Source organism: Pecten maximus, chromosome 4 (assembly GCF_902652985.1).
Source record: "Pecten maximus chromosome 4, xPecMax1.1, whole genome shotgun sequence".
NCBI classification, from domain to species: Eukaryota; Metazoa; Mollusca; class Bivalvia; order Pectinida; family Pectinidae; genus Pecten; species Pecten maximus.
This window is the reverse complement of record NC_047018.1, coordinates 11,163,899-11,290,677: the sequence shown is the minus strand read 5'-3', so window position 1 is coordinate 11,290,677 and position 126,779 is coordinate 11,163,899. Positions and strand designations below refer to the sequence as shown.

The window sequence follows — 126,779 nt, the reverse complement described above, 5'->3', positions numbered from 1 at the left end:
TGTAGCCAGGGTACAGGTCACACAGGTCGTCAGGGTACAGGTCGTCAGGGTACAGGTCGTTAGGATACAGGTCGTCAGGGTACAGGTCGTCAGGGTACAGGTCACACAGGTCGTTAGGGTCGTCAGGATACAGGTCGTCAGGGTCGACAGGATATAGGTCGTCAGGATGTAGGTCGTCAGGATTTAGGTCGTCAGGATACAGGTCGTCAGGGTACAGGTCGTCAGGATATAGGTCGTCAGGAGACAGGTCGTCAGGGTACAGGTCGTCAGGATACAGGTCGTCAGGGTCGACAGGATATAGGTCGTCAGGATACAGGTCGCCAGGATACAGGTCGGCATGGTACAGGTCGTCAGGGTACAGGTCGTCAGGGTACAGGTCGTCAGGATACAGGTCGTCAGAGTGCAGGTCGTCAGGGTCGTCAGGGTCGCCAGGGTCGTCAGGGTCGTCAGGGTCGTCAGGGTCGTCAGGGTCGTCAGGGTCGTCAGGGTCGTCAGGGTCGTCAGGGTCGTCAGGGTACAGGTCGTCAGTGTCGTCAGGATATAGGTCGTCAGGAAACAGGTCGTCGGGGTACAGGTAGTCAGGGTCGTCAGGATATAGGTCGTCAGGATACAGATAGTTAGGATACAGATAGTTAGGATACAGATCGTCAGGGTACAGGTCATCAGGAAACAGGTCGTCACGATACAAGTCTTTAGGATACAGGTCATCAGGGTCGTCAGGGTCGTCAGGGTACAGGTCGTCAGGGTACATGTCGTCAGCACACGGGTCGTCAGGGTCGTCAGGGCACATGTCGTCAGGATTCAGGTCGTCAGGATACAGGTCGTAAGTGTCGTCAGGATACAGGTCATCATGGTCGTCAGGGTACAGGTCGTCAGTGTCGTCAGGATACAGGTCGTCAGGGTACAGGTCACACAGGTCGTCAGGGGCGTCAGGATACAGGTCGTAAGTGTCGTCAGGATACAGGTCGTCAGTGTCGTCAGGATATAGGTCGTCAGGAAACAGGTCGTCAGGGTACAGGTCGTCAGGGTACAGGTCGTCAGGGTCGTCAGGGTCGTCAGGATATAGGTCTTTAGGATACAGGTCTTTAGGATACAGGTCGTCAGGGTGCAGGTCGTCAGGGTCGTCAGGGTCGTCAGGGTACAGGTCGTCAGTGTCGTCAGGATATAGGTCGTCAGGAAACAGGTCGTCAGGGTCGTCAGGGTCGTCAGGGTCGTCAGGGTCGTCAGGATATAGGTCTTTAGGATACAGGTCTTTAGGATACAGGCCGTCAGGATACAGGTCGTCAGGATATAGGTCATCAGGATATAGGTCGTCAGGATACAGATCGTTAGGATACAGATAGTTAGGATACAGATCGTCAGGGTACAGGTCATCAGGAAACAGGTCGTCACGATACAGGTCTTTAGGATACAGGTCATCAGGATACAGGCCGTCAGGATATAGGTCGTCAGGATACAGGTCGTCAGGGTCGTCAGGGTCGTCAGGGTCGTCAGGGTCGTCAGGGTACAGGTCGGCAGGGTACAGGTCGTCAGGGTACATGTCGTCAGCACACGGGTCGTCAGGGTCGTCAGGGCACATGTCGTCAGGATTCAGGTCGTCAGAATACAGGTCGTCAGGATACAGGTCGTCAGGGTCGTCAGGATATAGGTCGTCAGGATACAGATCGTTAGGATACAGATAGTTAGGATACAGATCGTCAGGGTACAGGTCATCAGGAAACAGGTCGTCACGATACAGGTATTTAGGATACAGGTCATCAGGATACAGGCCGTCAGGATATAGGTCGTCAGGATACAGGTCGTCAGGGTCGTCAGGGTACAGGTCGGCAGGGTACAGGTCGTCAGGGTACATGTCGTCAGCACACGGGTCGTCAGGGTCGTCAGGGCACATGTCGTCAGGATTCAGGTCGTCAGAATACAGGTCGTCAGGATACAGGTCGTCAGGGCCGACAGTACACAGATCGTCAGGGCCGTCAGGATTCAGGTCGTAAGTGTCGTCAGGATAAAGGTCATCATGGTCGTCAGGGTACAGGTCGTCAGTGTCGTCAGGATACAGGTCGTCAGGGTACAGGTCACACAGGTCGTCAGGGTCGTCAGGATACAGGTCGTAAGTGTCGTCAGGATACAGGTCGTCATGGTCGTCAGGGTACAGGTCGTCAGGGTCGTCAGGATACAGGTCGTCAGGGTACAGGTCGTCAGGGTACAGGTAGTCAGGGTAAAGGTCACACAGGTCGCCATCATACAGGTCGTCAGGGTACAGGTTGTCAGGGTCTTCAGGGTACAGGTCGTCAGAGTACAGGTCGTTAGGATACAGGTCGTCAGGGTACAGGTCACACAGGTCGTTAGGGTCGTCAAGGTACAGGTCGTCAGGATAGCATGCTACAAACTGTCAGCATACAGGTCTTTAGGATCGCATTAACATGGTTAGCGGGTCTTAATAGTTCAATTAAATAATGCTAAAAGGCTTGAACTCGCGTGTAAAAATAGACACCCTCCTGATGACGTGAGTACGAAATACTATATTTGTTGAATCGGTGGTCAAACATCGATGACCATGGTTGAAGGCAATTGGTCAGTTCCAAATACCTGACGAATGCAGTAAAGGATTTTAAGAAGGATTCAAAAGTATAATTCATACTGTCATATAATCAATGATTGTAGTTGTTTTAAATCATTGTAAGAGATTTATAAAGTACTCTTGTTTAAAGTTTTGATACAATTTGCATAGCAGTTATTTTTACCTTCCTCGTATAACGTAGATCAAATTGCCTTTTTATGAAAGAAGATATTACGTTAAATGGTGTGTTAATAACAGTTAGAAACTGGCTAGAAGTTTGTACTTTTTAAAGGTCTAACATCCGAGGGAAACCAAGACGATATTATAAAATACACAGGATTGTAAAAGTAGGTATGACACTAGCTCCATAATAAGTGACGAGAATCGTTAATCTGGTTGATCCAGCTATAGTAACAAACTACCTCCACGTAACAAAACTCGAATCCCGAGTTCAACCCTATAGCAGGTCTAACAATCCCGAGTTCAACCCTACAGCAAATCTAACAATCCCGAGTTCAACCCTATAGCAGGTCTAACAATCCCGAGTTCAACCCTATAGCAGGTCTAACAATCCCGAGTTCAACCCTACAGCAAATCTAACAATCCCGAGTTCAACCCTATAGCAGGTCTAACAATCCCGAGTTCAACCCTATAGCAGGTCTAACAATCCCGAGTTCAACCCTATAGCAGGTCTAACAATCCCGAGTTCAACCCTACAGCAGGTCTAACAATCCCGAGTTCAACCCTACAGCAAATCTAACAATCCCGAGTTCAACCCTATAGCAGGTCTAACAATCCCGAGTTCAACCCTATAGCAGGTCTAACAATCCCGAGTTCAACCCTATAGCAGGTCTAACAATCCCGAGTTCAACCCTATAGCAGGTCTAACAATCCCGAGTTCAACCCTACAGCAGGTCTAACAATCCCTAGTTCAACCCTACAGCAGGTCTAACAATCCCGAGTTCAACCCTACAGCAAATCTAACAATCCCGAGTTCAACCCTATAGCAGGTCTAACAATCCCGAGTTCAACCCTATAGCAGGTCCAACAATCCCGAGTTCAACCCTATAGCAGATCTAACAATCCCGAGTTCAACCCTACAGCAAATCTAACAATCCCGAGTTCAACCCTATAGCAGGTCTAACAATCCCGAGTTCAACCCTATAGCAGGTCTAACAATCCCGAGTTCAACCCTATAGCAGATCTAACAATCCCGAGTTCAACCCTATAGCAGATCTAACAATCCCGAGTTCAACCCTATAGCAGGTCTAACAATCCCGAGTTCAACCCTATAGCAGATCTAACAATCCCGAGTTCAATCCTATAGCAGGTCTAACAATCCCGAGTTCAACCCTACAGCAGGTCTAACAATCCCGAGTTCAACCCTACAGCAGGTCTAACAATCCCGAGTTCAACCCTACAGCAAATCTAACAATGCCGAGCTCGAGTTCAACCCAAAAGCAGATTTCCCTACGGACAATCCCGAGCTCGAGTTCAATCATATAGCAGATTTCCCTACGGACTATACCGAGCTAGAATTCGACCCTATAGCAGATTTCCCGACGGACAATTCCGAGCTAGAATTCAACCCTATAGCAGTTTTCCTACGGACCATTGTACCAGATTCCCTATAATTCCTGTTATATCTTTCCTGTACTACATGACTCAGTAAAATGTCTATTTGTTCTCGATTGCATTTAATAATGTTTGAGACAGGATTGTCTCCGATAAACTGTAAGATGCATCCTTTTGACATTTGTTCGCTTCGTTTAACCAAGGGTCCCTAGTGTGGTTATCCACGTGTATAAAGACAATACATTCTATATAAGCTATACGTGTATATTGTGTTACTTCGTGTTACATAACTTTAATTTTCTCCTACCTTACCATGGTATCTCCCATACATGTTATATTAAAGTGACGCAAGTACGTCAGTTATGTGTTTGTGTCTCTTGAATCGCTCTGTTATTATAAAACGTCTGACAAATTATAATACAATTTCTTTCGGGTGAGTGAAACATTTCCTTCACCATGCTGTAAACAAACAACATAGTAAACTCAAATGGGGGAAACCCTAACAGTAATAATCTATATATTTCTGTTGTATTGTGCTTGTCAGTGGAAATCTACAACGACTGTGTATATTGTAATCTAACCTAGCGTCGACAGACTATTTATGTCAGCCCTACAATAGGGAAAATTTAACTAAAAAATCCCCCAAAGTTTTGTTGTTAGTCTCGCATGACTAGTGGGGCAAAAAGACATGAATAAAGGCCGTCACTATAAAGTAAACAGCTATTACGAGGAAATCCTGGTTGTAGAGAGACTTGTCGTCCTTATATTTATATATATATATATGGACGAGTGTGTCGATGATATTGTTATTAATAGTCATAAAGTGACCGTGACAGACACCACACCGTCAAAGCCGATAAATAAATAGTACCGATCTCTCCATTACGACCGTAATCTGGCTAGCTATCACTATAGTCACCACTGCCAGCCGGAAGTAAGTTAAAGTGTTATACTACATGTCGTGTGGGCTTGGCCACAGTTATTTCACTGGATGACGAACGAACGAAACACTTCAAATTTAGTGTCTCGTTCCTACAGTTTTACTCGGCTGGTTGGATTAGACGTGTGACGATTTAATATATTTACAAATTTCCTAGATTATCTTCCTGTGTAGGGAACGTGGGAGTGAGGGCCGTCTGTACAGTGAAATACTTCCTAAACAAAACTGTCGACAGGAACAGTGTTTTACAGGTGAAAATGGACAGCATCCCTGACTTTTAAACTACCAAGATGCATTCGTGTGAGGACAAATCGGACCCTCCAGACAATCATGCTGAATCCGGACCGGTTATTCCGAAGCCAAATCTCGATTTCGAGGATGGGACTCATTCGATTTTCATGATAATTCAGAAGTTCCCTTTCCCCGTGGTAGTTCTTTGCGATACAACGAGATGTCCCATTCCAGTGGACCGGTCAAAATTTAACTTTGACCTCTCCCAGCCGTTGTTGTTCTACAGGAAAAGAAGTATTCAAAAGATCCCCGCCAGGTCTCTGTTTGTAGACGAGACAGACCAGTACCAGGAGGCTGGCGACCCGCTACTCATCCCCGAGGACTACAAAGGTATATACGATAGTCATAACAATTGACCATACTGGTTTATTAAAAATCATGTACTTTTATTTTAACTATTGAGGAACTGTCTGCAAAGTACCTGTAATGAACCGTCCTAACACATAACAGATGGATTTTGGATAAAATATTGACCTAAAATATAATCAGTTTTTCATATATAGATATAATGTTGCTTATATCAATTAGATATTGTATTAAATTTTGAATTAAATGAACACTGCATATAGGTGGGGATATAGAGGCAGCATGGTTCTTACCATTGATTTCACTTCTTTAAATAATTCTTTATAAAAAGACCAAACTGACAATCTGAATAGGTATCTAATTACAAATAACAAAACTTTGTGATGGGCCTAGGATAGCTGTTGTGATAGGTTTAAAATCTATACAAAGCCACACCGTCTGTCAGACCGCTGGCGCAGCTGAGGAATTTAAAAAAAATACATTTTAAATTCTTAAGGTGATCAGATTACTATTTTGAATACCGTTACTACATTTTTAATTGAGTTCACAAGACTTTATATAACTGTAATTAATACACATACATAATTTTACCAGTATAACTTCTATCTTAACTGTTCACCAGGATACGGACATTCTATATACCACCTAGATAGGATAAAAAGTTGTTTAGAGGTAATTAGGATTGACGTTGTTAACAAAGCATGTATATTGTCCGTGTATAAAGCATCCATGCTCAATACACATTCCTTTTGTACTACGTCCTACGCGGACACTTTTCACTGTCCGTATGAATGACAGAACTTACCGTGTATTTATCACAAACTTCCCGGTGGTTTTCAGCACTATTTTCACTTTTTCTTGTTCCGGAAAAACCTAACCAATCTGTAAAAACATGTACAGTAATCGTGATATACCTTTTTGTCACCTCAATGTATTACCTGATTCAGAGCTCATTATAATACAACCAGTCAACAGCCTGTGTGACCAGTGTGACCAGTGTGACCTGTGTGACCAGTGCTTTGTTTATAATCGCACGGGTCGTTATAGATAAAAATAACAGAATATTATGTAAAGGAAGTCAAATACTCTGTAATAGAGCTCACACATTTTATAGTGTAGGTGGAACAGTGTGTAAAAGAGATCACACATCTTAAAATGAAGGTTAGACATTGTGTAATACACTGTAGTTTGGTTTGTTTTTTGTTTAACGTTCTATTAACAACACTGTGCAATACAGCTCACACATATTACAATGAAGGTTAAACATTGTGTCAAAGAGAGCACATATCTTACATATCTTACATGAGGAAGGTGGAACATCATGTAATTTTGTATTTTCGAAAAATAATGTTTAGATTATATTTTTCATCTATGTCTTACGCATGGATACGACAAAGGGTCAATGTAAGGTGATAATAAGTATATATATATATAACGTGATCCGGTCTCCTATTTATGTCACAGTTACGACACTATTAATTAGGTTATTAAACTCGATACTTGATGTCTACAATCTCACGGCAATTACTACTGCACCATATACGCTGTATCAAGTGAGTCTAGATTCACAGGAACATTTACGTGTACGGAGTAACAGGAACATGTGTTACATTGTACGTGTACGGAGTAACAGGAACATGTGTTACAGTGTACGGGTACGGAGTAACGGGAACATGTGTTACATTGTACGTGTACGGAGTAACAGGAACATGTGTTACAGTGTACGTGTACGGAGTAACGGGAACATGTGTTACAGTGTACGTGTACGGAGTAACAGGAACATGTGTTACAGTGTACGTGTACGGAGTAACAGGAACATGTGTTACAGTGTACGTGTACGGGGTAACAGGAACAATGTGTACAGTGTACATGTACGGAGGTAACAGGAACATGTGTTACAGTGTACGTGTACGGAGTAACAGGAAACATGTGTTACAGTGTACGTGTACGGAGTAACAGGAACATGTGTTACATTCTACTTGTACGGAGTAACAGGAACATGTGTTACATTGTACGTGTACGGGGTAACAGGAACATGTGTTACAGTGTACGTGTACGGAGTAACAGGAACATGTGTTACATTGTACGTGTACGGAGTAACAGGAACATGTGTTACAGTGTACGTGTACGGAGTAACAGGAACATGTGTTACAGTGTACGTGTACGGAGTAACGGGAACATAGTGTTCATTGTACGTGGTACGGAGTAACAGGAACATGTGTTACATTGTAACGTGGACGGAGTAAACGGGGACAATGTGTTAACAGTGTACGTGTACGGAGTAACAGGAACATGTGTTACAAAAAAGTTGTACGTGTACGGAGTAAAAGGAACATGTGTTACATTGTACGTGTACGGAGTAACAGGGAACATGTGTTACAGTTCGTGTACGTGTACGGTAGTAAACAGGAACATGTGTTACAGTGTACGTGTACGGAGTAACGAGGAACATGTGTTACAGTGTACGTGACGGAGTAACAGGAACATGTGTACATTGTACGTGTACGGAGTAAAGGAATGTGTACAGTACGGTAGTAACGGGAACAGGTTACATGTACGTGTACGGTAGAGTAACAGGTAAACATGTGTTACGGTGTACGTGTACGGAGTAACAGGAACATGTGTTACAGTGTACGTGTACGGAGTAACGGGAACATGTGTTACAGTGTACGTGTACGGAGTAACGGAACATGTGTTACAGTGTACGTGTACGGAGTAACGGGAACATGTGTTACAGTGTACGTGTACGGAGTAACAGGAACATGTGTTACAGTGTACGTGTACGGGGTAACAGGAACATGTGTTACATTGTACGTTTTCGGAGTAAAAGGAACATCAAAGTGCGTTATGATTTTCGTAAATAAGAGATTTAAAGAATAAATAGGATAATTTACGCGTTTATTCTTTCACAAATCAATTTTTTGTCAAAATCACCCGTGAACAATTTTCATCATGAGTAACAAAAAGGGATCCAATCGGTCTGTTTTGACCCAAACTGAACCGTACACACTGCAGAAGTAAAACCCGTCTGTGGCTTATTACACAGCGGAAACAATGCATACACAATCACTTTGTAAATAGTTTATAATTTATATAATCACTTTGTAAATAGTTTATAGTATATACAATCACTTTGTAAATAGTTTATAATTTATATAATCACTTTGTAAATAGTTTCTAGTATATACAATCACTTTGTAAATGTTTATAATTTATACAATCACTTTGTTAATAGTTTATAGTATATACAATCACTTTGTAGACAGTTTATACTTAATTCAATCACTTTGTAAATAGTTTACACTTAATTCAGTCACTTTGTAAATAGTTTATACTAAATGTAATCACTTTGTAAATACGTGTAGTTATAGTTAATATAATCACTTTGTTAATAGTTGATAGTTAATACAATCACTTTGTAAATAGTTCATAGTAAAAAGAACCACTTTGTTAATTCGCCACAATGTAGTTCATAGTAAATACAATTATTTTGTAAATAGTTTAACATCTTTAAAGTAATACATAAACTTTGTAAGGTGTTCAAAGACTGTAAGGTGTAAATACACTTTGTAAACAATACACTGTCTTTACTCTGTATAAAGCGGAGCGATTTTAACATACATAAACTTGTAAATAGTTAAAAGACTGTTAAGTAATGTATACCATCTTCAAATTATTCAACGTATTTTAGATAATACATACCTACTGTTTACATAGCTGACCGAATTCATGACATGTAGCGTACGTTACAACACGTGAGGTCTAAACATCTTGTTTATTTCTGTGCAATACTTCGTAATGCTGTATTAAGACAATGGTATATAATATAACTTACATTATCATAACTTTGACACACCGGAATGGAAAGTTTGTGTTGATATTGTGTTAACAGCAGCAGGACTGTGAACCTAACAACACTTAGACTGAGTCCAGAACTTGAGCCGTGAATACACAACAAAGCAGTGCATCCAAAGCGCCTAACACATTGACCAGGCATGATTAATACACAATAAAGAGCACGTGATAAGCCTTTGACACGAATTGACTGATAAACACGTGCTCTCTCCTTATAGCTCACTCTCTCTTAGTTATACATGTGGTTTCCGGAGACTAAACCAGACTACAATTACTTGACTGTCATAGTACAATCCGCGAGTTAGCCAGCAGATCCCTGTGGATCCAGTATTTAACAGGTCTGAGCAAGATCCAGAAACTTTTTGTTTCCTGAAATTAAAATTTGAAATGATCTAATAGTAATACGTAAAGAGGAGAAATTTTCAAAAAGATCAATATTACATCCACAACATTCGAAAAATGGTAAATAAAGTAACCTGCATCGGATTGGTTCGCGTCATTTTTGTAAGAACGTTACGGAAACTTGCATGTCAAATGTGTTAGTTTTAATTGCCAACCAAATGCACGTTTAGTCGAAGGCCAACTACCTAGACAGCGAAGTCACGATCGCATTGAGAATACATAATGTGTGAAGTAGGGGTAGATCAGGCCGCATTGGTATACTCTCTATGCCAATTTAATCTGATTATAACACTGAAAAATGGTTTGAAAATCTTAAACAGAAAAATAAAATGGTTATTGTCGGCAGCTATTCAGACATGCGCCCATCAAATTGCTTACACAACAAAGTTTTTTTTTCAGATATATTATTAGTGGGCCTCCGATATCCATCCAAATGTCACCCCATTACAGACACCTACTGTCAGGAGTTTGGTGCGAATTAAATCATAATTATAATCCATCAAAAACAGACAATTTGTCATACGAATGTTTTAGCAGCATGCCCTGGCATTTAGATTCCGTATGGTATAGACGTTGGTGACACAGATAGAGCTTGTCTACGATGAATAGAACCAATCATCAATAAAACACAGCTATCTATATACAGACATCCCTTGTTTACTTCGCTGGTGGTGACTTCGGGCAAGTGTAAGTGTCTGATAACACTATATCCTGTAAAGAAAGTAGTGACGAATGTCCTAGAGAGTGGGAGTAATTGGTAGTCCGGCCATACTTGCTGTTTAGAAACTAGATTTATATTGAATGTTGATGTTGGGTAATGTTATAGGTATCAACATGCTCATGATTTGTTATGTGAGGACTAATGCTCACGAACATATGTCACTGTGAAATATTTACATTTATCATGGCTTGTCCATTTCAGGTTACTTTGCTATCCTGAAGAGACGAAATCTCCCCGGACCGACGGAGAACAATGCGCCACATTTCACTAAGATTGAGGATATTGCACAATCTGACACAGAAACATTTCTGATTGGTGGACAAAATCGTGTAAAAGCATTCCAAGTGACAACTCATAAGGATGACGATCAAAGTCACCATGAGCAGCAGCGCATGCTCTTCCCTGGCGATGTTTTGCGGAAAATCCGAATGTTCACTTCGGAAACGAAGAAGAAGACGAAATACTTCCGACGAAGTTCTCTTATAACTGAACGATTCCTCCTTTGTATGGACGAGGCAGATAGGGAAGTCGTCATTCCGTTTACACAGGCTGGTCTATTCTATGCCCTTACAACAACTTCAGGAAAAGGTACATGTCCTGTTATGCAAATGAGCGAAATTGTTGCTAGCAAGTATTTGCCTTGTGTCGTCAAATTGGTGTATGGTCGAGTTCCCACAACACCATGCTTCTTCACTGGCCTTCTACAACTCGACCACGGATACTTAGAACAGTCTATCGTGGCTGCTACTATTATGAACAAGAAAAACATACTGGTAGAAATACCGTCCAGCTGTAAGATGGAGTTCCGTGTGGCACATACTAATGATGAGTTGATATCAAATCAAGGCTACCAGAATGCAGTGCAGGTCTGCAGGGGGAAAATGCATTCTTATATGAGAAATATCAAAGTCTGCCTCAGTTGGAAATCTGACGACACCTTACACGGCGCCGGGACGTCCAGCTCAATAACGGTTGGAGAAAGAGTATCCAGAGTGTCGTTTGATTCAGAAATATCTGAACCTCCAAAGCCCTGTTCCAAGGATGTCAATAGAGACTCGGGTTATATGAAAATGACACCATCAACCGATGACCTGAGTACACAGTCAGACGGAAATCTTGATAGCGGCCAAGATCAGTACGTTAAGATGGTTTCACCTACGTCCCCACCCCCGGATTACGTACTAAAACTCTTCTTAGAGAACAAGCTTTTAGAGGTACCCGTTTACTCTCACGATGCTAATCAAGTCGATGAGGTTGATGATTCAGCCAGCATATACTCTTTGAAGACGTCAGACAACAAGGGTCAGCACATAACCACGCCCCCGGATATACCCCCTCCTCCTGTCCCATGTCCCGGGACGCCACCATCTCTCTGCGGGGGATCGCCATCTCAAGACAGTGGCATTTCGGATATAGGGTTAACAGACACCCGACGCCCATCTACTTTCATATTCGCTGAAAATGAACAGAACGCGGATGACGATATCACATACGCTATCCCGCAGATTCCAACACGACGTGTTAGTGCTCCGCCGAATTTCGACACCATTCCGGTCATCCCAGATTCTAAACGAGGCGGCATACCCAAGTCATCTCCGTTCAACAAACGTAAATCTAAATCCCTTAAGAATCGAGTATCGAGCGCACCAACTGAAATGTTGAACAAGGATGGGAGACTGATCAGTCCAACGGAAACGATACATGAACACGACTTCGTCTCCGAAAACCCTCGTTACGAGAACATAGAGGGCATGAAAGAAATCCAGGAAAAACTGATACATCATAAAAAATTAACAGAATCTATCAATAAGGCAGACAATTCCCCAGCGTCTCATTCTCCTTGGTATCTTGGGCCACTCGGTTCTTCTGACCAAACATCGTCCGCTGCATCCTCTTCCCCTCCTCACCTTTCTCCAGACGATGGTGCATTAAAGTCAATGCCAAATGAAAATCCCAGATTATCATGTGGTTCAGTCACATCGTCAGATCCGTTCGACAGTGTCTTTGAAATAGTGCCAAGTGATCCAACGCCACACGAATATCTAAAACTGATAGACGCCAAAGTCAAATATGAAGTGGAAGATGATCACGAAGACGTTTATGACGTCATACCGGATATACCAGGTAGTAATCCACTCTCGACACCGCTCGAAATTATGCATATGTCGGACAAGGAATACGTTGATCAAATGAACTCAGACCTCGTGGAACATGAACAGCCTCCCAATCCCCACCTCATGCAACACGCCACACACACATATGTTAACTCTTGTGGTGATGAAAGCAAGGAATGTGAAGAAATTTGTGATCATGACAATATTTCTCTTGTGAAAACTGAGTGTAACCAGCCAATCGACAGTGGGAGTAATAGTACAGAGATTTCAGAAGAACCACTTCACGTTCCATGTTCTGATACAGGTGTTGTCCAACACAACGAATCTGTAACTGGACGTATAGTTAAGGGAAACAGAGAACGTTCAAGCAAAGAATCCGACAGTGATATTGATCGGACCGATGTAGACCAATCGGAAGGTGTCAGTAATTTGGAAGAAGTTAATCCCATCATCGTTGAATTGGGCGAAATTGAATCAGCGACAGGACAAGAGAATCCCTTAGAGAAAGACAATGTGTACCCTGTTCCCACAGGAGAAACTTGTAGTGGAAACAAATGTGGTGAAAATGAGGCTAGACCTCAAGAGGAAGAAGGTTATGCGAAGGATGATATTTGTGATGATAAATGTCAACATAGGGTTCAAGGTCGGAGTGGCGTAAACGTTCAATGTGGTGCTACTGAAAGCCAACAAAACGACTCGAATCAACGTAGGCGAGAACCGATCTCTGATAACCTAGTACCGCCGAATGAAGCACATGACGATATATCTCTACAAATCAAACCTAGCCCTCCTCCAGTTTCACCGAAACCAAGCCGCACACATACTGAGAAAAGAGAAGCAGTTTCTGAAGAAATGTCAGATATTGTTATCTCTAACAGCAACGAATCGAGTCAGTTTGAATACATTGATGATCAGCCAGTTCACCACCAACTCAAACACCGCGAAAGGACGGAATCTAACTCGATATCAATGTCCCCTGAACACTTGGAAAAAGAATTGAAAGACGTTGGCGTGACTAGGAAGGCCAGAGAGAACATTAAAGATAAACACATTGGGATTGAAGAATTACTAAGCATGGACGTTGATGACCTCCAGAAAGACTTACCTGACGTCAGCTTCTTGGATCTAAAACGGATCGCCATGTTTATCAGGAACACGTTGGCTAGGCCCACGGGTTATTGAGTTCGATTTAATATCTGATAGGTTGATATGCGACGAGAAGGTGATTTGGGCAGGTGTGCAATATTGCCATGTGTTGAGCTTTGTACAGCTATTGTTAAATATACTGCCATGTACTGAAAGTGCTGAGTTATTGCACATTTCCAGTGATGATCTTCCATTTACTGCCATGCACTTGGAACATTGCGTTTCGTATACAGATGTAATGTTCGATACACTGTCATGTGTTCGATGTACTGTAACTGTTGGGTTACGTATGCCAGTTAGGATGTTTGATATACTGCCATTTACTGAGAATGCTAGACAACAGTTGTAACGTACACCAGTATTAACATTTAGTGCTAGTTAAATGATTTATCATTTTTAGATAATATGCTTTTAGAGCACTCATTTTCTTTGCTTTTCTATGCAATGTTTTGACCAATTATCGAAGATATATGTTATATTAAAAATGAGACACCGGTGCTAGTCAGAAATGTCATTTAATTATGAAATAATAATAACAAGGTTGATATATTTCAGCATGTCACCCTTATATTGATCAGATAACGTGGCGTCAGTTGGACTCTAGTCGATGCAGTTTTTTTTATTGTACAAATTCAATGGTAGTGCCATATTATATCAGTATTTGTGTAAGAAATGCATACTAATTACTTATATACAAACTTGTATATTGTGTGCTGTCCTAGAGATATGTATTGGCATATTTTGTCGGCTTCAGTTAATAAATCTATTGTAGTAAAATAAGTCTACCATTCATGGGAAAATACACGGATCGTTTTATATATAGGTCCTCATATTGGCACAATATAATTGATATAAAATGTCACCGCTGTAATTAGTTTACACCCATAGCCTTCTAATTTTAGCTGAGCAGACAGATCCGCTCGTTAATTGGCACACCAGCAGGATATGTGACGTTACAATTAATGCAATATTCCATGTTTGGTGAGGCGACTAAAAAACGAAAGCTTTCCAATTATCTTCATACAAATCAATGGCTTTCTACGTTCTATTTGATTTGTTTAAACACAATTTCGGTGAGTCAGTACGCAAGTAGGTAGCCATAATGGCAAGTTGATGTGCCAGTTTACACGTCCTTCGCATAATACTCCCTGCATCATGGCGTAATTGAGTGTTGGTGTTCTATACGGCATTTCCTGCGTTTTAGGATAATTTGCAGTTTTAGCTTACGTTGAATTGTCGGCTAGGGTCAAGAGTTGCGATTGTGAATTGCGACAGGAATTTCCATCCACTTAATGAAATGTTTCAACACTATTTAACACATCAAGGGACTATTGGCGTGTTGTGATACGTATTTGGGTATACGTACCTGTCAAACACCAGTAGTTATGACATAGTGACCCCATTCCGTCACGGAAATAAATAGTTACTGTGTTTTGATATGTCTCTGGAGCATACTTTTTATCGGAAATAGCCAATTCCTACTGTTAAATATCAACAGAAGATTTAAACTGATTCTGTAAATATCACATGATTTAATTTGTTACCGAACTTTATCATATTATTATGATTATGTATCGAAATCCATTGTTATACTATCGACACCGGTTTATGATTATCATAGTTTTATATGATGGTTGTTAATAAATGATTTAACTATTTTCATTGGTATGTTGTTTTCTTCATAGATATGATTTATCGTTAAATGTCATTTATCCACAGATTAATCCTGATACTCTTTATCTTGTCACACCCTACATGTACCACCAAATTACAGGTCCTTGTGTCTATATCAATGACTTTATCTTTACACTGTCAAGTCGAAATAACCCTATCCTCCTTATGGGGTATTGATAGAAGGAGTACTCAAGTACCAGTCATCGGGCTTCAAGTTCATAAAATCCCAGGTAATTTAGATAAAATTGGTCTGTGTAAGAGATGCCCTTATGGCCTTGATAACGATGTCGTCACTTGTTGTTTCACATAAAATTTCAAAATAAATGATAATTAATCACATACGATCAGCTAGGGTTTATATAAATTTGCAAATAAATGAATAAATGTAGTATATGCTATGTCCTTTTTAGTAATGAAATTGGTATTCTCCAAATATTATTAGCAGAGATCGATAATTCTTTTGAGAACATTGATTTGGTTTTAGTTTTCTGTGATGACAATAAAGGTTTATCTCTTAACACTGTCCATTCCTCCTTTCCGATGATGGGATTAATGGCAGTAAAGGCAAATACAGTCCATTCCTCCTTTCCGATGATAGGATTAATGACAGTAAAGACAAACACAGTCCATTCCTCCTTTCTGATGATAGGATTAATGACAGTAAAGACAAACACTGTCCATTCATCCTATCTGATATGGGATTAATGATGAAAAAGGCGAACACGGCCCATTTCTCCTTTCCGATGATGGGAGTAATGACGATAAAGAAAAACACAGCCCACTCCTCCTTTCTGATATGAGATTAATGACGATAAAGACAAACACAATCCATGTTCTGATATAAATGCATCTGTTCACTATCGCCTGAGAAATACTGCTGTTCACTATGTATCAGAGAAACAACGAAAACTGCGGAATAGTCGAGAAAATAGATAGTTCGAGGCCCGTAAGGGCTGAGATTTAGGCATTATCTTGACTGCCACAGTTTTCGGTGTTTTTCATACTTTAAACATGGCGTCATTAGATTTGACTATTACACAGGTTTATTGTTCAGCTATTCCATTGTTTAATGTAAAACTTTACCTGTTACACTCTGAGACCTATTCACTATGATAGCCTAATCAAAAACATGTTTTGCATGGAATCTGTAAAGGTTTAACAGGTACTATAGCTGCTATTGAAACATTTACTCAAATCATTTTTCACTGTTCAACATGGAGGACTGTGCACAGTACTGTGGTGAAGTTCTCCTTACACAAACAAAAACTAACATTAATTTTGACCTCAAAAGTGATCTTCTTTCGAATATATATCGTATACAAGCGATTCAGAACAGGAATATATCATACAGTAAAGAACCAACATAACCGCCAGTTTGAAAAATAATGTGGCAAACTGGACAGTGAGTCATTTGAGGACAGGAAAACAGACAGAAACAAACAAAAAGGTTATACAGCGTTAAAATGTGTTGATATGAAGTAAAAGGGAAAATGTTGTTTTTCTGACAAAGATCTTGATTCCAATTTAGGAAAATTCATTACAGAAATACACAAAAATATTACAGATCGAGTATCAAGGGAATATATACTTTATGAAATAATTACTTGAATTTAGTGGCATTTTCGTGAAATGTGTTGATGCTAAGATTGAAATTTTAGCCAGACAAAATGTCAAGCTTTTGGGGGAGAACATGTTTTGCGTTTGGAATCCTGGTTTTATTACATGTGAACATCCTCATAGATTACGGATATCTTCATACTATTAAGTGTTATTTTTCTATTTCATATTCTTTTTCAAAATGAAAACAATCTATTGTTATAGCATGAAATAGAGTTGAGACAGATCTACTTTTATCACCTTCAACTTCAGCATGGTTGTTGGATTACTATTGAAAAGTTTAATTTAGAGTAGTTACTCCACATCAAATTCCAAATATTCCACAGCTGCAGGTGATAATAGTAGACATGTCTCAACTATACTTCATACTGCGACAGATGACATCACAAGCATGTTTTAACACCTGATAAATACTGTAGTTACATAGTCTGTTATCTATCACCTGAGAAATACCCGGGATATCTAACCTGTTAACAATCACCTGAGAAATACCCGGGTTATGTAACCTGTTAACTATCACCTGAGAAATACCCTAGTTATCTAACCTGTAAACTATCACCTAAGAAATACCCTAGTTATCCAACCTGTTAGCTATCACCTGAGAAATACCCTAGTTATCCAACCTGTTAACTATCGCCTGAGAAATACTGCAAAGTGGTAAAGTCTACAGAAGATATGTAGTAGTGACTCCTACAGTAATTATGAGAGTATGAAAACTCCAAATCTTTAGAAGGTGTTTGAAAAAAACTATATTTTTCATTGTGATGGCTTGAAACCGAAATAAGGAAATTAAAGCGGTTGTCTGGTCCCGTCTAATACCCGATGATCAATGAGGCCATGACCTATATATATATATATATATAATATATACATGTAGTATACTTCCTTGTAAGTTCGGATCTGTTGTATACAACAAGGAAGTTTTGTATGTATTGATTATTAACTGGTGATGTATGCTGAATATTTTTTTCAAGATTTAAATATTTCCTTCATTGTTGTCTTTAGAAATATTAACATGTTCTCGTTACTCACTGATAAATGAGTGCCATATATAGGTACCCAGACATTATATTTGTTATTTGTAGGTGATCCTTATCTGCTTTATTTTAACTTATCATAAATATGGAATGTTCTTTTTTCAAAAATAATTAATTATGAATAAGTGTTTAACGTACCCGTCTAATATTTCATAGCATACCTACCTTTTACATGAGAAGCAAATTACAAGGAAGTCGGCTACGAATCACTCCAGGTCACTACTACAGAAATGGAGAATTTTGATAAAATATTAATAATATCTTTGATATAACTTTCAGGTATGTATGTGACATTAAGTCGGTCGTCTAGTCGCATATATGTTTTAATGGCAATCCGAGATGCTCATTTCCGCTCTCCTAACATTAAAATGACCATTGGAATGGACGCTTGACCGGGGGAATCCTTGCGACATTAGTGTATAAAGATAACTCGCCACTTTTATTATTATCGCGAAATTTGTCATCGAACCGAGAACGAGGCTACAACAACGTACACTACACATAAACTATAAACATGGCTGTTCATTTTAACATACTACCAAAATATTCTCGTAATAACTGATCAATATAAACTTACAACTAAATACTTAATTCTAAGATATAGCAATATGGATACAACAAAACACCGATAAAATTCAAATCTGTGAAGCCGACAATGTTCGAGGAGTACGGAACAAGCTAACCAGCAATCCAATACACATCAGGCAAAATCAGAGTTCGAGTCTATTCCCTTTTCTTCTCTTGATAAGTTCTAACGAACCAATTATTTCCCTAAGGAAAGCCTAGAGTTTTGGTGATTCCAGTCACTTTTACGTTGCTTTTAGGTAGAATATGTCTCTGTTTTTGCAGCCTCACGCTTTCGGCGGTCTGCATTTTGCTTTGACTGATAACCCGCCCGTTGCGTTGTGGGACTAATTTGCACTTGGACCGTCGGACCAAGTTATTGTTTTTGGGAATTTCCCTTATTCTTTCATAAATACACATTTCATTCTCAATTTTGGATTCGGGATAATTTGTTTGTTACCCATTTAGTCTGAAAATTGTAAAGAGGTCAAAATTTTAAAATTTATATATATTTCTTTGGGAGTATGTGGCTTTAAAGAATACTTTGGTTTCGTCTTTGAATAAATCCACCTTGCTACAGGGGAATTTGTATTGAAACAATCCCCGTCCTTTTCTCTAAAACCGCCTAGAAGGGTAATACATATTTTCAAATGCTATGCTGCAAATGTGATGTGCAGAAATCAATTTAATGTCCGAATCAAGCACTCTTGTTCCTACTATTTAGTGTTTGGTTAAAGTGGAATAGTCTTCGCAAATATTGCCATTACAATAAATAGAAATCATTGCTCTACACAACACGCCTGTCTTCCCGTATAGCTCAACCTACACTCCAATCTGAAGGGATTACATGATGGGACTCCTCAGCTCATATCGAGTCTTAACAAATACACATAGTAAATGAGGGCACCAAAGATCGATTTAGCAAAAGTTTTGTAACATGGCATGTTTGACTTCGGGGATCTATAATACCAACCCCAGTATCTATACTTTATACCAGGTCGATTCATTTCTCAATACCATCGCTAGAACTTACCGTGCTTTTGATACGAAAACAAAGTTTCTGACATGAAAAGCCTGGTACCGCTGGGAGAGTTAATGTCCAATTCCATACGTTCCCCATCAGCCTGCTAATAATTGCTATAGAAGTTGAAATTGAAGGTCGATGTCAATAAAAGGATACATCGGGCTCAGTTTCTGGGCCATAACCTTAACTTCATTGAAACTAATATGCCAGACAGGAATTACACATCGGTATACTTCGAGTTTAATAGATTGTTTTTGCCCTTTTATGTATAAAGCTCGCAATTACTAAGGAGGGAAATAGTCAAAGGTGTATCCGTCTTCAAATAGTGCCATTCATAAATCTAAAACAATCGGCTGGGGTATTACATTTGTAAGCAATACAACGTGTTCGTGCTCAGATAACAAGATTATAAGGAGAGCTACTTGAACACATACAAGTAGTTAATTCCCTTACTTTTATAGTATGAAAATACCGAATCGACAGAGAAAGTCAAAGGTCACACTCCTAATTTTGTATATCAACATGGTATGCGATATAGATCGTTTCTGTAGATATTGATAGCTGGTGACGTTCCCACGACTAACCAATAAGGAACGCCCACTTGAGATGGCGGAAGAGATAGTCGTCGAGTGGCCCAGCTGGCGAGGGAAGCTGACTCACAAAGCGAACCACTAAACTGTACATGTATACTTGTATCCAGGAAAAGGTTCTAAAGGTCCCCTGTTATACGTACTTACTTCCCGCGAGATCAAAGCATCAATTATTACAGTGGGTTTAGTGGTTAAGTAATCGATGTTGTGTAAACAAGTACAATTCGCCAGTATAATTTAAAAAATTTCTGAGATGGTGCCGTGTATAACATGACAGGTATATATATATAATTTAATATTTACAAAAAAAAAAAAAAAAAAAAAAAAAAACAAGATGTCAGCATTACAGCACCAACCAATGTCTTATAATTGTGTATTGTGTACTAAAAGAAACAAAATGTTACATTTCAAATCCCGCTTCTGAACGAAATAACAGATGAGACACAAACAGGTCATTATAAAATTAAACTACAATTAACGACAGTAACGACTGGTAAGAACACACAATCACATTTATTCAAATATACTTTTAGAACATGGATATGTGAAATATTGCTAACGGTACAAATATAAAATTCCTCTACAAATACAAACTACAAATGTAAATCTAACACACTTCCAACGATATAGCATGCAAACTTCATCAAAAACGACGTTCTTTAATCATTGTCGTTTTGCATACATAACTACAGTTAACAGAAATAATGATATCGTTTAATAAGCACAACACTGTAAGTGTCGAGACTCTAGACCATTACATCACATACTTCTGTATCTATTTACATCTAAAGTTGTACGTATTACATAGCTATCATTACCCTCATGAACAGAACAGCTGAAGTATGTAAACGTTTTTTTTTTCTACAGCTGTTATCCAAATAGTGTCACAGACTTCCAATGAGAACCAACACACATACATTATTTTGTGTAGTAATTTTGCAGCAGTTACACGAGAAATATACTGTGACAATCGTTTAATGTAAAAAACAATTCTTCCATAAATTACAATATCTTTTGTATAAAATAATTCTTACATAAATTGCACCATATTTGTATTAAATATTTTCATATAACATCTAACAGTAGTTTTGCAGTAGTTACATAAATTATATACGCTGTGCCAAGATTCTTTATTGAAAATAATCATAAATATATGTTCTTCATTCTGAAATAAACACAAGTCTATTTAGAATGAATGATTTGATGGTCTTTATATCTATGTATATCGAGCCGAACATCCTGCAAAATCTACACAACCCATCCCAATATGTACTTGACTTTAGTGTACTTTGTTTCTACACACTCATAAATAAATGTTCTGAATTCGAATTCAGAAAATACAACCGATAACCAATGGCCGAAAAAAGTCTCATTAACAATACAATATATATGTTTATAATATCTAGTCAATTTATGTGATTATCTGATAATATAATTGTATATCTAGTCAATTTATGTGATTATCTGATAATATAAACAAATCAAAGAGACATATTGAATATCTACAGTTAGCATACATAGCATGCACTTTGTACATTAAAGTTTACTCATTTGAACACAATATTACTATATACATGAGATTCGAGATATTTTATCATTATCGGAAGGTAACCTTGATTGTGAACATTTTTCACAACTTAAAACATTAGTAACATAGGAACGTATCGACCGCCAGGTAATCCTGTCTGTGTTCAACCTAACATCATTCGACCTTCAAACGAAAACTGGGGACATTATTTTCTGATATACATTTTACAACGTCTTAAACAAAACCCAAAAATCTATCATCCTACATTTTACCTGCCCATAACGATGACGTGTAACAAGGTAAATTAGCAGACGAAACGTGGGCTTCAATAAGTTATATGAGTTCACTTTTTACGTTGATGTAAATGAATGCTATAATGGTCAAAATGTATACTTTAACAGGAGTGTACGTTACATCACAAAAACGCAAATGAATGAGTACTTAGTAATTTATCAGTAAACATGCATTGAGACACATTTTGAATCATGCAGACATGCAAAACGAATGGTGTTAAACTGACATCACCATAAATCTACTTAATAATGGCCTAACAAATGTCTTCAACTTATATTATATACAAAAAAAACTAGTTTCTATGTATATGGTACAGAATTGGTATCAATTTTTAATACAAATATAACATTTAAATTGAATATACTTTTTACAAGTTCTGACTTGATTTGTCCAACTATAATTTTTAGAGGAAAAAAAGTTCAGTTCCATATGAAAGTTGTGTGGAGTTTCTTATTTTCTAAGATCCATGTAATTTGTCATTCAACTATAGATTTTTACAGATAATTAGTCGTGATCTCTGAGGATTCCTGTCATTAACTCAGCATATTTCACTGAAGAAACCCGATGGTTAATATCCCCTGTATATGCAGTTTATTACAAACGTGTTTCTATATCATTTATTCAGTAAAAAACTAATACAAGTCTATAATTGTAAATTAAGAACATGTCTTAAATAGAAAACTTATAGAATGTAGTAAGTAATAACCTATGTCATGTAAATCGTTTCAAACAGTTTTAATATAGAAAATAAGGTTCTGGTCCCTTTGGTTTATTACATATTAGTTTTACCTTAAGGAATTTCATAAGATTCTTTGGCTCCTTGTTCATTTGTTTAACTGTCTTAAAATGTTTATATTCAGTATCTTTAAAGTACTTTGATGTTGTTTAACAATATGTATGTAAATGTATTGTTTATTAGTTATCATAATAAGGTAAGGTGTACAATGGAACTAAAATCTGAAAAATAAATGCGCATGGAAAATGGCTAGATTTCAAGAGTAATCTGAATGAATATGACAAGAAACACTCGGGAACAAAAAATACAAATCATGTAACAAAATTGGCCAGTGAAATATTGCACAAAATTTTACGTTTCTGCAAGAAATGAAATTTAATTTAGAAAAACAATTACATGTAGTGAGTGGTAAATTAGGAAGTTTATATCATATAATGTAAAGGACCATGTTGTGATGAGGAAGAACATTGCATAACAGCGATATTGAAATATAACTATTTCATCCTGACTAATATTTAACAGGAACGGATATACTGAAATAGACCTGTTATAGCCCTGATTAATATCTACTACAACAGGAACGGAAATTTTGAATAAGACCTGTCTATACATAGCCCTGACTGATGTCTATTATAACAGGAACAGAGATATTGAAATAGGCATTTCTAGTCCTGACTAATATCTATTATAACAGGAACAGAGATATTGAAATAGGCCTGTCTAGTTCTGACTGACATCTATTTAATATTATAACAGGAATGGAGATATTGAAATAGACCTGTCTAATCCTGACTGATATCTATTATAACAGGAACGGAAATATTGAAATAGGCCTGTCTAGTCCTGACTGATATCTATTATAACAGGAACGGAGATATTGAAATAGGCATGTCTAGTCCTGACTGATATCTATTACAACAGAAACGGAGATAAATATGCTTGTCTCGTCCTGACTGACATCTATTATAACAGGAACAGATATATTGAAATAGGCCTGTCTAGTCCTGACTTATATCTATTACAACAGGAACGGAGATATTGAAATAGGCCTGTCTAGTCCTGACTGATATCTATTATAACAGGAACGGAGATAAATATGCTTGTCTCGTCCTGACTGACATCTATTATAACAGGAACAGATATATTGAAATAGGCCTGTCTAGTCCTGACTTATATCTATTACAACAGGAACGGAGATATTGAAATAGGCCTGTCTAGTCCTGATGTCCTCTATTACAACAGGAACGGAGATATTGAAATAGACTTGTCTAGTCCTGACTGATATCTATTATAACAGGAACGGAGATATTGAAATAGACCTGTCTAGTCCTGATGTCCTCTATTACAACAGGAACGGAGATATTGAAATAGACCTGTCAAGTCCTGACTGATATCTTTTATAACAGGAACGGAGATAAATATGCTTGTCTCGTCCTGACTGATATCTATTACAACAGAAACGGAGATAAATATGCTTGTCTCGTCCTGACTGACATCTATCATAACAGGAACGGAGATATTGAAATAGACCTGTCTAGTCCTGATGTCCTCTATTACAACAGGAACGGAGATATTGAAATAGACTTGTCTAGTCCTGACTGATATCTATCATAACAGGAACGCAGGGTTGCCAACTCACTCACGTGAGACAAAAAACTCACGTAAAAACGTCCCTAAAATGTCCCTTCTCACGTTGAAGCAATCCTCACGTAACGTGAGGTACAAATCTCACACATGAAATCGACAACTTTAGCTTGGGACTGTTCAAAGGGGAATAACTCTTACAGTTTTTGTAAAGATTACACTAGGCGTCGCGCTTCACATCCGGTTGGTAGCGACGGAAGCACGTTTGGAGAGCTGACTTCTGAACACGATAACTAAGCTTAGGCCTACAAAAATAGTGAGTAGATCTAATATTCACATTCTCAGTTTATAACTGAACAACCCCTTTGATATTTCGTGGAATATGCCGTCGCTTAAAAGGAAAAAGATCGCTATCTAGTCCACTAAGCTCGCCAAGTTCAAAGAATCGACATGGGGAAAAAATTCACGATTGGATTTCTAAAAGTGTTTTCGGAAATGAGCATGCCTATTGCCTATTGCAAGTTGTTTAAAGCTAACTTTTCGATCAGATCAAGGGCAGTATGTGACACATTTTGTCAGTTGGCATTGAGTTGGTTTTACAGGTAAAAGTTTATATATTACCACAGCTAGAAATTAAAATCTTGACGGATAATTCATAAGTAATCGCATTTTAATTTTATTTTTGCAAGACAATCGGGAAATTCTATATGGCAGTGACGGACAAAATGATTGCAAAGTTCCCCCTGCATGATCCTTCTTTGCCATGGATTTTTTGGTACCTAGCCATAGAAATATATACTTTATCTACTAGAAATTAAATGCAAAAATCTCAAACGTAGTACATGATATAAATAGAACAGTTATCCATTACTTCAAAATATTTTATAATCTTAACCTTAAACTATTGATTAAAACTATTAATAATCAACTTACAAAAACTATTGGAAACTTATTTAGTTCTTCAAGTTCTACAACTGGCAGCTAGATTACATGTAATGTCACCAAGGATGAGGAGAAGGATTCACTTGAGGAGGAAATTATTGACTTTCAGCTTGCTCCAAAGGAGGAGATTTCAAAGCAAGGAGATATATTAAATAAATGGCTTAAATATCTGTTAATGTCTGATATTTTTTCTACAACATTTAATCAAATAATAAAATGCTGTGATGCCGCGTCGTCGTCAAAAAGTCTCACACATTGGAAGAGCCCAATGTGGGAGATCTCCCACATTGGGCTACTTACAGGTTGGCAACCCTGGGAACGGAGATATTGAAATAGACCTGTCTAGTCCTGATGTCCTCTATTACAACAGGAACGGAGATATTGAAATAGACATGTCTAGCCCTGACTGCTATCTATTATAACAGGAACAGAGATATTGAAATAGGCATGTCTAGTCCTGACTGACATCTATTTAATATTATAACAGGAATGGAGATGTTGAAATAGGCATGTCTAGCCCTGACTGATATCTTTTTAATATTATAGCTGGAATGGAGATATTGAAATAGGCCTGACCTGTATAGTCCTGACTAATATCTATCAACAGGAAGTATTTGTCAAGTGTCTTCATTCTTTATGTATAGAAATGTTCTTTTAAATAGCTTTGTATGTACTTAATGCTTGGATAAAAAATAAAACATTTAAAGGATCATTCACAAAGTGTATAAACCATGAAGTAGATTACGAAAACATCTCACATAAATACAAAGTCTCCCACATAATAAGTGAAATCTCTGTAATAGCTAGACATGTATAATCTTGTTAATTAATAGCTAGACATGTATAATCTTGTTAAAGGGGTCAAGAATTCTGCAATGTATTTAACAGATCTTAAATCAAAATAACTTCCTGGTAGAGGAATAGTTCATACCTGTCAATACACACAATCATCAGTTGTTACGGAGTGATGTTCTACTTAACTATGGCTATCCGAGACATATACTGGGAGGGGCACATGTTTTTATGCCTTCCTCAATACAATTTTCCCATATTATAAGAAATTGAGAACACGACCCAACTCCATTAATTCTTGCCTGCAATAGTCCTTATAATATCACACATCGTCCTACCCAACATAATGCCATACTTTACCTTTGTGTGGTCGGTACATTATGGAGTTTTTGCCAGACAACAAAATCAATAAAGTTTAAGACAGAAACAGATAATACATGCTTAAATTATTTTAAACAATATTTATATAAATAGTTTATATCAAATTATTACACCACTTGGTAAAAACATACAATCAGTATATAACAATAAATATACCATACAGTTTTACTGTACTGATTCATCATGATCAATGTTCTGCAACACTGAAGATCCAAACCTAATTCTCAGAAAAATGTTTTTCCTGTAAAATGTATGATAAAGATCATTCTTATGTAATAATGTGCCATGCTACACATTTCTCATTGCTTCCGGGAAGACAAGAGAGAGAGAGAGAGAGAGAGAGAGAGAGAGGGTGGGGCTGGAGAGACAGAGAGAGAAAGTGAAAATATCAAAGGTACAACAGAGCATATTAGGACTTTTCATGAGATTTTCAGACTTTTTATAGAAGAGAATATACAATATTTTAAAGCTGAAAAAAGTCTGAAAATACCTGAAAAGCTCTAAAGGAATACCGTAAAGCAATGTATGTTAAATTAAGTGAATTTTTATTTTTTGGTAGTTGAATAATAAAGGAGTTTCACAGATGATAGATTTTAAAATCCAAATTAAGTAAAATTGTTAGCAAGTATCTATGTGTATCCCATAAAAGTTCTATCACAAAAATTAATTTTCAGAAATTGTGATGTTAAAGCTCTGGAAAAACTCTCTAGGAAGGTAAGTGTGTACTGATATAAAAGACACTCTTCTGTACAAAAGATACAGTAGACAAATCCATCGTACAGCACTGGTATAGGTCAAAGTCTGCCGTTATCAAAGAACATGAAATGCTTACTTGGTAATTTCATTCATAGTTTTGTATATATTGTTGATTGTTTGACTGTACAAAACTTTCGTTGGTACCTTATAACAATAAATAGCAGGCTAACATTTCAACTATTATCCTGTCTTGTTAATTTGTGTGGTTCCTCTCAAAAATGGTAACATTTCAAGTTACACAGTGTCTGTTTTGAGGAATCTTGGGCAGATCAATCAAATTTGTTATATTATTCAAAAGATAATGAATCTTTAAACTATAAAATTAAAACACATAGGATAAATATGGATATTAATGCATTTCACATATTTATACAAACACTGATTATATTTCATACAATAACCATAGAGCAAGTACTGGTCAAGTACATGTACATATAATATACACATGGTTTTAAAATGATTTCAAATCATCAAATATGTACTGGACAAAACTTACAGTTTCCTTTCACATTGGCTTTTTGAGACAATTTTTGAGTCCTAAGATTCCTGACATAGCAATAGTTACCAGCTGATTAATCCTGGGCAGTTTTGCTGACAAAAGCCTGGAGGGCGGACGTCTCCGATGGGAGACTTGATGACGGTAACTGTGTTAGCTGTACAGATTCCTCCTGACTATTCTCATCAGCATCTGCAATGATTGATAACAATCTTTGTGTTTACTCATTTTACCTTTAATAATGTACCATGGCACAATATTATAATATTGTACTCATAAACCGTTAAAACATGGTTCATACATATTTTCATACCAAAATTCAAGCACTATTCCAGCACTTTTTCTCAATTTTCCAGGTGCATTTTCTGTACAATCTTGTGGGGAATGGAGGTTATTTTTGTCCTTAATATGATAAAAATAGATAAGAAACCCAAAGGGCCTGAATCCCTGACATTGCCAGTTATCACATCCAATTTTCATGTTGACAGTAATATGTTAGTGATGTTTAGGAAATGGTATATAATATTTCTAACACTAACAGAGACAATATTATTTTTTGATGCATTGGTTTATCATGATGTAGGGTTTTGTAGAGGTGCATTGTCCAAGTCAGGTAATGGTATTGAAATACCAAATATTACTGCTGTTGGTGTTTTGTTAAATCAAATATAACCAATGTGGAATTGTTACATGTAGCCATGTGATGCATGGTGTGAAGCATGTTGTTGATCCTGTGTAGAGTAAATGAATATATATTGTGTACATAAAAGGTCACATATTTCTCAATGGTGACTTGAAAATTGGTCATTTGTATGCTGAATCTTTATAGCATTCTATCCTTGTTATCTACTGCCAAAATATGATCCGTATGGGGCTTCTGGAACTTGAAAAGAAGATCATTGAAGATTTTAACCTATCTAACACCTATGACTTTGAAACAGGTCAAGGTCGTTGATATGAGAAAATTGCATATCCGTCCATAGTAGAAATCAACTGGTACGAGATGAGTACCCTAGATCTTTCAGAATTTGAGAATGAGATTTGCAAATTTCAATTCTAACTATTTGGCCAGCGAGTCCTTGAAAATAGATCAAAACAATTTATATGAGAAACTTTGTACCACTCTGCCAAAGGTACCTCCTGGCAAAATATCAGTCCTCTAGGACTTCTGAACTTGAGAAGATTCTTGAACTTGAGAATTGCCCATGAATGTGATTTACATGTAATTTTAATTGGCCTCTCCAGGTGTTTGATGACTTTTCACCACTCTGAAAGGAAACTTGAATACTTTCCAAATGTATTCTTTGAAAATAGGCCTACCTAAAGCACACACACGTCTTTTGAGCGTCCAGTTGATCATACCTGTCAAGTTTGTTTCCCGCATTGGACTGGAGACTCCCGAATTAATCAATACAAAAATCAAATTCTCCAGTTTGAAATCAATTACCCGCGCCGGTCCAGAATTTTATTAAATTCTCCAGTTTTCTCCAGCTTGGCCCAAGTATAATGTACCTCTGATCATTGACACAGCAACACGAGGTGCGTCAATTTGACGCTTCAAATAAGTCTTAAAACGTTGTCCAATATACAGACTCAACAAAGGGCATATTAGCTATGGTCAGTGACACTAATTGACCCCTAGGGGTTAATCAAAAGAGTCGGTCGACTGTGACAAACCCCGACTGTCACCAAATTGGGTCTCGGGTGAAGTTTCCAATAATCAACATACCTGTAGTAAAATAAGCTATTTGCAATGTAGATTTTTCCAAAGAAGTTATACAAACCCCAAACTAGCCATATTTGCCAACAAATCAGTATATTTTTTATTGATTTAAGAATGTTGGCAAAGGACTGCAGTCAGACTCTCAAAAAAATCTTTCTAAAAATGGATCTGGAATCCGGACAATTTTTTCCGGATATTTTTTTTTTCTATTTCCTGATTTTAGACAATTATTTTCTGGGAAATAATATAACTAAAAAAAAGAAAGATACTTATTTTTCTGGGTTTTTTTCCAATAAACTGATACATTGATTTGATTTTAAAAAAAGAGCCTTCAATATCTATATTTAGATTATTAAAAAATTTATTATTGATTCAATATTTGGAATTATTGGAAGGTTTTTTTATGTCACTCTCACTGATTTCCTGTATGACACGTGTTATAGAAAGTTTCCAGTTAACACTGGCTAGTTCTCGGAATCATTCTTGAGTCATTAAGCATTTAATTTTAGAGAAAAAATTTCCAGCTGGATTTAGATCCAGTGAATACACAGGCAAAAATGTATAGCCAACACCCTGCATCTGGAAAAACTGTGATAGGATCCTCTCTGCATTGTTGTGTATTGAATAGTTATTGACAACTTCCACATTGCCCGGTAAAAAGCACAGTTCAACGGGGGTCATTTTTACCAAATTTTAAATTAGCCCCCCAAAACGTCTGAAAATGTGCTATACACACTAGGGGAGGTCCAAATACATGTAGACTGTACCTAAATCTCAAGTCCCTGTGGTAAAAAATGACCAAGTCGATCCTGTGATAAACTTGCTTCATTCCAGAAGTTCAAGTACGTGTTCGTGTTAGAAGGTCCATCTACGAAATTGTAATATATAACACCATTCAAACCAAAAAGTAGATTTAAAGTTAAATTACTACTTTGGTGAAATTTGCCTATTTTAACACATACAACACCCTTCTTAGAGTGACCATAATTTGAGTTAGTGGTGGTTATTTTGAACCCACTCTCGTCCATAAACTCTTGACAAGGCTGTACCGTTTTGCAGATATCCATAGGCTTGTGTGTAAACCATATGTTGCGAAAACCTGTCACTGGATGGACGTGTAATCCGTTTGTATGCGAGATCCAAATTTCTTGACATAGTGCTGTATGTAGTAGAAGTATCCACTTTTCCTGAGACGGGGATATTCACTCAATTTTTGTTTCAGTTTTATCCTGGTCATAGATGGTCTATCTTTAAAAAAATATGTATTATTCCATGGCTTTTCCGACAGAGCGCCATCAGACACATATTGCCTCTAGTTTGTAACAGTCTGGCGATTAACTTAAAACTTTTCAGCAACTTTGATTATACATTATAAAAGTTAAAAAAGACTAACCGTGAGGGATATACGTGTAACATATAATACATGTACATTTTACATTTAACTAACAACTTATTTTTGTAATTATGAATGTGCTAAATATAAGAAAGTTGAAAATAGTATATCCCGAAATGGAACTACCGTTTGTAGTCTGTTAGTACATTTCAATTACTGTGTTCCTGTGGTTCTGTCAAGGACGTATATATTAGAATAATTCATCGTGTCAATAGTAACTATCCACTCTGATTGGTCAGTTGCTACGATAAGATCAATGGGACACTAATGAATCACACGACCTGCGATTCCGCTCCGACATTGAAGGAACCTGACAACAAACGATTTGATTGGTTGTTCAATCAAAAGTAGTAAACGGATGGGCGGAGCGATGTAACGCTACAATCCAGTGCAGTTCCCTGTACGTGTGCTTAGCATTGTAAGCAAGGCAGTGATAGAACTTTAGCTGACTTACTCGGGTGATTAGGAAAACAATGGTCAGTGACTAATTAGAAGGTAAATATTCATGTGGAAAAATACCTACAAGGATGGTATTACCTAATCATACACTAGAAGTTCCAGTACTGACATAGCCGAAATATATTCTCGCAGCTTCATTTAAAATCTGTTATTCTCCTTTAATTTGCTATGAATATAGAGATTAAGTATTATGATCTGTATCAGATTTAAAAAGGCTACAGAAAATATATTACGACATGAAAAATCTGCTTCTAACACACAGATAACAAACAACGGACATTTTGAAAAATGATGAGTATTGATGAATTATGGACTTGTAAATAATACATCCACATCGTGAAACTGACAACTTTTCCTATGTTGTAGTAAGCAATTGGTTAAATTCAAGTCAAAACCCAAAACCCACACAAAATCTCAGATGTTGATTGTATTTATTTTTGACCAATCTCTATAAACCGGATATCTGTGTAAACCGACCAATCATTCTGGTCCCTGTGACATCTGGTTTAGACAGGTTATACTGTAATTCATTCAGTATTCCTTCACCCTAGCATGCTATACAACCAACACAACCATAATCAGATCTCCGGGCGTCTTGTTTATCAACAACAAGTTACCAAGTCTCTGGGCCTCTTGGCTATTGAGAAGAAGTTGTTTAAAGAGGAAAGTTGAAGCCGGATGGATGATAGGGCAGACTGATGACCGACGCCGCACAATGGCATAAGCTCACTTGCCCTTCAGGGATGTGAGAAGAAAGACCAAAAAACGTTTTTGATAACACTTACCAACTTCCACAACTGTTTTATGAGATGGAGCATACATGGACAGCAATCCAAAGATGTAGACGTTCCACATGCCATACACACCTGAAACAAATTTTGAAGCAAGTTAACTCTATCTAGGTCAACAATGAGGTTATTTATAAACTTAACATGTATGTTTGGCAACAATACATGCTGTAGATGTATGTAGGTTACACTGACCAGTAAAGAATCCACTAGTGTACTGGATGTTCAGGTCCTCATCTCCCCACTTCCACTGACCCTCGCTTAGCTGACTAATGATGAAGAAGATGACAGTCATGGCAGAACAAAACAGTGTCACCAGCATCAGGAACTTAAACCGGTAGATGAGACCCTGCCAACAAGGATACAAAAAAACAAATGACGAAAAGTGTAGAACAGCCATTGTTCTATTTTCTTGCTAGAAAAATGGGACCTATGTGATGAAAGAAAAGAAACATGATTATCATACGTACTGGGAATTTCCCTGCATGTGAAGGTTCAAAACTAACTACCGGTAGCTTTTTTCATTGTATACAGACTTCAACAAGAGTTGTCAGAAGACATTATATCTTGTCAAGTGAGTTGGAATATTCAGATTAAGTTTATCAAAAGCGGGTCAAAGTCTCAATCAAGGTCAGCAGGTCTGCAAGTATAGTACGAATGAAAATTCTTCTTTCAAGGAACATAATTTATAATATTAAAGCCTTATCTGCTACATGCTGTGGCCAAAGTTAAAGTTGTTTTTTTGAAGTAGTCACCTTTTATCTTGATTTTTAAAGTAGGTCAAAGTCACTGTCAAGGTCATTAATACTGGTACCAATGCAAAGGTCTTGTCAAAAGGAACACATATGTCAAATACCTACTGTAAAATGTATCCTCATTATTATTGACACAACATTGTTTTATGTTCCTGCAAGCTAAAAATGAATTCACACTACCCCTTATTTAACACCATTTGGGATTTATTCTGTGAATCTGATAATTGACTATATAATTGATTAAAGTAAGGCCATTTCACTATATACATGCCTGTTTAATTATCCAAATACAGAATGTTTTCTCCCTGTATTAACAGCCAAGACTAGAGATAATGGTCTTTTGTCAATGTTAGTCCCTGCTTATTTAATTGTAATAGCCTATCTTACTTACCATATAGAAGCGTCTCCTTAGACTACTCATGCTGGGCAGAGTCATCCGTTTAGCGCTTATGGTTTTGAACACACATACGACCATATAGCACAGAAAGAGGAAATAGCAGCTTGCAGCAACTCCAGCCAGAATGATGAACGCAAGCTAAATAATAAGTTAAGTTAATAAAGGGACTGTTTGTACAGGATTTACTATTGTACAGGTTTTAGCTGGAATGAAGATCAAATTTCCATCATCAAAATGATTAAATAAAACCAAATGATCAGTTATCAAGGTTATGATGAGTATTTTGCAGGTAAAATCTATACCAGAGTAAAATCATGGTTGCTTAAACAGCTTCCTGTAAATGCTAGTTCCCCCGAATCAGATGCTGTCTAGTTACTGCTTCAAAATTATAATCTATACCTTACGGGTATCTTTCTTATACAAGGGAGATAATTCTGTATAGCCCATTGGAATGCAAGGATACAGCTAAGTTTGTACCGGTAGGCGTTGTCCAAACACTGAAGAAGGGATTCTTTAACTGGATGCCCCTAGACAAATCAAAAGACACAAGTTATAAAATATGACACTTTCGAATCTTTATATTACTTTTTTATTTGCATATCATATGTACATGGGCAAAACACACACTTATTAAGTGTGTGTAAGGTCTCAGGGCATTTTGATGTACTTTTCATTTTATGGTCTTTTTGTAAGAAAACATCACTTTAAATGTAAATGCACCTTCTGACTTGGATTAAAAGTTACTTGTCTCCATGTTGGCTACGTGTACCTTTATGCTAAAAAGCATGGTCCAAGGTTAAAACATTATACTGACTTGTCGATTCAAGACATACATATCTGCCATATCTACATGGCAAAAGAAAATTGTGAAAGTTGTCAAGACGTTTTACATATTGTTAGTAAAAATTCTGCAATATTACATAAAATGATTTACTCTGAAGTTTCCAGTATAAATCCTTATTTACACCATCTTAGCATTTTATGTAGGAAGTATTGAGATTATAATTACAGCACCTTTCACACATTTCGAAGACAAACATGCAGAGGCAGCCAAATACGACAGCTGCCAAGTGTTTCCAGTATAGAGACAGGCGGTTCCTCTCTGTCTGGTCCTGTGGAAAGAAAGTCACCAAGATATCAAATTATGCCTGCTGCAACTCTCCATGAACAGATCTATTAGAAAATTTGCAAAGCATGATTAAAACATTATGTAATATGTATTAGCATATATTTTGTATTATAAGCTACATTTTTAAAAAGTTACCCAATTTGGTCAATCCTCAAGTTTAATATTTGTACTAATCACACAATTTATATTTATTATCTAATATATGATTGAAATGTATGTTTCAAGAAATAATTATAGTAGTTGTTATTACATTGTGGAAGTATCTATAGCTACACCTAACACAAGATCATACCAGGAACATTAATCACATTTTAACATATATAATAATACACATGTGTCAGTGAGAATAACTACAAAGCTAATTGGTTTCTTTTAAAAACGTTTAGAATGAAAGCCCACCATGATGTGTTCCCCTGTGAAGATGATCCAGAAGGAGAGAAGCATGGCATAGAACACTCCCTGTCGTATGTCATTGAGTAGGAGCATGAACGGGATGTCAAATGCCAGGGTAAACCACTCAATAGGACCTGTACAGGAGGCAAACATATCACCGATATTTATTGTATCAGATATACGCTACATTATGGCAATCAAGTAGATAAGACTTTGACAAACCAATTATTAAATAAAGCTGAAATTGAAAAGGGCAAGTAAAAATGAAGTAAATTAAATAGCTGTCAGACTAAAACATGTAAATGGAGTAAGAGACAAAATATACTCACAATTCAGGATGGTCATTACTATACCCAGGGCAAACAGTGTTCTGAAATGGGAAAAAATACATAACTGTAATCATTGAAGGTGTATCCCTATACTCAGAATAAATATCTGGTATTCAGAGCTTGTGCTGGAATTCAGGAATAATTGCTCCCAAATTTAAGTACAATGTAATTCATTGTGACTGTTGGTTTCAGTATTTTAGTGTCTGTTGACTTCTGTTTGATGTAAAGGTGGTTGTGTCACTGTGAACAAAATATTAACTGCATTGTGTGGGTGCCACAATAGCTCAATCAGTTAGAGCACCGGCCATGAAGCCTCAGGTGAAGATCTGAGAGTGTGGCTTGACGCTACCTATGTCTGTTTGTTTTTCAGGAAGCTGAGAAACAGGCCTGTTCTCACAGTTGTGTCCATGGACAAGACAAATTACTCAGAATGGCATGCAACAGGCCTCTCATATGTTGTATAATGAGGTATTCACCAGCTACTTAAAGGATACTGAGCCCCCCCCCCCTCAAAATGATCCTTGCTATACACAGTGCAGTAACCCAACAAATAAACAAAACATTGGTAAAATCGATTGTTACAGTATTGTTTTGGTTTCTATCCAAGCAAATTAAAACTTTTAATCACTTGTAGCATTTGCCTACAAGAAATAACTTCTAACACACATTTTGATATCATGATCCTATTCTATATATAGTAAGTTTTGTTAATTTCAAAGACTTACACTTCTTTGACTGTGTTTTTGAATGAAGGCCAGGGTTACCTTTCCTAGAATTTGTGAACAAGATGTATACAAATGTCTATATACAAAATTAAATATATGTGATTACCAGGGTATATTTATGATGGAAACATACCTCTCCAGCAGGTTTGCTGGTCGACACATCTGGGTGATTCTCCTCCAGAACCAGATCAAAATACCAAGAACCATGGGAAACATAGCTGTCTTCAAACTAAACCACACAAAACTAAAACCTCCATTTTGGTGAATTCCCTGCAGAAAATATCAACCATCAGAAACTTCATAACATTATAAGGGAGATAACCTACTAGATATTAAGATATGATGTCAGAGGTCTCACATGAAATTTTCAACATACAAAATAACACTTTTTGCATATGAATATTTAATGTAAAATAAATGTTCATCCTTTTTTTCCTTACACACTTATATACCTGGTACATGTAATTATATACTACAGCAAAGGATGTTTTGTGGAGAAAAAAACTGTAGATCATACATCTATAAATGTTTGACAACTAAAATATTTTCCGGTACTTCATAGAAATCAGATTAAAAATCATATTGTAAACCTTCTAAAGAAACATGCACAACACTGGGTATTTTTGTCTACTGTCCAGCTAATGTACACCAATGACACTACAGTGTACACTCTCACAGTACAGTGAATGAACATGGAAGACTTCATACTCACATGGATGTGCATATCAACGATCTTTCCAATGTCAATGTTAATGCCCTTCAGTGGGAATGTTGGCAGGCGGATATTGACAAGATAGTAATGGTGGTGGACACTGCCAAGTTCAAACAGCTGAAGTAGGTCACAGTCGTAGATATCACCCTTATCCATCTGAAACCACAAGTTAGCAACTGGATTTCTACATAATATAGGTATCTTCTAACAAAAGCAATAACAGACAACCATAACAATCGTGTGTGCCTGCCCATACATAGAGGATATTAAATGGTTCCCGTTTAATATAACATATATATAAGTTTGACAGAATATCGATATTTTTAAGAGTGCGAAGCACTTTTTTTTACTAAGTTTCCATGGTGACAGAAAAAATACTGAAAATGGAAGGTCCGCAATAGCAAAAGGCACAACTAGGGCACTAGTCTGATATATACAGAAAGTTTCAAGGAGATGCATTGAACGGTTATGGAGTTATAGCCCGGAAACAGTAATTTGGTATTTTTGATTAAGTCTCCACAGTGACAGAAAAAATACCGAAAATGGAAGGTTCGCAATAGCAAAAGGCACAACTAGGGCACTAGTCTGATATATACAGAAATTTTCAAGGAGCTGCGTTGAACGATTATGGAGTTATAGCCTGGAAACAAAAGGAAACAGTAATTCGGTATTTTTGACTAAGTTTCCATGGTTACGTGTTTTGCGGGGGATAAAAAAAAAATGACTAGATAGATCTGTAACTGACTTTTCAGTCCTACAGGAGTTCACATACATAACCTGTATCAACATGACACAGACCTTTTTAGTAAGGTCACAATCAATATTTCTGTCCTCAATTGAAGATGCCAATAGTGTCCAGTTTCCATTATCCTGCTTGTTGCTAGCTGCCAGACGAATGTCCATCTGCAATTTGGCTTTATCCACTGTGAAAAAAAAAAAAAATCTCTGCATGAATGTATTACAAACCATCTAAATGCTTTTACACCAATTCAAAATGAACATAAATACTTGTAGCGATATGCAACATTGCATTATACAGTATGACATTGTCACTCAAGCAGGTACCATTAAAACATATGCGTCTTTAGTATACATTTAGAACTTCAGCATAGATAAAATAAAAAGCACTAACAAAGAGGAACAGTTACTATTTTTTCGAAAAAATTCTGATGGCAAATTTAAATATCGGTATTCACCATCTTATTTAGTCCCTTTCCAATCTATATAGTCTGCATTTGGAAATGGCAAAACTTCAAATATCCAGTTATTTTAAGAGATTTACAAAGCTTCCACCCCCAGAATATGCTACACTGTACCGTGCACAACCTGAAGATTTCAGTTGTTTTAATTATCAGCCTTTTAAATATCTGATCTTGGCCTATTAACATTAGAACTTGATCCTGTCATAGGGATATGCTATAGGGATCTGTGGGTAATGTTATATTATACCTAAAGGGATATGTGGGTCATGTTATATTATACCTATAGGGATCTGTGGGTCATGTTATATTATACCTATAGGGACCTGTGGGTCATGTTATATTATACCGATAGGGATCTGTGGGTCATGTTCTATACCTATAGGGACCTGTGGGTCATGTTATATTATACCTATAGAGATCTGTCAGTCATGTTCTATACCTTTAGAGATCTGTGGGTCATGTTATATTACACCAATAGGGACCGGTGGGTCATATTCTATTATACCTATAGAGATCTGTGGGTCATGTTCTATACCTATAGGGACCTGTGGGTCATGTTCTTTACCTATAGGGATCTGTGGGTCATGTTCTATACTATAGGGATCTGTGGGTCATGTTCTATACTAAAGGGATCTGTGGGTCATGTTCTTTACCTATAGGGATATGTGGGTCATGTTCTATACTATAGGGATCTGTGGGTCATGTTCTTTACCTATAGGGATCTGTGGGTCATGTTCTATACCTATAGAGATCTGTGGGTCATGTTCTATACCTATAGAGATCTGTGGGTCATGTTATATTATACCTATAGAGATCTGTGGGTCATGTTATATTATACCTATAGAGATCTGTGGGTCATGTTCTATACCTATAGAGATCTGTGGGTCATGTTATATTATACCGATAGAGATCTGTGGGTCATGTTATATTATACCGATAGAGATCTGTGGGTCATGTTATATTATACCGATAGAGATCTGTGGGTCATGTTCTATACCTATAGGGACCGGTGGGTCATGTTATATTATACCTATAGGGATCTGTGGGTCATGTTATATTATACCTATAGGGACCTGTGGGTCATGTTCTATACCTATAGGGATCTGTGGGTCATGTTATATACCTATAGGGATCTGTGGGTCATGTTTTTATACCTATAGAGATCTGTGGGTCATGTTCTATACCTATAGGGATCTGTGGGTCATGTTATATTATACCTATAGGGATCTGTGGGTCATGTTCTATTATACCTATAGGGATCTGTGGGTCATGTTATATTATACCTATAGAGATCTGTGGGTCATGTTCTATACCTATAGGGATCTGTGGGTCATGTTATATTACACCTATAGGGATCTGTGGGTCATGTTCTATACCTATAGGGATCTGTGGGTCATGTTATATTATACCTATAGAGATCTGTGGGTCATGTTCTATACCTATAGGGATCTGTGGGTCATGTTATATTACACCTATAGGGATCTGTGGGTCATGTTCTATACCTATAGAGATCTGTGGGTCATGTTATATTACACCTATAGGGATCTGTGGGTCATATTCTATACCTATTGGGACCTGTGGGTCATGTTCTTTACCTATAGGGACCTGTGGGTCATGTTCTATACCTATAGAGATCTGTGGGTCATGTTCTATACCTATAGGGATCTGTGGGTCATGTTCTATACCTATAGGAACCTGTGGGTCATGTTCTTTACCTATAGGGATCTGTGGGTCATGTTATATTATACCTATAGGGACCGGTTGGTCATATTCTATTATACCTATAGAGATCTGTGGGTCATGTTCTATACCTATAGAGATCTGTGGGTCATGTTCTATACCTATAGAGATCTGTGGGTCATGTTCTATAACTATATATATAGGGACCTGTGGGTCATGTTCTATAACTATAGGGACCTGTGGGTCATGTTCTATAACTATAGAGACCTGTGGGTCATGTTCTATACCTATAGAGATCTGTGGGTCATGTTCTATACCTATAGAGATCTGTGGGTCATGTTCTATACCTATAGAGATCTGTGGGTCATGTTATATTACACCTATAGGGATCTGTGGGTCATGTTCTATACCTATAGGGACCGGTGGGTCATGTTATATTATACCTATAGGGACCGGTGGGTCATGTTATATTATACCTATAGGGATCTGTGGGTCATGTTTTTATACCTATAGGGATCTGTGGGTCATGTTATATTATACCTATAGGGATCTGTGGGTAATGTTCTATAACTATAGGGACCTGTGGGTCATGTTCTATAACTATAGAGATCTGTGGGTCATGTTCTATAACTATAGGGACCTGTGGGTCATGTTCTATACCTATAGAGATCTGTGGGTAATGTTCTATAACTATAGGGACCTGTGGGTCATGTTCTATACCTATAGAGATCTGTGGGTCATGTTCTATAACTATAGGGACCTGTGGGTCATGTTCTATAACTATAGAGACCTGTGGGTCATGTTCTATACCTATAGAGACCTGTGGGTCATGTTCTATACCTATAGGGACCTGTGGGTCATGTTCTATAACTATAGGGACCTGTAGGGATCTGTGGGTCATGTTATATTATACCTATAGGACCGGTGGGTCCTATTCTATTATACCTATAGAGATCTGTGGGTCATGTTCTATAACTATAGGGACCTGTGGGTCATGTTCTATAACTATAGAGACCTGTGGGTCATGTTCTATACCTATAGAGATCTGTGGGTCATGTTCTATACCTATAGAGATCTGTGGGTCATGTTCTATAACTATAGGGACCTGTGGGTCATGTTCTATAACTATAGAGACCTGTGGGTCATGTTCTATACCTATAGAGATCTGTGGGTCATGTTCTATACCTATAGAGATCTGTGGGTCGTGTTCTATAACTATAGGGACCTGTGGGTCATGTTCTATAACTATAGGGACCTGTGGGTCATGTTCTATAACTATAGGGACCTGTGGGTCATGTTCTATACCTATAGAGATCTGTGGGTCATGTTATATTATACCTATAGAGATCTGTGGGTCATGTTCTATACCAGATTACCTATAGGGATCTGTGGGTCATGTTCTATAACTATAGGGACCTGTGGGTCATGATCTTTACCTATAGGGATCTATGGGTCATGTTCTATTACACATAAAGGGATCTGTGGGTCATGTTCTATACCTATAGGAACCTGTGGGTCATGTTCTTTACCTATAGGGACCTGTGGGTCATGTTCTATGTCTAACTGCAGAACAGCTAAAAGAAACTGGAAATAACGATGCATTTTCAATTGTTGTCCATTTCTTGGCCATGGGATCCAAAAAGAGAAGACAATTTGTTCTGCTGTAATTCCTTCTTCTTGAATCTTTTTATCACTTGGATCCAAACTTTGGAGACTTTCACAGGCATCTTTACCACGGGGTGGAAACCATTTGTTTTTGTCTCTATAAGCATTTCTATCAAGACATTTTGTGGCAGTCATTGATATCACATGAGTTGGTGCAGGTGCTGTAACAGTAAAAACTACAATTATAATACACTTCTTATCAATAGTAAAATATATAGGCAAAGAAACTTTTATTTGAGATAAAAAATTGTTATTTTATTCAGTCCAAAAAATGCTAAAATGATAATATGATTGTAACAGTAACATAGTAGACATACTGTACATGAGTGAAAATGAAATTTTTACATTGTCATAGTTAACAATTAGTACACGCATACATATATATCTATACATATTACTACCAATATAGGATCAATTAAAATCCTCTACACAAGAATTAATTCTAAAATTATAACAATATATAGAGAAATATAGTGGTGTTCAGGTAGTTCATTGAGTATCACTTATTTGAGGTTTTGACCTATTAATAGAAAAAGAAATTTGTAATCAAGTTTCATCAGAAATCCCCGACATCATGATAAACAGAGGAATATTAGATATAGCTAATTGGTATAATATGTGAAAAAAAACGGTCAAAATTGATCTCTTGATTGTGGTTGTCACTTAAATCATATGAAATATAAACATCTAGATGTTTAGAGAGGTGTACAATGTCAAAATATGCTTATGTTTAATTTGTATGTGCATAATATAGGCTGGGGATTTAAACAGTTTCAAAAATATAACCAAGAAACTAAGTCACTAGGGGGAGGGAAAGACTCAAGGGCCTATTTTTACATCATGATTGTGTTAATCTCTTTATGCCCATTAATGCTATATATGGTTATTGGGGAAAGTAGGGGGTTGTTCTCAATGGTTTCAAAAATATAACCAAAAGAATAAGTCCCTAGGTAGGGGTGAAAAACACCCAAGGGCCAATTCTAACATCATGATTTTGTTTATCTCTTGATGCCCAGCAATGTTATACATGTATATTATATGGTTACGGGGTGGGAATCTCAATAGTTTCAAAAATATAACCAAGAAACTAACTCCCTGAGGGGTGGGGATGCCTATTTCAAATTACATCATGATTGTATTTATCTATTAATGCCCCAAAATGATCTAATATACCCCAAAGAAATGCTACCAGCAAAACATGAGTGATATCCATTACTTGGTTCCAGAGAAGTTGTTTATATAAATTTAGCCAAATTGACCCCATTTGCCCCCCCCCCCCTCCCCCCTCCCCAGGGGTCAGCCCTACCATTTGTACAATTTTTAACGCCTACCCCATAATGATGCTACCAGTCATATTTTGTTAAATTCCATTTAGCTGTTATAAAAAAAAGTCATTTGTTGACAGACGGACGCCGGATAAAATAATGGCATAAGTTAATTAACATTGGTCCTTTGAACCAGGTGAGAACAAATATTGATTGGATAGACAGAACCGATAATTGATCAGGACATTTCAACCAATTCCCATCACTAGTGAAATAGTCTTCAGAATTTCTTCGTATAACTCTATATGTTCTAAAAATGTACACTGGTTAAAAGGTACAGGTACATTTTATTATCAGTTTTAATAGACTAATAATGCAATACCAAGCAGTGGAAGTAAATGCTTTTCCAAACTTTGCATTAAATCCCATCTTAGGTCAGATTGAATAGTTACATTGTATATCCATGTTACATTTAGAACTGTAACAAATTTAGAAGTTACTAACTTGATCTCACCTGCAAATATATCAGGCCCCTATGCACCTTGGCATGACTATAAAACTGATAGAGACTTGATATAATCTAGACACACCATTTTTATTACTTTACCTGGTGTTATGCTATAATAAACGTATAGAGACATTTTGGACACTAGGAATACACATATGTACAGTATCAATTCCTAGTAACATGTACCGCACACTGTAAATAGGATACTCAAGTTAGTAGTGTGACTGTCTCACCTGTCTTAATTATCTGGCCCCCTCAGCCCCTGTGTGGATGTTTATAGCTGCACTATTATTCCTACCAAATGCACACTAACGGTAGGTCGTGAAAAAAATAGCTTCAACATATACGGCTATCAGCGAATAAATAACGACGTGTTTTAGCGTTACGCTAGTGGAAATATACAGATATTATAATAAAGTCAAGAAAACGAGTGGAATATACAGATATTATAAAGTCAAGACAGCTGACAGTCCATGGTGCGGCACATGTTATACTTACCGATCACAGCGCCGATCAGAAAGAAGACTATCTGGAGGATCAGGAGAAACACTCCCAATGTTATGAGTTTTCTCCAACTCAAAGTCTCTAAAACGACACCCGCCATGCCTTAGAATATTCTTTGTCAATAAAAGAACTCGTCGACCCTCCGAAGTCTGAATCACAGCTCTTCTGTGTCAGGAGGGCAATTAACTTATTTCTCTAACGTTCTCTTGGTTTTACCTTATAACTGAAGCATACATCTAGAAATGTATCGAGTGGTTTAAATTATGCGCGCCCCCTGGCAATGTTTACTCGAGGTCATTCCATAACACGAGACAGGGTATGTAAGGGTATGTAAAAATATAAACAATCTGAAACCGACTCGTATAACATTTACAGCTGTATGAATTATTTTTTTCTCGCTATGATTATCTAAAAGGGACGCTTTACATTGAAATGGCTGCCAGAGTCCGAGGGGGAAAGCATTGAAAACATATATTCCAGCCCTTTGGATGAGTTCATGATATGTCAGTCAGGCGGTAATTTCCGATTTATGCAGCGAGACATTCTTCAATTTACTGTTAACAAAGGGTAAATGGCTTTAAATACCACGTGGTGGATACAGAATGTGAAGCATTTTATGTGTACGGAATAACGTCATTGGTATTTACAACCGTTTACGAGATATCTACCAATCAAATATTTGATAGGAGTTTATTCTGCGTCGTCTGCCTACATATTTAACACCTGTACTGTATATGTACTGTATCGTATTTAGACTATATTACTTATCGTTCAAAGAAAGGAATTCATTTTTTCGAGTTGATAGACCAAATTAATGCCAAAATGTAAAGAAAAGAATGACGACACGATGCAATGATGATAAAGGACTCAGGAATGGGCCGCTGAGGGGACGTTATTTATTTAACAGTTACAGCCGTTGTGTAGATGATGATGACGATTTAAAGACGTAAAAGAGGGTTCATTAACTTTGGTCCACAGCTACACTGATCAATTTTGACTGGTCTAACACTCCATTGCATCATGTTTTTTAAAAGGCTGTTTAAAAAAAGAAGAGATTTTGTGATTAGAAACAGATGTAGTCGAAATTTGGAGTTTGGATGTCGAGCGGATATGCGTTACAGAGCTTAATGCGGTTTTAATGAACCACTGTCTGATCAGTGCGTTTTGTATATATATTTATTTAATTTTAACCTTGAATTACAGCCAGCGGGACTGCCAATTTACCCGAGTAAGTGTTTTATAACTTACCCTTCAGGGTTGAATACAATGCGACATCATTTCGTTGTTGTCAAGAGACATAAAATTTGCTTCTTTCTAATCTAAATTTTACAGGTATTCCTTATCGGCAAAATGCTGTCACCTGCAGACAATTCTATTCAAACACCAGGTATTTCCGAAAATGCTGAAACTCCCGAGTGCCTAAACCAAGAATTAATGAAAGAGAACCAGAGGTATAATAAAGTCTCCGTATCCCTTCTTAATTGACTATTTTTCTTAAAAAGAATTCAGTTGGAAAATTTGCTATACTTTGTAGTTTGTTCGATATGATGATGTTTCGTTTTTTTTCTTGAATAAAAACGTAGTTAACACCTTGATTAAAACAATATCAAGAGAAAAATCTTGGCTAGCCAAAACTTTCTTTTATACCTTACAACTAAAAACGACAGTACTAGATATCTACCAGAATGACCAAAGTTACTGTATAAGGAGATTTAAGAGTTAAAGACAGACTGAAATCTACAGTTCATTCCGAACACGGTTGCTACCTTCAGAAACACAGTATTTAACCAGAGTACTATAGTATGCAGCAATCATCTGATCACCGTAGTGATAACATATTAAACAACTTCCAAAAACGTGCAGCGGGGTGCAAAGGAAATGGTACACATAAAAAGGTCAAGAAAACTACTTCCCAAGGTATTGCCAAGCAAACAACTAGAAAGGTTCAGCTTTTCAATGCTAGGGACAATGCAGAGCTATTTGACATCGGGAAAACCATTAGGGAGAGCAAACACGTATTTAAATAGATCATGTCGTATACATAATGAAGTGTAGAGCGAAGAAACGGAGGGTACAGTATTTTATATTGATAGGCAGAAATAGCTGATTAAATGTTTTCAGAAGGAAGGTTGTTCCATCTTTGATCGTTCGAGAAAAGAAGGATTCCTTGAATGAAATTGCTCTAAAAGAAAGTTGATGGCTGCCTAATTTGTCTTGATATATAGGTTTTAGGTATTCAGACACAAATGATCACTCGAGAATACGTGAAACAATAGCAACAGTTAGGCATTCTCTGCTGGAAGAGATTGTTACTGCATCGATATGGACAGTATTAAACACTAGTTAATGGAGGAATACTTATTAATATCGACATTTAAAAAATGTATATTACGTTCACATATTGCCTAAGTTCAGATATTCCGATCATAGTTAAGCTATCTTTGCTGATGCTTTTTGCTATTAAGTCGTAATTTTTTAGCAACATTCACTTTCAACAGGGTCATCGAATGCGCATCGCCAGTGTTGGTTACTGAAAGTGGTGATCAAGGCAGCTCATCTAAATGCCATACACCTAATATAGTGTCAAATGAAATGACAAGAGAGGATATCATATCGGCAGCGAATGCACTCATAGATAATCTCAATAACAAACGGAAACGAGACACACAGCTCTTAGACAACTTCAAAAAGGCACTGGAGTTACAGGTAGGTATACACCGATAAAAAAAAACAACAAACCTCAGTTGTACCTTATGTTGGTGGTAGTAAACCTATTAAGTTGTAGCACAGGCGTCTGGTTCTGGTTAGTACGTATACAAAATAAATAAGGGCTTATATTCCCCCCTATAGATACTTACCAGAAGCAGACGCCTGTGGTTGTAGGTACTGTAACAGTGTATAGAGATATGGTCTGACATCAGTATGTGTCATTTTGAATGTGCCTCATACATAGAAAGACAACTCCCATTTTTATGATGTATTATGCTTAATTATCTAGCATTTGCCTCCAGATATTATTTGCAATAACTTCATATAGAAACTATGCCCTATGTTATATAAATGTACCAGTGTTGATAATCACACAATACCAAAGTCAAGTGTAGACATTGCATAAATACCGTGATGCATCAAATAAAACGTTATAGTTAGAAATACACGTGGTTTTTTTCGTCTGGACCTTTTGTTTGATGTCGACGTTAAGTTTGCTTGTGATTAAGATTCTGAAAGTCCGATTGACTTGAAACGTACATTGTACATTTAATCTAGGTTCAGAGGACATGCACTATGGTTGAAGAAAGGATGTTTCATGTTTACGAAGAGCAGGGGAAAGTGGTCCAACAAAAGCTTCAAGAACTGTTTGCTGGTATAGAAAGGATTGCGAAAACGGAGGCCGAGCTGGCAGAATTCAGGGAGGCACTACGGCTATTGTATACTGATATCAACGCCTCTCCTGAATGATACAAACATTTGTAAAATTGCACAGATAAATGTGTTGTTGACAGTATACAATGATATACATAGTTTCCAGTCTTCCATGAGTCAGTGCACTCTGGGAATCGTGCTTAATTGGTTGTATGTTACTTTATATTATGTTTGGAATTTGATTGCATTTTACGGATGTGTCAGAATGAAAACTCAGCGAAATCAATGGCAATACAATACTATTTAGACACAATCACTGCTCAACTGTCGGAAAATGTTTAAGGTCACGTTTTGATACGATAATACTAACATGACGTCCCACAGACTACTGTACACGTAGTTCGCCTGTAATCACGTAATTTATATGTTCCATAGGTATATCTCATTGGGCCCATTTCCATAAATTGATATTTAATGCAATAAAATAATAGCTAAGTTAAATGAATGCTGTCTTGAGTTTCCGATGAACACAATGTAGCATGGTGTGGTAGTGTCAAAAAAAGTGTGTTGGTATCGACTTTGTATTCAGTTTGTATTCAATGTTGTTTTTTTTTTACAATGAATAAGCAAAATAAAAATATGAAAATATACAACACGTGTTCACTGTTGTTAACACAACATCGCCAGCCATTTATTTAAAGTCGAGACTCCTGACGATTGCGGTCAACCGATAAAAAAAGTCTATTTCTTAGATATTGCACATCAATAATCAATATATTATATTATTTTCTTCTCTTGGTTTAGAATGGACATCGCGAGTCCATTTTGTATTACGACCTCAGACCTTTTAAGTTTATTAAAGGTTTACCTCTGCTGTGCTGACTAGTTGTATCGCTCATCGTCTCTGAAATACATATCAGCGTGCTCCATTATCACTAACCCTATGTTATTGCTGCCATTAGGGATGTTTTAACATTCCTTATGTTTCAATTTAGGTAATTGGAAATAAGAAATCTAGGGCCATGTGTTCAAGCCCAACATTACAGTCGGCCAATAAATGAACACATGATAGTATTAAGTCGAAGAAAATTTATTATTGTGTTGTGAAAGGATTATGTTATGTGCATTTTGTTTGTAGGGGCCGCGGTGGCCGAGTGGTTAAGGTGTCCCGACATTTTATCACTAGCAGAGGTAGAGGACCTCTGGTTGCGAGTTTGAAACCTACGTGGGGTAGTTGCCAGGTACTGACCGTAGGCCTGTGGTTTTCCTCCAGATACTCCGGCTTTCCTCCACCTCCAAATACCAAATCCTGGCACGTCATTAAATGACCCCGGCTGTTAAAAGGACGTTAAACAAAAACAAACAAACAAACAATATGTGCATTTGTTGTCTTGATTTGTAATCACCATATCGAATAATTTGGTTGTCATTTTCAAATGTTCGCTAAGACTAAGATCCGATGATGTTCGATAAGACTATGAGATCCTGTGATGTTTAATGGAACTGTTTGAAGATGTTATGATATTTTAAAAGACTGAGATCCTGTGACGTTCCAAAAGGCTCTTTTAAGACTCTGTGATGTTATATAATACTGTAATAACCTGTGATGTTATATAATACTGTAAGATTCTATGATGTTATATACGATTGTAAGATCCTGTGATGTTATATAAGACTGTAAGAGCATGTGCTGTTATATAAAACTGTAAGAGCATGTGATGTTATATAAGACTGTAAGATCATGTGATGTTATATAAGACTGTGCGATCCTGTGATGTTATTTAAGACTGTGAGATCCTGTGATGTTATATAATACTGTAATAACCTGTGATGTTATATAATACTGTAATAACCTGTGATGTTATATAAGACTGTGAGATCCTGTGATGTTATTTAAGACTGTAAGATCCTGTGATGTTATATAAGACTGTGAGATCCTGTGATGATGTTATATAAGACTGTAAGATCCTGTGATGTTATATAAGGCTGTGAGATCCTGTGATGTTATATAAGACTGTAAGAGCATGTGATGTTATATAAAACTGTAAGATCCTGTGATGTTATTTAAGACTGTAAGATCCTGTGATGTTATATAAGACTGTGAGATCCTGTGATGATGTTATATAAGACTGTAAGATCCTGTGATGTTGTATAAGACTGTAAGATCCTGTGATGTTATATAAGACTGTAAGATCCTGTGATGTTATATAAGACTGTAATAACCTGTGATGTTATATAAGACTGTGAGATCCTGTGATGTTATATAATACTGTAATAACCTGTGATGTTATATAAGACTGTAAGATCCTGTGATGTTATATAAGACTGTAAGATCCTGTGATGTTATATAAGACTGTGATATCCTGTGATGTTATATAAGACTGTAAGATCCTGTGATGTTATATAAGACTGTAAAAGATCCTGTGATGTTATACATATAAGACTGTGAGATCCTGTGATGTTATATAATACTGTGAGATCCTGTGATGTTATATAATACTGTAATAACCTGTGATGTTATATAAGACTGTGAGATCCTGTGATGTTATATAAGACTGTAAGATCCTGTGATGTTATATAATACTTTAAGAGCCTGTGATGTTATATAATACTGTGAGATCCTGTGATGTTATATAAGACTGTGAGATCCTGTGATGTTATATAATACTGTAAGATCCTGTGATGTTATATAAGACTGTAAGATCCTGTGATGTTATATAATACTGTAATAACCTGTGATGTTATATAAGACTGTGAGATCCTGTGATGATGTTATATAAGACTGTGAGATCCTGTGATGTTATATAAGACTGCAAGATCCTGTGATGTTATATAAGACTGTAAGATCCTGTGATGTTATATAATACTGTAATAACCTGTGATGTTATATAAGACTGTAAGATCCTGTGATGTTATATAAGACTGTAAGATCCTGTGATGTTATATAATACTGTAATAACCTGTGATGTTATATAAGACTGTGAGATCCTGTGATGTTATATAAGACTGTAAGATCCTGTGATGTTATGTAAGACTGTAAGATCCTGTGATGTTATATAACACTGTGAGATCCTGTGATGTTATATAAGACTGTAAGATCCTGTGATGTTATATAATACTGTAATAACCTGTGATGTTATATAAGACTGTGAGATCCTGTGATGTTATATAAGACTGTAAGATCCTGTGATGTTATATAAGACTGTAAGATCCTGTGATGTTATATAAGACTGTGAGATCCTGTGATGTTATATAAGACTCTAAGATCATGTGATGTTATATAAGACTTTGAGATCCTGTGATGTTCCAAAAGGCTGTTTTAAGACTCTGTAATGTTATATCACTATGATCCTGTGGTGTTCTATAAGACTGTGATAACCTGTGGTGTTATGTAAGACTGTGAGACCCTGTGATGTTCCAATAGGCTGTTTTAAGATACTGTGGTGTTCTATAGGACTGTGAGATCATGTGATGTTCTGTAAGACTGTAAGATCAAATGGTATCTTATAAGACTTTTAAGATACCGGGGTGTTCTATAGGACTGTCAGATCATGTGATGTTCTATCAGACAGTAACATCATGTGATATTCTATAAGACTGTTTTAAGATACTGTGATGTTCTATAAGTCTGTAAGATCCTGTGATGAAGACGGCGTGATTATAGCGTCGAATACAAGATTCTGAATGAACTCTTTCTTTAAAAAGACAAGATAAAAGCAGGAAAAACTAACAATTGATTTTGAAATTTCTCGGAGAAATATTGATTTACGATACACTTCTTTAAACGTAAACTACCTCTAAGTTGAGGTGGTATTTAACCTGGTCATTACACGTATCTTTAGTCGAGCTAATGTGACAGACATATTCCCACAATCAACTACTGCACATTTGATGAGACTGCCAAATATAACCCGACATTTATTTTATGTCTACTAAACACGTTCTAAAATACCTATGTTTTTGGTTGAGCTATTCAAACATTGCTGCTTACAATTGCTGTTATGACATAAAGGGTCAATCTGTGCCTATCATTCCATTGTGGTGGAAGTGTACCAAGTCACTATTGTCCACGACTAGACCAGATATATTATAGTTTTTACCGTGGGAATCATGCAGTCATTTCTATGTGATATATAAGGACTGACCACGATGAGCGGTACTACTTCAGATTGGACTCATCATGTTTCGCGTTTTGTTGCTGGCAGTAGCCTTGGGGCTGTCTGGTAAGTGCGCTCTTTTTAGCAGTTTGCCCTGTTTAAACTGATTCATCGTAATTAATAGATAAGTAATTTATGATTTAACAGGTAGTGTTTGAGTAAGAACAAGAAATAAAAAAAACCTTGTTTTATATAAAGCTATTAATTGTTCATTTGATCAAAAAATTGTCTTGTGTAAAATGTTTATTTGTAGCATTATATACTAATTTGATTACCTTATTGCTCCGGTGGTTGATTATTGAAATAAAGTAACATGAGTGTCATACAGCTTATAGTTGCGCTTCGATACTGCGCCATGTAATAACATTGATACTTTTTATTTTCAGCTGGTGGTCAACGAAGAAAATCGGGTAACTATAGTTTGTTTTTATGAGTTACATGTCAATAGCAAACGTACATCTATGTTCACGTTTTTATTTGTTGTTTTGGTTTTACAATATATACAAATGTAGTTTCAAATTATGCTTGTATAATTAACGCTGTGTTGCATTTTGCTTTTCCACTATGTCCTAAATTCTTATTCATACATGTATATCGTTTAGATATAAAATATTTTTTCAATGCAAATTAATTTCGAATTAGAATGCTTCTAGAATAATCGATTCAAAATCATTTTGGTATAAAATCAAATTGAAGCCTGTATATCAATGATATTTGAAACGAATAGTGACATGTATTGGAAGGTACTTATGTATTTGTAATGCCATTTTCCAAAAATATAAAATCTATTTAAAGATGGGATCGTACACCTACTATTATAATTAATATGCTATTCATATATTTGATTCATTTGTTCATTGATCTTATTGTATTTTTAACTGTACATTGTATATACTTTGTAACCATTCTGCATCTAGAAGTTCTGTCGAGCATTTATTGACAGTTTTTTTACTTCTAATCTTCGATACATTTTTATCTTTCTAGCCTATTCCCCAAACAAAGAATACTGGTACGATTATGAAACACAGGTTGTAACGGGTATTCCAAAAGGCAGCAAAATATATTCCGGACTCAAATTCAAGGCCACAGCCAAGTTACAATTTGAAACGGCGGCCAAGGTTTTGGTTAAAGTAGGTATCTCATTGCATTATTAACATCAAACCGGACATGGTCTTTGTTCGTTTTTTTTTATTTATAGTTTTCGCGCATGCTTTATGATGATTATAATTGTATTAACAATAGTTTGACGAAAGTTGAACTAGGGCCTAGTTTCATAATTATAGTGTATGTACAATACGATGATGCAGTCATTGAGTAGGCCAAATACATATAAATGATAACTTTAACTTTACAATTGCAAACTAGTTTGCCAAGTTTTCCATTCAACAGATACTAGGTTGTCACATTTGAAACATTTGTAAAGTCAAGCAGGCCATGCAGACAAATATAGAGCTAATTTTCTATTAAAAGTTCGACGATGTTGAGATGTACAAGATCAACGATATGATCGATGGTCTCGATCCCACGAGGCAGCAAATTCCAGAAGATCTTTTCCAACAACTCTCCGGGCCAGAAACAGCAGACATGGTTGAAAAGCTTGCGATGCCCTTGAAATTCAGGTTGGTCATTTATGAAATTGAAACTTATATAGCTGTTTGAAGATGTGACATATCTACTCGTTATGATAAAAGATATTATACAGTGCATTTCAAGTTTTTCTCACTTACCTGTGACTTGAAGAGATATTTTTGAAATATATCCATTTTTTTCCTAATTCAGTTATATTCGAGGCCACATCAGCGATCTGCAGAGTAACCAAAATGACCCCTATTGGTCTATGGATATCAAACGTGGGTTCCTCAGTTTACTGGAAGTGAACCTAGAGGAGCGCCAGACCCTCAACCCTCCCTCCCCAATAAGCTACGATAACGATAATCCGATGACACCTGGGCTCAGCGAGTTCTACACTGTTCTTGAAGTAAGCTTTTCAGCAAAAACTCTGTGTATTATATTCAAGACACTAAAATGATGATGAAAATTGTCTTTCAGTAATAATGTATTTAGCTACACGTATTTCTGTGTCTATGCACTATAACTTGAATGACTATATTTTAATCTGAAATTGATTGATTAGTTTAGTCATTGATTTTAGTCTATTGAGTAATGCTTATTATTTGTAGCCAAGTGTTGCTGGTGAATGTGAAACTTTCTACAGGCGAATGCCTTTGGTGACGTCGAATGGAGGCCCTTACATACGTCTCAATAAAATAAGGAACTACAACAAGTGTGTAAATCGTCCTGCGTTCACCAACACCATGTTCAACGAATACATGTGTGCAGAATGTGAGAAAGATAGGGTAGGTTTGACAAAGCATTACTTTCATCCGATAAGCGTTTTGAGATACCAACAACTCATAAGCATTTTGAGGTACCAAAGTCTAATATGTTTTTGAGCATATGATGTTTCCTACTGTTTTCAACTATTGCATTGTTCCACAACGGCTAGAAAAAATATGTCCGATAACATTTACTAATTTGCAAATATATAAGATATAAAGATACAAACAAGAGTATCGTTATACAATTTTACACGATTATTCATTCATTAGACGGAACCATTAAGATCTACATCAGAGGTATACTACTATCTCAGAGGTATGGATAGGAACTTCATCATCGAAAGTGCTATTGCAGAGAGCCAACATATCTACACGCAATATTCAGAAGAGGGCGGCAGTGTCGCCACTTTCATTAAGTAAGATGTTACTATTATTTATTGACTGACTATTGTGTTTGTATAATTATGAAACGAATATGGAAATCCTGCTATTTAAAAGTATCGTGCATATATCCGTATTTGGTGCATATACTTTGTTAGGAAACAGTCTAGATTATGCTAATAATAAACTTAAAAGCAATGCAATGATTTCTGTATAACTATATTGAGGTGAACAACGTTATTGATAAAAAGATAAATTTATTCTTGTAGTCAAACATTGATGCTAACCAAGACAAATGAGATCTCGGAACACATTACGCCACCTCAGAACCCCAGGAGCCACCCATACAGTCTGCGGTCTCAGATGGTTGACATGGAGGATCCACGTGAACAGAAATTGCCTCTACCTGAAGAAGATTCTCATACCCAGGATGACACTCATAGGTGCATGCCTACGGCGTGCGCACCAGGAGACAACGGATGTAGATTGTCTGTTAACCAGCAACGAACAGAAATGAAGGTAAATATAGTGTTGTTGTAAAGATATACTTAACGATGCTTAGCTGTGACATTTTTCTTTTTTTGCTTCGGAAACAAATATTCTGTTTCTTCTTTTCAGAATAATAATCTCGATTAATGAATAAATGATTAATTGAAGCAATCACAAGACGTTAAGAATAGGAAGAAATACCAAGAAAAGAACATTAAGGGAATTTTTTGAGGGACTTCATATTTCATAAAATTCTGTGCTATATTCATTTAAAACAGAGAATTGAAGCTGCTGTGTCTAGGCATATTTTGATTTAATGTAACATATATCATATCTAATAGGAAACGTTTTCCGTTATTAAAAAGCATTAATGATAATTCTAATGTAACACTGATCCGAACTGATTCCAGTCATTATTTTCGCTTCATAAGATGCATTACGTGCGTTCGAAATACCCGTGATGACTACAGTTATATAGAATACGTGTCCGTCGTAATGCATTGCAAAGACAATAAATAGCGACGAAATATAACCCCCACAATAAGAGCAACTAATTCAGATAAAAATTCATAGTATATGTAAGATACATGATTATAACATGATATGTCATTTCTTAAAAAAATGTTTCTGAATTAAAACCTGGTCATTTACATCAAGGTAAAAAGTATTCATTTCAAGAATGAAAACATGATCAATGCAATGTGTATAGGAGATGAATTCCTAACATGTTATATTTTTTCTTCTTTTTCACATATCGTACCACAAATGTTAAAACCACATGTATTTTGACAATTAATTTGCTCCAGATTCAAAAAATGCTTACTTCGCTCTCAGCATTCACTGAGTTCGAGGTCAAAGAAGAAGCTACTTCACTACTTGCGGATATGCTGGTAGAATTCCGCCGTGCTGACTACAGTATTCTTATGAAGTTTTGGACACGTTATGGAAATCCATCAACCACTGATCCGGCAATGCTTCGCATCAGGTATCTAGTTTTATCATCCGATGGAAAGTTATTTAATCACAAGACGACAGGACATAATTGTATAGCATATGTTGTTGAAGCTAAAACGTATATTTTCTTTACCGTTATGTTTCTGATGCTTCTATGCCAGAAAAGGTTTGGTTTGATTTTTATTTTGATATTGTTGGTTTCTGGAAAGGTTTCCGGTAAATACAATGCTTCTAAACTTTTCTCCAGAAAAATTCTTATTGATATGCTGCCGACAGCCGGAACTCCAGCTGCCACATACGTTATGACATCTGCGATAGAAGCTACACAAATGACACAAGACGAAGCAGCTATGGCTCTTAACTATCTAGCCGTGTATGCAATGCCAGATATTTGTGTCGCTAAGTGGATTCAGGTAACATTGCACTCGGAAACATAAGATACAGTAGGGCTTGGTATGATAAGCTATGGAAGTTATTATGACAATTTTTTTTCTAATGATGCCTCAGCAAGGAAATTAGGAGTATATGATTGGCTAGTCTTTATCTAAAAAAAAACAAAAAAAACCCCAAAAAACAGAGAATACTTTTATCAATGAAGCGTTATACATATCATATCTGCCCCCTGACATCTTGGTGTTAATATTCTATTCTTTAAAAAGAATATATCCTCCTTTGAAAATGAGACAAATATTATCTGGATAACTTATATTTTACCTGATATCGTGCATCTAGTTACTATATTGTATTGGACTTTTATTGGATCTTTAATAAAGATGAAAAGTAAGATAACTCCTTGTCTTGACAACTACTAAAAAGTGTGCGCATATTTATGTGCGTTAAATGTTTCGTACCTGCACCCTGACGATGTGAACCTGAGGTCGTCATTCATGTTTACTTACTGAAATAATGTTTATAACACGAATTATAGTCGTCCGTCCAACAATGTAATAATATGGCTCATACTGTTCAACATTTAGTTACATCGCTTGGAACATCTAATTTGCATGGTCATACAAACAATATTGTATGTGTCATATACATTTTATAACACAAAACTTTTACATACAGAAAATTGTGGAATTGCCCTGGATTGAGCAACACACACCGACAAAGATATCAGCATGGCTGTGTATGGGTGCTGTCGTCAACAAAATCAATACCGACCATGGAAAAATGATAGTTAAGATCCAGAAGGAAAAAGAATTGCTGCAGAAAGTAGCACAGTCTGAAAAGGCACGACCAATCAAGAGAGAGCTGGAGCAGAAACTTGCCAAGCAGGAGTCAAAGTTGGGAAAGAAAGCAAATATAATCAGTCGTTTGAAAGAGGAGTTCTTACAGGTATCACAGGCGTACGAACAAAATATTTAAAATCATTGGAAAGTATTGCTGTTCATATATATTTCTTTTGTCTTATACATCTTTTAAAACGATATAAAAATATTGACAGATCAATTTGGTAGCTATACTGTCTTCCGTTTTTTATTGAGCCTACCCGCTCTTGTCGTATTATGTCTCCTCTGTCCTTGCTGTGTTTGTCATATTGGTATAAATTCTAGACTTTTGGACATACAGTTTACATTTTATCTTATTTATTTATTTCCTGTTTTAGATGCTGCAAACACTTCTTCGATCAAATATGGAAGAGGACAATATCATAGCTCTGAAAACGATAGGAAATGCCGGTTTTAGTGAATTTTTTCCTGACCTGAAAACCGTCATCAATGACAAATCTAAGCCCTATATTCTTCGATCACAAGCTATGTTTGCGTTAAGGAGAATGATTCAGCTCGAACCAGAAGCTGTAAGTAATAAATATTTTACGAGTTGTTTTGTATACCATTTGCAATTACCTTTACTTCATTTTATTAGGACGTTAAGCTTATCTGAAATGTTATTGCATTATGTGACTTATTCATGAAAGCAGAAAACACACTTTTTATACTTTAATAAGTGTGTTTTGAATGAGATATAAACTCAAAGCCACCCAGATAAAACTAAGTGTCCAAAATAGACCTTTCGTTATAGGTGTTAGGGACATATGGTAGTGTGCAGTATACTACATGTATATATTAATTCTTATTACTACAGGTAAGAAATATGCTGCTTCCACGATTCTTTGACAAAACTGAACCAGAACCTATCAGAATAGTGGCGTTTTACATGTTTTTCTCTGCTCAACCACCAAAACCGATGCTGGAAATGGCTGTTCAATATCTTGACCGTGAAACTAATCCAAATATCGGAACATTTGTATACAGTCTACTGGAACAGTACTCCAACAGTTCCGACCCCTGCCTGATGTCAATGTGAGTTACTAACATGTATCTCGACAGATAATATGTTTTTAGTTTTTGAGTTGTATGTAACCCTGATTTCAATCTCTTTAATGTACTTTCACATTTAGCTGTGTATTCTGTCAAAAAGAAACGCTATGAATCGTCCATGGACGTCGGGAACAAGTGAACCGCAGTCATTTTATGATGGCATAGGCAGCAAAGAAATTGCAATAGCTAATAGTTTCGTTAGATGACCTCAAATTCTTTTGCTATTAAAGATGCTACTTCACCAATAGCATATACACTGCTTATCACATACATATATGACATTACACTCACGGAATAGGAAATTTGTAATTAACACCATCAAATTAAAAACATAATGCCTGCGTCCTGATAATGATCGCTTATAGGACTTAAAATTAAAATTCCACCAGAGGGACCTGTCATGTTGACCATTGATTGGCATATTGATTGCTGACGAGCCGATATCCAAGTAGGGGAGATAGGTGCATTGCGTACTTGTATTGTTTGACAAATCAGTCATGTAGGGTTTTGTTTTTCTTTTATTAGAGTAGCTATTTTTCGAATGTGTGTTGTTTACGTGCGTATTTTGTGTTTGTGGGTATTTGTTGTATCTGTTTTCTTTCCCCTTTCCCCCCCAATTCGTCATTCCATTATTGCCATAGCAATACTTGTAACTTACTCGACTATTGACATATCAGACAACGTTCAACGATATACTCCAACAACATTTGATTATCTAAATGTTAATAATCAAAATATCATATCATGTAACTACACCATTTATTCTTGCCTTCGATGTAGCTTCGTTAACAATAATAAAAATGACAAAAAATGAAAGTAAGCAAGAATCGTTTTCAATGACGATTTTGCTATACAAAAAAAATCTTATAATCAAGGAAATTAAATGCAGCCTCAGAAAGATTGGCAGTAATTATTACGTTATGTTCATGTTTTACGTTCACATATTCTATATCCATAGGGTGAAGAATTCAACATGGGCCATGCGATTTGCGAAGAAATATGACCCTAAATACCATTATTCCAGATATATGCACTCTTCTCTGTACGATGGTTAGTATATGTTTTTATGTACCAGTTGTCACTGTCGGTAGTTCTTAATGATGCATATATATGTATATACTCAACCAATTAGTATTTCAATGTCCGTTAGATATGTAATCTGTTTTACGCATTTATATACATCTGTATATCGTTATACCCAAAATAAAACTTTTCTACCCTTTCGATTGATACATAAACCAATATATCACCTGAAGAGCTTGCTCTGAAAGTAAACGAAAGCGCTTGTGATTTTCTGGTTTGTGTTTTTATTTAATTTTATAATATCATATATAGGACGATGAAAGACGATTATATGACTCGGTATATATAGATATGGCTTAATGTTATTATGTCTATTAAAAATGAAGACTAGATTAAGTACTTTTTTCTTTTAGATAACATGAAAATTGGCATTATGATGGACCTCGGTTTTCTTTCATCATCGAAGGAATTCATACCGGCGTCTATGGCTGCTAATTTCCGTATCAACGTTCTTGGACGCCAAGTTGACATCATGGAGGTAATGTTACAGTTTTATATTGCCTTTTCGTTCCAGTTGTTACACATTTTATTTCATGCACATGTTTACTGTCATTTAATATTACATTCGATTAGTTTATAAATTTACAAGCATAACTCTGGTTGTGTCACTTTATTGTATAATTGACTAGGTTGGATACAACTCTGAAGGACTGCAGAAAGTATTGAGTAAAATGATGGGGCCGTACAGCTTATTGAAGAAAGGCCGATCTCCATTAGACATATTGGAACCCCGATCACAATCAAGATCCAGTGATGACTCGTCTGATTCTGCTGACGACGAACAACCGAACCCAATACGTGACATCCATGAAAAGGTAAAATGATTTATACAGTTAAAAGCATATTATGAAACGAACAAAAATCAAACAATATTATTCATATTCAAACATTCTCATTGACGATAATGAAAATTCGTATTAATTTTAATCGTAAACGGTTTTTTTTTTATTTCAGTTGAATGTGTCTCCCCGCCAGTCACCTGAAACAGAAGGACACATCTACTTCAAACTTTTCGGAAATGAAATAAGTTACACCCCATTCGATTACAAGTTTATCGAAAGGTTGCTTAGACAAGGTATTTTATTTTAACTAAATGTTAATTGCAATAACTGCATGCACAAACACATCTATTTTTAAATGTTATCATAATATACATGTGTGAGCAATATGTCAATGAAGCTGAAATTGTTACTGAAATTATTAGTTTCAAATTGCAGGAAAAATCCATCTGCCAGTTAATGAAGAGGACCTTAGACTTGGAACCAATCTTAAACTCTACAAGTCTATTGTTTGGTCCGATGTAACGCATATGTTTGCATCAGAGGCGGGTTTCCCTATAAGGATGAACATGCATGGCTCTTCCTTCGTGAAAGTTGAAGGAACGTTTTCGGTTACGGCGAGCCCTGCTTTATTCAAGAAGAACAGACATGACAATAAGCTGAGAAAGTTTGATGCATCTTTCAACCTTCATCCCAGGTATACCATTCAATCGTTTTGTACGAATGTGATCCAATATTTTTCGTTAAAGAAACAAATGTGCTTATCAATTTCTGTTCTAAAACACTGCTTCAGAAGGATACTTTCCTGGCGTTTGAATAAATAAATAAAATAAAAAAAAAAAACAAACAAAAAAACGGCCAGATGGCAATGGTTATATTTGTAAATAATTAATGTGTATGCGAATGTTTCCAGTGCTGTCATGGATATGGAAGGAACGATGATGGTCGATGCATTTTACTTCAAGAGTGGAGCGTCTGTACGAGGTGTAATACAAGCAGAATCACCACTACACTTTAACTACGGATATGATGCTATGAAAAACAAGTTTTACACAAACTTCGACGTTTCAAACTTAGTAAGAATTCGTTTGCTTACTCTTTTCAGATTTGCTGATTCTGAAACCCATTGTTCCACCAATGCAATATTTTTGCCTGTAATTGATACTTCATTAACCATTTGACGCTTCAATTATAACGATTGGATCCAGAAGTGGTTGACCAATAACGTCTATTTTATTGAATGTGCATGAGCGTCCTTAGAATGATAGTTAAAATGTGATATTTTTTTAATATAATGCTTTTCAATAAATCATACATATCAAATGACTAAATACATTTTTGGGAGAAAATGCCAACGCTAAAATATTCACATATATATCATCTAACTACTTTAAGTTGATCAAAGATACCGTCCAACTTCTATCCGGTATCTAATTATACGTTATATAGTTTTACTGTGATTAAACATAAAAAGTAATTACTTTTCTTGTATTGTATTCTCTACAGAAAGAAAAGTTTATGAAGTTAGAAATGAAGCCGTATACCTTTGTACGAAAGGAACCGTTTGACATACACCAATGGCCAACTCTTCCTGACACAAAAGATATTGACGTTGCAGAGAATGCCATTCTGGAAACGGTACGATTACAAATTGGAATTTATTTTCACAATTTGAAAACAAGTTACTATCTAGTATTTGTCTTTTAACGGAATTGAATAAACTAAATTGATGTTGAATTCAGCTTTACCAGTGTTTAATAACAATTCCTTCAGCTTTAGTGTACAGTGTATGTTTAAACGATAATTGTCTCACGTATTCGCATCTCACAGGTATCGGAAGAATACGGTAGCCATGAGTTTGGACTGAAGTTTGCCACAAATGGACAAAAAGTCAAACGGAATTTCCTTCCTACCATTCCATACTGCCCATTTTCTGGAAAACAAATGCTATACTTTACAGTCCAACCAGGATTAAGCCCACCGACAAAATACCAACTGGAGTTCATGGTTCTTAAAAACCAGGTTACAGATAGGTCATCGTCCGATCAGTCTAGAGAACAAGATCAGCAAAGCAATGGTTATTTGAGTTATCTAAACGTATTCAACGTGTTTGGTTCCAATGACAGACCTGAATACCCAAGAGAAGAGAGTACACCTAACATACATTTGCAACACGTAATAGAGAAACTGAGAGGAAAAGTGCCAATACTGCAGGACGGAGAGAAGTATGCATATTCTGTTAGGTTGACTGGAATAGGAAGTAGTCCGATGCGATATTATAATCTCGAAACTCTATTCCAGAAGAGTCTGGATGGGTATGAAAGACGAGTAGGCTTTTTATTCAAAAGAGCACCATTCCCACAATGGGAAACTGAACCTTTCCAATGGGATATGGACATAAAGATGACTTTGCCAAGAGTCCATATAGAACCATCAAAATTGACTGACCCATCATATTTGGAAGAGCTTCATAAGCAGATACAATTGTATGTTAAGCAGGATGGCAAGCCACAAATGGCATATAGAATTGAGGACATGCTGCCTGCATATCAAGACAGGATCGCTACTAAAATGCAAAGCTGGGCCCAATCAAAGACGTTAATCGATGATTTGATACAGGACATCGTTAAAAAGACAGAAGATTCAGCTGATCCGGTCTTGAAGAAGCTGATAGAATTAGTTGAAGAACAAACACAACTACAGCATGTGATTAACAAGTTGAAAAATGAAATGTATGATAAGAAGTATCGCAAGAAGAATGAAGAGAAATATATGTCATTAATTCATAGATCCAAGACTGTTGCCGATCTATTGAATGAAGAATTAGACCAGGTGCAAGGAGATAACGATGATTTAAGAAAACCTGTACTGGTTAAATATTCGGTTTATAAACAACAACACATATTAAGAAATATGTTGAAAATGTACACAGTTTTAAAAGACATGCTGCCAGTTCCAATTCAAGCTGATACGAAAGATAAACTGAAAGTCGCTGAAATTCAATTGCATCAAATGATCCAAAAAGAGAACCGAGTATTACTACCCGAGTTACAGGACTCGCCCATGCTCGACATTAAACAAAATGAATTGAAAGAGGAACAAGAACGTGTCTTGCTTAACTTACTTTCCCCAAGCTCCAATCCAAGACTTGACGAAGTGGCAATGTCAGATGTTCCAGAGGTAATAAAGAAAGCAAGCATCGTAGAAAGGAAAGTAAAGGACGCCATCGCTGGAGAAATGGATATACCGAAACCAATAACATATAAGATTCTTGAAGCTACTATTCTTCAAAAACAGGTTGTAGAAAGCATGCAAATAAAGATGGAACTTGTTAAAGAGCAAGTGATGGACAAACGTGTCCCAGCAATGCAGACTGATGAAAAAGAGAAATTCATTTCATGGAGAGAAGCAATGAAAACACAAGTCTCTAGTTTGTCAAAGATCTTAGCCAATCTGATTTCAAAGGAAGAAGAGAGTAGTATACTTTTGCAAGTTATTCCCAGTAGTGAACATCCGAAACTCCAGAAACTACTTAAGGTGAAACTCCTCCAACCACTGATCTCTGATAAGCTTGAAAAGATCAAGGGTAAACAAATTCGTGTAGAGAAACGACACGAAGATAAACTACAACTCCTTCAAGAATGCTTGGAAATCACGATGGAAATAAAAACGAAATTACAAGATATCGTGGGTGTGCCACAGAGCTTATCACCTCAGTTATTACACATCGCTGCAAAGGTAATGCAAACACAGATTAAATTGCTTGAACAATTGAAAGAAAAAGCTCACCTGTTATCGGTTTATAAATTGGAAATGGCAAGTGACTTGCATCGACCACTGAAGGCTCTTAAAGATAACTTAGACGATGCTTATCTGGCACAAGTGAAGTATTTGAAAAAGGCATTGTCTCTTGTTGACAAAAACATTTTGTCGGACACTGATCAGGACTCCGCGCTGCCGAGTCCTAGAATCTCTAGAGTGATGAAAAGCAAGACACTTTCAAGACATATGGAATACCCACAAAGGCTTTATTTGGAGATGAATGCACATGCAGGACCGGATAATGCACGCACGAAAGTAATAACGATCGAGGTGAGTAATTCAATCCTAACAATAATCCATCATTAGCTAATCTAGGTATCAACTACAAATACGTATATATAGGTTACATACGAGAAGAAAGAAATACGTGTATAAAGGATGTAGTTTTTCATTGATGGTATATATTTCATTTGATTTAATTTTACTCTTTACAATTCCTGTTTAGATGATTGGAAAGAAATCACTCGCGCAGATATTCTGGGAAAAAGATCAGTTCTTACCTCTAGTAAGAGACGAACTTGTAAAGCAGTATCTCAGAGTCAAGGAAAGTGGAGAAGAACACATCACAAAGTCGTACAGAAAATTGGAAGAAGAACTTAACACATTCCGCCACTTCCACTTTAGCATTGACTACAACGAGGTATTAGTGTATAACGGCCAAAACTCCCAAATACATACTATATGTTAATTTTCAAATTTAAATAAAACGAGTACCTTTATTGCATAGTAGTGCCCTATCAATAACCGTATCAAATTGCTCATAGTGAATTAATGAATCTGAATAGTTATATGATGCAACATCTTTTATTTGGCGTAAGAAAAAAAAAACAAACAAACAAACAAAACAAAAACAGTGTAGTGCTAAAGCATTTAATGTTGGGTATTGGGGTATTAAGTCCATCAATCTACTTGTGTTTCAGGAGGAATTCCCGGAGTACCTCCAACTTTACTCTTGGCGTTACAGAGAATTCTTGAAGTACAAAATGTTCAATCACATGAGACAATATTTCCCGGAAAAGACATACAAACCTAATTATATGGAGCTCGTTATGGATATCGAAAGGAATAACTACCAGGTTTGTTATTTTCAATTACTATTGGAAACCTACCATAGCAAAAGTGTCATCAATGACATGATTTCATATTACTATTGCAATTGTGGACAATAAGCTAAAGAAGTGAAATAACGCGATTTCGAAGTCATATTTTTTTTTTAAATAATCATAATGGAAGCCCAAAAGCTGAAAAGAAGTGCAATCTCTTCTGTTGATTTATATGTGTAACTTGAGACGTTTTATTTACCTTGACTAACATGATTTATCATGGCTATCGATACCTTTATGATATCAAAATATAATGTTCTGGTGTTTAAAGAAGTGCAGTTTTAGTACAAACAGTTAATCAATTAATCATCAATGATTTGGACGACTATTGGTTCCTTTATAGGTGAATATGGATATGATGACTCCGTATGAAGTAGACAGATTCCAGGGAATGCTGATGCCTTTTTCATGGAAATCATTACTATCATCTTTTCAACCAAAACCATTTCGAAATAGCATTCTTCCTTCTCCATTGAAGATCAAGAATAAGCTATCAGGTACTGTGCCCTCAGAAATTCAATATGCATGTTAAATCCATTACATTTGACAAATGTAAAGAAGAAATATTGACGGTTTGCTAATTGAGCAAATATCGAAACTAATTCAGACTTTTTAATCCCATATAGGTGTCTGTGAGATGAGAAAGAATATGTTGACAACTTTGGATGCTAAGGAAGTTAGGATTCCCGATTCTAAAGGATGCGACTTCGTTTTGGCTATGGATTGTTCATCCTCAACTCAGTTTGCTATCAAAGCAAGAAAGCTAAATTCCGACCCCATTAAAAAGGTACATCAGGTTTTATTTTTGTAGTATATATCAGTTTTGAACAATAATTCGTTCATCAACTGAATTTTAAGATGATGCATTTCATCAATTACTCTCCTGTACTTGTACCAGTTGCAAAACAAAACATGTACTTAAATGTTTCGAACAATACTATTTTACATCTATTCTTTGGTGTCTTAATTTTATCTTCTATCATTAACATACTTTTGTTTGTCCGAAGGAACTTTTTTTACTATGTACGTTTTTAATTTCTTCATTTAAAAAAAAAAAATTTCTTTGAAGGCTGTTACTGTGATGATCGAAAATAAGAAAATCGAAGTGATCCCAAGAAACAACAAATTAGTTATTAAAGTCGATGGTGTCAAGCAAATGGTTTCAGAGGATGCCCCGTTTGCGATTAAAAAAGATAATACAGAAGGGAGGTAAATGCTATTCACACTATTACTTTTCTTTAAAATGTTATGTTTACAAAGAACTGTATATCCATAACACCAATGTACTGATGATGCAGAAGTAGAGAATGCATTTACTAATCAGCATATCGTGTTGCAGGTACCAGCCGACTCTAATCGAAATATCAAAGAAAGGGCCCCGCGTACATGTACATGTACCTATTCAGGGTACGGAAGTTGTCACTGATGGCGAGTGGATATCAATACAAGTATGCTATTTCATTTTCATTCTTAAGTATAGATTCGTTTCTTTATAAAATGTTTAGTATATATATAAAGAAATATAAAGAATGGCAAGAGGGACAAAATATTACAAAATATTGCAACTAATAGTGTAATGACTTTTTTCTGTCCGAAAGGTGTCGCCATTTTACTACTCTAAGGTATGTGGACTTTGTGGAGACTACGATGGTAACCCATACACTGATAATAAGGACCCCCAGAGACGGACACACGAGGACACTGCTTGTCTTTTAGCCAATTACGTTCTGTCCAATGGCCAGTGTGAAGCTGCGGACGTCAAACGCCAATGTAACCAGGCTATTCCTAGCCCGAAACCAGGTAAAACATGAACTCTATCAACTTATAATTTGTAATGTTATTAGTATGTATTGAAACGTTAATTTGTATAATCGTTATGCATAACAATATAACTTAGTGGTTGCTTTGGTTCGAAACGTTATTTTTCAATTTCCTGGTTTTTTTTTTTATCACAGACACTGTATTAATTATCAATGTAAGCATGACAGATGCGTAAAGTATACTTATAGGTGACACTTTCTAATTTCAGCCACATGTCATTTGGAAAAGAGAACAGAAGTGAGAACTATGTTGGACAACATATGCTTCTCGACACGTCCTGTTAACAGATGTGTTTCGGGATGTCGACCTCAACAACAAAAGTCGATACGTATGCAAATGATCTGCAAGGACAGGCAGGATCCACAGGCGGAGGAGCTCAGACAAGCGAGTCACCAACGAGTGCTAAGAGAACTACGAGACCAGACGCCTACCGACACTTTGCGAGTTCGCCAGGATGAGAGTTGCTTGTAAACGGCGTACTACTGAACGATTTTGCTTTGATTAACGGACATCCCTTTATTTATACTTACCTTTATTGCTTATTCGCTTTCGCCTTTCCTTTGTCTATTACACACTTCCTATTTTAAGAAACCTAACAGGAATCTTAATTAAGCAATTATAGTTATCCATCGTTTTTGCTTCAACTTTATCATTCAGCAACTTGCAAATTCTTCTGTATTTCTGATTCCAAATTATCTTTGAAAAATTGCATTAAGACATAAATCTTGGAATGTAGCGACTATATAGGGCAATAGTAGGCGAATTACAATAAAAAATCATAGATTGTCTAATTGTATTACTAACTGTTTTTAATATATTCAATGGAATATGGTTACAAAATTACGACATACGATAAAATTTATTTTAACTAATGTGTAATACCTAGACAAGGTATTCTACTCCAATCAATCACTATACATATCAATAATTTGGGACTTATTATGTTTATACTACATGATGAGTTTGCGATGTAAATACACTTTTTATCTTCACGTATATTTTGAAAAGTGAGTCTCAGGTAAAGTAAGTTGACTTTGACGATCAACTGTTTCTATGCTTACGCAAATAAAGCTTGCATGCAGCATCAAAACAATGTTGTGGTTGTGTTCTCTTTTGTACTAGCTACTGCAAGTACTTTTGGTATAACTAAAGTGTATACATTTGTATCCTTTTTTTTTTTGAATTTTTGAAGACATTTTTAATATATAAATAGATAAAAACCTCACACACACACACGTACACACACATCAGTTCCAGAATGTATGGTTTGCAATTATCATCATGATCATAATATCCTCAAGATCTTTCATCATCCTAATAGCATCCTCATCATACTCATCATCATCATAATCACATCATCACCATCATAATCACATCACCATCATAATCACATCATCATACAAATGAACATACTCTCATCATCATCATTTCATCATCATACTTATCAACATCATAATCTCATCATCATACTAATCATCTTCATAATTTCATCATCATACTGATAATCTTCATAATTTCATCATCAACAACTACAAAGATAAATACATAGAAAACCATGCAAACTCCTTTAACTGTGTATATATTCTGATAAACATATATACACCCTCACACACATACCTATTCAGTTTCCTGGTAGCCTGATGAATCCTGTCGAGACCTCAGTTTCTGCGTTGGTCATATCAACTCTAGCCACACCACTATACATTTGTATTGCTGTACAAACTAGTGTCACTGTAAACATGATAAATACAATGCGACTGCAAAAAATAACATATGCAAACAACGCGTTGAATATTTCAGGATTACATCTAGAAATATAATAAACCCACTTAGCCATACAGATTACATGACCAGGTATTCGAATTCGAAATACTGCAATTTGCAAATGTTATAACATATCATTTCCCTGTATTTAATCGTTACAACTGCACAACATACCACATACTTTTGAACGTCTTTATACTTCATTAACCGACATTAGTTACTAATATCATACTTTGCTTATAGGTTTTCACGTGTGATTGAACAAAAGACGTTAACGTTAAAAGTACCTTAATTATGAATTTATCAATAAATACAGTGTAGTTCTACTGAAAAAAGTTCAGAAATTCGATCGTATCTCCTACCTCAACCAGGCAACAAAAGGCTGATGCTTCGGATGAATTGGTCTATTTCTTCAGTGATAGCATTACATTAAGATACCCTTTACTCTAAAATAAATCAGAATGCTGTCTAAAACTGCATAGCTAGTTGGGAGAATTACGCAATGGTCAATATTTATTATTTTTCATTTTTAAGAAGCTGCAATACATATTTCAAAGGCACCTGCAAATAAATTTTATTATACAGCATATTTAAGTATATGATGTAAATCCTTGCTTAATTTAGCGAGAAGTTTTAAATATGATTCAAAATTACAGCTGACATTCCATTTAGAAACATTTTGCGTTCTGATATAAGCATACACCAAAAACATGCCTTTCTAAAAGTACGTTTGAGGAGGATTTGTTATTGTTATGACCACTCTTTCTAAATAATTTAGCTTCTGAGCAACTGAAAACTATTACACAATATTAATTTCTTAACTTCGGAACAAAGATACATTGTGTTTTCAAGGGTATAGGTGGAATTTATCAGTATAGCATTAGTTGCAATATACTCACTGCTTACTTAATGATAAACGCTTGCAGGATCGTAATACATTTCTTTTTCGATCAGGCTGAAGAATTATATTTGCATTTTGTTTTTTAATATGTAAACAATTCATTTTTGTAATTCGATATATAACTAAATTCGTAGTTATAAAGTATGAACACTGAACAAACATTGACTCACACGGAATTTTGCAATATGTGAATACATATCACTCATAGTAATCTGCTTTAACAAAACTTATGGCCATCTTAAGCGTGGAAAGACGGTCACGGCTAAGAAAAGGAAGAAACAGACACAGGGGACTGGGCAAAGAATCCTTTTAAACACTTGGTATAGCGTTGACTTTCAGGCGCTGAGATATGACGAATAAAGAGCTATGATACAGATCGACATCTTAACATCGGCCTATATAAAAAAAAATCAAACAAACGACATAGGGAGGGAGACGTCCCAGAAAAAAGGACGGCAGAAGAAGATTTGCAGGTTTACATAAATGTACAAAATAATCTATATTGCTCTATCCATCAGTGTTATAAACATTCTGAATTGTTAAATATATTGTAATCAATTACTGTAAACGTACATATATTAGAGTTAATCTTATTTTCGCGTTGGAAACCTTCCGCTTAATTATAGTGGTGCTAATTGAACTTTCTGTACATTGTTTTCTATGTCAAGCATTAATAGTGCACTAATTCTTCACTGCGCGAATGTGTATAAATTATGTTTTCCGCTAAATTTTGAGTACGCTAAAATATGTACGTTTACAGTAAGGTTTTCAAAGAGAATGATTTTGTACCCTTGTTTTGGTAACACAGTTAAGAGGATGCAATAATTGAAATAGACATCAGTTTCTAGAATAAAGTTACCAATTAAATACAGTACTAGATAAAAACTACAAAGAAACACATCAAGTCCACAACATTAATGAAATGCTGTTTTTTTATCAACAAGTCTTCTTAGTCTACGTGGTGAAACGAATGGATCTTAAATAAGTAGGACGGAAAGGCACTGGGTTTGTGAAATATTTATATGTATGCACTGTACGAATGTATAATCATACCAATATTGTTTTTTATTTCTGTAGTTTGTGACAAATTTATCATACTTCATAAGTAAACAGTTGCAACGACGCCAAATATAAAGTCAAATCAAATCGGATTTAAATAGCATGGAACAAAATAGAAACGATTCAAGTTCCGTTGATCGTTTGAATCTCTGTAATTTCATTAACGTTATTTATTCAACGTTCAAAATAATAATTCGAATGAGATTAATTACATACATACATATTCGGTATAAATTTCAGTCTTATTTCGTTGCTTATGTAATCACTTTTCCATTTTGCCTGGACTATATAGTTAGATGACGTGGAGATATACCAGAAAGTTTTTTAAATGGCCCCGCCTAAAATAATGCATACATAAAGTATATTGCTGAATTTAATTTGTCTTTTCGCTCTCCAAACCACATTGAATTAAATGTATAGACTTGTGATTTGTATTAGCAATGTTCACTAAAACAGTTTTGTATCCAAATTGAAAACACGTGTTTAAATTAGATATCGAAAATCCCGAGACAACCAAGGATCACTTTGCAGTAAGTTAACATTATGTTGGTGGTCCTGTTAAGATCCATTAAGAAATCATCCGTGTCCTCTTCAAAACCTTCAAGATTCACGGTTTTGTATCTAAAGAGATCAACCTTCGGAAGGAAGTGACAGGGCAGAGCTTGTGCCTTAGACGCCATTAATAAGCGCTTATATATCTCTGTCGTGCTGTTAATAACATATCTCCTGGTTTGTATGCTTTCGTTTGTTTCAGGAATAGAATCAAAGTAGCCTTCTGCTACAACATTGAAAAGACAGTTTTTCAAAATATACGAACTGATTACATCGGCTGCCGATAGCGAAATTGAAGGCGATCCATCCTCATCATCTCCGAAGTCAATTCCTGGACACAGCACATCCTTCATAATCTTTGCAAGTTTGTAGCTGTCTTTGACATATTGCGGAAGTTTCACCATCGCATGACTCTCACTAAGCGAACAAGATATACGAAAATGTTGTCCTTCCCACCTCCTATGTTCCGGTACCTGTAACAGAAGAAGACAACCCGTGGTTTTTACCGCATCCGTCATTAGTCGGCTTGTTTCAGTATCGACACCTTTAGGCCACCATCCTGCCTTATGGATGCCGAATGCTACATCGATACTGATATCAAGTTTTCTATGCACCATGTCGATCCATGATATCGAAAAGTTGATAACAGGCTTTTCTGTGTCATTTCTCTCAAATGAAATATCCAATCCACCCATCATGATATTGTCTCTTTTCCAAATATCTTTGTTTCGTAGTACTCTTTTGATCAAAGAACCGCATTCTTTCCTTAGTTCCGAGGATAAAAGAAAGCCTTCATCATCAAAAAAGTGCCCCACCTCTTTTGAAGGTAACAAATCTTTGCATTTTAAACGCGCCAGTCCAGAAAAAGCAGCAGACCTATCTTCCACAATCTCACATATGTCTGTAAAGAAAGGCAAACAGAAGACGAAATCAAATTCGTTGAATAGCCCGACTTTAGTTCCTTCAGATGAACTGCCGCTGGTATACATCTGTATAGAGAATTTTTCGTCATGTTCGCCAATCCTCTGGGCAATATCCTCCATTAAAGCAGTTACCCCCTTTTTAATATTCTGGTTTGCTGCATGGACGTCGTTTAAAGTATCCTCTTCTCTGAATCGTAAAAGATCGTCGCATGCTTTCTCGACCTTTTTGACAAGTTCAAAAGAATGCAAATACTTTTGCAAGTTGTCCCCCATTATATCGTCAGGGTATCTCAGCGATTTGTCATCGTTAGGGGATATTGTTTGGTTTGGTTGAAGAAAATGTTCCATCTCCGTAAGGCCAAGGAGCCTTGCAACGTCCGTCGGCGTTCTTCCGCTCTTGTCTGTTATCCGTCTATCAGCACCCATCTTTAGAAGACTTGTAGTTAACTCAGAGTCATCATACACTGCGTGATGCAATGCCGTTGCACCATACATATCTTGGTGATTTATATCAGAACCCTGCATCAATAGTGTTGTCTGTACATCTACATCGGCAAATAAGTCCTGAGCAGAGAATATACTCTGTTGTAACGGCGAACAGCCCCATTTATCACACATGTTGATATTGCAACCAGCTTCAATAAGTAACGACACAATAGCAGAATTCATCGCCAGGTGAATGGCATTTTTCCCGGTGATATCTTGTAAGTTCGGATCAGCGCCATATTGAATCAATGTTTTCGTCACGTCCAAACTAAAAGTGGCTGATTTCATCAGTGGCGTTACACCTAATCCATCTGGTATATCAACATCAGCGCCAAGTTCGATCATTTTACAGACGGTGCTTTCGTTGCAAAACGCTGTTTCAAAATACATAGCAAATGGCGATAATTCATACATATTCGTGCCATTGAGGAGAACCTTCCAAAATGGTTTGGGAATAAATGGTGATTCTAAGATATCGATCAGATACGATGGTTGTAGTGCTGGATTAGCAATAAGGTTGTGCATGAAGTTGTTGCCTTCTTTATCCGAGACGAGATAGTTGATACGCTTAGCTTTCGATAGGAGCAGTTTTGTCTCGGGCATGTATTGAGTTGACATATGATGCAACACGCTTCTTCCTTTATTATCCTGTATGTTAGGGTCAGCACCAGCTGTCAGCAACTGTTCCATAACTGATAAACACCCAGACTTGCATCTTTGGTCTGGTTTGGTACATAGATGAAGGGCTGTGTTTCCGAAGTAATCTACAGCGTCAAGCAATTCATTGCTTGGTGTAAGCAGAAAAAGAGCCAGTTTTACTTCCTGTGGAAAAAATGATAAGTAATGAAGAGGTGTTCTTTCATACATATCTTTAACGTTAATTAGTCCTCCGGCCCTAATCAGAACCTCTGAAATCTCAACATCTACGTCAAGCGATACACTTTGAAATAATGCCGTTTGATGCATGTTATCGGTTTTGTTAACATCAGCACCGTGAGCGAGTAGAAGTTTGGTCATTCCTAGATCATTGTTCTCTACCGCTGTATGTAGTAGTGGTTGGTATCCATTTGGCAGTCCGTCTGGGCATTGGCCTTCGTTGAGTAAGCGGACTACCGTAGGACAATCCCTAATATGTACAGCAAATGTTAACACATCCTTCCACGGCATTTTATGGCTCTTAGAGAACAATTACCTGGAATAAAATAAAAACATTTTCTAAAGCGTTGTTCATATATCCATTATAAGCTTGTCATTCAGAAATGAATTTAATAAAAGTGGTTTTATTATGTTAATTCAACAGCATACTTCAGAGCGTTACTGGACATATCTGAGATAAAAAAAAAACGTTGATGAGATCCAGGTCATTGGCAACTTACTCATATGACAATACATATATGGTTAAATCAAAGGTTATGCTTGTTTGTATGGTGGGCTAGTGACCGAATGAACACCGGGGTTATTCTGAGGCGGGATTGCCTTGCAGTAGCAATATAAAATTTGAATAATGTATTGAAATAACCCCGATCAGCGAAGTTTTTGGACATAAATAGAGAAAATTATCTTAGATTGTTCTGTGTATTTGTAACATTGTATAGTTTATTAATTGTGCCAGTACATGTGTATGAAACATACATTCATATGTTCATTAATCAAAAGGGCCATACTATTGTGGTAATTCATGCCAAAATATTTTGGCACTTTTAACGATTCGGTCGAATTTACAAGAGAAAGGATATTGATCAACCTAACTTCTTTCGAAATTTGCAAGTATCTTTTTTCAGCTTTAGCCTAATATATCACTAAAATACAAATTCTTAAATTGGGAAATCTTTCAATATGGATTTGGAAAGAGCTCCGAATGAGCCCCACGGGCCAAATCTAAAAATAACAAATTTCATAAATTTCATTGCATGAATTATTAAAGCAGAACCCCTCATTTAAGAAAACTAAATACATATACAATATTTCAACGCATTTATTCCTAAACTAGTTTTGATATTAATGATCAATGTTTGTTTTCTTCTGTATTAAAATAGCAATACATACAATGTATGTTCAACATTTGAACGCTTTTCAGCAATTTTTATGGAGCATTATTTCTTTGATGCACTAGTTTCTATAGTTTTGGCTAATTTGTATCATACATGGATAGGTCTTGTTATATCGTTATTCGTTCCACACCCAATATCATCCAAGAATTACATTAGATACATGTATTACACTTCAGAGTCGGTCCAGTAAACAATTAAACTTCTTTTCTTGTCCCCAATTAGTAGGGAGATAAAGCATTTTCTCAAAGGTTGATTTTTGTAGATTTTTTGTTTTTCTGTTACAACATACACACAAATAATTATGAAAAACAAAAAAAAAATGTTTTTGCAATTATATCCCGGTTAAACTCTAAATTGGCAGGACTAAAAAAAATATTTTCAATTACGGTAGGAAATGTGAACTACAAAGTTTTGTAGCCACTTGTAGAATTGTTGTGTATGGTGTAAGAGAGGAAGACGGAGTCCAAGTAGTTGTATCTTGGTTTATTTACGTGTGTAGAACTGCTCAGTCCAGTCCTTGGAAACCGACTACATAATATAGTAACATCTAACCTTTTATAGTCCTAAGTCCTAGGTATGAGTATATATGATTGATTGATACAGGATAATACAGAAGACGGCTGTCATATAGCCTAAGACAATATTAGATAACCATGTACAACATGTACCATTAATATCAGATCAACTACGTCATCCTTGGAAACAAGTTGGTGCCAAAGGGCAAATGTGTTATATAAAAATACAGATCTAGGAATATTTTTAGTTATAAAATCTCCTATATATTTTAAACTTAATTTTAAAATAATTTATTATATTTCATTCGTCCCTTTGTCAAAAATGATTTCAAATTAGATATAATTTCGACATTATATAAGTAAATTCTAAAATAATTAATTATGGTAACTACGCTGCTTCAAGAAACACAAATCAGTTACCTACACTATCATAAAAATTAAGTTATGTTACATGTCGCTGTGTTTGATATCAATAAGGACAAGCGATGGTCTGTTACCTTATATTTACAGCCAGTCCTGTATGATAAGTTACATTTTTTGGTCGTATGACGTGATGTCTTCAAGCAAGACGTTGTTCATTTCAGCACGAGTTACGTGCCTTGTTCCATTCTTTTGCTCCAAAGAAAATCCAAATAATGGAAGTAATTATAAAAAAAAAAGAAAGTTGTTTGTTATCATGTGAACATACTAATACGGAATGTTAACGATAGTAGCTCGTATATTTAACAGAAATTTAGAAATTACCTGTTAATGGTTGTTTTGTGGACGGGTGCTCTCCACTTCGGCAAACCATACAGTATGTTTAACCCATTCAGGTCAGCTTAAAGAAGAATCAAATTTAGGTCAAAGGAAATCGCTCGTGTTCAACGATCGAGTATATCGATATTCCAGACATTCCACTACGCTATAATATAAAGACATACGTGTATATAGATGGTGACATCCCATACAGTAGTAATTATACTCACATTTCACTTCCGGGACAGTCATGAACCAAACCGAAAGTTGGCATTCGTGCTATGTGTTGATAAAACCAATGGCTAAATGTGAATTAAGGAATGGTGTATACCGAACTGTTACCGGCTAACTTAATGTTCGGTAAACATCATACCCACGTCACATTCACTCGCGCCATACTCGCGGCATACACACATTGGAAAGTACTGGCTTGTTACCAGGTTAGTACGTGTTGGTCTGTTTATATGTCGAGTGTAAAAACGGTAAACATAGGTACCAAGGTAGACTACTGTGCTAAGCTTATCGCGGTGTGGCAATTCTCTCTCGTTCTGAGCCACGCATGGTCTGTGTAACTCAATCAGATCTAGGTAGTTCACGTGATACAAAGGAAATGCATCTGTTGTATACGGATGTGTGGAAAACTTATAAGCATGAAACCTATGTCTCATTTACACGATTTTACATTATATCGGTGTATTGATTCAGGAAAAATAATTGTTTTTAATTTATGCATGCACATATTTTCTGATCGACATAGGCATGTGATAAACATTTTGTCATTTAACTGCGTATATGATATTGCAGTTCATTTATCACTTTTCACTTTTAATGCTTCTCAAAACAGAAAACTCATAATAGGATTACTTGATACTATGTGTTTATAGTTTTGGTTGTGTCCTCTAAATGTTTATTTACGTCATCACGTTAATTATATCCTTGAAGAAAGATACGTTGGTATCTGGAAATGTGCACCTTGGTTACAAAGTAAAATCGAAGGCTTGTTTCTGCATTTATTGTACAGCACTAAACGACTACATTGTATCCGTATCTTAATGATCACTGTGGGGTTGATTATCTGGGTAAGCTGTCAAGACGGGTATCGTTAACTAGACAAAACAGGTATCTATATTGATTTCCAAGTCAATACAGGTATCCATATTGATTCCCAAGTCAATACAGGTATCTATATTGGTTACCTCGTCAATACAGGTATATATATTGGTTACCTAGTCAATACAGGTATCCATATTGAGTCAATACAGGTATCTATATTGGTTACCTAGTCAATACAGGTATCTATATTGGTTACCCAGTCTATACAGGTATCCATATTGGTTACCTAGTCAATACAGGTATATATATTGGTTACCTAGTCAATACAGGTATCTATATTGGTTACCTAGTCTATACAGGTATCCATATTGGTTACCCAGTCTATACAGGTATCCATATTGGTTACCTAGTCAATACAGTTATCCATATTGGTTACCAAGTCAATACAGGTATCTATATTGGTTTACTAGTCAATACAGGTATATATATTGGTTACCTAGTCAATACAGGTATCTATATTAGTTACCTAGTCAATACAGGTATCTATATTGGTTACCTAGTCTATACAGGTATCCATATTGATTACCTAGTCAATACAGGTATCTATATTGGTTACTTAGTCAATAGTACGTAACACCATGACTCTTCCAGAACCTCTATTTTCGGCTGGTTGTCATGTTTCCTTATTAATGTCTGAGGCAGCTGTTCTGTTCCGGTAGTCTTTTGCTAAAGATATTTCCTTCTCATATTCTGACCCAGTCCATAACCATTGTTAAGTTTTAGTTCAGTCTGTTTTGATGACCCGAGACCACTTGTGAACACTCATAGATTCCAAAGTGAGGACCACGTTTCCACGAGTGTATGTGTGACGTAATACTGCATTAATGGTGTTTGTGTGATTCATCACGGAACGATACATTCCAATCTTTATATGATTTTATACAATGTTGATTATCTTTCTCTTTCGACATATCGTTTAAGACATCTCTTGCGTGCATATTAAAAACACAAACAACATCATCATTTATTTATTTTATTATTAAATATTTGCATATAAATTATAAGTGTACATTTCCTCAAATATATTTCTCATTTCTCATTCCTTCTACTGTATCACGTGACTATGAGACCATGATCTCCAGACCGTGTGTGACAAAGAACAATGCAGATCACAGTATACTGACCGATAACCTCCTTATTGTACACTAACCTTAACGTCTTAATCAAATATGTTATTGATGATAATTGATTTATCCCGCATACAATCTGACAAAGCATTATCGATAACTAGTGTTCATGATAAGATATATCAACAATATAATATTCTAACTAATTTTGATAGGATAAAATGTATTATTGATAATATCCTACCAAGATTTCTCCTGGATACAATACACTATTGATAACAACCGGACTTGTTTTTTTCCTGAATACATTATCGATAATATTGGCTGGATAACTACCAGCTATACCTGTTGTACATGTAATATGGCATGAAACGTAGACATTAATGCATAATTCACATTGACTAACATAACAAGTTTTTATGTTTTTTGTCTTTATGGAATAATATTTGGCGTTCATCTGATTACACCAAGGACGTGAACTCAACGAAAACGCAACGTAATTAATCACAACGTTGTTTGTCGTTACATTCTGAACTCTGTTTCTACAATAATAACAATTATAACATTGACCTAGATCAGTGAAACAATAATAGCAATTATAACATTGACCTAGATCAGTGAAAAATCACAAGATTGTCACAACTGATCAGAATACTTTACTTAAGTGTTCAGAAACTTCGCAATTGAACCAACGATGCGTAAGAAAGAGTTCATCGTCATGAGCATAATTATGCAAAAACCCACAGATTGATAGAAGTGTATGATTCAACCATACACCCTACATGAAACTGTTGTAGGTAACATACATGTTGTATAGCGACTGTTCCATAGTGTCATACCTGTTACATTGTTCAGAGTAAGGCAATATCACACATCTTTTGATTATGACGCATCACACTTTTCTATTTCATAAACGTACGTGACCTACTTGTATTACATCTCAACACATACATCTGGTACACCTACACGTACATACGTACGGATTAACATTCGACACGCATCTCTAGCAATCCATCATTACCACATACCAAATAGTTCACTGGATTTATGATATACAACTCGTCAGTACATACATGTACTACAGATCATTATTATACAAATAGATTAGAAAAATAAACTACATGTCAATTTAACATTAATTTGTATAGGACCCCGAATTTCACGTTCGTATAACTGCCCTATCCTTGTTACTGAGGAATATTGAAACTTCTTTAATTCCATTAGTAAAATCATAGGGCCATAGTCATAGTCCAGCAAACTATACACCCAATGTTAGTCCAGCAGACTATATACCCAATATCAGTCCAGCAAACTATACATCTAATGATAGCAAGCAGACTATACACCTAATGTTAGTCCAGCAGACTATATACCCGATGTTAGTCCAGCAGACTATATACCCAATGTTAGTCAGCAGTCTATATACCCAATGTTAGTCCAGCAGACTATATACCCAATGTTAGTCCAGCAGACTATACCCCCAATGTTAGTCCAGCAGACTATACACCCGATGTTAGTCAGCAGTCTATACACCCGATGTTAGTCCAGCAGACTATACACCCAATGTTAGTCCAGCAGACTATACACCTAATGTTAGTCCAGCAGACTATACACCTAATGTTAGTCCAGCAGACTATATACCCAATGTTAGTCCAGCAGACTATATACCCGATGTTACTCCAGCAGTCTATATACCCAACGTTAGTCCAGCAGACTATACACCTAATGTTAGTCCAACAGACTATATACCCAATATCAGTCCCGCAGACTATACACCTAATGTTAGTCCAGCAGACTATATACCTAATGTTAGTCCAGCAGACTATTTACCCAATGTTAGTCCAGCAGACTATATACCCAATGTTAGTCAGCAGACTATATACCCAGTTTTAATTAATACAAAATAGAGCAAATAAAGACAATTTTATCATGATTTGGCATACTCTTACATGGGATCATACTCTGTTTTTTGGAACGAGTTGTTGTAACATGTTTTTTTAAAACGACAATTTGACACTATTATTGATCGGTGGTCGATTAATATATCACATACTAGCTTAACTTTGTAAACATATATTGCCGATATGTACAGTAAGGAATATCATGATTTATCTGACCCGTTTCATCAATGTTCCTAAACTTAAGGACATTCTTCAACTTAAAATTTACTGTAGGAAAGCATTGGAGAATTTAAAGGTTTGTTTTCATAAATCCAATAATACTCTCCTATGATAAGTTAGAGAACTTTGAAGAAATCAGGTCAGTTATGTTAAAGCATCAATGACAACTGAAGTGACAGCTATACGAGTCATCATGAAATATTGTAGATGACAGACAACACCGTCTAACATGTTGATTACATAATAAAATCACAAGACCGATTCCCACATTTTTTTCTGGAGAGATGTGGCCCTCCTTCGTGAGAGATGTGAAACAGTGAAAAAATGCCTCGGTAATTAGTATTCTTGTGATTTATCATACATGTACAGTTATATACCTATATTCTATAATTGTTAATACCATTCGGTGTGTATCAACACAATATAACAATGGAGTAACATGTATAATATGTAGAATTGCACAGAGATGTCTTACACGGGTAAACGCCACATTTCACGAATAAACTACATATTACACGGATCAACTCCACATTGCACGGGTAAACCCCACAATACACGGGTAAACCCCACATTACACGGATAAACTACACATTACACGGGTAAACCCCACATTACACGGATAAACCCCACATTACACGGATAAACTACACATTACACGCATCATCTCCACATTGCACGGATTAACTACACATTGCACGGGTAAACGCAAAATTACACGGGTTAACTTCATATTACATGGGTAAACTACACATTACACGGGTCAACTCCATGTTACACGGGAGCCTTGCTAACGGATGTTTGTAGAATGTGTGCTATATAATACACAACATAATTCCAGTTATGTCGATAATAAATGGTCAATGTTAAGGGGCGTCATGCTAAATAGGACAAAAAAATGCGGAACAAAAACATTGAAAAAATATACATGTATATCAAGTCATACATTAAGATCTTGAAAAATGATGTTCCCCTCTATTTTATTACAAATGAAATTACCATAATTATCAACACTTTGGGCATTACCACTTGGCTCCACATATACACCTACATTTTACGAGACACTGTGCTGATTTTATACATTTTCGTGGTTATACACGCACATGTAACACAACATCAGGACAGGGAGTGGAAGTTAACATGGAGTTTTATCAATAATGTACATCAAAGTGTACACAGCTGATCCCAAACTAAACGACTGAGCTCAATCTATATACAGAGCAAAATTACGAAAACTGGCATCTTGTGGAACATGGCAAATCATTTATCTTCCAATATTATAGGAGAATTACCATTATCCAATAAGTGTGACTGGCTTTTTAAAATAAGGCACCCTTTTGTTGAGTTTGTTTGAGGCGAAACATGTATACATACAAATGCTTTGATACTTCACAACACAAATGGTGTTTTTTCACAGAAATGGCTGCAACATTTCCCTCTCCGGGAAAAGTGACGTAACGTCTTTTTCTACCATGGGCAGACATGTCATGGAACCGGAGACAACACCTCACCCGTGGAGAAGTGTGGTAATGAACTGCTGCACAAAATGAAAAGCAGATATTTCTTGGAACTCGAGACAATCCTTCTGTAGTTGAGATTAACGATGATAAACTGTTTTATAACATGAAAGGCAGTCGTTTCTTAGAACTTGAGACAGAACTTTTGTCGCGGAAATGTCTTAATATTGGATTGTTGATACCAATTGTTTCTAGCTCCGAATCTGTAAATTTTGAGAATCTCTTTCCACTCACTGATTTCTTGTTTAAATGATTCACTATTCTGTCTGATAGTCCCATGTGTTTAAAAAATGTCGTCATATCTTCAACGCAAAATCCAGATATGTTTCCATCGCTAGGAATGGTGATTTCTTTTTCCGGAATAAATTTGGCTCCTGAAAGAAACCAAGAAATTGAAACTTATATTGGGACATGTAAAGAGACGTTAAGAATGCGGTACAGAAATACAAACGATCACGATTTAGAATCTTGGCCAAAGGTGTATGTTATCTATCATAATATCTCTTCCAATGTATACAATGACGTCATTAGCTCACAGACATTATATAAGGAATATTGTATTCTGAATATTATGAATTATAAACGACGTTGGCTATTTTACAGACGAATTATTCAATAAACCTCCCCAAGGCTTGACTTAATATGGGATTTAGTCCGTGACATTTCTCATACATATAATCCGACCTACCATTTTGGATGTTTCTTGGCCGCATTCTGGGTGGTAGTTTCTCTATATTCCTGGGAGGCTGGGCCGGAAGTGCTGGAAGTTCAGAATCTTTGGGCAATGCAGGCAATCCTCTTAGACTACAACAAACGATAATCATTTATTTTGAATCATCTGCTAAAGTATCAACAATACATTGTTAAGAACGATACCACATGGCCGACCCAATACAATGGCGAGCAATCCTTTAACACAGTATAAACCTTAGAATACACATAAATCCTGTCATTCAAAATTAAAAACAACCAAACGTTTTGAAAAGCTTTGCCCCATTTCTTTACAAGATACTGAAAGCCCTTCCTTACTATAAACTTGTGATAAGTGCCTATTATCCGGGCCATCGAACCGGTGTGTTTACATCTCAATGGTCCGTGAAATCCGAGGTATCCCGGACTTAGTAATGGTTTATACAGGTCAGTATTGTCGGTGTGACATACAGGGAAGGTCCTAATGTGGGGCAGTAGGCAGCCACATAACAAATGATTCGTCATCACTACTAGATAAACTTCCACATTATCTACCGCCTGATGATATCCGAATTCCCGCCCGTACTTTAGCAGGATAATCATCTTACCTACACGACCTATGATATCAAAGAAAGTGGAAGTCCAAGTCCTTATATTAACACAAAAGCACGTCAAAGAGAACCGTTGCTAGATGAACCACTTTAAGATGGATATGTTGCAGTGATAAACCGGTAGAGCAGAAACTTAAAAATTCTATTTTTCTATATTTTAGATATACCCCGTCAGTAGCTGTACCTGGGATGATGGCGTTCAATACATTACATGTACATCTTTCCCTGTTAAATCTCCGAAGAAATTTACCAGTATAAATTCCTGGAACATAAAATTACAGACTAGCCCAGGAAACGAACGAATTCCTGTTGATAGTATAATACGATCGGTGACGTCACGGAGGGTGATTTGTCAAAGACGTTGGTCACGGACGATGTAATATATAGATCACAGGTACTTGTGGACATGATTATAATGATTTTAGTTAAAATGTTACGTTATAGACGAGTAAACTATTGTATAACCATCGTATGCTTATTTTTTTAATATCATACCTTTGCCTTATAAATAAAGATGTACTAAGGCCAAGGTATGATTTTTTTTAATTAAACATACGATGGTTATACAATAATTTACTCGTCTATAACGTAACATTTTAACTAAAAACATCATAATCATGTCCACAAGTACCTGTGATATAGATAAGTAAGTAGATGGTTTACAGTGGCTTCTATGTCACTTCTATAATGTACAGTATCAAATATAAAGGTCTTTCGATGTGTACAAATTACGATCGTTAATACATATGTGGACACGTAATATATCTGATTATCATAACACATACTAAGGATGTTTTATATAATCCCCTTTTATTGACAATTATTGATCACGTGACACATACGTTAACACCATTCACAAAGAGTAAGACCATGAACACGTTTATATAATGTATATAGGCCTAACCCGAGGACAAAATTTGTATATTTGATGACTGAAACCAGTGTCCGACTCAAAATTAATATTTGTTTTAACCGATCAGTATACAATTACCTAGTCACAGTTTAATCGGCAGGGTTTATCCCCATGTACAGATGTCACACCGATTGGTGTAAATGTTGAGGTCGTTTCATCAAGAAATCGGTACACTGGACCGTAATGGTATCGTAAAGACATGACATACACTGTACTGTGTTAGGGTGGTACACGTCGTGTATGTATCAGATAAGTCTACGTTAATTAATTTTATATCGCCATTCAGTATAAAACTTGTCCAAACAATTCCATGTGTACAACATATACATAGAAAAAAAAACAAAAACAAAAAACTCCAGGTCACAATACACCAAAATCCCTAGATATTGAACGAGTATATGTAGGTAACCCAATATACATCCATATAGTAAATTATCTATTTTCTCATTTTCAATACAACATTATCAAAATGATACAGCTGTTTTAATCAATATCCCAAAATACCGTTATATATTTAAAGATGAAAACAGTTTATGATGTTTGATATCATATTTCACCACCACAATTTCCACAGACAAGAACCAGCGTACACAGTTTCAACACTGTCGGTCAATGACAATGGTCAGACATGCCTCAGGATCAGATGGCAACGGTCAATAGTTCATGGTCAGTCTTATGCTTTCAACAAAAGCCTGAAAGCCTATGGCGCCAATACAAGCCTAATTGTATACACAATTCATAACATTTATAAATGACATAACAAACAATATACCATTGATTTTAAAATGTCGCCGACAATACTCACCAGTACTTGTTGTATACTATAGAGAGGACAGTCCCTCAAGGGACCTTTCAATGCCACAGATTTAAAATCTACATGACCCATGGCGAAGGGGCTCAAATTACATCAAATTAACGCACCATAATAGTCAACAACACTTCCGGTATATATAGTGTATTACTAACAACACTTCCGGTATATATAGTGTATTACTAACAACACTTCCGGTATATATAGTGTATTACTAACAACACTTCTTGTATATATAGTGTATTTACCGATCATTGGGCCACCATACTAACTAACAGCACTTCCGGTATATATAGTTATTTACTGATTATTGGGGCACCATGATAACTAACAACACTTCCGGTATATATAGTGTATTTACCGATCATTGGGGCACCATGATAACTAACAACCAACAACACTTCCGGTATATATAGTGTGTTACTAACAACACTTCCGGTATATAAAGTGTATTACTAACAACACTTCCGGTATATATAGTGTATTTACCGATCATTGGGGCACCATGATAACTAACAACACTTCCGGTATATATAGTGTATTTACCGATCATTGGGGCACCATGATAACTAACAACACTTCCGGTATATATAGTTATTTACTGACCATTGGGGCACCATGATAACTAACAACCAACAATACTTCCGGTATATTTATCATCAACAATACTTCCCTTGTCTTTCCATCAACAATACGTTCGGTATTTGAAAGGTTCCAGTAATTTTCACAAATATCACGAATGAGTGTTAAGTAAAACAGAAGATAATTCACATAAGTGTGCCACAGTATTCATACAGTCACCACATTTCTGTACAAAATGTCTGTCTTGTAAACATCTATTAATATTGCATTTTTATCATATAAGCCATGACGCCTACAAATCAACGAAATGATGAAATGACACACCTACGACTATATAGTTTACATCTAACACATTGACACACCTGATACTATATACCTAACACATTGACACACCTGATACTATATACCTAACACATTGACACACCTGATACTACACCTGTACCTTATACCTAACACATTGACACACCTGATACTACATGTACCTTATACCTAACACACTGACACACCTGATACTACATGTACCTTATATCTAAACATTGACACACCTGATACTACATGTACCTTATATCTAACACATTGACACACCTGATACTACATGTACCTTATACCTAACACACTGACACACCTGATACTACATGTACCTTATATCTAACACATTAACAAACCTGATACTACATGTACCTTATACCGAACACATGGACATACCTGATACTACATGTACCTTATATCTAACACATTGACATACCTGATACTACATGTACCTTATACCTAACACATTGACAAACCTGATACTACATGTACCTTATATATAACACATTGACACACCTGATACTACATGTACCTTATATATAACACATTGACACACCTGATACTACATGTACCTTATATCTAACACACTGACACACTTGATACTACATGTACCTTATATCTAACACACTGACACACCTGATACTACATGTACCTTATATCTAACACACTGACACACCTGATACTACATGTACCTTATATCTAACACATTGACACACCTGATACTACATGTACCTTATATCTAACACACTGACACACCTGATACTACATGTACCTTATATCTAACACACCTGATACTACATGTACCTTATATCTAACACATTGACATACCTGATACTACATGTACCTTATATCTAACACATTGACATACCTGATACTACATGTACCTTATATCTAACACATTGACACACCTGATACTACATGTACCTTATATCTAACACATTGACACACCTGATACTACATGTACCTTATATCTAACACATTGACAAACCTGATACTACATGTACCTTATATCTAACACATTGACATACCTGATACTACATGTACCTTATATATAACACATTGACAAACCTGATACTACATGTACCTTATACCTAACACATTGACACACCTGATACTACATGTACCTTATATATAACACATTGACATACCTGATACTACATGTACCTTATACCTAACACACTGACACACCTGATACTACATGTACCTTATATCTAACACATTGACATACCTGATACTACATGTACCTTATACCTAACACATTGACAAACCTGATACTACATGTACCTTATATATAACACATTGACACACCTGATACTACATGTACCTTATATATAACACATTGACACACCTGATACTACATGTACCTTATATCTAACACACTGACACACCTGATACTACATGTACCTTATATATAACACATTGACACACCTGATACTACATGTACCTTATATATAACACATTGACATACCTGAGACTACATGTACCTTATATCTAACACACTGACACACCTGATACTACATGTACCTTATATCTAACACACTGACACACCTGATACTACATGTACCTTATATCTAACACATTAACACACCTGATACTACATGTACCTTATACCTAACACATGGACACACCTGATACTACATGTACCTTATATCTAACACATGGACACACCTGATACTACATGTACCTTATATCTAACACATTGACATACCTGATACTACATGTACCTTATATCTAACACATTGACACACCTGATACTACATGTACCTTATATCTAACACATTGACACACCTGATACTACATGTACCTTATATCTAACACATTAACACACCTGATACTACATGTACCTTATATCTAACACATTGACACACCTGATACTACATGTACCTTATACCTAACACATTGACACACCTGATACTACATGTACCTTATATCTAACACACTGACACACCTGATACTACATGTACCTTATATCTAACACATTGACACACCTGATACTACATGTACCTTATACCTAACACACTGACACACCTGATACTACATGTACCTTATACCTAACACATTGACACACCTGATACTACATGTACCTTATACCTAACACATGTACACACCTGATACTACATGTACCTTATACCTAACACATGTACACACCTGATACTACATGTACCTTATATCTAACACACTGACATACCTGATACTACATGTACCTTATACCTAACACATGTACACACCTGATACTACATGTACCTTATATCTAACACACTGACATACCTGATACTACATGTACCTTATACCTAACACATTAACACACCTGATACTACATGTACCTTATACCTAACACATTGACACACCTGATACTACATGTACCTTATACCTAACACATTGACACACCTGATACTACATGTACCTTATACCTAACACATTGACACACCTGATACTACATGTACCTTATATCTAACACATTGACACACCTGATACTACATGTACCTTATATCTAACACACTGACACACCTGATACTACATGTACCTTATACCTAACACACTGACACACCTGATACTACATGTACCTTATATCTAACACACCTGATACTACATGTACCTTATATCTAACACACCTGATACTACATGTACCTTATATCTAACACATTGACACACCTGATACTACATGTACCTTATACCTAACACATTAACACACCTGATACTACATGTACCTTATACCTAACACACTGACACACCTGATACTACATGTACCTTATACCTAACACACTGACACACCTGATACTACATGTACCTTATATCTAACACATTGACACACCTGATACTACATGTACCTTATATCTAAACATTGACATACCTGATACTACATGTACCTTATACCTAAAACATTGACACACCTGATACTACATGTACCTTATACCTAACACATTGACACACCTGATACTACATGTACCTTATATCTAAACATTGACATACCTGATACTACATGTACCTTATATCTAACACATTGACACACCTGATACTACATGTACCTTATACCTAACACATTGACACACCTGATACTACATGTACCTTATACCTAACACATTGACACACCTGATACTACATGTACCTTATATCTAACACATTGACACACCTGATACTACATGTACCTTATACCTAACACATTGACACACCTGATACTACATGTACCTTATACCTAACACATTGACACACCTGATACTACATGTACATTATATCTAACACATGGACACACCTGATACTACATGTACCTTATACCTAACACACTGACACACCTGATACTATATGTACCTTATATCTAACACATTAACACACCTGATACTACATGTACCTTATACCTAACACACCTGATACTACATGTACCTTATACCTAACACACTGACACACCTGATACTACATGTACCTTATACCTAACACACTGACACACCTGATACTACATGTACCTTATACCTAACACACTGACACACCTGATACTACATGTACCTTATACCTAACACATTGACACACCTGATACTACATGTACCTTATATCTAACACATTGACACACCTGATACTACATGTACCTTATATCTAACACATTGACATACCTGAGACTACATGTACCTTATATCTAACACATTGACACACCTGATACTACATGTACCTTATATCTAACACATGGACACACCTGATACTACATGTACCTTATACCTAACACACCTGATACTACATGTACCTTATACCTAACACACCTGATACTACATGTACCTTATACCTAACACATTGACACACCTGATACTACATGTACCTTATACCTAACACATTGACACACCTGATACTACATGTACCTTATATCTAACACATGGACACACCTGATACTACATGTACCTTATACCTAACACACTGACACACCTGATACTATATGTACCTTATACCTAACACATTGACACACCTGATACTACATGTACCTTATACCTAACACATTGACACACCTGATACTACATGTACCTTATACCTAACACATTGACACACTTGATACTACATGTACCTTATACCTAACACATTGACACACCTGATACTACATGTACCTTATACCTAACACATTGACACACCTGATACTACATGTACCTTATATCTAACACATTGACACACTTGATACTACATGTACCTTATATCTAACACATTGACACACCTGATACTACATGTACCTTATACCTAACACACCTGATACTACATGTACCTTATATCTAACACACCTGATACTACATGTACCTTATATCTAACACACCTGATACTACATGTACCTTATACCTAACACATTGACACACCTGATACTACATGTACCTTATACCTAACACATTGACACACCTGATACTACATGTACCTTATATCTAACACATTGACATACCTGATACTACATGTACCTTATACCTAACACATTGACACACCTGATACTACATGTACCTTATATCTAACACATTGACACACCTGATACTACATGTACCTTATATCTAACACATTGACATACCTGCTACTACATGTACCTTATATCTAACACAATGACACACCTGATACTACATGTAAAAGTCAGTGACCTGCAGGCTGTCGACATCATACAAAATATAATCGGACAAGGCGTGAAAGCTGTCATTACAACCATCCAAGGCCTCGCCTGCGAAATTACATGTTTACAAACATACAATTTGGTCGACCGACTTCTTAATTCGTCTTCGACACCAAGAACATTAGTTCCTAGTAGACATGGTACATTACTGCGTTACGGGAAGTATTAGTACCGACAGCTGTGAGGGAATATCGGGAAAATACTTATATAACGATACCATGTCACGGGAAGTATTAGACAGCTGTGAGGGAATATCGGGAAAATACTTATATAACGATACCATGTCAGGGGAAGTATTAGACAGCTGTGAGGGAATATCGGGGAAATACTTATATAACGATACCATGTCAGGGGAAGTATTAGACAGCTGTGAGGGAATATCGGGAAAATACTTATATAACGATACCATGTCAGGGGAAGTATTAGACAGCTGTGAGGGAATATCGGGAAAATACTTATATAACGATACCATGTCACGGGAAGTATTAGTACCGACAGTATTAGTACAGACAGCTGTGAGGAAATATCGGGAAAATACTTATATAACGATACCATGTCACGGGAAGTATTAGACAGCTGTGAGGGAATATCGGGAAAATATTGCATAAAAATAACCTCTCGTAACACTAATACAAACAGTACCTAACATGGCACCAAATACACAGACAGTGCAACACTAACAGCTTAAAAACTTAATACCGTTCACCTGTCTTTACACCTGTATCATATTGTAGGAGGACATATAATACCGAGAGATATAGGCCAGTAGCCTTACCATACCTGAACTCATCCTCGTCCTCGGTCCGTTTTCGGTAGTGAATTGCAGCCGGCATTTTCTGTCTATTGGTAGAACTGTCACTGGCCTAGCACTCCAGCATTAACAGATGTAACATGCTAGTTCCTGCCAAACAAATGGACATTTGGTGGGTGGATATCCGATATATAACTCCACGCTAGACTGAACGTCAGGTATGATATGTGTCAGTGCCTATTTATGTAAATATGGTTTTTAAACAGGATGGCCGAACCGCGCGTATTGTGACGAGTGTGGGTAGCTATTGTCTGGTCTTTGTTCCCTCTCTGTGGGACTTGTATTTATATACATATACATTCATGTCACAATTAGCAGCTACATTATGTACGACCGTGACCTAATAACGTAGTCGCTATCACCCTTTGTAATTAGTGTTCGAGTATCTGGTGGTCGTAACCTTTTGTGTTTTTTAAAGACATGATCCAGTCAAAGAGGATTGCCGTTATAAGCTATTAATCTCGTTAAGTCATATGCATTTACTACATATTAGCGTGTCACAAAGGTAATTAGGATTGCTTGACAGGTAAAAAATGTCTTTGATGAGTCAGGTGAATGTGTAGGTGGAGGCGAGAAATCACAGCAATAATAATAGTATATAAACGTAAACAGGTATAAATGGCTTTCATTGTGTGTTAAGCAACAGGAGCTGGCCTCAGTAATAGCCCTCTCCTAACACTTAGTACCCAATGGAAAAGTCAGTATAACAAGAATGTCAAGCTTTGTGTTAGCGTAATGCATCTTGTTAAAATTCGTCATTTTAGTACAAATATTTAAAACCACAATATGATAATGTTAGATATAATCGCAACTGTGTTAAGTTAACTTCCTTTTGTAAGTGTACAATTGAAAAACGCATATCGGGTGTATCTAAGCTAGACAGCAGGAAGTTGAAATTGAGACCATGTCTGTTAACACTAGAAATAGGTAAAGGGAGACGGTAACGTTACAGATATCTTCATTGTGAGGCAAAAACAGCCCTTGCGCATATATTAATTTCCGTGAACATTGGTATGATGTTTGGTCAGATACGGACATTTATATATTGGTCAGACATGGACATTTGTACATGTGTATGTTGGTCAGATATGGACATTTGTATGTTGGTCAGATACGGACATTTGTATGATGGTCAGACATGGACATTTGTTTGATGTTTGGTCAGATATGGTTTTGTTTAATTAATTAAATTGATTGTACATTGAGAAGAGGTACTGGATTTCTTCTTTTATTTTTCCAGTTTTCCTATTTTCATTTTCTGGACAATTGTTTCCCTATTGCTTAGGATCAATAGTTTTTTTACATGAATGATAACGATAGAAGGAAGAATGGTAATATAATCAGGAAGTCAGTTTTACTTAATTCTGAGTCTGTTTATACTAAACAGGATACATTTAAAACGCCTAAACCATGTAAATATCAATCACTTACCCCAGATAATCAGAAATGTGTATTACATATAAAGTGTATCCAAAGGAATGTCGTGGAATAGTCTTGCGTGACGGGGGACATGGTCTGATAACCAAATCGCACATATTTGTATGCGTATACAGTATAGTTAAGGGCCAGGTTACGATGGTGGTCCATCTCCAACCACCAGAACGATACAGGCGATAATCAAGTAATTTGTAAAATATTAAGTAATTTCTGGAATTTTAATATCAGTTATATAGACGTCAACTACATGCAGCATATTGTATGTTTCAAGAGACTGGATTTTATCATATGTAAGTAACAGGATGCGATAGTTCAGTAAAAACCATGAGAAGTCGAGCGTTACGGTAAGGTTACATGTCTGATACTAGTGGCGGATCGTGAAATATTTACTTAAAAGGTGCTTTTCGACAGAAGTGAGCCATTAAATCACACCCAGCCATTCAGCCATTCGAATGATTATAATTTCGAACTCGGTATCTAGTACTGCCATTAGTTACCGCATTAAAAAAGTACGGCGAATGTGCTATGGTATATTGTGAATGTGTTTTGTCAGGGGGAGTAACTGTAAGCCAGAAAAGGTAGAGTTAATTATTTATGGAATAACTAATACTCAAAAGTAAATAAAAATGCGGATTCAGATTTTCTTCGTTATAGCTGGTGTCATGGTATCCTTAACTTTAACTTCATTTTAACAGTTGTTGTTAAATTATACATTATTTACTAAAAGCATTTATAAACCTCACATTGGTAATGGTATATATACGTCTCTGGTAATGATACACACAGAAAATATATCTATCTGAGAGACAAGGCGGGATACATACCAAGTACTGTCCCCTGAGAACTGAGCATATCACACTCCCAAGTCCTTCACTACTGTCGGAGGAAGTAAGATATTTAGACTTGTGTACACCGGTAATGGCTGAGCAGACCTACCTGTGTGTCACGTGACCGATCGTATCAGTACTCAGGTACCGGGTGACCGGGTAGGTGCACGTGTTAAGAGACGTGCGTGAATGTTTTCAGTCAAATTGTTACATAGGTAACATAGGCTGAAGTCTATGGTGTGTAGGAATGGGGTGGCGTTAGGGGGGTTAAAGATGGGGGTTAGGTGGTATATGAAGTGATTATTTGGTATAATGGAATTTGTTATCGATTTGAGCTTTGGTCTGCTGAAGTTCGATGCCATAATTATATAATCACATACCACGGTCTGTAGTAATATATACATGTACCACTAGTACAGAAAGGCTGTGAAAACCCCAGCCAGACCGAGAGTTTACACTGTAAACCGTGCTGGTAATTCTCGTTAACCAGTTATGTAAGAATAAAGGGACCATTTACAACAATTTCCCCCTAAACTGATTTCCAGGGGTATACAATAAACCTTCCGAGCAATTTATTTCAGAATACGGTCATGAATGTGTTTTTCAATAGCCGAGCCTGGTCGAACTCGAGCTCACATATTTAAATAGCTTTTTATTGTTAGCTTTTTATTATTATAGTCCATTGTAAGGCACTGAAAGTATTGATCTAAATCGGAACACCACAAAAACTCATTGATACCAAATTTCTAAAATTTCCTGGATTATAATACATTTTGTTTTGTATTTTGTACGGTATAGTACCTGTTTGACAATAAAGACACCAGAATTTCGATCTATGAGCTGCATGTTTATCAATGCTGACACTAACATCAGGGACTACTAGTCATAGTGACAGACCATGTAACGTAAACTTTATTTATTTTACAATTACGAAACAAGACATACCGACTTATACAATCACTCTTGTTGGCCCGGATTGAAGCGCGCGAGGGGTTCATTATAAAGAAGGTACCCAAGAAAACCCAGATGGTGGGGCAGGTGGCCCATACTTGTTCATGTCCGATCGTGGAATCGAACCTTAGCCGCCTATGTTTCTTGATCATGTACGCAGACGATACTATTTTGTTCTCTGAGGATATTGATGACCTTCAAAATATGCTTGACTTCTTGAAACGATATTCTGATCGATGGAATTTGTCCGTCAATGTAGATAAAACAAAGATTGTGGTATTTAGAAAAAATAAGCGTTTGTTTCCGAATGAACAATGAATATATGATGGTAAAGTTATTGAGATAGTAGACCAGTTTTGTTATTTGGGTTTAGTTTTTAATTACAATGGTAAGTTTACAATAGCACAAAATAATATTGCTATACAAGGCAGAAAATCATATTATCTTCTTAATCGTAAAATGAAAAAGTTTATATTAAATGAAAATACAAAACTGTCATTGTTTGATACATACGTATCATGTATTCTGAATTACGCTTGTGAAGTGTGGGGCTATAACACTGCGCCACAGGTTGAAAAACTACACTTGATGGTTTTAAAGTCGATTTTGGGCGTTAAAAGATCTGTTAACAATTCTATGGTGTATTTTGAACTAGGACGTTTTCCTTTTTATATAACGAGAAAGATGTTTATTGTTAAATATTGGCTACAACTATTGAATACTGAAAACTGTATATTGAGGGCTTGCTATAATGAGTTATTCGAACTTAACATTAAAAAGCCTAATAGCAAAGCAAATTGGGTTCATCATTTGAAAAATGACTTATGTTCACTTGGTTTTGGCGATGTATGGTATGCACAGAACGTACCAAATAAAAACATATTTTTGTTATTGTATAAACAACGGTTACAAGATATTTTTATCCAAGAAACGAGAGCTAGTTTAGAAAGCTCTTCTAAGTGCACCATATATAAACACATCGTTGATACGTTTATCATACAGGACTATCTCAGTAAACCATTAACTTTCAAAATAAAACGAATAATATCCAAATACAGATTAAATGCTCATTCGTTGAATATTGAAATTGGTAGGTACAGTAGTATCCCTAGACACCAAAGGCTGTGTACTTTGTGTGATAATCATGAAGTTGAGGATGAAGTCCATTTTATTTTGTTATGTCCAAAGTATTTGGATTTAAGGGTGAAGTATTTAAAACCATATTTTTATCGCCGTCCATCTGTTTTCAAAATGACTGAATTGTTCTGTAGTACCAATGTAAAAACTTTAAGAAATTTTGGAAAATATTTAATTCAGGCGACGGCCAAAAGGAAGTCACTGTTACTTAGTTAATAAGTATTTATATGTTTGATTAATAGTAAATTAATTAGTAATTGCACAATAGTTTTTTCTTTATCATAACCTCCTAGAGAAAATATGTCTAGGAATATAATTTCAAGTATGTGATTGTCTTTTTATGTCTTAAAAATTCGTGTAGTTTAAAATTGCAATTGTAATATTGTAATTGTATGATATACACTTTTTGTGATGGCAAAAAAAAAAATATATATATATATATTAACACATGCTTTATTGAAATGTATAATACTTGGTGTTACATTGGCTGTGTTCTCCGCCGTCTTGCGCAAATGTAAATTGTTGTCATGTGTATGTATATTGTGATCCTATATGCTATTTGCATACGGAAGAAAATAATTGTGAAAGACCAGTGTTACCACTGTGCCACCCGACCACCCGATCAGCTATCACCGACAGCAGATAACTTGTTATCTTTTAACATCCATGATTTGCGTGGCGAGAGTGGGTGTTAAAAACCGCGCCCAGGTTCCATATATCAACATGAAATCGATCATATAATCAGAACAGCGCTCTAATAATACCTGTCATGTCACCTACGATGGAAAAGATTTGGTCATAAATCAGGGAAATACTGGAATCTGAAATCGCTATAAACTAATAAAGAGAAGGACTGCCATTTTCTGGTTAGAAAATAGGGTTGTTTCTATAAACGAGTGGGTCAATGTGTAATTAAACTAGAACAAAGGCAGTAAAAACAACAAATTAACTGTTGTCATGGACACGCACGGACTTAAAGGAGTGCCACACAATAACACTATTAAGGCGTACAGGTTGCGTTCTTTAATTGTCTCGGAAGAAAGAGAAAATAACTGCCAATTATACTGGTTTGCTCTGTATTGCAAATTGTCCTACTGAAGAGTGTCGCTACCAAATGGCACTGGTTGTCTTTGAGTTATGCTATGGTCTGTAGAACACTGCTCTCCCGTGGAGGGGCCGCGGTGGCCGAGTGGTTAAGGTGTCCCGACACTTTATCACTAGCCCTCCACCTCTGAGAGAGAGAGGGGAGGGATACCGTCATATACACAAAACCATAATAATTCTATCTCAATATCGATAAAACGAGCACAAAACAAAATATATTGATTTGTATACCATTGGAAAAGTACAAGGAAAATAAGACCAGGTGTACCAATGGTTAAGCGTCTTTTGTTTCATCGACAGCACTCGCCATACTAATCCAGGTCAGATACGGATGACTTCATATTCTCAAAATGGGAACCAGATCGATGACAACAGAACACAACGTCTGACATCGAATAACGAACAAATAGAATTCCAGGTGAGATAATGATATTACATTTTCTCATGTTCTCCATCAACCTACATCTCTCGAAACCTTGTTTTGTTGGTTTTTCCGTCAGTAGTCACAAGTGCCAAGGCGAAACAGGGATATTACTATCTAGAAATTGAAATCATCACGCTTAACATAACGGTGTAGTTGTAAGTTGTCCCTGCTGGTTACGTTGTACAAGTAAGTAAAAATCTAGGTAAGCGACTTGGAAAAGTCGGTCATTGATTTCAAATTCTACGTGATATTTCCGATCGACATGTACAATGACGTTTTTGATATCTTTAGGTGATATGGAAGGACTTCGACAAGTCTCTGTTCTTGTTTTGTCTCTAATGAATACAAAAACAAGTCAACCAACATAACTACGTACTATATGTAACTCCGAAAGAAGATGGGTGGTTGGACTTTGAGGGTTTTACAATGTACATGTATGTTACCAAAACAACGCTAAAACACATATAGAATAATGTACAGATTATGGAGCCAATGAAGGTATGTTCTGACACACACAATGAATTATCTGGTCACGATACCGAACTAACCAGAGTTGTCGAGGGAAACGGTCTGATGTCAGTCTCTTCCTGTTGATTTCGCTATTGAAAAATAATATTGAACGAGTATATGCTATAACTTGATATTGTTTAAAATCTGTTTTACACAGAACACACAGAATGTATTATGCTACACGTGTGCGACTGTCTGCGTGTACTCTAGATCTCTGGGCACACATTATCTACAGATTTAAAGTCCTAATGTGTCATATCATATACGTTCTTAACGTTAGAAGTCCAATGTTCTCATAATGTTAGACATATCATTGGAAGCTAACCCGTAGTCACAGAACACAACACCTTTGTAATTCATAATCACACAATCTAACACGCTTTAGACACAACCTCCCGAAGGCATGTAGACCGAGCGACCTCTGTAGATAATCCATGTCCGTACAAAAAGATGTAAACGATCGATCTATTGATAACCCTATTTATATCAGTCATCTTGTCAACTGATAGGGTGTGAACTTACGTGGTCTGTCAAGGAATTAGCCTTGACGACCTAGAGTTTACTCCCTCGGGATCTCCTCAACAGTATCGTACCAGCCAGATTTTGTAAAACTAACCAAGTTGTATTACATTATAATTGGCAGCCATTTGGGCCAATACTGAATACTGTCACGAATAGTATACATGTATACGTACCGTCACACAGGATCTATGTACCGTCACACAGGCTCTATGTACCGTCACACAGGATCTATGTACCGTCACACAGGGTCTATGTACCGTCACACAGGCTCTATGTACCGTCACTAATAGTATACATGTATACGTACCGTCACACAGGATCTATGTACCGTCACACAGGATCTATGTACCGTCACACAGGGTCTATGTACCGTCACACCGGGTCTATGTACCGTCACACAGGCTCTATGTACCGTCACACAGGATCTATGTACCGTCACACAGGGTCTATGTACCGTCACACAGGGTCTATGTACCGTCACACAGGCTCTATGTACCGTCACACAGGGTCTATGTACCGTCACACAGGCTCTATGTACCGTCACACAGGCTCTATGTACCGTCAATAATATTATACATGTATACGTACCGTCACACAGGGTCTATGTACCGTCACACAGGGTCTATGTACCGTCACTAATAGTATACATGTATACGTACCGTCACATAGGGTCTATGTACCGTCACACAGGAGGATCTATGTACCGTCACACAGGGTCTATGTACCGTCACACAGGGTCTATGTACCGTCACACAGGATCTATGTACCGTCACACATGGTCTATGTACCGTCACTAATAGTATACATGTATACGTACCGTCACACAGGGTCTATGTACCGTCACTAATAGTATACATGTACATGTATACGTACCGTCACACAGGGTCTATGTACCGTCACTAATAGTATACATGTATACGTACCGTCACACAGGCTCTATGTACCGTCACTAATAGTATACATGTATACGTACCGTCACACAGGGTCTATGTACCGTCACTAATAGTATACATGTATACGTACCGTCACACAGGGTCTATGTACCGTCACTAATATTATACATGTATACGTACCGTCACATAGGATCTATGTACCGTCACACAGGGTCTATGTACCGTCACACATGGTCTATGTACCGTCACTAATAGTATACATGTATACGTACCGTCACACAGGGTCTATGTACTGTCAATAATATTATACATGTATACGTACCGTCACACAGGGTCTATGTACCGTCACACAAGATCTATGTACCGTCACACAGGATCTATGTACCGTCACACAGGATCTATGTACCGTCACACAGGGTCTATGTACCGTCACACAAGATATATGTACCGTCACACAGGGTCTATGTACCGTCACACAGGCTCTATGTACCGTCACTAATAGTATACATGTATACGTACCGTCACACAGGGTCTATGTACCGTCACTAATAGTATACATGCATACGTACCGTCACACAGGGTCTATGTACCGTCACTAATAGTATACATGCATACGTACCGTCACACAGGGTCTATGTACCGTCACTAACAGTATACATGTATACGTACCGCCACACAGGGTCATGAACTACGGTACAGCTGCTTCAAATTAAAATCGAAAGAAACTAACTGATCGAGAAATAATGTCAAGGCGATTGCATTTCTCGTCATTCATACTTCGACTTATAAAATAGTCGAAACCCCGTTGTTATTAAAATACAATTATTATTGAAGGTATAAATGTACACATGTAAATATTTACTATTTGAAGTCAATTTGAAAGCAATTGTAGGATTTATTGCCCGTTTCAAAAATACACCATTATTCGTCAACATGAACGGCGTCCACAATTATGTTGACTTCACAGCATATTTTCATTTTCACAAACGTTTGTTCATTGTAATGCATGATGCCAAGGGGATATAGATTTTAAAGTTTGACTCTATAAATCTTTTTGGGATCATACAATGGCTCACAATGCGGATTCATAATGGGTAAAACTGCAGGTTTTCTGATTTCGGTGAAACTCGTTGTGTAGGGTGTTGTGATCAATGAAGAGCAAAGGTTTGTAAATCCTATACATGTATGTAACTCACCAGCGTCCCTTTATATAGGCATACTGTAATGCATATCAGTTTCATAAGATATGAAAAATATTAGGAATATTGACCTCAAACAGAAAGTAACAAAAGATTCATATCTCTACATTTGATCATCATAACTTACTACTATCAGTTGGTAAATGTTCAGTTTATAGAGTTAAGTTTATTGCTTGGTGGCGGTATTGTATGTTTGCAAATAAAGTCAAGACAGACACTTGAAGAAGTATTTAGCAGCAGTTCATTCAGAACGGATTCGCGGAATGATCTTTCTACGTGATAGATACCTGGAGTTCACCGCATCCAAAACGGATACAATAGACTGTATAGGTTTACGATGTATATTTATGAGATACACGTCTATGCTTTTTTTATTTTATGTTTTTCACTTCATTGCATTTTTATTGTGAATCAGCCATTTGACTTAACAGTGTTCCCCCCTTTGACGGAAGGATGGATCACTGAAGGTCCTACTGTGTCCACCCGTAACGTACGGGCGAATTGTTTATCTCGACATTCCCTTGGTCTACCCTATGATTCATATTGAAACATACAAAAACCTCTCCAGCTCCTTTCATCGACACATACATGATATACATCCTACTGAATGGCACTGTAGGTATATGATAAATGTCGCTCAAAGGAACTCGTTTTGGGGGTATTAGAGCGAGGCCACAGCGAAATCGGGATAAGCAGTCATATTTCATGTATATCAAGCCATATGTACCTGTAAAATCCGTATCATATACACCAGTGATCAGCACCTGATAGAGTGCAAGGCGAGGAGACACGAAAACGTTTCCTCTTTCAAATGATAAAAGCTCTAAGCAATCTTCCCTATACTATGTCTCGTTATTCTGCAGTTTGTACTCGAATATCATTTTGTGTCCCACCAACAGATCAAGATTAAGATGTACGTAAATTGTATTATTAGTTAAAGTCATGAGAAACATACAGGCATTCCACATGATTACATCTGTATAATCTTACAATTGTATACCATAGGGAAATAGCTTCCTCGTGCATTCAAACAAATATGAGAGGTTTCGGCAAGTCAGACACGCCTAAAATATCTTATATGCCCTGGTACGTGTACATAAACCATCGGCAGGTAAAATTGATCAACACCCCGACTTTCTTTTAAAAAAACAACATTATATACAGCATGCATTTCTCGTCGACCATAAAACTTGGTCACAGTTAATAATTAATACCCATGACCATGGACGGGTGTATGACCATCGTCAAAATGTTTTAATATCAGTTGTCCTAATCAGAGTGTAACGTATGTACCTGTAGCGTAATCAACCTGCATAGAATCAATAATTGTAGATAAACAACGACCATCCCCTAATATAAAGGTCAAATAAAATATTACATCAATCCCCAGATATCCACAGGACTGTTAAAAAAATACAACAATCCCCAGATATCCACAGGACTGTTAAAAAATACAACAATCCCCAGATATCCACAGGACTGTTAAAAAATACAACAATCCCCAGATATCCACAGGACTGTTAAAAAATACAACAATCCCCAGATATCATCATGACTGTTAACAAATACAACCATCCCCAGATATCATCATGACTGCTAACAAATACAACAAACATCCCCACATATTTTCATCAGGACTGTAAACAAATACTACAACAATCCCCAGATTTCATCTTCAAAATTAACAAAATCTAACACCATCCCCAGATATCAGGACCGTAAACACAAACTACAACCATCCCCAGATATCAGGACCGGTAACACATACTACAACCATCCTCAGATATCAGGACCGGTAACACATACTACAACACTCCACAGATATCAGGACCGGTAACACATACTACAACCATCCTCAGATATCAGGACCGGTAACACATACTACAACCATCCTCAGATATCAGGACCGGTAACACATACTACAACACTCCACAGATATCAGGACCGGTAACACATACTACAACCATCCTCAGATATCAGGACCGGTAACACATACTACAACCATCCCCAGATATCAGGACCGGTAACAAATACTGTACAACCATCCCCAGATATCAGGACCGGTAACACATACTACAACCATCCTCAGATATCAGGACCGGTAACACATACTACAACCATCCTCAGATATCAGGACCGGTAACACATACTACAACCATCCCCAGATATCAGGACCGATAATACATACTACAACCATCCCCAGATATCAGGACCTGTAACACATACTACATGTACAACCATCCCCAGACATCAGGACCTGTAACACATACTACATGTACAACCATCCCCAGATATCAGGACCGGTAACATATTATACTACAACCATTCCCAGATATCAGGACCGGTAACACATACTGCAACCATCCCCAGATATCAGGACCGGTAACACATACTACAACCATCCCCAGATATCAGGACCGGTAACACATACTACAACCATCCCCAGATATCAGGACCGGTAACACATACTACAATCATCCCCAGATATCAGGACCGGTAACACATACTACAACCATCCCCAGATATCAGGACCGGTAACACATACTACAATCATCCCCAGATATCAGGACCGGTAACAAATACTATAACCATCCCCAGATAACAGGACGGGTAACACATACTACAACCATCCTCAGATATCAGGACCGGTAACACATACTACAACCATCCCCAGACATCAGGACCGGTAACACATACTACAACCATCCCCAGATATTATTACCAGTAACACATACTACAACCATCCCCAGATATCAGGACCGGTAACACATACTACAACCATCCCCAGATATCAGGACCGGTAACAAATACTATAACCATCCCCAGATAACAGGACGGGTAACATATACTACAACCATCCCCAGATATCAGGACCGGTAACACATACTACAACCATTGCCCAGATATCAGGACCGGTAACACATACTACAACCATCCCCAGATATCAGGACCGGTAACATATACTACAACCATCCTCAGATATTATTACCAGTTATCAGGACCGGTAACGTATACTTACAACACAAAACCATCCCACATTATATGTTACCCTACAACATACCAAGACCATGAATGAAGAAACGAGATAATCTTCCAATAAATAACACTGATATGATGTTTGTTATATTTATGAGAGTTTAACTATCTTCCATAAGTTATAATTCCTATTCAGCACTGTTTGATAGCACAGTCAATATTTGTCCACGATATATTTGCATGTCTCTTTACACTAAAGGTAAGAGAGTGCGTTGTGGAATAAAAAATACATAAAATCACTGACTAACATGAACATTATACACAAAATTATGTTACTAATCATGAACAAAGAATAAATTTACAAGGAAAAAGGAAAAGAGAGATTTCTCATAAAATACACACGTCATGTAATGTATACCTGGTCATAAGGTATCTATTTATGTCCCATACCTGTATTACAGGTTACTTAAACATGTACGTTAAGCACAGACGCATTAAGTATTGTTCCTACACACATTCCATCCACTGTAAGCCCTGTCGTCATACGCTGACAGCATGTTGACACCAGGTCTATTGTCCCGAGTCTTTGTTTTAAGATATCCCGTACCTCGTCAGACCGGTAATTGGTACCCGACCTATACCTTACGTCAGACCGGTAATTAGTAACTGATCAATACCATACACTGTAACACCTGTCGTACTTACCTCCCTTCACTGGACCTTTTGGCAGACGACATGGACACGCGGTCAGCATCGTCCACTTTACCGTCCGAACTGGACGTGTCCTGGGTCAGTCCCTCGATGCTGATTGTACCGTTTGGAGCATGTGTCCCGTTCCCGTTGTAATTGACATACCCATTCGCCAAGGGGTTCTCGGTATCCGCCATGTTTGACAGTTTGAACACGTTCAATATATGTTTTCGTTATACTGGTGTTATAATGTTCGTTTTCCCATTTACCTGACTGCGTCTGTGTACGTACACAAGTATACTGAGTGTGTGTGATTGGAGTGTCTACCTGTTCGCCAAGATCAGTCAGGTGTGTCCAACCAAAATTGTATGAAAACATTGGTCGCACTAAAAGCACACAGTATACAGTAATGGATAATAACCGTGGCTCGGGGCAAAGATGATTATTGTTTAAAGATATGTTGTATTATTGGTTCATTACAACCCGACCCAGTACACACTGGTCTGACCAATCATAACGTCTGATGGGAGTACTTTACATAGCTCTACCGACAATTTCACCAAATGACGGTGACCGGAAAATACAAATGTATCATAGCCAGCTGATCCCTGTTTTGTTCCGTGTTATATATGCTTTAGCACTGTGACGATCTCTCTGATTGTATCGAGATAACAGGTGCTTGGATTTACAGTTTGGTGATCCCTATGCCTATTCACTTCCGTTCGAACCCCGGCCACTAAGTGAGAGGCGAGAGTAACAATACCATTGCGCCATCTCACCACCTAGATAGAGCCGCGGTGGCAGAGTGGTTAAGGTGTCCCGACACTTTATCACGAGCCCTCCACCTCTGGGTTGCGAGTTCGAAAACTACGTGGGGTAGTTGCCAGGTACTGACCGTAGGCCGGTGGTTTTTTCTCCGGGTACTCCGACTTTCCTCTACCTCCAAAACCTGGCACGTCCTTAAATGACCCTGGGTGTTAATAGGACGTTAAACACAAAACAAACGAACAAACAATCTTCGAGCCGAGAATAGGTTTCCACTTCCGTAACACACCAAATAACCGCTTGACGTCAAAACAGTGGTATAGTCGTCAGTAAACAAGGTCACCTTCAGGAAATGTCGGACGCATTATCTAATTGGTGTCGGCATTTTGGGGGAAAATTATATTCACTCTTTAAAACTCTCGTGAAAAAAACCCCAAATACATTAATCACCATAACACGAATTCAGAGCATGTTGGTTTAACAGACAACGACACTTTTACAGAAACTATCATATATAATCTGTTTCAGGAGAAAACTCGATTTCTTTCCAGACAGACACTGGCCTACATTGTGTGCGTTGACCAAGGATTGCTGCAACCCCTGGCCTGGCAATAACGACGTCAGTGTAATATGGCCAGGATCTGTACATTGTACGTACATACGCACTTCAATTAATGATAAACAACCCCAATATCTTAAATATAAAATGTACTTTTATTTGACATGAACATCGCAATATTTATTGCAGCTTCTCTCTCCATGCCCACATCGACCATGATACTCCGGACTCGGTGGATATCCCAGTGTTACCAGGTGTATGTCGACCTGGGGGTTCATGGTCTGTGACCAATATTGTGAAACGTGAATGGATGACAAATGGAAGGGGTCAATGACCTTTGTTGACCAAATAAATCTACGACTGACGCGGGACGTGGGTAATTTCTATCGCTGCCGCATGTGCCAGTACTCGCTGAGTTCAATAGTCTCGTTAAAACCAATTAAAGGGGCCATATACATTTCTCTTATGAACTTCCGTATATATACAGGATATTATTTTTGTATGTAATGACTGATCTGCCAACTCTGTAAGCGGTTATCATTACGAATAAGAGGCTTCAGGTTCATATTCACGAGAGGTGTGAACTCTTCTTTCAGAATCATCGGTACCAATGACATTGCATTCTTCAGTGATACATGTGAACCCTTCACGGAACCATCAGTACCAAAGATATTATACCGTCACCAATGAGAACCATCGGTACAAAAGACATTATACCGTCACCAATGAGAACCATCGGTACAAAAGACATTATACCATCACCAATGAGAACCATCGGTACAAAAGACATTTTACCGTCACCAATGAGAACCATCGGTACAAAAGACATTTTACCGTCACCTATGAGAACCATCGGTACAAAAGACATTTTACCGTCACCAATGAGAACCATCGGTACAAAAAACATTATACCGTCACCAATGAGAACCATCGGTACAAAAGACATTATACCGTCACCAATGTGAACCATCGGTACAAAAGACATTATACCGTCACCAATGAGAACCATCGGTACAAAAGACATTATACCGTCACCAATGAGAACCATCGGTACAAAAGACATTTTACCGTCACCAATGAGAACCATCGGTACAACAGACATTTTACCGTCACCAATGAGAACCATCGGTACAAAAGACATTATACCGTCACCAATGTGAACCATCGGTACAAAAGACATTATACCGTCACCAATGAGAACCATCGGTACAAAAGACATTTTACCGTCACCAATGAGAACCATCGGTACAAAAGACATTTTACCGTCACCTATGAGAACCATCGGTACAAAAGACATTTTACCGTCACCAATGAGAACCATCGGTACAAAAGACATTATACCGTCACCAATGAGAACCATCGGTACAAAAGACATTATACCGTCACCAATGTGAACCATCGGCACAAAAGACATTATACCGTCACCAATGAGAACCATCGGTACAAAAGACATTATACCGTCACCAATGAGAACCATCGGTACAAAAGACATTTTACCGTCAACAATGAGAACCATCGGTACAAAAGACATTTTACCGTCACCAATGAGAACCATCGGTACAAAAGACATTTTACCGTCACCAATGAGAACCATCGGTACAAAAGACATTATACCGTCACCAATGTGAACCATCGGTACAAAAGACATTATACCGTCACCAATGAGAACCATCGGTACAAAAGACATTATACCGTCACCAATGTGAACCATCGGTACAAAAGACATTATACCGTCACCAATGAGAACCATCGGTACAAAAGACATTATACCGTCACCAATGAGAACCATCGGTACAAAAGACATTATACCGTCACATGTGAGATGTGAACCATCGGTACAAAAGACATTATACCGTCACATGTGAGATGTGAACCATCGGTACAAAAGACATATTATACCGTCACATGTGAGATGTGAACCCTTCACGGAATCATCAGTACAAAGACATTATACCGTCACCAATGGATAATATTTCAATTTCTACTCAAGTTGGACTCAATGAAACTACCAAACATAATCTGTTTCATTTGCTCATGAATTTGACCAGATTAACACTGATCAGTGCGTATGAATACATGGTTAAAATCCTTCCGCGGAACGATTTCACTTTTTCTACATTGCTGTTATCAGCATCGAATAATTATTAAAATTATCAAATTTATAATGTATTCTTGTATTTTATGAAAGACCAGATATGCTAAATACTTTTATTTTGACAAAGTAATACTGTTTTTCAATCCTAAAATAGCGGACTATTTTACTCGACCGACTAGACATGCACAATCCGGAACTCCTCGGGCTTTTCCGCATTTAGACTTGCACAAGCTACAAGATATTAAGATCTAGATTCGAAAAAAAAAAACAAAAAAAAAACAATGGAAATATAAGGATTGAATCTAGATTTGGTCGATTTCATTGGGTCATGAATTCACGACCCATGAAATCGACCAAATCTAGATTCAATCCTTAATTGAATGTTCCAGGGTCTTTGGGGCAATCACACAAGAACAATGGTCCACCGACAGGTCCCTCTCATCAAACCTCGTTTCTTATCCTCTGCACTCCAAGAAAGAAACGACAGCAGTGTTGAAAATATACAGAAATATCTTAATTTCAAACAATACTTTGATTTTGCGAGTAATTGCTATCTATTATTTCTCTTAAGGGTGTCTTGTTTTTAAATCATTCATTTCGATGAGCTTTTTTTTTCTCGTTACATTGTTATGCTTTTACAAGAAGTGAAATAAAGCGGAAAGATAAAATGTCATATGTCAATCATTGCATGCACTGGGAACTTTTAGTGAATTGTTTTCCACTTTACGTAATGTTTGGATGTGATATTGGTACAGAATGTATCGCCATAAATTGTCGTTTATTGAGGTAGACTCGGTCGTGTCTGAATTGTCAAGTATAGACAAAGACGCTGTCGTCCTTGTACTGATAAATTACACGAAGATGTCACCATGATATTTGTTACTGTTTTGTTGGTGTAACGTTTTATATAAGGACGTTGGTTGATATGATAGAGTCCAACAATAGGACACACTAGCTATATATAGCCCATGATCCCTGGACGTCTCTTAATGCACAGTAAATACCCAGCTGGGTTAAGGTACCCTTGAGTTACAATGTGTGGCGGGCTAGATTGTATTACCACAGTGATGGGGCGGACAATGGGTGCGTTTTATACTGTGTGTATATCAGACAATTAGATGTCCATTTGTTAAGCCCGGTTTAGGATCCTTAGCCGGGGTATCATCTGTCGACTACCAGTGGGAGTGTTTATTCCATTGATCTGATAAAGAGGGTATATTGCGTACCTAGTGTTAATTGATATTTGAATGTTTAATAAATCTCAACCACTCAACCCCTAACAGTGGCGTAGTTAGACCTGTTTTGAGGTGTACACAGATGTGGTGCCGAAAGGGGGGAGGGGTATGGGGGAAAATACAAAAAAAACAACAAAAAAACAAAAAAACAATGACAGTCAAAGCTTCAGGATTTTTTTTGTTGTTGTTGAAAATTATGTGTACACACTTGCGTACCCGCGTATAGGAAGCTACGCCCCTGCCTAAAAACATTATTATTGGTGGGTATACCAATATATACAATTGTACTTACTTTCAGTAGAAGATGATCTCCAGAAGATGATCTCCAGTTAAAAAGTTTTTTTTTTTTTTTTTATAAATGCATGTTGTTTTATTCCATATTTCTGTGCGACATAACGAATGGGTTGTTTTATGGTTTGGGTGGCACATTGCGTACTTCGTGTAAAGCCATTAATCTGTCGCTTTAAAGTGATAAACACGTTTTTTCTGGTCATTAGCACTCACTGATGCACTATGTGATGTATGGCCCAATCTAAATACGAATTCTTTGTACACACTGGCCGATAGTTAATGTGCAGTTATGCACAAGGATTTAGACCAGGTGTGGATTTCTCCAATACGTCAGTGACAGGGGTTATAGAGTATTTAGGATGGGTGTTGTAAGTGTACAGTAGATAGATACTAGGACAATCTAAATAACAACGACGGGTACTTCCCTTGGTGTTACGTTAACACATGTCCATTTTAATATAAGCTTTGACCTAATTTTATTTTTCAAGCGCAGGTACTATGAAGTCGGACACCTTTCTTATTTTATGGCTGAGTGCGCGTGCAATGATGCTATGTAAAATATTGTATGTAGACTGTAGACATCGTAAGTTAGACTATAAACGTTTTGCCCGATTATTTCCTTCATATCGATGTCATGTTGTATGATTAAACATCAGTAATTCGATATTCTATTCGTGTATACCTTCTTTGTTTCTGAGTGCTAACGTTTGTTGTCAACTCACCCGAAGATTTTTTTTATTTGGACCAAATGGAATCTGTTCTGCAGCCCTGTTCGTTTTTAAACTGTAACATTTAAAGCATAGCTCTTGACGGCCCTTGAAATATTTAACACAGGCCCTGGAAAACAAGTGGTTCTTGTGTGTGATTTAGTTTGACGTTCATGAGAAGGGAGATAACTCCCAAGTGTATATATAACATAATTGTTAGTAAGTTCCATTTTGTGTATGGACACAACTGTAATATTTAAGTGAAGAATTAATAGCATGTGTATCACAAAATCTGAAATGATAGGAGACTTATGTCCGTTCCCAGCCACCGTAGCTCCAGACAAAACAGATTATTTACTACCTGATTGTCAATTTATTTAATAATACCAATTCTTTTTGGTCATCATAACCTATACTGGACCTTCAGTCAATATGAAATAAGGAAAAATGTGCTGCATCTGGTCGTCTTAAAGCCGCCATCTTTAAAGCACGAATATGGGAACTGACCGTCCATGCCTCGTTCCCGTTACCACGTCTAGATACCGGAGAACTGGCCTGCTGACCTTCCAGATACCGTAGAACTGGCCTGCTGACCGTTCACACACCAGAGAACTGGCCTGCTGACCGTTCACACACCAGAGAACTGGCCTGCTGACCGTTCACACCAGAGAACTGACCTGCTGACCGTTCACATGTCGTTCCCGTAACCACTTTCAGATACCGGAGAACTGGCCTGCTGACCTGCCAGATACCGTAGAGCTGGCCTGCTGACCTTCTAGATACCGGAGAACTGGCCTGCTGACCTTCCAGATACCGGAGAACTGGCCTGCTGACCTTCTAGATACCGTAGAACTGGCCTGCTGACCTTCCAGATACCGTAGAACTGGCCTGCTGACCGTTCACACACCAGAGAACTGGCCTGCTGACCGTTCACACGCATACCGCCGTGTCAAGCTCCATTTTGTCTAACTTTTTCATACGATGTATGGTTTATAAGTAACATGCATGTCCCCAATGTCCTAATCAAAGACGACATATTTTATATGATCTATGGTCTGCTGATAAACAGCCTTATCAAGGTTTCAATTGTTGTTTTATTTATAAATGTTAACCCTCGAGAGTCGTGCAAGTTTCTCTTAATTCATTATCTTGTAACCACATGGGACGTAGCTATAGCGAACTCTCTCTAACGACCAATCCCTGACATCAGTTACGTCATAGAACAGTCACAAAATCAATGACTCCGGCCACAGCCAAGCCAATGGATTATTTATACGATTACATTTTAAGTGAACACCACGCATGTTTTGGGAACATCCTACATCACCATTATAACCTCCATGCCATGTTATCAGAACTACTAGAATCAATCATACACGTACATTACATAATGCATGCCTAGCTACCCAACAGCTCCTGTCTGTATTGATACATAAAGTATGGAGACTTTATGCACTCACCACACATTCGACCATGTAACCGTTTTTACATGTCACTAGTCAATATTTACATCTCTCCCTCCTTCAGCTTAGTAAACTCTGACTGCGAAAAAAATAGCGTATTAGGCATATACGCAGTGAAAAGAGGCTCAGCGGATTAATAAGTGCGGGAATCGGTAACATCATGACGTCGTCTCTTTCAAGTCTTTGTGACGTCGTCGGAACGTCAACTAGACGACGCCGTTTCGAAAGGACTGATCAACGCAATTTTAGCGTTTTCTCCTGTTACCCGATGGTCTCTTCACAAAGAGCTAATGTCAAAACTCAACTGAATATTGCGGAAATGGGTGCATATTTAACTTCTCCACGAGGTTAGCTAACAACAAATGGCTGAAGCGTACAGTTCCAAGAGAACGTCACTACTAAATCTGTGTCAATACACGCTGTGCTTGACAACCATAGTTGATCCGAGACGGAAATTGTGGATTGTGAATATATCAATTCATTTAAAACGTAAAAGGTATTAAACAAAAATGCTGAGCTGTTTCTTTTGATTTTGTTAAAAATACTGGTGTCGTTACGTAGATTCACAGGAACTATATTATCTTATCATCCACCAATGCCGTAGTTACCAACGTCGCAAAAACACCCTGAATTTGATTTCCTTCGAACTGTATTTAAACGATTTGTTTGATTCAAGTTTAAGGATCGCACCTCATTTTGACTGCGTATACGGTAGTATACCCGCAGTTGGTAACGAACATATCCTATGGAGCCCTAACGCGCTAATCATAGGAAATGTCCGTTGCCAACTGCGGGCATGCATGTACTACCATATACGCAGTCAAAATGAGGCGCGCTCCTTAGATATACCCTGAAATGCCTTTCATTGGTTGTGCTGATCAGGCTGTCGTGATTGATGTTGTCGCCCACATTTTGACATTAAAACTTATTAACATGATGTTTTTCTGCGTTTGTGATAAAGGTATCTTTTTCCTTTCATATTTGATATGAAACTCGTCTCAAAGTTTTAATTTTGCTTGCCTTTTGAAGATCCTACAAATATAATTTATCTATGAAATATAATACATGTATGTGTGAATACCCCTACTCTAACACACAAAAAGCTCCTTTTTTCTTGATCGCTATACATTTGTATTTATTTATACATTCACGTATTTTCATATGTTTGTCTACAATCAACACAATCACATACAAACACTCATCCATCTACTCGTTCATATTGCATGTACAACAAACTGCTTTCAATGTTAAGATATGGAAGTTTGAAATCGTACTTAGCCTTTGTCGTTTCAACGTAATGCACTCATGTGGTTGTATAGGCGTATCGTAAATCATTCCGCACAAATATATATTCCTCCGCGAGGTCATAACATAAATCCCATTCGCTGCCTCTTGCTTCTGTCTCGGAAATATGATATAATAGGATTCTTTATTCCGATTTCGTCCAGGTCCGTGTCCTTCAGACGAGCAAACCTTTTACCGTCCATCTTTTTCCGCTTTAGGCGTTGGATAATCAATTCATCAACTTTCATACAACGGAAGAATATGGTCATTTCGTCTGCTGAGAAATTCTGTATATTTCCATCACCTGGTATCTGAATGGTCCTCGGCGTGTCGGGAACTACGCCTCCTAGAAAACAAAAGACATGTCCATCATATAGGATTAATATATGATACGAGGAAGAGATCATGTTTACGTCACCAGGGTTAATGCCATAATAGTTCCACCACACTCACTAAAATGTCTAAACACATGACAGTTAAACTAGGTCAGTGTGGAAATACCTTAAATTACCAACATAAGGAAGTCAATAGTATAATTAGGGTTTCAATGCTGTTGGTGTCTTGGGAAATTTGGCCTCAGCGATAACAGCACGTCCTTTCCTTGCCCGAGGAGTAATTGACGTACCACCAAACGTTTCCATGAACTATGTTCATTAGGAAGGTATTATGTCTTGTCACTAGCATTGACAAAAAAGTCAGAACAACTGGAAAACCGACAACACACTCTCTTGTCTCGGGGCATAACAGTCATTCACCGAACAGTAAAACAACATCTGGAGTCATCCAAAGAACGATAAGACAACATCTAGACAGAGTCATCCACTGAACGGTTAGACAACATCTCAACAGAGTCATTCACTGAACGGTTAGACAACATCTAGACAGTCATCCACATAACGGTTAGACAACATCTAGACAGAGTCATCCACTGAACGGTTAGACAACATCTCAACAGAGTCTTCCACTGAACGGTTAGACAACATTTAGACAGTCATCCACATAACGGTTAGACAACATCTAGACAGAGTCATCCACTGAACGGTTAGACAACATCTAGACAGTCATCCACTGAACGGTTAGACAACATCTAGACAGAGTCATCCACTGAACGGTTAGACAACATCTAGACAGTCATCCACTGAACGGTTAGACAACATCTAGACAGAGTCATCCACTGAACGGTTAGACAACATCTAGACAGTCATCCACATAACGGTTAGACAAAATCTAGACAGAGTCATCCACTGAACGGTTAGACAACATCTAGACAGAGTCTTCCACTGAACGGTCAGACAACATCTAGACAGAGTCTTCCACTGAACGGTTAGACAACATCTAGACAGAGTCATCCACTGAACGGTTAGACAACATCTAGACAGAGTCATCCACAGAACGATCAGACAACATCTAGACAGAGTCATCCAAAGAACGATCAGACTACATCTAGACAAAGTCATCCACAGAACGGTTAGACAACATCTAGACAGAGTCATCCACTGAACGGTCAGACGACATCTAGACAGAGTCATCCACTGAAAGGTCAGACAACATCTAGAATCATTCACTGAAGGTTAAACAACATCTAGACAGAGTCATCCACTGAACGGTCAGACAACATCTCAACAGAGTCATTCACTGAACGGTTAGACAACATCTAGATAGAGTCATCCACTGAAAGGTCAGACAACATCAAGAGTCATCCACTGAACGGTCAGACAACATCTAGAGTCATCCACTGAAAGGTCAGACACCATCTAGACAGAGTCATCCACTGAACGGTCAGACAACATCTCAACAGAGTCATTCACTGAACGGTTAGACAACATCTAGATAGAGTCATCCACTGAAAGGTCAGACAACATCTAGAGTCATCCACTGAACGGTCAGACAACATCTAGAGTCATCCACTGAAAGGTCAGACAACATCTAGACAGAGTCATCCACTGAAAGGTCAGACAACATCTAGAGTCATCCACTGAACGGTTAGACAACATCTCAACAGAATCATTCACAGAACGGTCAGACAACATCTAGACAGAGTCATCCACTGAAAGGTCAGACAACAGCTAGAGTCATCCACTGAACGATCAGACAACATCTAGACAGAGTCATTCACAGAACGGTCAGACAACATCTAGACAGAGTCATCCACTGAAAGGTCAGACAACATCTAGACAGAGTCATCCACATAACGGTCAGACAACAACTAGAGTCATCCACGGAACGGTAAGACAACATCTAGAGTCATCCACTGAACGGTCAGACAACAACTAGAGTCATCCACTGAACGGTCAGACAACATCTAGACAGAGTCTTCCACTGAACGGTCAGACAACATCTCAACAGAGTCATTCACAGAACGGTCAGACAACATCTAGACAGAGTCATCCACTGAAAGGTCAGACAACATCTAGACAGAGTCATCCACATAACGGTCAGACAACATCTAGACAGAGTCATCCACATAACGGTTAGACAACATCTAGACAGAGTCATCCAAAGAACGATAAGACAACATCTAGACAGAGTCATCCACTAAAAGGTCAGACAACATCTAGACAGAGTCATCCACTGAAAGGTCAGACAACATCTAGACAGAGTCTTCCACATAACGGTTAGACAACATCTAGACAAAGTCATCCACATAACGGTTAGACAACATCTAGACAGTCTTCTACTGAACGGTTAGACAACATCTAGACAGAGTCATCCACATAACGGTTAGACAACATCTAGACAGAGTCATCCACTGAAAGGTCAGACAACATCTAGACAAAGTCATCCACTGAAGGTCAGACAACATCTAGAGTCATCCACTGAAAGGTCAGACAACATCTAGAGTCATCCAATGAACGGTCAGACAACATCTAGACAGAGTCATCCACTGAACGGTTAGACAACATCTAGACAGAGTCATCCAAAGAACGATAAGACAACATCTAGACAGAGTCATCCACTAAAAGGTCAGACAACATCTAGACAGAGTCATCCAGTGAAAGGTCAGACAACATCTAGACAGAGTCTTCCACATAACGGTTAGACAACATCTAGACAAAGTCATCCACATAACGGTTAGACAACATCTAGACAGTCTTCTACTGAACGGTTAGACAACATCTAGACAGAGTCATCCACATAACGGTTAGACAACATCTAGACAGAGTCATCCACTGAAAGGTCAGACAACATCTAGACAAAGTCATCCACTGAAGGTCAGACAACATCTAGAGTCATCCACTGAAAGGTCAGACAACATCTAGAGTCATCCAATGAACGGTCAGACAACATCCAGAGTCATCCACTGAAAGGTCAGACAACATCTAGAGTCATCCACAGAACGATCAGACAACATCTAGACAGAGTATTCCACTGAACGGTCAGACAACATCTAGAGTCATCCACTGAACGGTCAGACAACATCTAGAGTCATCAACTGAACGGTTAGACATCATCTAGAGTCATCCACTGAACAGTAAAACAACTTCTAGAGTCATCCACTTAAAGGTCAGACAACATCTAGAGTCATCCACTGAACGGTCAGACAACATCTAGACAGAATCATTCACAAAACGGTCAGACAACATCAAGACAGTCATCCACTGAACGGTTAAACAACATATAGAGTCATCCACTAAACGGTCAGACAACATCTAGACAGAGTCATTCACAGAACGGTCAGACAACATCTAGACAGAGTCATCCACTGAAAGGTCAGACAACATCTAGAATCATTCACTGAAGGTTAAACAACATCTAGACAGAGTCATCCACTGAACGGTCAGACAACATCTCAACAGAGTCATTCACTGAACGGTTAGACAACATCTAGATAGAGTCATCCACTCAAAGGTCAGACAACATCAAGAGTCATCCACTGAACGGTCAGACAACATCTAGAGTCATCCACTGAAAGGTCAGACACCATCTAGACAGAGTCATCCACTGAACGGTCAGACAACATCTCAACAGAGTCATTCACTGAACGGTTAGACAACATCTAGATAGAGTCATCCACTGAAAGGTCAGACAACATCTAGAGTCATCCACTGAACGGTCAGACAACATCTAGAGTCATCCACTGAAAGGTCAGACAACATCTAGACAGAGTCATCCACTGAAAGGTCAGACAACATCTAGAGTCATCCACTGAACGGTTAGACAACATCTCAACAGAATCATTCACAGAACGGTCAGACAACATCTAGACAGAGTCATCCACTGAAAGGTCAGACAACAGCTAGAGTCATCCACTGAACGATCAGACAACATCTAGACAGAGTCATTCACAGAACGGTCAGACAACATCTAGACAGAGTCATCCACTGAAAGGTCAGACAACATCTAGACAGAGTCATCCACATAACGGTCAGACAACAACTAGAGTCATCCACGGAACGGTAAGACAACATCTAGAGTCATCCACTGAACGGTCAGACAACAACTAGAGTCATCCACTGAACGGTCAGACAACATCTAGAGTCATTCACTGAACGGTCAGATAACATCTAGAGTCATCCACTGAACGGTCAGACAACATCTAGACAGAGTCATCCATTGAACGGTCAGACAACATATATAGTCATCCACTGAAAGGTCAGACAACATCTAGACAAAGTCATCCACTGAACGGTCAGACAACATCTAGACAGAGTCTTCCACTGAACGGTCAGACAACATCTCAACAGAGTCATTCACAGAACGGTCAGACAACATCTAGACAGAGTCATCCACTGAAAGGTCAGACAACATCTAGACAGAGTCATCCACATAACGGTCAGACAACATCTAGACAGAGTCATCCACATAACGGTTAGACAACATCTAGACAGAGTCATCCAAAGAACGATAAGACAACATCTAGACAGAGTCATCCACTGAAAGGTCAGACAACATCTAGACAGAGTCATCCACTGAAAGGTCAGACAACATCTAGACAGAGTCTTCCACATAACGGTTAGACAACATCTAGACAAAGTCATCCACATAACGGTTAGACAACATCTAGACAGTCTTCTACTGAACGGTTAGACAACATCTAGACAGAGTCATCCACATAACGGTTAGACAACATCTAGACAGAGTCATCCACTGAAAGGTCAGACAACATCTAGACAAAGTCATCCACTGAAGGTCAGACAACATCTAGAGTCATCCACTGAAAGGTCAGACAACATCTAGAGTCATCCAATGAACGGTCAGACATCATCTAGAGTCATCCACTGAAAGGTCAGACAACATCTAGAGTCATCCACAGAACGATCAGACAACATCTAGACAGAGTATTCCACTGAACGGTCAGACAACATCTAGAGTCATCCACTGAACGGTCAGACAACATCTAGAGTCATCAACTGAACGGTTAGACAACATCTAGAGTCATCCACTGAACAGTAAAACAACTTCTAGAGTCATCCACTTAAAGGTCAGACAACATATAGAGTCATCCACTAAACGGTCAGACAACATCTAGACAGAGTCATTCACTGAACGGTTAGACAACATCTAGACAGAGTCATCCACTGAACGGTTAGACATTATCTAGACAGAGTCATCCACTGAACGGTCAGACAACATCTAGAGTCATCCACTGAACAGTAAAACAACTTCTAGAGTCATCCACTTAAAGGTCAGACAACATATAGAGTCATCCACTGAACGGTCAGACAACATCTAGACAGAGTCATTCACTGAACGGTTAGACAACATCTAGACAGAGTCATCCACTGAACGGTCAGACAACATCTCAACAGAGTCATCCACTGAAAGGTCAGACACCATCTAGACAGAGTCATCCACTGAAAGGTCAGACAACATCTAGAGTCATCCACTGAACGGTTAGACAACATCTCAACAGAATCATTCACTGAAGGTTAAACAACATCTAGACAGAGTCATCCACTGAACGGTCAGACAACATCTCAACAGAGTCATTCACTGAACGGTTAAACAACATCTAGACAGAGTCATCCACTGAACGGTCAGACAACATCTAGACAGAGTCATTCACTGAAGGTTAAACAACATCTAGACAGAGTCATCCACTGAACGGTCAGACAACATCTCAACAGAATCATTCACTGAAGGTTAAACAACATCTAGACAGAGTCATCCACTGAACGGTCAGACAACATCTAGACAGAGTCATTCACTGAAGGTTAAACAACATCTAGACAGAGTCATCCACTGAACGGTCAGACAACATCTCAACAGAGTCATCCACTGAAAGGTCAGACACCATCTAGACAGAGTCATCCACTGAAAGGTCAGACAACATCTAGAGTCATCCACTGAACGGTTAGACAACATCTCAACAGAATCATTCACTGAAGGTTAAACAACATCTAGACAGAGTCATCCACTGAACGGTCAGACAACATCTCAACAGAGTCATTCACTGAACGGTTAGACAACATCTAGATAGAGTCATCCACTGAAAGGTCAGACAACATCTAGAGTCATCCACTGAACGGTCAGACAACATCTAGAGTCATCCACTGAAAGGTCAGACAACATCTAGACAGAGTCATCCACTGAAAGGTCAGACAACATCTAGAGTCATCCACTGAACGGTTAGACAACATCTCAACAGAATCATTCACAAAACGGTCAGCAACATCTAGAGTCATTCACATAACGGTCAGACAATATCTAGACAGAGTCATTCACAGAACGGTCAGACAACATCTAGACAGAGTCATCCACTGAAAGGTCAGACAACATCTAGAGTCATCCACTAAACGATCAGACAACATCTAGACAAAGTCATCCACTGAAAGGTCAGACAACATCTCAACAGAGTCATTCACAGAACGGTCAGACAACATCTAGACAGAGTCATCCACTGAAAGGTCAGACAACATCTAGACAGAGTCATCCACATAACGGTCAGACAACAACTAGAGTCATCCACTGAACGGTCAGACAACATCTAGAGTCATCCACTGAACGGTCAGACAACAACTAGAGTCATCCACTGAACGGTCAGACAACATCTAGAGTCATTCACTGAACGGTCAGACAGCATCTAGAGTCATCCACTGAACGGTCAGACAACATCTAGACAGAGTCATCCACTGAACGGTCAGACAACATATAGAGTCATCCACTGAAAGGTCAGACAACATCTAGAGTCATCCACTGAACGGTCAGACAACATCTAGAGTCATCCACTGAACGGTCAGACAACATTTAGAGTCATCCACTGAACGGTCAGACAACATCTCAATAGAGTACAGTCATTAACAGAACGGTCAGACACGGACGTTCACATCACAGTTTCACAGTAAAACCTCTTGTCACAGATCTTGTTTATGCCTTACACAACTAACTCCCACCAACTAACACCATTTGATGGTACATCTAGAGATACATTCCCTATACCTAGCTGTAGTAAACATCAACTGTACAATGACAAGCTTGTTCCCTCATAGATCAATCTGCCAGACTGCAACGACGGCAACAAACAGTAATTTATTTAGAGAAAATCGAAGATCTACATCAAACACCAAAGGTAGGAAATGTACATACATGTATAATTATACTATTTCCCATTCCACGTGAGTAAACAAGTCAACTACTTCTATAGGTATATACGGATTACTGACCAACCGTCTTCCCGTCGATAACAGAGTCAAATATCGTATACTAAACTTTGGCACTTGATAATATAAGTGGAGACAAGTACACCAAATTGGATGACAAGTACACCAAATTGGATGACAAGTCCACCAAATTGGATGACAAGTACACCAAATTGGATGACAAGTACACAAAATTGGATGACAAGAACAATTTGGATGACAAGTACACCAAATTGGATGATAACTACACCGAATTGGATGTACACGAAAGAGGATGACAAGTATACCAAATTGGATGATAACTACACCGAATTGGATGATAAGTACACCAAATTGGATGACAAGTACACAAAATTGGATGACAAGTATACCTAATTGGATGACAAACAAACCAAATTGGATGACAAGTACACAAAATTGGATGACAAGTATACCAAATTGGATGATAAGTACACCGAATTGGATGATAAGTACACCGAATTGGATGACAAGTACACAAAATTGGATGACAAGTACACCGAATTGGATGATAAGTACACCGAATTGGATAACAAGTACACCGAATTGGATGACGAGTACACCAAATTGGATGACAAGTACACCGAATTGGATGACGAGTACACCGAATTGGATGACAAGTACACCAAAGAGTGGGACAAGTATACCAAATTGGATGATAAGTACACCGAATTGGATGATGAGTACACCAAATTGGATGACAAGTACACCAAATTGGATGACAAGTATACCAAATTGGATGATAAGTACACCAAATTGGATGACAAGTACACCAAATTGGATGACAAGTACACCAAATTGGATGATGAGTACACCAAATTGGATGACAAGTACACCAAATTGGATGACAAGTATACCAAATTGGATGATAAGTACACCAAATTGGATGACAAGTACACAAAATTGGATGACAAGAACAATTTGGATGACAAGTACACCAAATTGAATGACAAGTCCACCAAATTGGATGATGAGTACATCAAATTGGATGACAAGTACACCAAAGAGGATGACAAGTATACCAAATTGGATGACAAGTACACCAAATTGGATGATGAGTACACCAAATTGGATGACAAGTACACCAAATTGGATGACAAGTACACCAAAGAGGATGACAACTATACCAAATTGGATGACAAGTACACCAAATTGGATGACAAGTATGACAAGTACACCAAATTGGATGACAAGTACACCAAATTGGATGACAAGTACACCAAAGAGGATGACAAGTATACCAAATTGGATGACAAGTACACCAAATTGGATGACAAGTACACCAAAGAGGATGACAAGTATACCAAATTGGATGATAAGTACACCAAATTGGATGACAAGTATACCAAATTGGATGACAAGTACACCAATTGGATGACACGTACACCAAATTGGATGACAAGAACAACAACCTAGATGGCAATTGGATTGATAAGTACACAGAATGTCACTGAATACAACATCAGATATCATAAACCAATTCCATCTAATACCGTTAATGACTTCTGGACTCGAACTACAAATATTGTCATTAACTTTAAGGAGAAAATGTAAGTATATGGAATGGCTATCAGTTCTAGAAGCGGCATAAGATATTCGTGTACGAAACGAATTCCGCTGCTATGACATAAACATATGGGAGGCACGCTTAACTTGAACGACTTACTGCGAAATTACATGTACATTGATCAGTTAGTGATTAAGTTGAAAATGACAAAAAACTGTTCAGTATTACTAGACTGCTGAACCTACCCGCCATGTCAATCCTCCACCCCTTGATAACAGCAGTGACAGATATTTACACGACCTCCCTATAACTGACGCATAGGAGAATAAATAAGTGAGCTGTGTATTCCGATATATCTACCCTAGTCAGGCTGTTCTATTACCTTTAAATTCCAATACACCTTTGTGGCTTTGATGGTTTCTATTTTCTGTATCCCTCCTTAACACAAATCGTATCCAATTGCATATACATATCCCCTCCCACTTTATATAAGCACCCATCATTTTAATGAACCAACATTACATAAGCACCCTTCTATCGCCTCGCTCTCTCCATTTTAATGCATCCCCCCTTCACGTTTTACGACTTACCCGGGGAAGGGGGCGGGGCTCCGTTGGTTTCTGCGTCACCATTTACGGCATGTTTACTGTCAATATAAAATACGGAAGTGTCAAAGATATAAAAAATAGATGTTGAAGTGTTTTGAATGATGACGCATCCAGACGCAATGAATACAATCAGGGCGGCCTGAGGTAATGTAATTGAATTTCATGGCTATTCAGTTTTCTCTTTCCCGTATTCTGCGTGTTTTACACGTCTATTATATTTGCGGTACATGTGAATATCAGAGAACGTTGGCATCAGTTCAAAATAACTTCACGAACGTATACCTTACACAGGAGCATACCAAACCATCACAACTTATTGACACGCTATTCTAATGACTGATTTGTCTAATATGAGCTCAAAGGGGAATGTGTGCCGTCGTATAAGAGATCTATGGCGTCAACAAGATCATTACATTTTGAAAGACCAAAACAATGTTAAAGATTCAACACGACGAGAAATTTCGCCAATGCAATCACGCGTACTAAGACCTCTCATACGTATAGGAGTATCCAAAGCCGTATTCCTAGTTTACATTTATTATTGAATTTAGCTTGTGCTTGATTTAAACTACATATCGGTATAATCAAATCGTCAGCGCATTCCTGTCAGATCGCTTGGTTATTTAACGGCGTGAATATGCTCTAACGGGTTTCATTCCGGGCGTGCTTGACGATATTCCAACATCGGGAAACCATTCAGCCGATCAAACATAGCCGCTATGTCGGAGATCAACAAAGGAATCAACACCAGCTCAGCCAACGAAACTACAGTGATCGAAATATGAACGAAACATGGCCAAAAAACCTCCATACAAAAATGATACTGGCATGAATATTCTGAGCCAATTATATCGCCAGACCACGACTATATCGATTACCAGTCTCATACCAAATGTCTTATATCGTGAAACCAATCAACCTATACCCAAGCAAACCTATATCCAAAGCTTTATATCGTGAAATCAATCAGCCTTTACCCAAGCAAACCTATATCCAAAGCTTTATATCGTGAAACCAATCAACCTATACCCAAGCAAACCTATATCCAAAGCTTTATATCGTGAAACCAATCAACCTTTACCCAAGCAAACCTATATCCAAAGCTTTATATCGTGAAACCAAGCCCATATACATATGTATACCATATGTTGTGTGTCGTGAAACCAAGCCAATACAGCCCTTTTGTTTTATATCGAGACACCAAGCCAATCCAGTTATGATGTGTATATCGTGAAACTAAGCCAACCCTATACCCAATGCTTTATATCGTAAAATCAAACCAATCTATACAATATATCTTATGTCGTGAAACCAAGCCAAGTCAAGACCCAATGTCATGAAAACCAAGCCAATATATACCCATGTTTTATATCGTGAGACCAAACCAATTTAAACCATATGTTTTATGTCGTGAAACCAAGCAAAATACATACCCAATGTCTTATGTCGTGAAACCAAGTTCATCCAAACCTAGTGTGTTACATCGAGATCTTGTAGCTATGTTAGGGAAATCCGGAAATAAACACAACGATAATCCGCGTGTAAATTGTATACATTAATAGCACGCTATATCGTTATTAAGCAGAAACATCTACAAAGCTACATGTATCAGACTAGGAGACGATGTATCAGACTAGAGGACGGTGTATCAGACTAGGAGACAGTGTATCAGACTAGGAAACGATGTATCAGACTAGGAGACGGTGTATCAGACTAGGAGACGGTGTATCAGACTAGGAGACAGTGTATCAGACTAGGAGACGGTGCATCAAACTAGGAGACGATGTATCAGACTAAGAGACGATGTATCAGACTAGAGGACGGTGTATCAGACTAGGAGACGATGTATCAGACTAGGAGACGATGTATCAGACTAGGAGACGGTGTATCAGACTAGGAGACGATGTATCAGACTAGGAGACCGTGTATCAGACTAGGAGACCGTGTATCAGACTAGGAGACGGTGAATCAGACTAGGAGACGGTGTATCAGACTAGGAGACGATGTATCAGACTAAGAGACGATGTATCAGACTAAGAGACGGTGTATCAGACTAGGAGACGATGTATCAGACTAGGAGACGATATATCAGACTAGGAGACGGTGTATCAGACTAGGAGACGGTGTATCAGACTAGGAGACGATGTATCAGACAGGGAGACGGTGTATCAGACTAAGAGACGATGTATCAGACTAAGAGACGGTGTATCAGACTAGGAGACGATGTATCAGACTAGGAGACGATATATCAGACTAGGAGACGGTGTATCAGACTAGGAGACGGTGTATCAGACTAGGAGACCGTGTATCAGACTAGGAGACCGTGTATCAGACTAGGAGACGGTGTATCAGACTAGGAGACGATGTATCAGACTAGGAGACGATATATCAGACTAGGAGACGGTGTATCAGACTAGGAGACGGTGTATCAGACTAGGAGACCGTGTATCAGACTAGGAGACCGTGTATCAGACTAGGAGACGATATATCAGACTAGGAGACGGTGTATCAGACTAGGAGACGATATATCAGACAAGGAGACCGTGTATCAGACTAGGAGACCGTGTATCAGACTAGGAGACCGTGTATCAGACTAGGAGACGTGTATCAGACTAGGAGACGGTGAATCAGACTAGGAGACGGTGTATCAGACTAGGAGACGATGTATCAGACTAAGAGACGATGTATCAGACTAGGAGACGGTGTATCAGACTAGGAGACGATGTATCAGACTAGGAGACGATATATCAGACTAGGAGACGGTGTATCAGACTAGGAGACGGTGTATCAGACTAGGAGACGATGTATCAGACTAGGAGACGGTGTATCAGACTAGAGACGGTTATCAGACTAGAGGACGATGTATCAGACTAGGAGACGGTTATCAGACTAGAGGACGGTGTATCAGACTAGGAGACGATGTATCAGACAGGGAGACGGTGTATCAGACTAGGAGATGCTGTATCAGACTAGGAGACGGTGTATCAGACTAAGAGACGATTTATCAGACTAGGAGACGGTGTATCAGACTAGGAGACGGTGTATCAAACTAGGAGACGGTGTATCAAACTAGGAGACGATGTATCAGACTAGGAGACGACGTTCCAGACTAGGAGACGACGTTCCAGACTAGGAGACGATGTATCAGAATTATAATTGATCAGGAATGATTCCAAGAAAAGCACACTAGCTTCTCCTGTGAGAAAGCAATGCCGACTCTGATGTGTGAGCTATATCGACTTTACATCGATTCCTGGGCACTACACTGTCTGGGAAACACGGCTCTCTCTGTACATATTTACCACTAATGTTAGGTTTTATCTAATTTAATTTCTCAATCTATTGATTTTGTTGTAAGATAAAGCGTTTTAAGAGCGACGATAAGCGAGCCATGATACCTGTGTTTTACCTGCAGTAAAAGTACCTCCGATCAATGACGGATGTAAACACGGTAACCGATTATAGATAGTCCAATAAAATAACAAATTAACAACCAATGACAAATATTCTCAATGTACCCTTACCTATTGGATGATGTGGAATTTGATTTTGGCTTCAAGGATGGAGAAGGTGTCGTCGTTGTTCTCGTCGTTGGCGGCGTTTTATTTGGAGACGTAGAGGATTTTCCATGAGAACGAGGGGCTTTCTCGTAAATGTTACAATGACCATTCACCTCGTGGTGTTCCTGGCTGGTACTTCCTTTTACTATCAAACGCTCGTGACTTTTATGTAACACTTTCGATTTGGAATTCATTCTTGCTCGTTCGTCTTTAGCTCGAATTTTGGTTAATTCCAGTTGTCCATTATCGTCTTTGAATGTTAAGTTGTCATATGCACCAGGGCCTAAACACAGACCCTCCAATCCGGCCCCTCTTTGCGGCCCAGGTGAGTCACTGGGCCCTATTTCCTCGTCATCTTTAACTCTGTATTTGGCTTTCCGTCTCTCCCGAGGGGAATCCGACGCTTCACTCTCGCTCCGACTTCGGGAGGTACGACGAGACTTGCCAGCCCCCGGGGACGAGCGTAGTTCGGTCCCCTTTGACAGATTGGGGTCTAAGTCCATGGTGTAGTGAGAGATTACTTACTTTATCCAGGGCTACATAACGAGCTCTGCCAACTATGTCCACCTCTCAATCACTTACTTACAATCCCTGCTTTGAAACCTGAAGCGTGTCGAATCGCGAGCGGACTGGTGAAGCCGACCGTAATACACACATATACAATAGGCTGTCCTCTTCCTCGACTGATCTGCCGAGCTCTTGTCTCTTATCCATACACTCATCGATCGGTGATGAGATGGTTTTTACAATACCATATGACTTTTCAATAGGGATGTACAGCGCTGATCATAGCGAGCTCACACTGAAGTTTCCTTGTCAGGGTTTGTGTGGCGATTTTACTCGCCTAGGAAACAGTCTGCTGTCTTAGATACAAAATGTAGTCGTGTGTCTGTAGTATACACATTGCGCAGAATTGCTTTGCGTCATTTCGAAGACATGACTTATTGCCAACGAGTTTGTGCATTCAAAACACGCACCCTATTATAGTTAAAAGGCCCACGTCTTGTTTGTCGACACTCATTTTAAGCCATTTGCATATTATAAGATATCAAATTGTATGAAGTGGAAGCACGGCGCGCATTTATAGGGTAGTTATTTTCATGTTCCTCCAACACGATTGAACCGTGCGTCATAATGTTCCAGATATGGATCTACCTGCAGTGTGATATTTTAATGATTGATAACTATATCGTCTCCGGATCATTACCCGACCTTTCTTAGATTTTTCATTGACTTTTGATTAGAATAATCTCTGGTTTCTATGACAGGGTATTTCTGTACTGTAACGACAGATTTAATGTCGGCATACGTTCTGTTTGTGCTGTGTTTTGGCTGCAGGCACATGTGAAAATCGGATCACGGGGCGCAAAATCCCAGTTTAGGTTGTCATAATTGGTGACGGGCATTGAATTGGTGCATCAAACTATATACAATTAAGATTTGGGGAGAGACATCAATGTAGAAATGGTACTTGGACAGTTGGTGAGAGGAACTTGTCAGGACGACATTAGGTACTATGATGAGAGAGACTTGTCAGGACGACATTAGGTACTGTGACGATAGGGACTTGTCAGGACGACATTAGGTACTATGACGAGAGAGACTTGTCAGGACGACATTAGGTACTATGACGAGAGGGACTTGTCAGGACGACATTAGGTACTATGACGAGAGGGACTTGTCAGGACGACATTAGGTACTATGATGAGAGGGACTTGTCAGGACGACATTAGGTACTATGACGAGAGGGACTTGTCAGGACGACATTAGGTACTATGACGAGAGGGACTTGTCAGAACGACATTAGGTACTATGACGAGAGGGACTTGTCAGGACGACATTAGGTACTATGACGATAGAGACTTGTCAGGACGACATTAGGTATTATGACGAGAGGGACTTGTCAGGACGACATTAGGTACTATGACGATAGAGACTTGTCAGGACGACATTAGGTACTATGAAGAGAGGGACTTGCCAGGACGACATTAGGTACTATGACGAGAGAGACTTGTCAGGACGACATTAGGTACTATGATGAGAGGGACTTGTCAGGACGACATGAGGTACTATGACGAGAGTGACTTGTCAGGACGACATTAGGTACTATGATGAGAGAGACTTG

General features: G+C 37.5%; 7 protein-coding genes across 12 annotated transcripts; 3 read left to right on the top strand and 4 right to left on the bottom strand.

Moving 5' to 3' along the window:
- The first annotated feature begins 5,119 nt into the window (after positions 1-5,119).
- On the top strand, positions 5,120-15,565 carry LOC117325230. The gene is made up of 2 exons (XM_033881324.1): positions 5,120-5,693; positions 10,849-15,565. Exons 1-2 carry the CDS (start codon positions 5,363-5,365, stop codon positions 13,941-13,943), a joined length of 3,426 nt encoding a protein of 1,141 aa, XP_033737215.1. The 5' UTR covers positions 5,120-5,362; the 3' UTR covers positions 13,944-15,565.
- Positions 15,566-23,591: 8,026 nt separating this feature from the next.
- LOC117325229 (protein wntless homolog) lies at positions 23,592-43,717 on the bottom strand. 2 transcript variants are annotated; one of them, XM_033881321.1, is made up of 14 exons: positions 43,544-43,717; positions 41,137-41,433; positions 37,524-37,648; positions 36,726-36,881; positions 36,147-36,283; positions 35,289-35,329; positions 34,966-35,093; positions 34,452-34,549; positions 33,901-33,964; positions 33,432-33,575; positions 32,481-32,634; positions 32,283-32,363; positions 25,836-28,114; positions 23,592-24,290 (listed from the first exon to the last, which is right to left on the bottom strand). In XM_033881321.1, the coding sequence occupies exons 1-13, from the start codon at positions 43,647-43,649 to the stop codon at positions 27,999-28,001; spliced, it is 1,647 nt and encodes a 548-aa protein (XP_033737212.1). In that variant the 5' UTR covers positions 43,650-43,717; the 3' UTR covers positions 23,592-24,290; positions 25,836-27,998. The 2 variants fall into 2 exon arrangements, with proteins under 2 accessions (XP_033737212.1, XP_033737213.1); XM_033881322.1 differs by having other exon boundaries at positions 23,592-24,181.
- Positions 43,718-43,823: 106 nt separating this feature from the next.
- Positions 43,824-47,559, top strand: LOC117325227 (synaptonemal complex central element protein 2-like). Of its 3 annotated transcripts, none has more exons than XM_033881320.1 (4): positions 43,824-43,875; positions 44,882-45,000; positions 46,048-46,255; positions 46,817-47,559. In XM_033881320.1, exons 2-4 carry the CDS (start codon positions 44,900-44,902, stop codon positions 47,006-47,008), a joined length of 501 nt encoding a protein of 166 aa, XP_033737211.1. In that variant the 5' UTR covers positions 43,824-43,875; positions 44,882-44,899; the 3' UTR covers positions 47,009-47,559. The 3 variants fall into 3 exon arrangements, with proteins under 3 accessions (XP_033737211.1, XP_033737209.1, XP_033737210.1); XM_033881318.1 differs by lacking the exon at positions 43,824-43,875 and adding an exon at positions 44,028-44,116; XM_033881319.1 differs by lacking the exon at positions 43,824-43,875 and adding an exon at positions 44,105-44,279.
- Positions 47,560-51,079: 3,520 nt separating this feature from the next.
- On the top strand, positions 51,080-67,257 carry LOC117325225 (vitellogenin-6-like). 2 transcript variants are annotated; one of them, XM_033881316.1, is made up of 29 exons: positions 51,080-51,135; positions 51,456-51,479; positions 52,054-52,199; positions 52,540-52,688; positions 52,849-53,047; positions 53,250-53,426; positions 53,679-53,824; positions 54,059-54,308; positions 55,085-55,263; positions 55,480-55,645; positions 56,301-56,570; positions 56,842-57,033; positions 57,321-57,538; positions 58,515-58,606; positions 58,993-59,117; positions 59,269-59,454; positions 59,594-59,714; positions 59,857-60,115; positions 60,332-60,494; positions 60,925-61,056; positions 61,249-63,510; positions 63,686-63,880; positions 64,161-64,316; positions 64,687-64,840; positions 64,970-65,130; positions 65,413-65,552; positions 65,683-65,791; positions 65,942-66,143; positions 66,373-67,254. In XM_033881316.1, exons 1-29 carry the CDS (start codon positions 51,093-51,095, stop codon positions 66,633-66,635), a joined length of 6,879 nt encoding a protein of 2,292 aa, XP_033737207.1. In that variant the 5' UTR covers positions 51,080-51,092; the 3' UTR covers positions 66,636-67,254. The 2 variants fall into 2 exon arrangements, with proteins under 2 accessions (XP_033737207.1, XP_033737206.1); XM_033881315.1 differs by having other exon boundaries at positions 51,091-51,135; positions 55,085-55,645; positions 66,373-67,257.
- On the bottom strand, positions 66,946-75,580 carry LOC117325226. Its single transcript, XM_033881317.1, has 2 exons — positions 75,384-75,580; positions 66,946-73,041 (listed from the first exon to the last, which is right to left on the bottom strand). Exon 2 carries the CDS (start codon positions 73,014-73,016, stop codon positions 70,377-70,379), a length of 2,640 nt encoding a protein of 879 aa, XP_033737208.1. The 5' UTR covers positions 73,017-73,041; positions 75,384-75,580; the 3' UTR covers positions 66,946-70,376.
- Positions 75,581-77,225: 1,645 nt separating this feature from the next.
- On the bottom strand, positions 77,226-103,300 carry LOC117325224. 2 transcript variants are annotated; one of them, XR_004532220.1, is made up of 4 exons: positions 102,998-103,300; positions 81,656-81,771; positions 77,943-81,341; positions 77,226-77,903 (listed from the first exon to the last, which is right to left on the bottom strand). XR_004532220.1 is itself a non-coding variant. In XM_033881314.1 (3 exons), the coding sequence occupies exons 1-3, from the start codon at positions 103,177-103,179 to the stop codon at positions 81,067-81,069; spliced, it is 573 nt and encodes a 190-aa protein (XP_033737205.1). In that variant the 5' UTR covers positions 103,180-103,300; the 3' UTR covers positions 77,226-81,066. The 2 variants fall into 2 exon arrangements, 1 of the variants encoding a protein (XP_033737205.1); XM_033881314.1 differs by having other exon boundaries at positions 77,226-81,341.
- A 7,894-nt stretch (positions 103,301-111,194) lies between these two features.
- On the bottom strand, positions 111,195-125,511 carry LOC117325223. The gene is made up of 3 exons (XM_033881313.1): positions 124,619-125,511; positions 121,077-121,132; positions 111,195-111,727 (listed from the first exon to the last, which is right to left on the bottom strand). Exons 1-3 carry the CDS (start codon positions 125,155-125,157, stop codon positions 111,462-111,464), a joined length of 861 nt encoding a protein of 286 aa, XP_033737204.1. The 5' UTR covers positions 125,158-125,511; the 3' UTR covers positions 111,195-111,461.
- Between the last annotated feature and the right edge of the window lie 1,268 nt (positions 125,512-126,779).

Coding starts and splice junctions, on each gene's coding strand:
- LOC117325229 (XM_033881321.1), bottom strand. CDS start 43,649: ATGGCGGGTGTCGTTTTAGAGACTTTGAGTTGGAGAAAACTCATAACA. Junction 36,882..37,523: donor ATTGTGACCTTACTAAAAAG/GTCTGTGTCATG, acceptor TTGTGGTTTCAG/ATGGATAAGGGTGATATCTA. Junction 35,094..35,288: donor AGTAATGACCATCCTGAATT/GTGAGTATATTT, acceptor CCTCCTGTACAG/GTCCTATTGAGTGGTTTACC.
- LOC117325225 (XM_033881315.1), top strand. CDS start 51,093: ATGTTTCGCGTTTTGTTGCTGGCAGTAGCCTTGGGGCTGTCTG. Junction 53,427..53,678: donor CAGAATGTGAGAAAGATAGG/GTAGGTTTGACA, acceptor TTCATTCATTAG/ACGGAACCATTAAGATCTAC. Junction 65,792..65,941: donor GCGAGTGGATATCAATACAA/GTATGCTATTTC, acceptor TCTGTCCGAAAG/GTGTCGCCATTTTACTACTC.
- LOC117325223 (XM_033881313.1), bottom strand. CDS start 125,157: ATGGACTTAGACCCCAATCTGTCAAAGGGGACCGAACTACGCTCGTCC. Junction 121,133..124,618: donor AATTCCACATCATCCAATAG/GTAAGGGTACAT, acceptor TTATATTGACAG/TAAACATGCCGTAAATGGTG. Junction 111,728..121,076: donor AGCCCCGCCCCCTTCCCCGG/GTAAGTCGTAAA, acceptor TTTGTTTTCTAG/GAGGCGTAGTTCCCGACACG.
- LOC117325224 (XM_033881314.1), bottom strand. CDS start 103,179: ATGGCGGATACCGAGAACCCCTTGGCGAATGGGTATGTCAATTACAAC. Junction 81,772..102,997: donor AAAAGGTCCAGTGAAGGGAG/GTAAGTACGACA, acceptor CGTTTGTTGTAG/TCTAAGAGGATTGCCTGCAT. Junction 81,342..81,655: donor GCCAAGAAACATCCAAAATG/GTAGGTCGGATT, acceptor GGTTTCTTTCAG/GAGCCAAATTTATTCCGGAA.
- LOC117325230 (XM_033881324.1), top strand. CDS start 5,363: ATGCATTCGTGTGAGGACAAATCGGACCCTCCAGACAATCATGCTGAA. Junction 5,694..10,848: donor CATCCCCGAGGACTACAAAG/GTATATACGATA, acceptor TGTCCATTTCAG/GTTACTTTGCTATCCTGAAG.
- LOC117325226 (XM_033881317.1), bottom strand. CDS start 73,016: ATGCCGTGGAAGGATGTGTTAACATTTGCTGTACATATTAGGGATTGT.
- LOC117325227 (XM_033881320.1), top strand. CDS start 44,900: ATGCTGTCACCTGCAGACAATTCTATTCAAACACCAGGTATTTCCGAA. Junction 45,001..46,047: donor TTAATGAAAGAGAACCAGAG/GTATAATAAAGT, acceptor CACTTTCAACAG/GGTCATCGAATGCGCATCGC. Junction 46,256..46,816: donor AAAAGGCACTGGAGTTACAG/GTAGGTATACAC, acceptor CATTTAATCTAG/GTTCAGAGGACATGCACTAT.